Source organism: Sus scrofa, chromosome 12 (genome assembly GCF_054392235.1).
Source record: "Sus scrofa isolate SSC_HxYL_T2T_F1_AM1 chromosome 12, Sscrofa_HxYL_maternal_Yorkshire_Landrace_v2.0, whole genome shotgun sequence".
Taxonomy (NCBI): Eukaryota; Metazoa; Chordata; class Mammalia; order Artiodactyla; family Suidae; genus Sus; species Sus scrofa.
The window spans coordinates 41,133,961-41,274,507 of NC_139394.1; the positions used below are offsets into that span (position 1 = coordinate 41,133,961).

Below are 140,547 nucleotides of genomic sequence, written 5' to 3' on the forward strand. Positions count from 1 at the left end.
ACACAAGGTTTCTGTTGCACTCTTTTTTTTTTTTTTTTTTTTTTCTTTTTTTTAATAGAGCTGGTAATGCTCTGGATGACTGTTGTGGTTAACTCTGGTCTGACCCTGCACCTCAGTGGTTTTATTAGCTGTGTGTTTGGCTCTGGGATCCTCTCCCTAGCTATTGTCGTTATTGAGACTCTTTGTGTCTCCACTGAATCTCTCCTAAATCCCCGGCTGTTATCTGTGTGTCTAAGAAGTGAGTGCATTCTTGTCTGAAGCATGTCCTGACTGCCTCTGATAGCAGCCATTTCTGACCTAATTTTACTGGGTCCTGAGATTGATATGATTAAGATGAATGAGGCTTCCTCTCAGTCATGAACCTCTTCAAGGATAAACTTGTAAATCCAATGCGTTCTGAAGATGACTAGTTACTACTTACCTTTCAACCTCTAGGGGATTTGGGGGATGATTTATAACTACCCCTTTTCCCTCCAACAGTATCATTAGAACGATGGTGTGCAAAAGACCGCTTTTGCAGCCCACAGATTATTTTCTACAAAAAAATATGCTTGTATTAATAATAATCCATCCAAGATATGTATGCGTTTGTACAAATTCTACTAATGAACCGGGATTCAATGAAGTCTTTGCCAAAAGGCAATGAACATACACCAGCCAAAAGTATACAGTTCTCCTGATCCCGATGACAAAACCTTCCTGCTCTGGGTTTTCTTCAAAATGTCTAATGCGAGGACCATGTAAGATCATCCCCTAGAAAGACAGACATGAAAATTACAAAATTGCACTACTGCAAAAAAAGGTCAGGGAGGTGTAAGGAGCCTGATGGTGCAGTAACTTCTGTGTTATTAGGTATCTGGTCATGCTGGAGAGCTAAGTTTGCCAGGTAGCTGGGTGCTTGCCTTTTCAGTACACTTTTCCATTAGTTGAACCAATGCAATTTCCCCGGCTTTTTATGCAATTATAAGTTAATCTTCTTTTCGTGACTCGGAGCCAGGCCTATGAACGTCGAGGCAGCATGACAGTGGAAAAAGCACAGGCTCTGAAGTCTGCAGACCTGCTTTTTGAACACTGGCTCCTGCTCTTCGTAGCTGTGTGATCTTGGGCACATTTCTTAAGGTCTTTGAGCTCCAATTTCTCGTTGATTAAATGGGTATGGTAGAATGAAACTTAACAGTGATGATTTGAGGTTTAATTGACATAGTGCAGTGGTTTTGAAAAGTATTTCTCACCCCCAAATTCTTTATTTCAAATGAAATCTTACGCAGAGCCCCACTGTGAACAAATAAAAGGGGAGATGCTCTGAGTTTTAAAAGCCACTGCATCTAGTACAAAGCCCGACACATAATAAGATACTATTTCAATGCCAGCAGTTAATATTGTCATCACTTTATGTGTAGCTTTTATTCGTATTTGTGCTTTTGTTCTTATATCTGCTTTTTAAAAATTGAAGTATATTTGCTTTACAATTGTTGTATTAGTTTCAGATGTACAGCTAAATGATTCAATGTTTTTTATATATGGTATTTATATAGATATAGATGTTCCTTTTCAGATTCTTTTCCATTATAGGTTATTGAAAAATATTGAATACAGTTTCCTAGTGCTCTAGGTCCTTGTTGTTTATCTGTTTTACATATGGTAGTGCATATCTGTTAATCCCAAACTCCTAATTTATCCCTCTCCTTTCCCTTTGGACAACCATAAATTTTGTCTGTGAGTCTATTTCTGTTTTGTAAATAAGTCCATTTGCATCGTTTTTTTGGATTCCACATGTGAGGGATATCATATGGTATTTGTCTTTCTCTGTCTGACTTACCTCACTTCGTATGATCATCTCTAAGTCCATCCATGTTGTGGCAAATGGCAGAATTTCATATTTTTTCATAGCTGAGTAGTATTCCACATCTTCTTTATTCATTCATCTGTAGATGGACATTTATGTTACTTCTGTGTCTTGGCTATTGTAAATGTTACTGCTATGAACATTGGGGATGCATGTATCTTTTTGATATAGAGTTTTTGTCTTTTCTGGATGTATGCCCAGGAGTGGGATTGCAGGATCATATGGCAACTCTATTTTTAGTTTTTTAAGGAACCTCCATGCTATTCTCCATAGTGGCTGCACCAATCTTATATCTACTTTTTTTTTTCCTTTATACGGCCCCACCTGTGGCATATGGAAGTTCCCAGGCTAGGAATCAAATCAGAGCTCCAGCTATCAGACTACACCATAGCCACAGCAACACCAGATCTGAACCATGTCTGACCTATGCCACAGCTTGTGGCAACACTAGATCCTTAACCCACTGAGCAATGCCAGGGATAGAACCCACATCCTCATGGATACTAGTCAGGTTCTTAACCTGCTGAGCCACACGGGAACTCCCTCTGCTAATTTTTGATGTAAAATCTTGACTATCGTGTGAGCTGGAATCCAGTTGGTTTGAGTAGCATCAACGGTTAAAGGGCTGTGTCTCAAAACTTCCAAAAGACTTTTTTTTTTTGTCTAGAAAGGGCCACTCCTGAGGCATATGGAGGTTCCCAGGCTAAGGGTCTAATCGGAGCTGTAGCCACCGGCCTACACCACAGCTCACAGCAACGCCGGATCCTTAACCTACTGAGCAAGGCCAGGGATCGAACCTGCAACCTCATGGTTCCCAGTCGGATTCATTAACCACTGCACCATGATGGGAACTCCTCAAAAGACTTTTAAAATCATCTTAGAGAATAACTATGTATTACAGAATGAACTATATTTTATCAAATAACTTAAACATAAATCTATAAACGCAACTAGAGTAATAAAGATACATTTCTGACGTTAAGCTCTGTTTCTGAGGTTTCTCTTGGTCCTGTTCAGACCCTCCTCGCCCCCTGTCCGGCAGTGCCCGGTCGGCCCATCATCTGTGTCCCATGCTATCTTATAGTCCTCTCTTTCTGATCTTGTCCAAATGCTTTTAAGTAATCACAGAGAATTTTCAACCTCTCTGTCTGCAGTAGCTCAAAGTTTCATCCTTAATTACTGGCCTTTTGAACTGTCTTTCCTTAGCCCTAGCAAAACTGTTCTGTAGCTGCTCCTGAACAGGATCATTTAAAGCCATAACGTATGAAGGTTTATTTTCTTGCCCTGTTCTCCGGGCAAAATGCATGCCACCATGGTCCACGCCCTCTCTCGCACAGCTTTGATGTCGCCTGCCCTCACTCACTTGTTTGGTTCTCTCTCTGCCTCTTTCTCCTCTTTTCAGGAGGAAACTAATTTCCGGGTTGAGACAAGCTTAGTCTTCTCCACTAAGCTGGAAGAAACGATATTCTGGGTCACACCACAGCTTCCTTACTGGTTGTAGCAAACTAGAGTTCTGGTGTCTAATTATTTCAGGCCCAAATATCTAAGCCCATTTTACGGAGTTATGCAAAATTTCCTAGTAGTTTCCTTTGTTTTTGTGTTGTTTCCTGCTATGGTTTTCCTTTCTTTTTTCTTTTCTGGGTCACACCTTCGGCATATGAAAGTTTCTGGGCCAGGGGTTGAAACAGAGCTTACAGCACAGCCACAGCCACACCAGATCCAAGCCACATCTCTGATCTACGCCTCAGCTTGTGACGATGCCAGATCTTTAGCCCACTGAGTGAGGCCAGGGATAGAACCCACATCTTCATGGATACTGGTCAGATTCTTAACCTGCCGAGCCACAAGGGGAACTCCTGCTATTGCTTTCTACTTAAATTCTAATCATGGAACAAAAGATTTTATAAGACAATCTCTGAGGAAAGAAAAATACTAAAGCTAAAATTAGAGAAAGTGTAAAAAAAGGAATTGTTAGACAACTTGATTTAATTCCTTTTGAAAACATATACACTCGGAATTCTCGTCATGGCTCAGTGGAAACGAATCTGACTAGTATCCATGAGGATGCAGGTTCGATCCCTGGCCTTGCTCTGTGGGTTAAGGATCCGGCGTTGCTGTGAGCTGTGGTGTAGGTCACAGATGTGGCTCAGATCTGGCGTGGCTGTGACTGTGGCGTAGGCTGGCAGCTATAGTTCCAATTTGACCTGGGTGTGGCCCTAAAAAGACAAAAGACAAAAAATAAAATAAAATAAAATAATACAAATAAAAACTTATACACTCATTTGAGCTTTGATTGCATCCATTCTGTGGTACTTTCTAAAGTCTTCGGTAATAAAGAAATGACATATGTTTTCTTTAGGTAGCAAGTCTTTTTAAAAGCATAAAGTCTGGAGGTTCCCTTGTGGAGAAGCGGGTTAAGGATCGGGTGTTGCTGCAGCTGTGGCACAGGTTTGATCGCTGGCCCCAGAACTGCCGTATTTCCACAGGTTTGGCCAAGAAAGAAAAAAAAAAAAAAAAAAAGAGTGTAAAATCAGGCTTTTAAACTGAAGATCCATAAGGTGATGAGGACTCTACCATCACCACCAGTCATTCCTCCGTTTTCCACAAAATTCATGGAAAAGTGAAAAAAAAGCACCAACCTTAGACCATGGCCAAGTCACTTAACCACTCTGAGCCTTAGTCTGTAAAATGGAGATAAGCTGCCTTATAGGGATGCTCTGATTAAATTATGAGACCATACACTGTAAAGCATCATGCAAATAAAATTTTAGTTATTTTTTGGCCATGCCTGAGGCATGCAGAAGTCCCCTGGCCAGGAACTGAACTAGTGCCACAGCAGTGACAACACTGGATCCTTAACCACTAAGCTACCCGGGAACTCCAATACAATTTATATTGATGGCATCAATTTCCACTCTTCTCTCTCTTGGGTTCACTCTCTTGTGGGTCCTGACCCTTTTCTCTCTCTCTCTCTCTTTTTTTTCTTTTGCTTTTTAGGGGCGCACTCTTGGCATGTGGAAGTTCCCAGGCTAGGGGTCAAATCGGAGGTGCAGCTGTTGACATACTCCACAGCCATAGCAACGCCACACCCAAGCCATGTCTGCTACCTACAACACAGCTCACGGCAATGCAGGATCCTTAACCAGGGGTCGAACCAGCATCCTCATGGATACTAGTCGGGTTTATTACCACTGAGCTGTGACAGGAACTCCCGTGACTCTTCTCTTGTTTCAGGGTAAAGAGCAGCTCTCTCACCCAATACTCATGGAGGGCGTGTCAAGCACTTTGCCTATATTACCTCATTTAATCTTCAGAACAACTCAGTGGGAGTTCCCGTAGTGGTGCAGTGGTTAACGAATCTGACTGGGAACCATGAGGTTGCAGGTTCGATTCCTGCCCTTCTCAGTGGGTTAACGATCCGGCGTTGCCGTGAGCTGTGGTGTAGGTCGCAGACGCGGCTCGGATCCTGCGTTGCTGTGGCTCTGGCGTAGGCCAGAGGCTATAGCTGCGATTCGACCCCTAGCCTGGGAACCTCCATATGCCACAGGAGCGGCCCAAGAAAAGGCAAAAAAAAAAAAAAAAGACAAAAAAAAATACATATATATATATGATTTAAAAAAAAAAAAACAAACACAACTCAGTGAGTTAGGTAACAGCGAGAATTAAATTCAGGCTGTGTGACAGAGTCTGCATGTTTAAAGCCGGGCTGATTTGAGGTACCTTTCAGGCAGGCATCAAGACGTGTCGCTCCTGGTGCCATGAAAAAAGAAAGCTTCTGATAGAGGGGTTTGTTTCGGGAGGATGCAAACTCAGCACTGTCCAGAGGATAATTCAGGGAGGGGCTTGGATGCTGCAGGAATAGTGGCCTTTTGCATCACAGGAAGGCGGGGGCCAGCTCTAGCACCAGAGCACGATGCAGTAGCCCTCAGGGCCACTTGGGAGATCTGAGGCCAGGAAGGCCTTGTAGACAGAGGTACAGGGTGGCACCAGAGAGCTTTGGAACCAGTGAGGCTTCCACGGGCTGGGCTCTGCAGCCAGGCCAGGCTTCACACCGAACACCTCCAAATGGGCCTTGCATCTGAGCCGCCTTTCTTAGCTGGGCCAGAGAGAGAGGCCTGGGAGATCTGCGAGGAGAACAAGGGGCCCCCAAAGTAAAGAAAGCCGGTCAGGAAGTTTCCTAGCACAGCAGAGGCCAGCAGCAGGAGGATAGCACTGCCCCCACCAGCACTCAACGTTCGACCAAGTGCAAAGATTGTGTCAGCGTTTCCATTTTAAACCCCTAATTTCATAGGCTTACAGCTCAAGTCATAAAAATTCACTCCGGGCTGAAGTTTGGCATCCAGTCTCTTAGCTGTTCTGTGTGCTCAAAAATAGAGACGTTTCTAGTTTCAGACATTTGGGGGACTTCTATAAACATCCCCCAAACTTCATTTGGTAAAAATGGGTTTCTAAGCTGGGCAGCACAAGCCTGCCTTTGTAAATATGCAGGAAATGTGTTTTGAAAAAGTCACATCGTTGCACCAGCAATATGGATTTCCTACACATTGAACTAGGGCAGTGGACGTGAGTGGAATCTAATGTTATTGCGTGAGAGTAAGACGTCCTGTGACCTGCACTGCCACTCACCACCAGGGGCTGGCGCTCTTCTCACCCTAAAAGACATTTGGATTTCCAACTGGAGGCAGCTTTGTAGCGAGGTGGGAGTCAGCAATTGATTCAGGTTTTTACAGGTTATTGAATCTTGGCTATAGTATTTCCACCTCAATTAGACTTTCCTGGCAGGTTTGGCACGCACAGATAATATATGTCAACACAGCCTGACAGATAACCAACTGAGCTTTACTGATGAGAACTTATTGGTAACTCAGAGATGCGAGGACAGGGTAGTCATTGGTGAAAGCCCTCTAACCGCCTCATCTGAAGATTTCCATTCTCCTCTTCCTCTAAGACTTCCCCTTGGCCACTGAAGCTATAAAGTCAGAAATATTTGGTACATTACAAAATAAATTTCCAAGAGAACGCTCCCAAGAGTGGCATCATAAACCCCACTGTTGAAAAATCAGACGAGTGACCAGGAATTAATCATTTTACAGGCATGGCAGGGGTTCCTCAGACTTGTGAGAGCTTGAATCAGATGACTTAGCTCTGTAACTAATGCCCAGCCTTCTTATAACAGTCGGCCTGATCTGAGGGAAGTTAGTAGAGGCTGGTCTTCTCAAGTGCCAGGACTAGGGCAGCTAAGGAAGAGGAGCAATGACAGGAAGGCTGGCAGAGGCCTCAGCTGCAGGAAGGGCAGAGCAGGAGCAGGGCAGCCACCCGAAGGTACCTCCCCGTCTCTGGCCGGGAGGTCGCCCTGATTCCCAAACACTCTGAGAGACTCGGGGAGTCCAGGCTTATCTCAGGAGAGAGATAGGGAATGACTGGCTGTGGGGCCTGGTTTGGGAGCCAGGAGAGGAATCCATGGCTCTGAGCCCCAAACCCAAGCTGCCAACAGGATTTTTATCTGTGGAAACACGTTTTCTATCAACAAAGGGATTTTTTTCAGAAACAACGTCTTCATTAATGGAGGCACGACTGAACTGTCCATGGAACATTGAGGGGTTAGTCACACCTGAAGTTTAACTTTTTAAATGTCAAAAGCAAACTGCAGATCTACCTACAGTTAACAATTTTACCTACTGCTGTCTAATCCTTTTATCCACTGCAAATTCCATTCCAAGGGGAGTCATTAAGGCAGAGTAAAAGTGTTTGGTGAATACTAACTGATTAGGGAGTGGAAGCTAGTGAGGTTCCTATTAAAACTCATATGTTTCTAATCCCTTAATACTATTTCTTTCTTTATATTTTTAAATCATGCATTCCAAAGAAAGCCTATAGAGTGTATGTGAGGCATACACATAATGAGATAATGAGATAAACCATTGATGTACACAAAACACAGGCTGCAAAAAGAGCACCATCCATACCCCCAAAGACTCCTGTGGACTCCCCCCGAATTCCAAATTCTACTCCCTCTTCCCTAGAGGTTACCCCATCCTGGTTGTCATATTTATTACCCTGACTTTTCTCTAGCATGTGGCTCATCTGTGCAAATATGTATCCCTAAACTATCCCGCTCAGTTTTTTCTTTGGAGCTTCATCAAAATGGTGTCATATTATATATATAAGTTCTTCCCCAACTTATTTTATTCAATCAACATGCTTTCAGTATTCACCCATCTTGATATACATGGCTAAAGTCATTTTCACGGCTGTATAGTATTCCATTGTTTGTCCATACTAAAATACCTAACTGTTGTCCTCTTAGAAGTTTGGTTTAGTCCCAATATTTTACAATTACAAACAATTCTACTTTGCAATTACTTACTGTACTTACTGTACTTACTGTACCTACCCCTTGGGGGAACATGAGGAGAGTTTCTCTAGAAATTTATTTTTGCCAGGTCAAAGAGTTTGCCTATCTTCAACAACAAAAAAGATGTCAAATCCTTTTCAAGTGTTTACACACAACCACCAGCAGTGTGTATTTGTTCTACCTTCTCCATATCATTTTATTTTTATTTATTTTTTTAATGGCCACTCCTAAGGCATATGGAAGTTCTGGGGCCAGGGATTGAATCTAAGCCACAGCTGTAACAATGCCGGATCCTTTAACCCACTGCGCCAGCCATAGATCAAACCCATGCCTCTGTAGCCACCTGAGCTGCTGCAGTCAGATTCTTAACCCACTGTGCCACCTTAGGAACTCCCTGTATCCTTTTAAATTCTTGTTTTTATTTGACTCTAAGTCTTGGCAATCTAATGAATGCGAAATGTCATCCCTTTGTAATTTTAATTTGCCTGAGGTTGAGCATTATTTCATATGTTTATCATTCAATTGTATTTGCTCTTTTGTGAGCCTGGTTTCCTATGGGATTGTCTTTTTCGTATTAATTTGTAGAAATTCTTTCTATATGCTTTATCTTTGTCACTTGCTCTGTTGCAAATATATGACCAACTTGTCTTTTCACTTATTTACACTGACCTTTGATAAGCAGAAGTTTTAGCACAGTTTGTTATTGCTATCTTTTTTTTTCTTACATGATTGCTTCTCATAGGAGGAAAAATAAGCTGGAATGTAGTTCACCTTCAGTAAGTGGCTCCGCTAGTCCCTCTTGGGTAGTATTGGTTGGGATGGATCTGGAGTTGATTCGGTTTATTTTACATGTATTTTTTTTTTCCAAAGCAGGAGTCTGTCTCTAGAGGCTCTCAAAAAGTACAGGCTTTTGTTGATAACTTTCACCTGTTCTGGGGGACTTCTGCTTCGTGTCAAACAACCCTCAGAGTCTGAAAAAGATTTTGTTTCTGTTCCTAAGAGTCCATAAGAAATTGTAAAAAGGAATCCTTACCCTTCCTTAGGGTTCGTGGTGGTTGTGGCGATACGGAGCCAACAAACTTGGTATGTAAACCCGGTTCCCGTCCTTATCCACTGCCTAAGCTCTCAGCCCCTCAGTCTTGTTGTCTATTAAATCAAGACATTGCCCAGCCTTACTCCCTTGTGAGACTCAGTGAGATGATACAGATCAAGTGCCTACATGACATGCAGCTTCTCAAAAAACGTGTGTTCCCTTCACCTTTGGAAGGATAGTCCTTAGGCGGCAGTCTGTTCAGTCTGTGATCTTTGGCCAAAATCCTTTCCTAACTTGCATCTGCACATTTGGCCTATGGGAAGACTATAGTAGACAGACAAATAATTGTTGGCCAGGGCGTCTGATTTTTTTCTTTTTCTTTTTTCTTTTTGCTTTGTAGGGCCTCATCCACGGCATATGGAGGGTCCCAGGCTAGGGGTCCAATCGGAGCTACAGCTGCCAGCCCATGCCACAGCCACTGCAATGACAGATCTGAGCTGCATCTGTGACGTACACCACAGCTCACGGCAACTTGGGATCCTTCACCCACTGAGCGAGGCCAGGGATGGAACCTGCAACCTCATGGTTCCTAGTCAGATTCATTTCCACTGCGCCACGATGGGAATTCCTGATTTTTTTTCTCTTATTTTTTTAAATACTCAGGAATGTTAGCACCATGTGCTAAACCATTCCATCTCAATTCACTCACCGTGTTCCATATATTTGTCAAATGAAAAGCCAGTATTATATTTTACAAACAGGAAATCTGAGGGAGGCTCATTTGCAACAAAGTACAGTTGGCCATTCTGATTTTCATCACAAAAGTCTCTTACAAATGCCGCATAGACTTTCATTCATGTTGAAATGAATATGAATTAATTTAATTTTCTCTCCCTCTCACACACACACTCCTGCACAGAGAGTGGAGTGGTGTTTTGGTTCAAAGCTTCCAATTCCATCTTTACTACCTTTTTTTTTTTTAGGGTTGCACCTGCAGCATGTGGAAGTTCCAGGTTAGGAATCAAACTGGAGCTGCAGCCACCAGCCTACGCCACAACTACAGTGATTCGGGATCTAAGCCACATCTTCAACCTACACCACAGCTCATGGTGATGCCGGATCCTTAACCCACTGAGGGAGGCCAGGGATCGAACCTGCATCCTCATGGATACTAGTTGAATTCCTTGCCACTGAGCCATGATGGGAACTCCCATCTTTACTACTTTTGATCACAGAATTGAAGAACCTTTCTAAGGACCTCTCTTTGGTCAATCTTATCAATTGACCCCCACTCCCCACCCCACTCTCAGCTGGCACTAGCACATGCGATCTTGGTAACAGGTGACCTCGCATCTATGCTGCTCTTTCTTTCTGTCGTCAAATTTAATTTTTAGTAAATACACCAGTTCAGGATCTCAGATACTTTTTGTCCTTTATTTTACAATCTTTTCTGCTTGATCTGTTGCACTGGTTCATTTGTCACTTTCCCATTCTGAGTTACTTTAACAAATTCTTCATTTGTTTCATTCGTTTAATCGGCTTGTGTTGAATTTTATGTTTTACTTTTTAAAATGTGCTCTTAAATTTACTCTTGCAGAAATCATTACTACATCACATCTGTCTGTGTGTTGGTGAGGTGCACATTGCTTTTATTATACATACATTTGAATAGTTCTATTTCATTCTACTTTCATGAATATCAAAGCCCTCCCTTGATATGATAATTTTCTTTTTTTTTTTTTTTTTTTTTTTTGTCTTTTTGCCATTTCTTGGGCCGCTCCTGCGGCATAAGGAGGCTCCCAGGCTAGGGGTCGAATCGGAGCTGCAGCTGCTGGCCTGTGCCACAGCTACAACGAATCTCAGGATCCGAGCCGTGTCTGCGACCTACACCACAGCTCACGGCAACGCTGGAACCTAGACCCACTGGGCAAGGGCAGGGATCGAACCTGCAACCTCATGGTTCCTAGTCGCATTCGTTAACCACTGTGCCACGACGGGAACTCCCCGTATATGCCACTCTTATGGCATGTATTTTACACTGCTTTGTATCATAGTTATGGCTTTTTGGTTTTTGTTTTTTTGTGTTTTTAGAGCCACACCCACGGCACATGGAGGTTCCCAGGCTCGGGGTCTAATCGGAGCTGTAGCCGCCGGCCTATGCCAGAGCCACAGCAACGTGGAATCTGAGCCCTATCTGTGACCTACACCAGAGCTCCTGGCAATGCCGGATCCTTAACCCACTGAGCAAAGCCAGGGATCGAACCCACGTCCTCATGGATACTAGTCGGGTTCATTAACCACTGAGCAATGATGGGAACTCCCCATAGTTAGGCTTTTACTTGTGTTACTTCCTCTTCTAGATTGTAAATGCAGCCTAAGTATCTGTCTGCCTACTTTCTTTTTTTTAACTTTCTTTTTTTATAGTGTATTTTTATTTTATGATTTTTATTTTCTCCATTATTGCTGATTTACAGAGTTCTGTCTGTTTCTATTGTACAGCAAAGTGACCCCGTCATACATATATACCTACATTCTTTTTCTCACATTATCCTCCATCGTGTTCCATCACAGTGACTGGATATAGCTTGCCTCCTTTCAAAGATTGCTTTCTTCTGATTATCCCGAAGAAAGGGGGATTTGCTTCAAGGGTACCATCGTGCATTATCCTCTCTCCATGCACTGCTGCTACCAGCCACATGGGCCTCAAGGAGGGTGATGTGCAAAAGGCTTCATCTCTTTTTATTGCCCTCACCCTTCGCTTTCCTTCAGCACCACGTATGCCCACCTGTAGAGACAGGCTGACAACATAACTCGGCGAACAGCTTAGAAATGAGCATCACAGTCCCGGGGTCCCTAGGCCATGGCCATGACAGAGACCTTCTCCCAGAGAGAAAGGAAATTTCTTTCCTTCAGTTCCAGCCATTGTCATCTCCTCCTCCTTCTTTCTTTTGTTTTTCTTTTTTGACCACACCTGTCGCATGCAGAAGTTCCCCGGGCCAGGGATCTAATCCACACCACAGCAGTGACCTAAGCCACTGCAGTGACAACGCCGAATCCTTAACTTGCTGTGCCCCAAGAGAACTCCTGTTGCCATCTTCCTAGACCCTCTTTGCTCCCTGGTCCCTCCTCCTATCCCCAGACCTCTCTGTCTTGTCATCCTGCCCCTTCTCTCTCCCAGTGATGCTCTACAGAAATGCAAGTCTTCTTTCTTCCGGAGAGAAATTCAGCTCTCTCTGCGTCTAGCACATCTAAGTGATCCTTTCTCAGCCAAAAACGTCCATCAAAGCGTTTTCCGAAACTGATGTTATGTACCCTGAAAATCAATCTGCAATTCCTCTATAGTAGAAATGGCTGCAATCAGGTGGGGTTTTTTTGCTTGTTTGTTTTTGGATGTCCCCGTGGCATGCAGAAGCTCCCAGGCCAGGAATCGAACCTACGCCACAGCAGTGAGCCAAGCCATGGCAATGACAATACAGGATACTTACCTGCTAGGCCGCCAGCGAACTACCAGGTGTTTTTTTTTGTTGTTGTTTTTTGGGTTTTTTTTTTTTTGTCTTTTTGCTATTTCTTGGGCCGCTCCCATGGCATATGGAGGTTCCCAGGCTAGGGGTTGAATCGGAGCTGTAGCCACCGGCCTACGCCAGAGCCACAGCAACGCGGGATCCGAGCCGCGTCTGCAACCTACACCACAGCTCACGGCAGCAACGCCGGATCGTTAACCCACTGAGCAAGGGCAGGGACCGAACCTGCAACCTCATGGTTCCTAGTCGGATTCGTTAACCACTGTGCCACAACAGGAACTCCTGGGTGTTTTTTTAATAGCATAATTTGGAATCACTGCTAATGTGAGGACCATATCTTATTTCACATCATCATAGCATCTTGAACCATGAGAGGCTCTAATTTTTGCCTTTCCACCCTTTTAGCTTCTGTAACAAAACCATCTGCATTTCAATTGTATGTGAAAAGGAGAGGGGAGGAAAAGGAAGAGGATGACTTTCACTCCAAGTTTTCCAGCTTAGGTGACCCAGCGATTGTTAGATCATCAGCCTTCAGCTTAGGACACATAGGAAGAGGAGATTTTTGTGTAGGAAAAAAAAAGAAGAGTTCAATTTTGAGCAGGTCAAGCTTGAGCTATCCACAGGACATCCGATGGCAATAGCCACAGAGCAGTAGGAACGCAGATGTTGGTTCTCGGGAGAGAAGTACTTTGTTTCTTGACTTGGGAATCATTAATGTACAGGGCACTAGTTAAACTATGAGGAAGGCATGCAGAATGCCAAGGAAAAGAGAAAAACAATGAGAGAGAACATGACAGACATAGAATCCAGTGGATAAATGATGCTCCTAGAAAGAAGAGAACAAGTGGGAACAGATGCAGTAATCAAATGTATAAGAAGAGAAAAACCTAAGTATAAAACACTAGGAGGATGTCACTAGCAGTCAGGGTCAAGACAGGAAGGTCCGCTTACTTAGCATCGTGGTTAAATTCTATCTGACAGAAAGGAAGAGTTCTCTTGTGGTGCAGCGGGTTAAGGACCCGGCATCGTTGCTGCAGCGGCTTATGTCACTGCTGTGGGCCTGGGGAACTTCCACGTGCTGTGGGTGTGGCCAAAAAAAAAAAAAAAAAAAGAAGAAGAAAGAAAGAAGGGGAAGGAGGGAGGGAAGGAAGAGGTAGCAGCAAGATGATGAATATTTGCAAGTGATGAGATTGTCTTAACTAGAAAATCCAAGAGAACCAAGAGAGTAATAGTACCTATTTACAAAGTAAAAACTGTTTTCCTATTACTTCTCAGAAACCACCGCTCAGAAAATATAAGGGAAAGGTATTAAAATAAATGTCGTGCCCAATAACACAAAAAGAACAAGTTACAATGGGAGATGCGGAAGAAGGCAGTTAAAGGATCTCCTTTCTTATGGTCCCTGCTGTGATGGTCATTACACCCCACATTTTTGCTGTTGCTGCACGTGTGCTAGTCCCCAGTTAAACAACCAGCTCCTTCTGTTTCTCAGCTGAAATCTACTCGAAAGCTAAGCACAGAGGAAAAGGGCTGAAACTACCTGATCCATCCTGCTTTTGTGCATTTTTCTCAATTTTGTGCAATTTTCTCAATTTGACTTAAACTTTAAATAGAAACTTAACAGAAGGAAATAACCACTTTGTGAACTAATACAAAAAAAAAAAAAAAAAGGGAGTTCCCATAGTGGCGCAGTGGAAATGAACCTGACTAGGAACCATGAGGTTGTGGGTTCGATCCCTGGTCTCGCTCAGTGGGTTAAGAATCTGGCGTTGCAGTGAGTTGTGGTGTAGCTCACAGACGCGGTTCAGACCTGGTGTTGCTGTGGCTCTGGTCTAGGCCAGGCAGCAACAGCTCGGATTAGACCCTTAGTCTGGGAACCTCCATATGCTACAGGTGTGGGCTTAACAAGACAAAAGGAAAAAAAAAAAAAAAAAAAGGCTGTATCAAAATTATTCCTCTATCTCCTTTCCCCCAACCTGAAAACAAACAGGTCCCTGCTTCAGTTAAAACAGTCATTTGAGAGGTAAAAATGCTTAAGGAAATTCAAAAAATGGGGTTATAATAGTGTTGTATTGTGGTTATAATCTGCATTTCCTTGATAACTGCTGAAGTTGAGCACCTCCTCATAGAAGACTCTTGATTTTGACAATATTGTGACTTAGGTAACCTGAAAATGCGCCTGCTTAAAAACCTCTTGAATGATGGGTAATATATAGCAAATTTCTGCTAAGAGAATGGATCTTAAAAGCTCTCATCACACACCAAAAAAAAAAAAAAAAAAAAATGTGTCGGAGTTCCTGTCATGGCGCAGTGGTTAACGAATCCAAAGAGGGACCATGAGGTTGTGGGTTCGATCCCTGGCTTTGCCTAGTGGGTTAAGGCTCTAGCGTTGCCATGAGCTGTGGTGTAGGTAACAGACGCGGCTCAGATCCCTAGTTGCTGTGGCTCTGGTGTAGGCCCCTAGCCTGGGAACCTCCATATGCCAAGGGTGTGGCCCTCAAAAGACCAAAAAAACCCCAAAAAACAAAAAACAAAGTGTCACTATGTGTAGTGATGGATATTAACTAAACTTTACTATGATCATTTTGAAATATATGCATAAATCTTTGTGTTGTATGCCTAAACCTGATGCAATGTTCTATGTCAATTATATCTCAATAGAAAAATACATAGGAATTTTCACTTGAATATATAGCTGAGCTTTTTAAAAAAAATTTATTGGGGTAGGTATAGCTGATTTACAATGTAATAAAGCTGAGCTTTTAAGAAAGTAAGAAAAATCCTCAAAAATGAAAAATGTAAAAGGAACTAAAAGGAGTTAGTTGTAAATTTAAGCTGATGCTGGGACTACCTAGAGGTAAAGAACCTATTTTACTATTCCAGGGCCTTGAATTTTGTTTTTCTCCTTTTAATTGGTTAAGGAGTGTCTTTTCTCTCTATTTTTTTCTTTCTTTCTTTTTTTTCTTTTTAGGGGTGCACCTGTGGCATATGAAAGTTCCTAGGAGTTGAATCAGAGCTGCAGCTGCCAGCCTACACCACAGCCACAACAACTAGGGATCTGAGCCGTTGCCCATGGCAACGCCAGATCCTTAGCCCACTGAGCGAGGCCAGGGATTGAACCAGCATCCTCATGCTGAGCCGTTGCCCATGGCAACGCCAGATCCTTAGCCCACTGAGCGAGGCCAGGGATTGAACCAGCATCCTCATGGATACTAGTTGAGTTTTTAATCTGCTGAGCCATTAAATGGCTCAGCAGATTAAAAATGGGAACTCCTCTTTCTTCTCTTTTTAATAAACGTTTTAGTAAAATATTTTTTGGCCACACCATGGCATTTGAAGTTTCCCAGGCCAGGGATGGAACCCAAGTCAAAGCTGCAACCTGGGCCATAGTAGTGACAATGCCAAGTCCTTAACCGGCTACACCACCAGGGAACTCCTTTAGTAAACTTTTGAAGCGTAACGTGTTAACAGAAATTTGCACAAATCATAATTGTACAGTTTGATGCATTTTAACAGAGTGAACACATCCATGTAACTAGCACCCACACCAAGAAATAAATTTTTTTTACTGGCACGCCAGAAGCCTCCCTTATACCCCATCCAGTCACTCCCTACCTCTCCAAGGGAACCTCTATCCTAACTTCTAACAGCATCAAATTAGTTTTGCCTGTTTGCACTTTGTATAATGAAGACACACAACATGCACTCATTTAAGTCTGGCTTTTTTGCTTAACATTATCTTTACAAGATATGTCTATGCTTTTGCATTAAGTTGTAATTCATTCATTTTCATTGCTATATAATAGTCCATTGTATAAATATACCACAGTAGTATTTCATTATGGTCATAATTTGCATTTTCCTGGTCACTATTGAAGTTGAGCACTTTCTCACATGTTTCTTGGAATTTTGAATAGCCTCTTCTGCAAAAAACCTGTACAAGTCTTTTGCCCATTTATCTATTGGGGTATCTTCCTTTTTCTCACTGATTTATAGGAGTTCTTTAACTGTTATGGATTGGAGTCCACAAATATATACAAAAAAATCTTTAATATCTTCTCTTCTGTACTTGAATTTTTATTTTCTTAGTAAAGTATTTTGACAAGCAAGAGTTTATTTTATTTTATTTTTGCTTTTTAGGGCCGCACCTGCAGCGTATGGAGCTTCCCAGGTCAGGAGTCTAATCAAAGCTACATCTGCCGGCCTACGCCACCACCACAGCAACCACCAGATCCGAGTGCATCTTTGACCTACACCATAGCTGACAGCAACATTGGATCTTTAACCCCTGAGCAAGGCCAGGGTTCGAACCCGCAACCTCATGGTTTCTAGTCAGATGCATTTCCACTGTGCCACAACGGGAACTCCGTAAGCTAGAGTTTATAATTCAATATTGACAATCTGTTTCTTCCATTACGGTTGTGCCTTTTGTGTCCTCTTTAAGAAATTTTTGCTTAGCCCCAAATCATGGAGGTATTCGTCTATATTTTCTTTTAAACATTGTATTGTTTCATATTTCATCTTTAGATCACAATCCATCTGGAATTTTTTTTTTCCGTGTGAGTCAGGGGTCAAATATCATTTTATTCCACATGGATATCCAATTGACGCACCACCATCCTTTTCCACCACAATGCCTTGGTTTTCATAATTCAGGTATCATATATACATGTGTGGGTTTGTTTCTGAACTCTGTTCTGTTCCATTGCTATAGTCATCTATCTTTGCATCAGTATCATACTGCTTTAATTGCTCTAGTTTTATGACAGTCCTTCTGACCTTATAGTAAGTCCTCCAGTTTCATTCTTCTTCAATACAAGGAATCTGAGCTTTAAACTGATATATAAGGACAGGGAAGTAGAGAAAGTGATACTGAGTCTCAGGAATAGCTAAAAAACTTCAACAAGCCAAATGTTCTCTCCTTTGAGTTTGGGGTCTAAATTTATTCTTCCTGCATAGTCTAAGAACCCAAGCTGAAAAATCAACATGAAAATTAATCTGCAAAAGCAAAATCCAAACTGTTCTAAAGGGATCTGACAGGAGACAAAGACTGGCTTAGGATGAGTTCTTACAAAATTATAAACCAGTAGAGGGAGAAAACTTGTGAAACATTAGCAGACCCAATAAATGGCAGAATTAGACACTCCTCCCCCAAAGCCTCAGATAACAAAATTATCATCTAAAGATTATTTTGAAACAGGGAGTTCCTTTCGTGGCTCAGCAGTTAAGGAACCCGACTAGCATCCAGGAGGTTCAATCCCTGGCCTCGCTCAGTGGGTTAAGGATCTGGTGTTGCCGTGGGCTGTGCTGTAGGTCACAGACATGGCTGGGATCCCATGTTGCTGTGGCTGTGGCGTAGGTTGGTGGCTACAGCTCCAGTTGGACCCCTAGTCTGGAACCTCCATATGATGTGGGTGCAACCCTAAAAAGACAAAAAAAAAAAAAGATTATTTTAAAACATGTTTAAGATAAATACATAAAAAAGAACACAACAGAAAAATATATATTTTTTTTAAAGATTAAACTGATTTGAAAAAAATCAAATAGAATTTCAAAGCAAAGAAACACATATCCCTGGAGTAACCATCGTGGCACACTGGTTAATGAATCCGACTAGGAACCATGAGGCTGTGGGTTCAATCCCTGGCCTTGCTCAGTGGGTTAAGGATCCGGCGTTGCCATGAGCTGTGGTGTAGGTTGCAGACGCGGCTCGGATCCTGCGCTGTGGTGGCTCTGGCTTAGGCTGGTGGCTACAGCTCCGATTAGACCCCTAGACTGGGAACCTCCATATGCCGCGGGAGCGGCCCAAGAAATGGCAAAAAAACAAAAAAACAAAACAAAACAAAAAAGACGAGGAAAAAAACCACATATTCCTTAGAATTGAGAGTATTTATTGATTCCATGAAAGTGGGAAGTTTGAGTTAAATAAATGACAAGATTTAATCCTAGAAGCATAAATATGACCCCCTGATTATTGTCCTTTCCAACTGCAAGCATCAAGCAACCTTTCATCTTTGGTTGTGACATGATTAATGTCAGCATACGTGGAATGAGCAGGAAACGTTCAGAATAGTCTGGGCGTCCCACTGATTCATCTTCAGGGTATTTGTCGTAAAGGTTAAAGGCAACATTTGTAATGAAACATCACCAAGAAGGTAGTGCTCAAAAATGACCCGGCAAAATAGAAATTCAGAGAGAGCTTTCCTGGTGACTAAGTAGTTAGCGTTGGAAGTAGTGGCGGGGTGGGGGGGGGGGGTGTTAATGCCACATAAGCAAAACAAGTACCATCTGGCTGATTCAGGCCTGGGTTGAGTTGCAGGCAGCTGACATAATTGTCCATATTTGATTTCCCCAAACTGGATAGTGGAACCAGGTTTCGGAGTCAGATCTGGATTTAAGTTCTGGTTTTTGGCGCAGAGTTGGGCATCCAGTTCCCGTATTTGGCCCCGAGCTGGACATCCAATCCCTGAGGCCTCCTTTCTTCTCCCACTTCCAGAACCCCTAGCAAAACCTGAGTACACATGAGGAATCGTGCTTTTGCCTGCGTCCAAAGGACCCTCACGAGCTGGTCGTGATGGCTAGTTTCAAACACTCGAGTCAGCCACCCACTCAATATTTAATACGCCTCCCTTCGTTCTCATCCTCATGGTAACCCTGGGATACATACAGAAAGACAGAGCTAGAGATAACAGCCCCGGTTTTATTTGCGCAAGATTGTATGCTAAATCATGCCGGAAATGAGGTTTGAACCCATGTCTGTTCTAGGTTCTTTGCATAACACTAAGTCGCCTGACTTGTGGTTTATGTCCATACTTTCTACATTCGACTTCCTTCTGTTTCTTTTTTTTTGTAATGAATGATTTTTATTTTTTCCATTATTGTTGGTTTACAGTGTTCTGTCAATTTCTACTGTACAGCAAAGTGAACCAGTCACACACACACATATAAATATACATCCTTTTTGTCACTTATCCTCCATCATGTTCCATCATAAGTGATGAGATACAGTTCCCAACTTTCTTCTTCCTTTTTTTCGTCTTTTTAGGGCCGCACCTGTGGCATATGGAGGTTCCCAGGCTAGGGGTCAAATCAGAGCTGTAGCCACAGGCCTACGCCAGAGCCACCGCAGTGCAGGATCCGAGCCACGTCTGCAACCTACACCACAGCTCATGGCAACGCCGGATCCTTAACCCACTGAGCGAGGCCAGAGATCGAACCTGCAACCTCATGGTTCCTAGTCAGATTCATTTCCACTGCACCACCACAAGAACGCCCCCAACTTTCTTCTGAACGACCCATTTTCATAAAATTTTCAACACTGGCAGGAAAACAAAAGGGCTCGGCTGATTCTCTCCCAGGCGCTCAGGGGTCTTCACGACAGACACGTTCCTTTGCAGGGCGGGCTATTCCCCTCAGCTGTGCAGTTGCTGCCCAGGCTTATGGAAACCCCTCATCCAGGACAGGCTTTATTGATGCCGCCTTCAAAGCCAAGGCAGCCATCTGAGAGGATGGAAGAATCCAGTAAAAGATGGGATTCTGGGGAGCCATCCCAGGTAGAGTTGGGTTTTTATGCACCAGCACATTTGTGGAGCAAATTTGGTGTGCTCATAACGGCAGTTAATGAGTACAGGCGAGTTCAGTTCTTTGTGTAAACAAGGCAGAGAGCATGTGTCTGAATGTAATTCCGACTGCATCAAGGTCATTTTAGAGCTGGTGGAGCTCTATTTGTCTTAGGAAATCTCGAAAACTTTTATAGGGAATTCGGAAAATATTTTCTGCCAGCAGGAAAGATAAAATCCCTGCACACAAAGTACAGGCACGGGCCCAGAGACTGAACAGACAGACTGCTGTAAAACCCCCGTTTAATAAGGCATTAAAATGCCATCGACCTGGACACATTTAAAAAAAGGGAGAGAGAGAGTGCGCGCGCTGTGAAAACAAATACCATTCAAATAATTAGGATCTTATGCCTGAGGCCAGCCTTGATGCCAAGCAGGGACTCCCCTGCAGGAATCAGAGCTGAGCCTGATCCCCAAAAGGAGGAACTGGCTAAGACAAAGGCAGCTCTGCGCCCCGGGATTTCGCCGCAGTCCCCCTCTACCGCCTGCCCCTCGATGCTGGATGCCAAAGGCAGTCCCTTTGAAATAGTTCCCTTCGTCGACATCTCGGTTGACTCTGCAGTCCAGTTACTCCGGGGGGGGGATCGGGGCCCCGGAGGATTTGCTGACCTGCCTTCGGGAAGGGCCGAGAGAGCGCTGCCCAAGGTGGCCGCGAAGCTGGGAGCGCTGTGCCTTCCTGCTCCGTAAAAGACAAGGAGGCATTTGAAGGGCTCCTCTATTGGGTAAATACGCCCCAGTTGGGGTGGGGGTTGGAGAGGGAACATTTGTTGATGAACGAAGCTGTGAGGGGGGAAAAAAAGATGTCTTTTCACCAGCTCCTGCAAATACGGAAGCTGCCACGGAGCTATTTCCTGCCGCCCAAGCTTCTGAATAGTTGAAGGCCAGGTGCACAGCCACACGTTTCATTACCCACCTCCCTGAGGTAGTTCCCAAGGGCTCAGCCCCAGAAATGTGAAAACTAAGGGACTCGTGTCATCATTTCTGGAGTGATTATGTCTTTGTTTGGGGGCCCCAGGACTGTGTGCAGATTTGCCTGTTCAGAAATGATGCTTTGCAGGTCTAATGGAAGGCGCTTTCATAAAGTTGAATTTTATTTTATTTTTTTATTTTTTTATTTTTTTTGTCTTTTGTCTTTTTGTCTGTTGTTGTTGTTGTTGCTGTTGTTGCTATTTCTTGGGCCGCTCCCGCAGCATATGGAGGTTCCCAGGCTAGGGGTTGAATCGGAGCTGTAGCCGCCGGCCTACGCCAGAGCCACAGCAACGCGGGATCCGAGCCGCATCTGTGACCTACACCACAGCTCACGGCAATGCCGGATCGTTAACCCACTGAGCAATGGCAGGGACCGAACCCGCAACCTCATGGTTCCTAGTCGGATTCGTTAACCACTGCGCCACGACGGGAACTCCTAAAGTTGAATTTTAAATCACCTATGTCTCTGGTAAAGTTAAGAGGACCTTGCATTTTTCGTCTTTTCCTTCTCTTTTTAAAAAATGCACATGTGAATTGTGTCACAGATAGGTGACTTTCCCTAAAGAATCCTGTAGAGAGACTTGTAACTATCTGAATAGATTTCTCATGTTTTATTTCTTCTTCCTCCTGTACCTTTTCCTTTTTTTCCAATAGACTGTAATCTCCAGCAAAATTTGAAAATGAGAGAGCAGAGAAAGGGTGAGGAGGAGAGAAAGAGGGAAAAAAAAAAAAAGAATGAAAGAAACACAATTAAAGTCTGTGCATTTGCTGGGGTTAATTTGAATTGGACCAGTTGGTTTCATTTTGCAATACAAAAGAAAAATGCAGGCCTTGGGGCCTAAGACTTTCATTAAATTCAGCCTTGGTGAGTTCTAATAATACAGCAGTTTATTAAAAGTGTGAAAAATGTCATTGCAGAGGCCTTCCCTGTGCAGCAGCGTCACCTCTCCGCTATGACTCATGCTTCCTCCATGGACGCCTGAGCTGTAAAGTTGTGGGCAGGATATTTAAGGTCCAGAGAACCAGCTTCTTGAATCTTTCTTGCTGTTTGGCTGGGATCACATCCCAATTAGCAATCTTGCCATCCAGAGCAGTAGCTGGACAGCAAAAGGGAGAGAGGGGCTGGGCGCTTAGGGCTGTTGTAAAAGATTAGTCCGAAAGGAGTAGCGTAAAGCTTAGAACTTAGTCCCCGGCAGGAGTCGGCTGGAGGAAATGAAAGGATCAACCATGCCCGAGGAGCACTGTGGCCGATTGTTTCTGACCAACAGCCACAGGCTTCTCTGCGTTTGCCGGAAATTGACCTCGTCCAAAGCTGAGGATGCCGGCAAGGCAAGGATAACGATAAGGCAGGTGATGATGCTAAATCATCCGCCCCGCGGAGCTGATGAGATTGCCCAATACCTCGCCAACCACCCCCACCCCCAGTCTATAAAAAGCAGTGGGTTTTTTTTTTTTTTTCATGAAAATGCAAAAACGAGCAAGGATTGGTACTTGTTAGGCCAACGAGAAACTTCCTGATTGCAATCCTTTTCATTTCTTACTAAGTATTTTTATGCAGAGCATCTCACATGGCCCATGGACCAAGCCTAGGAGGTTGGCAGGACAGCTATTACCCATTCCTTTTTGTAAATGAGGACCTTAAAGCCAAGAAAAGACCGGGGGACCCGTCCAAGTCCTCTGACGAGATAGGGGCAGAACTGGGGCATTTTTTCAGGAATAAATTAATTCCCAGTGTCACAGAGTTGGAATGAAGGGGCAGAAAACTCAAGCCGTCCCTTCCTGGAGGCACCGGCGAAGATGGATGGCCGGCTTCTCCTTTGCAGGAACAGCCTTTTCTAACGGACTCGGAGCGTTGTCCTGAATCCTGGATGAGCCCCAAACCCCTGGGAGTGTGAGGCTGCTCAGAAGGCTGGGGTGACCAAGCAGGATTCTTCCCAGCATCACCGCCCCCACCCTGGCATTGTTCACCTAACCCGGCATGTAGATCCAGGCTTTGGCGTCTGTTAAAGGAGACTTCACTCTGAGACAGGAGAAGCCATAAAGTCCTGAAAAGCAATAAAAGGAATTTCCTAGAGAAAAAGCGTCTCACATCTTTGAGGCATCAGAAATGCAGCCTGCCTAGACAGGCATTCCGTGGTGTGGGAGGGGAGAACATGTTTATCTTTATTATCTTATTTAATCTCTTCTCTAACCTTGGAAGATGGGTAGCCCTTCCTTGCTCCTAAGTAACACTTGGGGAGAGAGAGGCTCACAGAGAGAGGGGGACCATCTACTAAGGGGTGGTGCTCCAGGCTCCCACTCTCTTCACCCCCTTCACCCAAAGCTCTGATAACCCATCTCTGGAAGGTCATGGAGACCAGAGCTCAAAGTGACGCCTCTATCACCGCATAATCTCTGTACTTTTTTTTTTTTTTTTTTTGCTTTTTAGGCCCACACCCATGGCATATGAAAGTTCCCAGGCTAGGGGTCGAATTGGAGCTGCAGCTGCCAGCCTACAGCACAGCCACAGCAACTCCAGATCCGAGCCGCGTCTGCCACGTACACCACAGCTCACGGCAATGCCACCACGGGAACTCCTCCATGCTTTTTTAAGATCTCACCTCCCTTGAGCAAAAATCTTTTTTTTTTTTAATTTTTTTATTTTATTTTTTCCTAGGGCCACATCCATGGCATATGGAGGTTCCCAGGCTGGAGGTCTAATCGGAGCTGTTGCTGTTGGCCTACACCACAGCCACAGCAATGCAGGATCCTTAACCCACTGAGCAAGGCCAGGGATTGAACCCACAACCTCATGGTTCCTAGTCAGATTCATTTCCACTGCTCCAACGGGAACTCCGCTTGAGCAAAAATCTTAAAGCACACCCTCCCAAAATATTTTTTATACACTTAATTATTCATGATACATACATACAGTTGTCCTACTACAGACATTAGATATTTGGGAAAGGATGAGATTCAATAAATAAATAAGTTCTCTCCTACTTTGGAGAGAGTCCTGCGATGGATTCAGACAGAGTGCTGAATATAACTAGGAAATTCGCATTGCAGATGTCAATTGCAGGCATTATTCATCGAATCATAGACCTTTAGTGCTGCAAAGGATATAAGGCGCTGCATGGAAAAAGGAGGCTCAGAAAGAGGGCAGGTCACACAGCCTGCATGTGACAGCGCTGGCCCTAGGACCCACATCTGCTCACACGCAGTCCCAAGCCCTATTTTCTGCTCTACACAGATATGGAAAGAAGGCAGAAGCTCACATTCTTAGGTTAGAAAATTACACTGCGAGATTCACTGTGACAGGCCACAGCTTAAGGCCTGAATCTTTGGTGCTGTGTTTAGAGTAAATTCAGGTCCATCAACTGCCTGGAAGAGGCAGCCCCTGGCTTTTCAGTCCAGGCCACAGAGCACGTGCACCAGGCCTTCAGCACGTGGGCTCTAGGGAGCAGGGAGACTGTGCTGGGCTGTAGTTGATGCTCTGTGATGCTATTAAGAGCAGCTCGTTTTCCACTATTTCTAATGGAGCCACACAGTTTTTTACACCCAGCCTTTGCCTCAGGCACCCTAGCTAGGAATTCTTGGTGTAAAGAAAAGTGACTCAAGAACACACCTCTTCTATGGAGTTCCTGTCGTGGCTCAGCGGTTAACGAATCCAACTAGGAACGATGAGGTTGTGGGTTCGATCCCTGGCCTTGCTCAGGGGGGGAAGGATCCGGCGTTGCCGTGAGCTGTGGTATAGGTTGCAGACATGGCTTGGATCCCGCGTTGCTGTAGCTGTGGTGTAGGCCGGCTGCTACAGCTCCAATTAGACCCCTAGCCTGGGAACCTCCATATGCTGAGGGAGCTGCCCTAGAAAAGGCAAAAAAAAAAAAAAAAAGAATGTAAGAGTTTGCTCAAGAAATGGCAAAAAGACCAAAACAAACAAAAAAACAAAAAACATCTCTTCTGGGTCTTCCCAAGGGAGCACATTGGGACCAGGAGGTGGAAAGACAAGGAAGCCACCCTGGCTCTATCCACCCTAACACTTTAAACAGTTGTTTTAGAGATACCCGGATTATTTACCCACTCTGCTAGTTTGGACCAAGCTGACCCAGCCTCCTAATGCAAGGACAGCCCCTGTCTTTTGATCAGTTGGGAGGCAACAGATAACCCAAGTTCGTGGCCCAGTGTGGGTGGGTGGTTGTGGCTGGCGGAGGCGATTGTAAACCTAAGTAGCACAAATTATTCCCTAAACGATATCTAGTGGAGTCTCCCAATTCCTTAGACCCTAAGCCTGAATAAGCTTCAGATCCAAGCACACCGAGGAGCCCCTCCAGCTCCACAGCTTATGTGCAGAAGGCTGGCCAGTGCCTCCTCTGCCGATGCCCCCCAGCTCCTGCAGGCACCTGCTTGGATGAGAGGTTTGGCTGTGAGGGGACAACGACAAAGGACAAAGGACTAAGGAGCACCATCACCTCCAAGCAGGCACCCTCTCCCAGATGCTTAATGTAGGGAACCATGTTTGGGGGCTTCTTGCCTCTGGTTTGGTTTGGCGCTTCTCTTCTTTAGAGAGAGACAAGGCCAGTCCTCTCTTGGCAAAAGCTGAGCGGTTTCACAGAAGGGTTTGGGGGAGGGGACAGTTCGGAGTCCCCGAAGGAGAGAGACCTGTAGGGACATGGGGGCAGGTGCTGGAAACAGCCCTTATCTAGTACCCTCGGAGGCTTATCTGCCCCTAGGATGCAACTGGCTCAGAGGACAGAGAGCTGTCAGTGACAGCATAGCACTCTGGGTGCAGGCCTATCAGGGTAGGAGGTGCTCAGATGGCTTGTGACCTTGGGGGCTGAGCCACAGGAGTGCCCTGGATTGCTCACCGCACCCAGGATGGCGGCCAGAGCAGAGGACTCAGGCCACACCAAGCTGCAGGCAGAGCTCCGGTGAAGGCGGCATTCCTGTCCTTGAGCAGCCTCCTGTCTTCAGCTTGGGCAGGTCCCTGGCCCCAGATCAGAACAGCCTTCAGCACATGATGGACCCTTCGCAAGAGCCTAAATCTCTGCAGCCTCACCCAGCTGGCAGGAGAAGGGAGCGCAGCCCAGACCCAAGGAAGCTTGCTGCTGCGGAGGGCAGATGTGCCAGGCCTGATGGAAGAGAGTAAAAGTAGGCAGATGTAAGTGTAAGTGCCCTTCATCATGTAGACTGCATAATTTGGCAAGTGTTTGGAGTGGGCAGGTGGGGAGCCCAAGTTTCTTTTATTTTTTTTGTCTTTTTAGGGCGGCACCTGTGGCATGTGGAAGCTCCCAGGCTAGGTGTTGAATCAGAGCTGTAGCTGCCAGCCTATGCCACAGCCACAGCAACATGGGATCAGAGCTTCATCTGTGACCTACACCGCAGCTCACGACAATGCCAGATCCTTAACCCACTGAGAGGGACCGGGGATCCAACCCGAAACTTCATGGTTCCTAGTCAGATTCATTTCTGCTGTGCCAAGACGGGAACTCCTATTTAAGTATTTATTTTAATAGTGTGTTTTATTCTTTGTTTGTTTGGGGGGCTGCGCTTGTGGTATACGGAAGTTCCAAGGCCAGGGATCGGACCTGCACCACAGCAGTGACCCAAGCTGCTGCAGTGACAATGTGGGATCCTTAACCTGCTGGGCCACATGGGAACTCCTGACATTTCTTAAATAGAACCGTCCGGGAGACAGACTCAGGAGGAGGAAGTGAGATTAGACTTAAGATGCATCGGCATTTGTTGGTGAAAGAAGCAGAGGGAACAGACAGCACCAACAGGGGAGAGCTGCTCATGAGTAGAGAAGGCTGAAGCCCCAGACTTTGAACGAGAGTAGCATTAAAGGCTTGAGCAGGGAGTTCCCTCTTGGCTCAGTGGGTTAAGAACCTGGTGTTGTCACTGCTCTGATTCTGGTTATAGCAGTTTCGATCCCTGGCCCTGGAACTTCCGCATGCTGAGGGTGCTGCCAAAAAAAAAAAAAAAAAAAAAAGTAAAAGCCTGGGAAGAAGAAAGGGTACCTAGGAAGGAGACCCCAGAATCAGAAGGGAAATAAGTAGGGAGAGGGGGGCCCAGAAATCAATCTTAGAGTTGCCTCTGCAGCATGTGGACACAGTTCCTTTTACTCTTTCTTCTTTTATTCAGGCACTTCTATAATCCTAATTTTTTCTTAAATTAAATCTTTATTTACAGGAGTTCCCATTGTGGCTCAGGAGTAACCAACCCAACTAGGATCCATGAGGATGTGGGTTTGATCCCTGGCCTCGCTCAGTGGGTTAAGGATCTGGTGTCGCCGAGAGCTGTGGTGAGGTCGCAGATGTGGCTCAGATTGGACCCCTAGCCTGGGGACCTCCATATGCCGCAGGTGCCCTAAAAAAAAAATCTTTTAGTTGCAGAAGTAATATATGTTCATAGTAACAAGTCAGACAAAACAGAACAGTAGGAGGGAACCATCAGAAACAATCCTGGGAGTTCCCATCGTGGCACAGTGGTTAATGAATCTGACTGGGAACCATGAGGTTGCCAGGATTCAGTCCTGGCCTCGCTCAGTGGGTTAAGGATCTGGTGTTGCCCTGAGCTGTGGTGTAGGTCGCAGACGAGGCTCGGATCCCGCATTGCTGTGGCTCTGGTGTAGGCCGGTGGCCACAGCTCTGATTGGACCCCTAGACTGGGAACCTCCATATGCTGCGGGAGCAGCCCTAGAAAAGGCAAAAAGACACACACACACACACAAAAAAAAAACAATCCTCCTAAATCTTCTCTGTGTCTCTACCCCAAACTCAGGGCCACACACACACACACACACATTGCAGGCTCACACATCACTCACATTCATTCAGACTCATCACACACATATATGCACACACATAAGTGCACACACACAGAGGGTTTGGTATTTTTGTTTGTTTTATTTATTTATTTATTTGTTTGTTTTTTTCCACTTCTAAGGCTGTTTCTGTGGCATATGGAAGTTCCCAGGCTAGGGGTCGAATCGGAGCTGTAGCCCCTGGCCTATGCCAGGGCCACAGCAACACTGGATCCAAGCCACATCTGCCACCTACACCACAGTTCACAGCAACGCCAGATCCTTAACCCACTGAGGAAGGCCAGGGATCGAACCCGAAACCTCATGGTTCCTAGTCGGATTTGTTAACCACTGAGCCACAACGGGAACTCCTTTGTTTGTTTTATATTTCACACAAATGGGAAACTATACTTATTACTCAGAAAATTTTTTTTCATATAATATATCATAGAGAGATATATTTCATTCTCTCGTTGCTTGCTGTTTAATGATCTCTAGTTTAGCTATGCCAATGTTTTTTCATTTTCCAATATTCTTGAGATCATACTCTATATTATAAACCTCTTTTTTCACTTCATTTTAAATCAATTCCCCATGTCATTAAATACACTTTGTAAACATAGTGTCAATGACTACATCATATTCTAGAGTATGAGTATATCATAATTTACTTAACCATAATTTAGTTTCTGCCAATTTGGGGCTATTAAAAATAATACCACAATGAACATTATAGGGCATTAAGCTATGTCCGTATTTCTGGTTATTTTCTTTAGGATATGAGCACTTTTAGAGTCTTTGTCCACACTGCCAAATTGCTTTTTCCAGAAAGACAATAACAAGCTCTGCTCCCACCAGCAAAGACTAAGAGTCTGCCCACATCTTTTCTTAAATGTTGATTCATTTGTGAGACAATAGTGGCATTTTATCACTTTACTTTGCATTTTTTTTAAAGTGATGTGATTTTATTTTATTTAGTTATTTATTTTGTTTGTTTTCTTTTTAGGGCTGTACCCACGGATTATGGAAGTTCCCAGGCAATGGTCAAATCAGAGCAGCAGTTGCCGACCTACGCCACAGCCACAGCAATGCCAGATCCTTAGCCCACGGAGCGGGGCCAGGGATTGAACCTGCATCCTCAAGGATACTAGTCAGGTTCTTCACCTGCTAAGCCACAGCGGGAACTCCTACTTCGCATTTTCGATTATTAGTGAGGTTAGTCTTGTGCAGGTGAATTATCCACTTGTCATTCTTTTCTTAAGAATGATCCCGGGCACCTACTGACTTCATTTTCCAAGTCAGCCTCAGGCCCAGCCCTGCCCTGTCCCTGAGCCCTCCTGTCCCTGGCCCTGGGCTCCGAGATGCCCCTCCCTCTCCTGGTTCTATGTGGCTCGCTTTCCGCTCAGGAGCCTTTTCCTTTCTCTCCACCGCCTCATAGCTGGTCGCTCTCCCAGCATCTGTGCCTGCCGATGCTGCTTGCTCTGCCTCCCTGCAACCCCTGCCCCTGGAGCACCAAGCACAAGCCTCAAATTCTCATGCAGGCGGCCAGCGATCACCTTCGGCCTGGGGTCAAGGGCTGACCTCGGGCTGACACGGCAGGGCCCTTCCTGCCCAATGCGGAGCCCAGATACCTGGGGGGGCCACAGCGGGGCTGGGGGCAGGGAGGGCTAAGCTGCCAGGACTTGGCACAATCTTGCCTCGTCTTTCCCTTTACCCATTTCCCTCCTCTGCCCGTGATTTCAACTCAGGCTTTAATTTCCCCAAATGATACAAAATTTGGTGGTTTGGGGTTTCGGCAGGAGGCTTCCTGTGATCCTCAGAGCACGGGGGCCTGTTTGCTCTTGTTAGGGAAGGGGGGCTCTGGACGCTCCGCAGGCCCCATCGGGCGGAGGTAATAAGCGGGGGCTGTTTGAGCGGCAGCGTGTAAACCTGCTCCTTCTTAGTGAGACTTCGCAGAAATCCCACTGGAGATTTTTCGGCCCCTGCCCTGTCTCCTTTCCTTCATCATGATAAATGGCTGAAAAGAAAACTATCTCATCTCGGAGCTGCTCGCTTTTTTCGGACTCTTTCTTCCAGGCGAGAAGGAAGAGCACGGTCACATAAAACAGAGTCCTTCATCGCCTGCTTCTCAGGAGACGGTTCTTTCCCTTTTCATCCGGGCCTGTTTCTGATCTGTGATGGGCTCGCACTGAAAGCTCCAGCGGGCCCCCTCTAATCAGCTGCGACAGACGCGGCCGTTGCGCGGGTTGCCCGTCGAAATTGAATTGATTACCCGGCCCCTTTGCCATTTTGTTCTGCACGCAATTGCTTAATAGCTGTCACCTTGGCTTTCAGTCGCAGCCGGCTTCGGGCTGACTGGTTCCCATTACTCGGGATGGCCAGTGCAAGTTCATCACCTTTACAGGATGTCCCTGATTGATTCCGTATGCCTTGGAGACCTGTAATATATTTGCATAGGAGGGAGGAGGGTGGCGTTGGGGGACCACAGAGAACTCGCTGGGCCTGAGAGCTGCCAGGTTTGGCTGGGGGACTCGGCCGTGTTTGAATCATGACCAGGGCTTCTGGTCAGGAGCCTGGCCTCTGCTGACATAGCTGCTAATGAATTTGTAAATTTTTTAAAAATACAAAACAACCCAGCCGGTCCTCAACCTCGGGCTGTCGCCACCTGCCGCCCGCAGGGAGGGGGCGGCCCACGGAACCGGAGCTTTTCCGGCCTGCGTTTGTGCTGGGCTTTGAAATAAGGCTCCTTCCCCACGCCGCCCCCTCCCCTGCCCGCTAAGCAGGAGAACCGGGGCTTGGAGGGAACATCTTTCAAGTGAAATCCTTTGCGCTGGGAACTACTTCAATTAGACAGCAGGGGGAATGTTAACATGCCCTCCGGCCTTTTAAGTGGGTTTTAATTTTATGTTGTAAGATAAGACACTGCAAGGCTGGGGCTGCTACTCCTCCCGCAGGCTCCATTAGTGGGGAGAGGCCAGGCCTCTTGACCCCCTGAGGCCCAGCGGAGGCTGGAAGTTGGTTTGGTTTTTTAACAATTTGTCAGTCTGACCTAGCTCCCCGTTCCATCCTCGCTTTTGTTATCCAGGCTCTTCTGCTCTTGGAGGGCAGTTGGGTGGCTGAGCTGAGGCTGAGAGCCTCGTCCAGCTTCGCGCCCCCCTCCACCTCCCCCATGGCTGGGCCTTGGGCTGAGAGCAGAGCCCCGGGGACTGCCTGCCTATGGCTCACAGTTGCACGTTCAACGTTGTTTTTTTTTTTTATTTCCCTTCCCAGGCAGGGCACGGCAGCAGCAGACACTTTTCATGTGGCAGGTTTCTGGCTCGATGATGTATGACCTGTTGGCGCTACTGAATGGTGCCCTTTGTTCCAGGGTATCCCATGTGCCCCCTTTTTATTGACTTGTTGATTCAGAGGGGCAGGAAAGTTCCACAAATCCCACTGCAGGCCCTGTTGTAGCTGTGCCCAGGTGGGGAAGCTGGTAGGAAGCTGCGGCTGCCTGAAGACAAAATCCCTCTTACGAAGCAGCTTTCTTTACCTCGAACTCAGGCAGCTGTGTGTCTGGAGGGAGCCTGGGAACACATACCTAGCTCCCAAACCTCTGCCTGCGGTTCTAGAAGGTGTATGGAGCATCCCCAAATGCCGTCTTCACCCAGAAAGAAACGATCAGAGCAGGTGTGAGTTAGGAAGAGCCCCCACTGCCCTGTCCCCTGAGCCAAGCTTGGTTCAGTTTTTCTCCGACAAGCCCAAGGTGGGAGCCCACAGCAAAGGGGAGCAGGAGCTTGGCCTTCTGCAGGGTGGGGTCCAGCCGGAGAGAGCAACACTAAGGCCACAAGGGGAGGACTCGGGGCAAACAGGAGATTAGGTTGTCTCTTTCCCCAGCAGGAAGTCTCTTCTTAATCCTGGACAAGGATTTAAAGGGCAGGCCCTGGAGTTTCTGTCGCGGCTCAGCGGTGAACGAACCCAACGAACAGATCCATGAGCGTGCGGGTTCCATCCCTGGCCTCGCTCACTGGGTTGGGGATCCGGCGTTGCCATGAGCTGTGGTGTAGGTCAAAGATGTGGCTTGGATCCTGAGTTGCTGTGGCTGTGGTGTAGGCTGGCATCTGCAGTTCTGATTTGACCCCTAGCCTGGGAACCTCCACATGCCGCAGGTGTGGCCCTACAAAGACAAAAAATAAATTAATTAATTACAACGAAGGGCACACCTTACCCGTGCCTTCTCTTCTCCTGGCTCCCTCCTGGAGACAGTGGATGTCAGTGAGCAACTTTGGCAAAGGAGCCACGAGGGGCGAGGGTTAAGAGGCAAGAGGCTGTGAGGAGGGAGACCCCAAGCGCCTTCTGACACACCAGCTTCTCATCTGGTAGGGTGAACCTGGGCTGGATTTTGTCCCCATTTTTCCCACCCCATCTTGAGCTTGAACCTCAGGGATCTGGCAGAGGGGTGGCCTGTGCTAGCCCTTGAGTCCTCCTTGGGGGGGTGCAGGTGGCTGACGGAATCACGCGTCTGACTGCTCCAGGAAGCCCAGTGACCCTGAGCCGCTGCAGTGACAGTGCTGGAGCCTTACCCTGCTGGGCCACAAGGGAACTCTTGCAGGTCCTTCTCTGAAGCAGCTGCACAAATCCCGTCCAGAACTCCCCACTTGTGAGCCCCACCTCCCCCAAAGCGCCAGGTTGTGTGGTGACTACTAAAAGGTGACAGATTCTTGCCTACTGCCTGCCCTGCCCTTCCAGGGTCTTCATGGGCCCTGGAATCCAGACCTATCGTCTGAGGAGTGGCACGAAATCAAAGGGCTCCAGTGGCCTAAATTCCTTCACTCTAATCTCATCGGAGGCTCCATGTACAAATATTCAGAGGCACTAAGGGCTCCGCCTGGCCTCTGAGAGCATATACAAGCTGAGCCAAGAAATGACAAGTCAGGAGTAAAGAGGATCCACACACTTCACAGTTGTAAAATGGCTTTATGTTCCGATATGTAAAATAAAATGTCCATGCTATATAACAAAACACTTGACGTTCCGTATCCCATTAGGCTAATGTGTCTTCTAATATAGTGTATCTGTAGTGTGTGTGTGTGTGTGTGTGTGTTTATATATATATTTATTTATTTATATGTTTTATCTAAACCATTCTTCGTTTTTAACATCAAACATGTAATAAAAAATTTAAATAGATGTCTTTCCAGGTACCCTCTCCAACGTTCATTTCATTAAGTTTTTTCATTTGTAAAAAAGCAAAGCTGAATTTGACATGTGGCCTGCATTTGTGAGATATATATATTTATATATTTTATTTTATTTATTTATTTATATAATATATAAATAGCTATTCGGCATGCAAAGAGTTTAGTGATTTCCCAAATTTGATTACAGCGTTCATGCCAGCCACCCGGATGGCCTGGTGACATTCGCTGCTAAAGAGTTGGGCTGGGGACTACTGTGAGATCCACCTCCCTGGAGGAGAATTATCCTTGCTCCTCTGAGCTCACTGGCTGAATTTACTGGAAGGAATGAAGGTTTTCTCAATGCTCACTTTTATTTCTGTTGGGCTTCCTTGCTCCAGAGGCGAGGATTTTCTGGGAGCAGAACAGGCTCTTGGAGATGCAAGGCAGCAGCTCCAATGCGGTCTCCTGGAGGCCTTGCCAGGTAAACTGTGCTTCCGAATGGCCAGCTGTGGGCTGCAATGGTGCCTGAGAGGCCGAGTCTAGCACACCAGAGAGAGTGGGAGACTTTATATGGGGGTCGAGGGGGGAAGGGCTTTGTACTTTATAAGAAAACGGAATGATGCCAGAGATGCTATTGGTTGCATTTTTCCCTCCTCTTGAAGGAAAAAAAACATTGTTTTAATACCCATCGGGGTGGCACTGAGCCCATGACTTTCTCTAAAATTCCTCCCTGCGACCTAGAGCTCCAGGGATGGATGTCCAGGCCACGACTGAGCAGTCTGCGCTCCTCTCACAGCGCGCTTTGTGGCTGAGCTGAGCGCACCTCTCGGCTCATCTCACAGTATCTCCAGAAGCCAAAGGAGTGGGGCCTCCTGCTCCCAAAACAAGATACTCAGCTCCCTGTGCAGCGAGAAGGCCAGGACTCTACGATGTGCAGAGAGCCCTCCCACCCCAGTGACCAGAAACTTCCCCGGAATGTGCCTGCGAGAGAGACCTCACCACTTGGCCCCTGAGTAAATCAAAGATATTATTTAAAAAAAAAAAAAAAAGAACCCTCTAGATAACTCACTGGAACTCGCCACTCCCATCCCACCCCTGGGCATGTCAAGAGATGTCAGTTACAATGGATCCAGATCCTGCAGCCCAAAGCACTTCTTGTTAAGTGTGTTTTCTCCTTTGTCACAGCCTCCATCGCAGGTCGGTCGGAAGAGGGGTGCTCGCCAAATGCGCCTGCGCGCGCAGCCCACCACGTGTTTCTCGCTGCGCAGGCCACACGCAGAGGTGAAAACCGGGTTAACTCGGTCCTGGGGCTGGGGGAGGGGACCTGGGAGTCATCCGTCGGTCCAGTTCTCCACAGTCCCCATGCCTGAATGGTACTGTAGGGAGGCTTCCCGGGACAGGGAGAAGCTCTGCGAGTAGAGGAACTCGTTGGCAGCATTCAGGTGCGGCGAGGGCGGCTTCCTCTCGCACACGGCGGCGGGGAGGCCCCTCTCCCTCGGGAAGGAGGCGCTGGGCCCCCGCTCTCGGACCTGAGACTGGGAGAGCTGATTGTAGACGCTGAAGTGCGCGTTCCCCGGCGGCTGCGAGCTCTGCGCCGAGATGGTGGGCAGCCGGGGCATCATAGTGGTGGCGGTGAAGTGCGTGGGGAAGGACTGGTAAGGCACAGTCTCCATGGTCTGAACGCCGTAGCTCGTGTACGGCGACACGGACGTCCACATGTTACAGCTCAGCGGGGGCGGGGGCAAGTCGTCCACCCCGGACACCCCGGCGATCTCGGGCCCTGAACCCGAGTACATGCAGGCGTCGCGGGGGGTCACCTCGCTGCAGTAGGAGGGGCTCAGCATCTGTTGGTCGTAGGGAGGGGGCGAGCGGAAATAATGATCCTCCGCCACCGTGGAGGGGGCTTCCAGATAGGATCGCTTGCAGGGTAAGTCCAGGTGGCGGGCACTGTCTGCTGGGAGACAAAGAAACCTTCAGGAAGGGCCATTTCTGCCAGCCCCAGGACCCAGGACACCCCTGCTGGATGCCAGGACAGCCCTGTCCTTGTCATTCAGACCCCGCTTCCCCCCACCCCCCCATCCCTGCTGCCACGGCACTCCCAGGGCCATTTTAATCAGCTACAGTTTGTATAAAGTGGCAGCAGCCAAGAAGTGGTGGGACTATGGACTGTGCTCAAAGGCCACGGGGGCCACTGCATCACTGGACACTGAGGGATGTGTTTAGCCAGGCGGCACATGGCTTTGATCCTTTGCCACCCCGACTTTTGGGGATGGTCAGAGGTCTCAATGTGCACTGGCATCCTTAGGCTAGGGCCACCCTGGCCAAGGAGAGTGCAGGCGACTGCCAGGCCAAACCAGGCCCAGAGACCACATCTGTCTGCATTAGCCAAGAAATGAAAGCCACAATCCTCCCCTCCCAGGAAGGCCTTAGCAAGCCACAGCTACTCCAAGGCACGTCTCTGTCGCTGTTAGAAGAGGAAGTAAGCCCTACATAGGTTCAAAGACATCCCATCAGATTGTTATTAGACAGATTCCAACATAACAGGGTTTCTACAATTAAGACATGGAGCTGTTAAGAAGGAAAAGGTGCCTGGTACTTCGGAGGCTAATACTCTGTCTGGGGAAAAATGACATTAACCGCCCCAAACCATGTAAGTGTGTCTTTCAACATCCTCAAGCATGAGGGCCTGACTATCTGGACTAGCGCGTCCTCCCCTGGGATCCAGCGATGACCCAGGCCTGAGGATTTGGGCAGCAGCCCACTCAACAAATACAAGAATAGTTGTCTTGGCCTTGTCAGGGTCGCTTGTCTTGGCCTTCCTCCTGCTGTTTTCTCTAGGGATTCTCCTGAGCAAAGTGGCCACAGACAGTAACTAAATGTGCATGGCTGTGGTCCAGTAGGACGTTATGGATGACAGCGTTTGAAATTCACATACTGTTCACATGTCACAAAATAGTCTTCTTTTGATTTTTTCCAACTATTTAAAAATGTGTAAACCATTTTGTAGAGTTCACAGGCCAAACACAAAGGACAACGCGGAGTTCCCGTCATGGTGGAGCGGAATCAAATCTGTCTAGGAACCATGAGGTTGTGGTTTGAGCCCTGGCCTCGCTCAGTAGGTTGAGGATCTGATGTTGCTGTGGCTGTGGTGTAGGCAGGCAGCTGTAGCTCCGATTAGACCCTTAGCCTGGGAACTTCCATATGCCATGGGTGCAGCCCTAAAAAGCAAAAAAAAAAGGGGGGACAATGGGCCAGATTTGGTCCAAAGGCCACAGTTTGCCAGGCTCTGCTCTAAGCTTCTAGTTCTAATGGGACAGGTACAGTGGATACTTAGGGGCCTGCCGGCCTGGTGGCTAAAAGCTGAGCTGCGAGAACATTCTGGCTTGCAAACAAAAGGCCCCAAACCCATTCCCAAGAGAACTTCAGTGGCCTTAGGAAGAATTCTAGTGTAATAACACTAATCATTCGTATTTGCGTGTGTGTGTGTGTGTGTGTGTGTGTGTGTGTGTGTGTGTGTGTGTGTGTGTGTCTTTTTAGAGCTGCGCCTGTGACAGTGGAAGTTCCCAGGCTAGGTAGGGGTCAAATCAGAGCTGCAGCTGCCAGCCTACACCACTGCCACAGCAACTCAGGATCCAAGCTGTGTCAACGACCTACACCACAGCTCACAGCAATGCCGGATCCTTAACTCACTGAACAAAGCCAGGGACTGAACCCTCATCCCCATGGATACTAGTGGGATTCATTACCACTGGGCCACAGTGGGAACTCCCTCGTTCATATTTCATAGAGGGAAAAATCAAGACTGGGTACCAGATGTTCTGGTTCCCAGCTCAGGGCTCCTCTTCTTCACGGAGAAGCTGGCATGGACAGTTCTGTTGCCTGTCTTGCTGGCCCCTAATCTACATCCATAACAGCTCCCGTCTACTCTCAAGAAGCCTTTGCAGATCTGATGGGATGAGGCGGGGAGCCTGTGCTGGGACCCTAGGCCCCCTGTGTTAGGAGGGAGGTTGCTGCCATAAATGATGGCCCCAATCCCGAACCCTCTGGGCTGTGATGCTTCTGCCTCCTCCCTTGCCTAGAAGTGGGGCCTGGCTGACTTTGTATCCTCTGCTCACCCCGTGCAGGTGCTCAAAGCAACACCTGGGCCTGGGAAGGGCTACTGGTGGCCAGGGACACCAAGGCCACAAGCTGTGTGTGAGGGTTCTGAGGATTGGCCATGGTCCCTAATGCTTCGGGCTCCCTCTCTCAGGCCACACAAGAGCCAGGGGTGTGTGTGTGTCTGTGTGTGTGTGTGGGTGCACACGCGCATGCTCACATGTGCAGTGGGCAGTGTTTGTGGGCAGCGCATCACCCCTCCTCCGACCCTCGGGGCTTCTAGACCAGGAGAGCGCTACCTCGTCTTTTCAGGCAGTGATAGAAGAGGCTGGAGTCCCTCTGGGCGGGAAAGGTGTTGAGGGGAAGGTCCTGTGGCTCAGCCGCGGCGAACTGCATGTGAGCCCCGTTCTCGTACTGGTAGTGCTGGAGCGCCTGGTGAGCCCCATGCAGGGGGCTGACGTCAGGCTTGGACGAGAGCTGCGTGGAGACGAGCCTCTGCCGCATGATGCTTTTGGAGATCACAGGATATTCTTTGCTGGAGGCGAGCGGAGGACAGTCAGAGGGAGAAAGAAGAGAGAGCAGATACTTGGAGGGGTACGGAGTCCACGTGTCTGAACCCGGCCCACCCGCCCCACGCCCCCAGCCCGCGGCCGGGGCGGCCCCACCTCTGCAGCCGGGCCACACGCAGGTCGCTGTCATCACTGCCCCGGAATCCCTTGGCAAAAGGGTTGTTCTCAATTTTCAGCTGCGTGATCTGTCAGGAGTGGACACACGGCAGAGTCACCGGCGGGGGAGAGGACTGGGCTGGACTCCGGCCCCCTCCCCGACCCCAGGCGCGTTCCAAACTCCCGGCAGCCGTGCTTGGGGAAGGTGCGTTTTGCTGGGCTCCTTGGCCTCGCTCACATCCCTGGCTCTCGGCCCTTCCACTCGCTGCAGACCTTCCAGATTCCGTCTCCTGCCCCCACCCCCTGTGCTACCTGGCTTCAGCCTGTCATCATTCTCTCCCCAGCGCCTGTAACAGCTCCCCGTCCATGGCAGCCCTGTCTGGTGCAAGTGCCACATCGGGTTTGGCGTGACTGTTCTAAATACAAACCTGATTCTGTCACTCTTCTGCCTAAAATCCTCCACAGCCTAAGGCCCTTGCCCCCACTGGCCAGTCCCAGGGTGCAGACGTGAAAGCTTCAGAGAAGGGCGGTGTGGGCCAAGGCAGGGAGGTAGGGAGGGTGGCCCCTGTGGACCGGGAGGCAGTTTGGGACCATCAGCCTCTGGGGAGAGGTGGACCAGGACATGCGGGACCCCTTTGTCACAGCTGCCGGGGAAGGGCCTCCATAGGGCTGGGTCACCTGCTCCCCCGCAGCTGACAGCACCCAGGACTCCTCTCCTCATCTCTCTCTCCAGACCCAGAATCCCATCAGGAAAAAGAAAACTGCAGAACGAAAGGGCCCAACACTCAAGCCACAGGGCAAGCTTCACGCTCCTGGTTTTTACAGCTGCCAACTCTGTCCATCCCCAGCATAGAGGCCCCAGTCCCCTTGTGCAGGAGTCTGGTCTCTGTTCCAGCACGGAATTCCTCTTCTCACTGCCCTGCAGGACTTAGCAGGTGCCCGCACGGCCTGCCTCAGCCCCATTGCATGGAGGCATCACTTCCTGCCTGTGTTTGGCACAGAAATGCCAGGTGGTGTCAGTGGTGGGGGCGTTGTGGGGCGGAGGGGGGCTGCAGCCATACCTTGTGGTTCTGGTAGGAGGTCACGGAGATGAAAGAAGTCTCTGGGAACACGTGGGTGCAGAAGGCTGTGTTTTTGGAACCAAAAGCATTGTTCTCATCTGCCTTCACGATGTGGAGCCGCGGCTGGTACTTGTGCATGGAGTTGAGGATGATCTGGAAGAGAAGGGTTTCCTTCTGAATGCCAGATCCCCTCCCCACTTGTCCTCAGCCTCATTCAGCTGGCCCAGGGCGGCTTTCCTTCTCCTAAAAATCTAGACTACAGGGGCTGAGCCCAGAAAGGTCCAAACCTCCCAAGTGAAAAAATCTCCCAGGGCCCCCACCCAGCCTCTCTGCTCCAGCACCGACGCCACGCCGGGTCCCAGGAGCTCCCAGATGTTACAGACACGTCACTATGGTAACGGGGAAGGAAACAGCTTAAAAGCTCCCGATGGGAGTTCTCTCGTGGTCGCCATGGGTGAAGTATGCGGTGTTGTCACTGCAGTGGCCCCGGTCGCTGTTGTGGCATGGGTTTGATCCCTGGCCTGGGAACTTCCACATGCCAATGGCATGGCCAAAAAAGAGAGAGAGAGAGAAGAGAGACAGAGAGAGAAGAAAAAACAAGGGGGGGAGGGGAAGGCTCCCGATGACCTCAGCACAGTGTAGTAGGAGGAATTCTGATTTGTAGGCAAAATTCCAGGTGCCACTGTGGGACCTCAGGCATGTCCCTCGACTTCTCAACTTCTCAGAGCCTCAGCTTCCAGCCCTGCAGGCCGACCCTTCCCCTGGCTTCTGTCTCTCCTCCCCTCTCTCACCCCCTCCCCACTTATGTGGGACCTGCCTTTCCTAGAAATGCTGCCCGCCTCTCATGTTTATCAGTAACAAAAAAGCGGCTTGACAGCCCGGAGGTTTGCAGAATGGGGGAGGGGGGGACTCCAAGGTGATGTCCCCCGCTGACCTCCCCCATCCACTCAGTCCTTCCTCCACAGAGGCCTGCCGAAGGGATGCTGGGGACATCCAGATGCACCCTGCCTTCAGACCCGCCCTTGGTGCCTCACAGCTGGACAGGAGCTCCATTATGGGCTGGAGTTCAAGGTAGGAGGCAAGCCAAGCTCCTAAAGTTAAGCCCATAGAAGGCCAGAGGCCCCCCAGGACCCACAGCCCTTGAGGAGGCCTGGGGCCAGGGGAGGTGGGTGGCCCCAACGCCAAGTTTACATGAAGAGCCCAGGAGGCTCAGCCGGCCCAGAGCCCTGCAAGGAACGCACGGTAGTTGCGGCCCCAAACCTGCTTCATTCGGCTGTGCCCCCACGGTAGCGGCAGCATCATGTGCCATTAAAATGTATTTTTTATCGTTGACATTTGCCAGACGCCCTCCCCATTGGAGGTAGGACCAGGAATGTGGGGCATTTTATCAGCACCGCTGCTTTTGTTAACCCTTTGGCTCTGGTCCTGGCTGGAAGAGGTTGGCCCTCAGGCCCTGGTCCCCTCTGAGCTTCCTTCTCTCCACGGAGGTACCCCTCCCTTGGGCTGGCCCCTGCTGGCTCCCACCCTTCCAGGTTCCCAGCACCAGGCCTGGCGATGGAGCTTAGTGGAAGATTTAACCCCTGAGTGACCAGAGGGCTAAGCAAAGGGCCAGAGACAGGCTCCTCCATGGCGAGCCTGGGCTGAAGCCTTAGTCTGACAAGGCTCCGCTTTGCTCACACCCTGGGGACGGAGGCAGCTCCGGGAGAGGCTCAGCCGAGGGAGTGGGCAGGCGGGAGCCAGGCTGTGGGCTCAGGCCTCCCCAGCTCCTCGTTGGGCTGGGCAGCTCCATCCAGCAAGAACTAGCCCTTCTGCCTTCTGCACTGGCCGCTGTCCCCCCCTCAGGGACAATCCTCTGGACCCTCTGGGGGACAAGCAAAGAGCTCCCCAAACCTCAAACCAGGTCTTGTAGCCAGACAAAGGGCCTGCCAGACAAAGACGTCAGAGTAGGACCGAGGGGCACGAGGCCTGCCTGAAGAGGCCTCTGGGAGCCTGGGAAGGGACCCCTGGGGAGAGGAGCTGTGGGCTTGGGAAACAGCCCCCAGTCCCTTTTGGTTATTCCATCACCCTGCACTGTTGCCCATTCTGCAGAAGCCAACAAAGGACCCAAGTTCCCTAGAAGACCCAGCAACAGAACACCTGGGAGGCAGCCTAGATGCCAGATTCCTGCCTCTGCACTTCCACACATGCAGCTGCTCTGCTGTCTTTTTTTTTTTTTTTTTTTTTTTTTTTTTCTTTTTGGGGCTGCTCCCGAAGCATATGGAAGTTCCCAGGCTGGGGGTCCAATCGGAGCTGTAGCCGCTAGCCTACACCACAGCCACAGCAACTCAGGACCCGAGCCGAGTCTGCGACCTACACCACAGTTCACAGCAATGCCAGATCCTTAACCCAATGAGCAAGGCCAGAGATTGAACCCACGTCCTTACAGATGTTAGTCAGGTTCATTAACTGCTGAGCTATGACAGGAACTCCTCCTCTGCTGTCTTAATCGTCCTTTCCCCTTTTTCCTCGCCTTCTAGGCCCAGCTCTTCCAGGAAGCCTTCCCAGATGACCAAGTCCTGCTCTGAACTCCTAATTCTGAAACTTCCTTTCCATACATTATCTATTCTTATGCTGCCCCCAAATGGCTTCTCATTTTTTCTTGTTCCTGTCGTGGCGCAGCAGAAACAAATCCAACCAGGAACCATGAGGTTGTGGGTTCGATCCCTGGTTTTGCTCAGTGGGTTAAGGATCCGGCGTTGCCGTGAGCTGTGGTATAGGTCGCAGACGTGGCTAGGATCTGGCATTGCTGTGGCTCTGGTGTAGGCCGGCAGCTACAGCTCTGGTTAGACCCCTAGCCTGGGAACCTCTATGTGCCGTGGGTGCAGCCCTAAAAGGTCAAAAGACAAAAAAAAAAAATATTTTTTTTTAATTAAAAACTGCTCTAAAGAAAAGGACATTATCTTTTATTCCTTTTGTATGTCTGAGCTCCTTTACTCCAAAACAGAAACGAGTGAGTGCAAGGCCGGGTTATAGGAGGAGGAAGACCTGGGCCGTGACCTCAATCTCTGGCCCCTCTTCTCTCATCTTTCTTTGCTCACTAGAGACAAGATAACCTCTAAGGCATTTTTCAGGTCAAGAATAGTGATTAAACATGTGCCCAGACAACCCTCCCGGGATCACTCACACGCTCCCAGCATGTGGACCAGCCCTGGTCACTCCAGCTCTCCTGGGCTGGGGGTGGGGACACAAGGGGAGAACACAGACAGCCGGCTGACAGACCCAAAGCAGATGCCTCCGTCGTCTGTGCAGCGAGGCTGGGCTGTCCCTTAAGGACCCCTTGGGACAAATAGCACCAAGGCAGTCACAGGCTGTAACCACCCAGTCAGAGCCCCGGGCATCATCCAACCCCCTTCTCCCTGTCACCCACCTCCAGGGTCCCGTCAGTGACCAAGGCCTGTGACTCCACCTGTAAAGCAAAGCCTCCTCCGTTTCCGCTGCGCTGCCCTGGCTCAGGCCCCTCCTCCTCTCCTCTCGCTGGGTTTGGGGGCCGCCTCCTCCCCCTTCCATCCATGTCCTCTGCATTTTCACCTGCTACACATCAGATCAGGTCCCTCCCCTGCTTAGAACCTCTGGCTCCGGCTTCGGCCAGGAAGACAACAGGTGAGAGCAGGAGCCTTGGTAGTTCCTCCTCTTGCCTCCCGTGTCCCCCGCCACTCCTGCCAGAATTTCAGGCTCAATAAATGTCTTCTCTTCAAACAGCGGCCTGTGATGCTTCCCTCTCGTCCCTTGGGATAAAGGCCGAACTCTTTAGCCCATGATGAGGATGGGGAGGTAGCCAAACACACCTTCTAGGGGAGGGAACCAGACAGGCTGGCAGGGAAATCTGGGAAGAGAGACACTGCCAGACGTGCAAGGGCAAGTGGGGGCCACGCGGGGAGTGGCCCAGAGAAGCCCAAAGGGGCCCAGAAGCGTCTGTGGATCTCTGCCCGCCCGCTGCAAGTCCTGAGCAAGCTCTTCCCCTCCAGTCACTGGGGTCTCCCTCTGCAAAGCGGGGCCTTTGACTACATGATCCCAGACACCCCTCCTGACCCTGACAGACTGGAACCTGGACAGGTGTGTCTGGAAGACAGTCCTACCCATGGAACCAAAGCAGATAGAAACTGGAGCACGCGTCGCAGCAGCCTGGGAGAACGAGAAACCGGCTCAGTGACTCATACCTGGCTTTACTCGGAAGTTCCTCTTTGCAGGGCTGGAGAGGGTAAGGCGCCACATTAAACGCCTCTGCCAGGATCTCACATTTATACTCCTTGCAGAGAATGCTGGGCCAAGTGGACCCGCCACGTCAACAGACCCCACTACACGACTGGTCCCGTCATCATCATTGTTTTACAGAAATGGGATTCATTATGTTCTGGCTGCAGTTCAGAAGCCTGTTCTATTTTAATAATTGTGATAGCGCCAAACATCCATCTCCTCAAGAGCTCGCCATAGCGTGCCTGCTTAACGAGGCCCAGATTTATCTGTGTTGGAATCACAGAACATCAGGGCATGGAGAGGCGGGCTTTAGAGAGCATTCTAGTCCTACCTCCTCATTTTACAGATGAGGGCCAGGAGGTGAGCCGGGGGAACGGGACTTGCCCAAGGACACACAGCTGGTTGGAGATCGGATCCTGAGAAGATTCCAGATGGCCTCAGAGGAAGCACACACGGCTCTCTACAGCAAGCTCGGTAATGAACCATAAGGTTTCCACGTAACACTTGAGGGCCAAGGAGTCACCAGGCCATCGTCCATCACCGGGCACAGCATAGCCAGACACTAGCCCCACAACAAGTGGGGCTAGTGTCTGTTTGTTGGGTATTAAAACTGGATTTTCTCCTGCACCCTTTTTTTTTTTTTTCTTTCTTTTTGCCTGTTCTAAGGCCGCTCCTATAGCACATGGAGGTTCCCAGGCCAGGGGTCTAATCCGAGCTATAGCTGCCGGTCTACACCACAGCCACAGCAACACGGGATCCGAGCCGCGTCTGCGACCTACACCACAGCTCATGGCAACGCCGGATCCTTAACCCACTGAGCAAGGCCAGGGATCGAACCCGCAACCTCATGGTTCCTAGTCGGATTCGTTAACCACTGCGCCATGATGGGAACTCCTCCTGCACCATATTTTGAAGAAAACCTTCTCCATCCCCCTTCTTACCCTCTCCAGCCCTGCAAAGAGGTTAGGAAAGGGACAAGATCTGCAGCTTCGTAAAAAAAGAAAGAAAAAAGAAAGACATACCTGAGACCAGAGACGCCCAAAGATTGGCCTAAAGAATATCCAGACTAGGACTGAGTCAGTCAGCCCATCAGCCGACTCAAGAGGCCTGGGCCAGTTAGGGCAGCAACGTTCCCGCCTTCTCGCCAGTCACAGCCAGGAAGGCCAGTGTTCACTGAGCACAGCCTATGCGCCAGGCCCTGTGCTGAGGACTCTATGCACCTCCTGCAATTAATCTTTACAACATCCCTGGAAAGTAGATGTTATTATTATTAGCTCCATTTTAACAGACAAGGGACTGAGGCTCCAGGGGCTAAACGTATCTGCCCAACTTCAGACAGAGACGGGAAGCAGAGCCAGAGGTGGTACCAATCTCCAAAGCTGCAAAGCTGGCACCTGCTGGGGAGGGCGGGGCCGGGCCTGGAGTCACGTGGGGCGTCTGTCTCCCAAAGCGCCCTCCGAGGCTTGGCACGTGGTCAGGGCTCAGCCCCCGTGCAGGAAAAGAGGAAAAGAGAGACAGAGCGTGATAGTTCTGGGGCCACACTGGCATATGCTTTGGATGGACATCAGATCTTGGTGGGAAAGGGCCTTCTCTGTCTCAAGAAACCCCTTTCACTGGATTCACACACTGCCTGCTCACCCCCACCCATATGACCCGGGAGTAGGACACAACGGTGAGGAAAATCCTCATGGTTTCCCAGCTCGTGGGGAAGTCGCACAGTCCTCCAAAGTCAAGCAAAAAATCAGTGCTGGGAAAGAGCAGGGGAAGAAAGACTGCATTTATAACAGCAACCGACAAGATGACATGGCTAAGAGGAAACGCGTGGGATCTTGGGAAGAAAATCTGAAGACCTTTGTGAAGGACAAAAAGCAGGCTTCATCCAAGAGAAGGGCATTCCTAACGACCCTCCCTCAGTAAAAGTTCTAATTTAAAGAGATTCTAATAAAAATAAGTCTCTTTCTCAACACTGCAAGCTGAGTCTACAGCTCATGAAAAAATAGACAAGACCAGCCAAGAAAACTTTGAAAAAGAAGACCAATGGGGGGGGGAACCAAGCCCACCAGACCCTAAAACCTATTATGAAGTCTCAACAGTTAAGGCCCTGGCACGTGAACAGACACAGATTCAGAAGGGGATTTCGTGTACAGAAGACGGCCTCCGAAGGAGGGAAGATGACTAGTCAGTTACTGGTGTTGGGACCAGTGGATGGCCCTCTAGAAAAAAATAAGTTGGATTCACACCTCATATTGAAGCCAGAATACATTCCAAAAGGATCAATGGTTTAAATGTAATAACAAATCCATAAAATACTAGAAGAAAACACAAGAAAATTCCATTATAAGTCAGGAGTGCATAGAGGCTTTCGATGACTCAAAATCCAGACCCCATGGAGAAAAGACCCACACACTGCATTAAAAACTTCTGTGTAGGACTATCCCATAGGCAACAGCGAAAGACATGTGACAGACTGGGTGATCAAGAGCCCAGAGAGCAGAGAGCAGCTAAATCTTCCTAATTGATCAAACCTCCCAGATAATGGGTAAGTGATTTTTAAAAATCTTAGAGGAAAATGAGCAAAGGCTAAGGACAGCTGTTCACAGAAGAGGAGACACGTATAAAAAAGATGCTTAACTTCACTCATAGTAAAGGGCATATAAATCGAAACTAAAACTAATATTTACATTTCACCCATCAGACTGGCCAGAATCCAAAACTTTTCTCTCCCGCCACGCTGGTGAGGCTACAGCGACGGTAGGATTACACAGCAGCGCAACACCAAAAGGAGTCAAGGGAGGCAAAATTACAAATCACAAATCCAAATATGCCTCAAATAGGCATTTATCACAAGGAATACTTGGCGCTGGTATCAAATGACATATGTACGAGCTTAATTGAAAGAGCAAAATATAGGAAAACATGTAATTCCTTAGTTAAGGATGGGCTACATAATTAATGGACAAACGTAATGAAATTCTATGCGGCTGTTAAAAAAAAAAAAGGAGGCATTCTATATGAATGGCATGATCTCTGATATACTCAGTTTATGAGGCAAGATGCAAAGTGTTTACATTACATCTTGAATGGAAAAGAAAGGGTTTGAGACTCTGTATTCTGCCTGCATGAGCAAAATGAAACGCTAAAAAGAAATTAGTTACAGTGGTTACCTGTGGCCAGAGTTGGAAAAAACTAGGTAGGTGGGGAACCAGTGGAGGGAGATGTCTTACTGCAGACTTTTTCTCTTTTTTTTTGCCTTTTTTTTTTTTTTTTTTTTTTTTTTGCTTATTTTTTTAGGGCCACATCTGTGGCATTTAGCAGTTCCCAGGCCGGGGGTAGAATCAGAGCTATAGCTGCCGGCCTACACCACAGTCACAGCAATGAAGGATCTGAGCCGAGTCTGTGACCTACACCACAGCTCATGGCAACGCCGGATCCTTAACCCACTGAGCGAGGCCAGGGATCAAACCCGCAAGCTCATGGATCCTAGCTGGGTTTGTTAACCCCTGAGCCATGAAGGGAACTCCCACATTCCAGACATTTTTAATTTATTCATTGATTGATTTTTAAACCATGTGAATGTATTTCCTATTCAAAAACAAATTTGACAAATAAATACGTATGAAATTATCACTGCAGTACATTCCAGGATGGTGCCTGGTGCTTGGAGTGGGGACCCTGAACTGTCTCCCTGAAGAAGGGGCATTTGCGTCCCAGGCTCAGGAGTAACTAACTAGCCCAAGAGGCCTGTGGCCAGAGGAGGAGGTAGCACCTGGAGGGGACGATGCATGGCATGTGCCACTTTGTGGCCTGGGAGCTGCAGCCCACACCCCTAGTCTGGGGCTAACACGGCCTCTGGAAGAGTTAGACATGCTCTATTAGAAATCATAAGCGAACCTTTTACCTCGGCAATCTGGGGGTCCTGAGACACAAGAGGTGGTGCAGATGGTCATTCTGCCTTCACACACACACACACACACACGGCCCACTGAAGCCATCTCCTCCTCCCTGCTTCCCGATCAGGCAAGAAGACCCACATGCCAGGCATCTCTATGTCCGGCAGTAGGACTCGGGCCCCAGCCCAGGGACGCCCTCCTCAGCTGTTTCCCTCCGAAACAGCTTCTCTTCCCATCATGTGGTCACCTGGCACAGGACCCTGCCAGGGGCAGGATGGGGTGGCAAGAAGGAGCGAGGGTGGACAGCATGGGAACTAGAGAAGTGGAGCCGAACTGGGGCGGCCCCGTCCTGCTGTAGCCCCTGATCCTTTCTGCCCCTCGTGCCTGCCCATCCTCCACCCCTGGGCTTGTGCCCGGAACCCAGGGGTCATACCCTGAGCCTACCCTCAAGAACAGAGGGCCCTCCTGGCCTCATAGCAAAAACCCACAGGAGTTTTCTAGCCAGAGCCCCGTCCTGTCTTTTTGGAACGTGTGGCCATACGGTCTGAGGGGTGCCTGTCCCCCGCTGGGGGAAGGCTGTGAATGGGAGGTAGCTACTAAAGTCTCCGAGATACTGTGAGACCCGAGGGGAAAGTCCACAGTCCGTCTGGCTGGAGAAAGTTCCTTGAGGTCTGGGAGCTTTTAGGGAAAATGGAAACTGTGGACGTGAGCTGTGCAGAAGGACTGGTTTGGGGCAAGTTCACAGCACGTGGTAGCCCTTCCCCAGGCTCCAGCACCAAGAAGCCAAAGGGTGCCAGGCCTGCAGGGAGCAAGGCAAAGGGTGACTTGGAGGGCTCAGCACTCCAGCTGGCACAGACTGAGGAGCAGAATGCCAGGGTCCAGATGTCTGCTTTACCCCGATGAAGTGGGTTCACCCTCCCAGCCTGCTGCATGGTCAAAGGCTGCTCCTCTCCAGCGAGGCCCTAAATGGCTCAAGCTACGACAGCTCAAGCCCTGGGTCCAGGAGGACAAGTGGAGAAGCCAAGAGAGCGCGGGATGAGGCTCCAGAAGGCAGGAGTCCACGCTCGGCCCCTTTACTTCCAGCTCCTGAGACATCACCTCGTCACCCTGAGCCCTGCCACCCTGCAGGGGGTGTTGTAACCCACAGACAGCACGTGCTGGGCAAATGGGGGTTGGAGAGAAGGAAGCTGCTTTGCATCCCAACCCTCTGGGGAGGAAGCTGAGTTAGGGTGGGGAATATCCCTCCCCCTGGGAGAGGCGAGCCCCCCTACGCCGGTGCGGCAGGTGTAGCCAGGGGCAACCTCCCTGCCGCCCCCTCCCCCAACATGACAACATCATGAGTCCAAAGGAGCAGCCCCACTGGCCCAGACTCGAGAGGATATGCAGGCTTCCTGCAAACCCCCATGGACCCTAGTAGGGCCACCAAAGAGGCAAGCCAGGCTGGGAAAACGCTCTGCTGGGCTGTGAGGGCCAGGTGTCTTTGCTGCTACCTAAAACCCCCACCTGCCCCCCGCCCCTGCTGCTTCCACAGGGGTCGGGAGGTGGAGAGCCCTCAGAGGCGTCCTTGCAGGTGGGACCATGAGAGCAGGCTGTGCATCCAAAATTCTCATCAGCCCTCTGATCCCTGGGTTTTTCTGGTCACTCATCGGAAGATCCAGCTCTTGCCAAGCTCTGCACCCACCTGGGGGTCTGTCCCACGGGCTCTCAGGCGTGGGCAGAGGTGCAGTTCCCTGCCTCCCACCACAGAGGCCTTCACTAACCTTCTGGGGTTGGTGCCACAGCCTGGCCGAGCAGAAGAGGCCAAACAGGGGCTCAGTGGGAGCAAAGTCTCAGCCAAAATGGTGCCCAGTAAGACCTGCGAGGCCCTTCTGGCCTTGTTAAAAAGTCCTGTGCTCCAAGAGGTGGGGACTTGGCTGACCCTTCCCATCGATGGTGGCTGGTCTCTGTCCCTGTGAGAGGCCGGGGCTCCACGAGCACATGTCAGGTGCACACCTGCGTGTCTCTGCCACACACCCAACAGCATCTGCCCGCCCTGCATGGGAAAGCCCATGCTGCTTGCAAGACAGGTAAGGCAGGAGTTTGTTATGTCAATGAAGCATCTCCTACTTACTGGCTGATAGATCGCCACCTCCCAAGAGAATGAGACAGACTCAGAAAATTAGAACTAAAGGCTGCTTGCCAGTTACACACCAATCAGTCAGAAATGCAGCATCGCTGGCATTTTCCTCAAAGAACCACAATTCAGAGATTTCTGATTTGCACACAGTCGCCCAGAAAGAAAACTGTGGCCTAACAGAGGCGCAAGCCTGCACATCTGCCTCCACCATCCACATGCTGAGTGTTGTGGGTGCAGCCTGAACAACTGCATCTAGGAGCCTCAACAGCACCGGCTCCACCACATCCGACCCTGCGTTTCCAGGGCAACCAGGGGTAGCCTACAGGGGGGAGGCCTGCTCCCTGGCAGATGATACCACGTCCCCAGGCTTCTGTTTGCCACACACTTGAGCTAAAAATTTCCACATAAAAAGCCTTCTGTGGGCCTGCCAGGGCCAGATGGGGAAAGAATGAGCTTCAGCAGCCTGGACAGGACGTCAGCAACAGCATCCCTGGGGCTTCAGAATCTCTCTTGCGAGAGCCAGGTCCCAGGCAAGGCCAGGAAGGGGCTGACATGGGAGCCAGAACCAGGCCTTCCTTTTCAGGGCAGGCGGCTGCCAGGCCAGGCAGACGGTACACGCCAGACAGAGGCTTCAGAACACATCAGAGACTTTCTTAAGAAGGGTGATTTGTCTTAGGCTCCAGCAAGGCCGCGTTTGGGGGAACTGAAGCTGAGATTTGGTCCATCTTCATCGCTGTCAGAGCTGCCATTTATTTAGAGCCTCCTGGGTGCAGAGTGCCTCGGGCAGAATCTCTCATTTAATTCTCACACGGGCATCTCCATTTTCTAGATGAGGAAACGAAGGCTCCAAAAGGCTAAGAAACCTGCCCAAAGGTACCCAGCCAGTAAGTGCTGGGGAAAAGCCGTCCTGCTTCGGTTTTGTGAGAGTCAGACCCTGTGCTCCTCTGGCAAACTGGCCCAGAAAGTGCCAAGGCCTGAGTGGATCCTCCAGAGCCCTACCCTGGACCGTGACCGTCCCACCCCCGGCACCGCCCCCAGGACTTGCCCTCAAGGCCAGGCAGACCCTTTTTTTTTTTTTTTTTTTTTTTTTTGGCTTTTTAGGACCACGCCTGTGGCATATGGAGGTTCCCAGGCTAGGGGTCTAATCAGAGCTGTAGCCACCAACCTACGCCACAGCCACAGCCACGCCAGATCCAAGCCGCATCTGCGACCTACACCACAGCTCACAGCAACGCAGAATCCTTAACCCACTGAGCAAGGCCAAGGCTCGAACTCGTGACTTCATGGATACTAGTCAGGTTTATGACCGCTGAGCCATAATGGAACTCCCAGGCAGACCCACTCTTACATGGCCGAAGGGGTCCAGGTGGTTGTTCGTCAGCTTCAGCTTCTGGAAGGAGACCAGCTGCCGCATCCAGTGGGCCCCAGTGGCAGGAGAATCTGGGTGGACGTAGAGCCTTCCTGGCATGGCTGGCTCGGCCTTCCCTGCCACCATCCTGCCAACAGAGCATGGAGGGCCAGAGCGGTTGATTGCCCTGGCGCCTGGGGGAGCCCGGATCCCCTGTCCCCTCTGAGAGCAAATCCCCAGACACTGGAGGGGAAAAAAAACCACTGCTGGTCCTACCACATTTTCAATTTAGGACTCGGGGGGAGGAGGGGACGGAGGAGAGCATGCTGAAGAGGAAGAGTGCTTCCCACCCTCTTTAATCTGGCTGCGGTAGGAAGAGAAAGGGAAATTACAGAGAAAGGCGATGATTTCCTAGAAGGAACGGGGCTAATCGCAAGAATACCGTGGGGAGATTTAGGCACTTCTGTCTCTATGTTATATTTACAATTTTTAATTTTTATTTATTTATTCATTTATTTTTTGTCTTTGTAGGGCTGCACCCATGGCATATGGAGGTCCCCAGGCTAGGGGTCGAATCAGAGCTGTAGCCATGGGCCTATGCCACAGCCACAGCAACATGGGATCTGAGCCGCGTCTGTGACCTATACCACAGCTCACAGCAACACCGGATTCTTAACCCACTGAGCAAGGCCAGGGATTGAACCCTCAACCTCATGGTTCCTGGTCGGATTCGTTAACCACTGAGCCACGATGGGAACTCCTATAATTTTTAAATGTTACCAAGCCTATTCTTTAGAGGTTGCTTCTCCGAAAATGTAGGCAATGTTTAAATGGCTTGCCTGCAAAATAATGGTAAGAAACTAACTGGTGCCTTCAGCCAGAAGCTGCTCTGAGTGCTAATCCAGCCCAGAGAGAGAAGAGAAATAGGGCCCTTGGCAGGACCTGGCCATCGAATCCAGCTTTAGCCCAGGCTCTGAGGCCCTCTTCCCCACCCACCACTGAGCCCATGGGCTGGGCTGCTGACTCATCAGCCCTCTCCTTGAGCACTGTCCTGGGCTCTGGGGGCAGACAGGGTGCTAATGGGACAGACTCAGAAAAAGCAGCCCCAGCTTTTATTTCCTGGGTCCCAGCTTGGTTTTGCCCTTCAGACAAACACTGCCTACAGACTCCAGAAATCCGCCAGACACCCAAGCACTGTGGCTTGTTTTCAGGCCCGGCCCCCGCCCCACCTGCAGCAGGTGTGCAGATATTGGCTGACCCTGCAGCCTCGGCAGGCTGTTTCCGGAGGCTGCGGATCTAGCCAATCACTGGGACCAACTGGTGAGTCCCTGACCAACCATCAGATGGGAGTGGGGATGGGAAGGGCTCTGGAGGGAAAGCAGGAAGGGTCCCAGGTTCTTACCATTTGTTGTCACAGAACTTGTAGCGGTGGTCATCCGCGGGGACAATGTCGATCAGCAGGATGTACTTGGTCTTGGGATTCATGCCTGTGACTTTGACCTTGTAGCTGGGGAACATCCTCCTGGAGGAAGCCAAGTGGTGAGGCAGAGGCACAGACGGAGCACCAGGAGAGATGGCACAGAGTGGGCGAGGGGACAGAAGCCCTTAAGGGGCACTGCCCCTCAGCAAGAGATCTCAGTACTGGTCAGAGCTTTGCAACCTTATCTAAGTCATTTCCCTCTCTGGTCTGCCTCCCCCATACAGGGGAAGGGCTGCACGAGCTGAGCTGCAATTGTCAGTCTGCGACTGTGAGCAGCTCAAGTCCAGAGCCCGTAGTCAGGATGTGAGAGAGGATTTCAACACCGACTGGGCTGCCTTAATTTTCCTCTTGTCTGTCATCCATACGCAGTGAAAGTTCAGGGTGGGAGCGGGGAGGCATTACAGAGGGGCCAGAGCAGAAGCCCTAGCAGTCCCTGCCAGCTGCTTCTATGATCAATGCGATGTCATCTCTGGGTCCTGTCGCTATGGAAACCCTCAGGCTTCAAACCAACTTGCAGGAAAGCAGGCGCACGCCTTGTGCGTGTTCAGCAGAGGCGTTGACCCCAGTGACTGCCTTGCCTGGGCCTGTGCACACTATCCGCACATCAGGGGAAGTCAGTCCAGGCAGAGAACAGCCTGGATTCTGGAGCCACCCTGCCTGGGGCCCACCACTGACAAAGGGCGATGCCTTGAGCAACTTGCTTGGATCTCTCCATGGCTTGGTTTTCTTCTCTCTAAAATCTCACAGGTTGCTGTGTGCATTAAATGAGTCTGCTTATGCCTATGACCACAGACCCCCCCACCCCCCGCCGCATTCGTTCCTCCACAGGCCAGTGGTATGACCTACCTCGATGAAAATAGAGTCACCAAAAAGCAGAAAGTTTTCCAATTCCTGCAGCCCATGCTGAAACTGTCCAGGACTCTGAGGCTCAGGGAACATTCTAGAGAAGGGCTTCCTCAGGCCCCTCAGTGCCCCCACCCATACAACAGCATGTACACATACCTGCAGGGGCACCCTCCACTGGTCACCAGGTCCCTGACTCTGGATTTAGCCTGAGGGACCTTCCTCCTGCTCCTCCTCAGACACCCCCGCCCCTGCCCAGCTGATCTCCCACAAAGATGTCCCCAGGAGAGGGGTGGGATCCAAATCTTTTTCTTTTTTTTAATCTTTTAGGACTGCACCTGCGGCATATGGAGGTTCCCAGGCTAGGGGTCCAATCGGAATCCCAAAGCCACAGCAACGCAGGATCCCAGCTGTGTTTGTGACCTCCACCACAGCTCATGGCAACGCCGGATCCTTAACCCACTGAGCGAGGCCAGGGATCGAACCCCATCCTCATGGATCCTAGTTAGTTCATTAACCCCTGAGACAGGAACTCCTCCAAATCTATCTAAAGGCATTGGGAACCAAATCCCCGGAGCTGGTAGAGTGCCCAGGCAGTCCACCATGTGGAAGCCAAGGGAAAGCCTGGGGACTCTCAAGAGAAGCTCAAACAGACGCCCGGAGTCCCCTATTTTGTCGCCGGGGGTACCAGCTTACCTTGACAGGGCAAGGCTTCCAGAAGGGATGAAGGCCTCCCCAAGCTGGCAGACCCTGCAGCCAGCCCGGGCCAGGACCCTGAGGTGCAGGGCTCCATTCTACCCCCCTGCCCAGCCCCAGCCTGTGCTCCCTCCCTCTCGCTGGAGGACAGGCCCACAGAGAGCCCTGCGGTGACCAGGTGTGCGCAGGGGCACACGCGTCCGGGGCGGAGTGCGCATGCGTGTCTGCCTGGAGGGGCGGGGAGGAGGGAAGTTGGAGCTGTAAGTCCGGGGACTTATAAACCGTGTGGAAGAATTTGTCTCAGATGTCAATTGAAAGCATTTTCAAATGTCCACCCCACCCCCATCTCCAGGAATGGGGGAACCCAATCCTGCCTCCTGCTTACCAGCCCCCTGCCCGGCCCGGGGGCACAGCTGGAGCCTGCACCACCGTCTTTCCTGGCCCAGCCTCTCCCCTGGTGGGCCTGCAGCTACAAAAGAGGGGCAGCCCTTGCCTCAGCGTGTTCACCCTGCCCCCCTGCCAAGAATCCTGTCCCCTCCAGGCTACCATTTTGTAACTGCTACAGAAACAGCCACAAAATGGGGCAGCCCTGGCTGGGCTTGGGGCAGCCCAGGCTTTAGGCTGTTTCTCCTGTAATCACTCCAGGTGGCAACAGCAGAGGGCACACACGGCTTTCCCCCAGGCCAAGAGTAAAGGGCTGGTGGCCGCGTCACTGGTCTTCATCACCAAGGCTGAGAGGGAGGGAAGGGTCCTGTCCTTTGACTCCTACTGCACTTCGTCCCAGCAGCTCAGGACACCAGGCCGACATGACCAGTGCTGTTTAGAAGGCCGGTAACGGGCCTCGATCCGAAGCTTGGCGCTAGTGTGCTGTGATTTGCCCTCTCCTGGAAGCTGGCGGGAGACCAGATTCCTGGCCGATAACAGTCTCAGGGAGGTTTTGGGGGAATCAGTCAGGAAGGGAACATGTCTCCTCGCCTGTCTCTGCCTCCCCTGCCCACCGGTGCCCCTCTTCCTAGAGCAGCAGCCCTCGGAAGTCAGCAGCGAGCATGGGCTATGGGTCTGAATGGGGGTGTTCCAAAGTCCTCTCTCTGCTCCAGGCTGAGCCGGCCCCAGCTCAGGGAGCACCACTGCCTTCATGGAAACAGGTTATCCTCTGTAAGGGTCCAGTTTGGTGGCTGCTTCTGGCAACACAGGCAGTGGATCCCTAGGCACTGTCATCTCCCCATCTCACGGGTTCCAGAAGGATGAAGGGCCTGCCTAAGGGGAGAGCCTAAGCGTGAGGCAAAGCACATGCTCCAGCAGCCCTAGAGGCCTCCTGCCCAAGCCGAGGGGCTCGGGCTGGAGCCCAGGGGCCTGTCATGGGGTTGTCCACCAGAAGGGCTGGACCCAGGCCACAGAGGCCAGGCTGGACTGAGCGCTGTGACCTTCTCTGGGCTCATCCTGGGCTGCAAAGGTCCTCTCTATTGAAGCAGATGAAAGCATTTGTGAATTAGGATGGAGGATGTACCTGAAAACCAGCATCCAGGAGAGGTAATGAACACCTCGATGGGATGCGGAGGGCGGTCCAAGAAGGGAAGTGATGCTTCTGCCTGGCCTATCCCCCTCAGCCCCGCCAACCAGCGCCACCAGCCACCAGCGCTGGCCCTGAAGCCCTGGCGGTCTTCAACACCCTGCAGCCACGCAGACCCCTGCTGGCTCCCCTCGCCCATCCTCCTCTCCCTCCGCCCCTCCTCAGCACCCCCTTCTGCGCGCCTTCTCTCTGCGGCCCTGGCGCCCTCTCCGCGCCCCCGCCCCTCTCCGGCTCCGGGAACCCAGGCCTGGGGGGCGCCCGGCCCTCGCGGAAACTGCTCCGCCAGGGAATAAACAAGCCGCCCGCCCCGCCGGCCGGCCGGGGAGGAGATGAAAGCCGGGGGTTTCTTCTCTGATCATGAAACAGGCTCTGAAAGGGTGCGGGCCTGGAGCCTTATCTACTTCATACTCGGAAATGGGTTTAGAATGAACTGCTAAGATAAGCGTCCTTGGACGTTTCTCGGCGTTGGAGGCTTGCAGGGTGCGGGGCGCGGGGCGTTTTCATTTTGGCCACAAAACCGTAAATACGAACTCGATGCTGAGCGAGGGGACGAGCAAGTTTCCGCTGGGCTCAGAGGGCTGCGGGGCGCCCGCGGGGCCAGGGCAGTTGCCAAATTCAAGGCTGCGGATCGACTCGATCCCCACCCATCCCGAAAGGAGAGGCGCAGGGAGGCGCGGACCTGGGGAACCCGTCAGATTCTCTCTCATCAGCGAGGGCCCCCAAACCTTAAATCCACCGCAGCCCCGCCTTGGGGGGGTGGGCTCAGGAACCCCAGGAGCAGCTGTATGCGCCTGCCCTGAAATGTAGGTGCAAAACCAAACCCAGCGGAGGAGAGGTGTGAAGAGGGGGTTCGAGGTGGGGAGTGGCAGAGACTAGGAGGGTACAGGAGATGGATTATGGGGGCCAGTAATGTTCTCTTTCTTCATCTGGGTGGTAATAATGGATATGTTCATTTTGTGAAAGTCTATACAGCAGGACAATTAAGACCTGTGCAGCGAACGATTGCCTTTGGAATGGATAAGCAATGAGATCCTGCTGCATAGCACTCGGAACTCTATCTAGTCACTTATGATGGGGCAGGATAATGTGAGAAAAAAGAAAGTATATATGTATGTGTGACTGGGTTGCCTTGCTGTACAGCAGAAAATTGACAGAACACTGTAAACCAGCTATAACGGAAAAAAATAAAAATTATTAAAAAAAACCGTTTTAGACCAAAAAAAAAAAAAAAAAAGATTTGTTCACTTTTCTGCAGGAATGTTCTACTGTAATACATTGACATTAAAAATCATATATGTGTGTAAATACCATTAATGCAGACATGCACACAGGCCTGTGGAGGCCAGGGTTTGAAAGGAAAGGGCTGCAGGAAAAAGGTAGAAATCCACAGAAACCCCTACCCATTTTCTACCCCTAGTGTCTGGGGGTCTCAAGAAAGAATTCTGGGTGTGTTGGGAAGAGGCCAGTGCCCACAGTCAAGGCTGAATTTGGGGGCAGGCGATAGGGGTGCTGGGTACACTGAGACCAAAGCTTTTGTAGCCAAATGATTTTTGAGAATGATGATAAAGCTATGTAATTTATTTCCACTACACACACACACACACACACACACACACACACACACACACAGAGTCTTCTACTTCACTCCAAAATTTTTTTAGAAATATTTTCCCTGCAGTGGGGGGAGGGGGCAGGAGAGAGGGCATGTGGAATGGACGCTGTTTTGAAGGCCAGTTGCTTCTCCCAAGATTTTTTTTTTTTTGAAGACACTTCCTTCTGATAGACTTTTGCTTTCAGAAAATACTTTAGCAAGAGATCAAAGCACTCTCTCCCCAACCCACTTTCCCAGTGTCTTCAACCCTTACTTCTCTTATCACCCACGCCACTGGGCTCTGACGCTCTGTATACAGAGCGAGGGCAATTGGCTTTGAAGCCCAGGATTAAGCCGGGCCAAATCCTTGCTTCAGAATAACAAACAATACAGGTTCAACAGGAGTTCTCATCAGTAGTTCATTTTTCAAACGCAAATTCACTGTCACTAACACAAGCAACATTGAACTCAACAGGCTATGAAGGCTGATAGCGGAGATTTATCTGGTGGCAAAACCACGACCTAGGAGCAGAGCAGTCAGATGGTTAGGAAATTTTCATATTGGGGAGGTTTATATTTAAATTTGGTGGAGCTCACTTTTATCTGTGTTTGGGAGAAAATGCAGTTTCTCACATGTATCAAACTTGGCAGGGATGCGAGGAGGCAAAGTGGGGTCTGCTCTCTGCAGTTAAGGGCATAAACTCTGGGTTCTGAGAGGGACCCCAGAGGGGCCTGAGAGGGACCGAGACTGGCTCGGGAGGGCTCTGGCCCCATTTGACACCTGACGTAATGAGATCTTGAGCATTCACAAACTGATGTCTTAAACGGTGGTTGGCATGTAATTCTCCAGCTCAAGGTGTTTGCGAATTCAAAGTCACTCTCCAATGACGGGGACCCTCTTTTCCATCAGCCTTCAGATCTTCCAGGGCTTAAGGCAAGAGGCTTGTTGCCTAAAGACTCACAGGGGCCTGAGAACATTCAGGCTTCTTTCCTCCAGTCCGCTCCCACCCTCTTCAATCAAAGGGCAATCATGCCCCAAACCAGCCCATGTTTCTAGGGCAGAGCAATAACTCCACATTGAACAGGCCCCCATAAACAAGCCATCAAGGGAGTTTCTCAAAGTTGGGGTTTTGTGCCGGGGGTGGAGCATCATCTGCTTGGCTTGTGTAGACCTGGCAACCGCCTGACTCTGCTTCTATGTGTAAGAGCCAAATGCCTTCCCTTCTCAGGGGTCGGGTTTATGTTCTCCTGGTTCTCCTCCAGCGCAAGCAGTCTAGGAATCTATGATTCAAGGTTCAGAAGAAGGGTCCAGGCTGTCTGCTGTGAAACAGAAGTGTCCCCAGAAGGGTGATAGCAGAGACACAGAGAACAGAGAGAAGTACTGGACAGGACATTGCCGTGTCACAAGCTGGAGAAAGCAGGCTGCCTTCCAAGGCTGCCATGGGAAGGGAGGCAGCGGGGAGGAGGGGAAACTGGGGTCAGGGTGGTGAAAGGGGTCCCTGAAGTCAGTGGGCCCGCTATGTAGGAGGAAAGGGGGGGGTCTGAGAGGCTGTGGGGGGAGGGGGATGAGGCTAGAGACTTGCCTAAAGACTAGAGCTGCTGCAAGGACCACGTTCTGCCAGAGAAGGGAAAGACTGTGGTGAATGCATAATTGGCCAGCATCACCAGGACCATTTCAAAATTATACTCGTCATTCCCTGAGGCCCATCTCTAAAGCCTCCACTAGGATCAGGCACAAATATCTGCCTGAAGGCAGTGTGTGTGTGTGTGTGTGTGTTGGGGGAGGGAGGGACGAGGACCCACACAGGTGCAGGAAACCCCACTGCGGAGAATCACAAATGCCTTTTGTTTCAAATGGCAGAGGCCAGACAAGCCCGAGGAACAAGCGGCCCATGTACTTTTCAAGAGACAAGGTCATTTCTGCTGCCTAAAAATGGAAGTTCTGGAGCCTCTTCTTTCTTTCCCTGCATCCCAGAAAGCACAAGAAGTAAATCCCCCCTCCTCACACCTATAATCCACTCAACAATTTTCCAAGTGCTGAGCACAAGCTCCCTGGTTTGAATCTCACCATAAAGGAACAAGGAAGGATGGCAGGCAGCTCTACAGTCACCATCTGTTTTACCTGACATCTCTGGGGCACAGAAAGTGTAGGGACTTGCCCAGGGGCACTCAACTGGGAAGAGGCAGGGCTTAGGTCACCTGGCCCCCAATCTCCGCAACCACCGCTCCATGTGGCATAATCGGACAGGTCCCCCTAATGCACCCTCCTTCTCCATCTCCCAGGTGCAGCAAATTTGGTCCCTGACATCTCTCTGCTCCTTCCCCTCCCTGAAAGAGGCCCTAGGTGGTCACAACACCTCCCAGACTCAGACAAGAGCACAGCCCAGACCCCCTCCCTCAACAAAACAAAGGAAACTTTGCAAAGCCTGCCAGTCAGCAGACCGGAAGGAGCCAGCACCCCTACTCTGCATACAGCAAACCACCAGCTTTTAGCGTCCTTTGACCCACCATGCCCTAAGCAGTTCAGCAGAATTCTCTAAAAAGTAGAAGAAAAAAGGCTGCGTTAATGCCAGATATGTCTCTCATTATTATGATGAGCAGTATTTGCATGTATGGGGTGCTTACATGTGCCAGGAGCTATGTGAAGGGCTTTACATGCAATGATAGGAAGACAGACCTATTATTTTACAGACAGAGGTGGGGAAAGAATGGCAAACCTCGAGTCCCTGGCCTGAGAGGTGCACAGATGGAAGGAGGTGAGTGGACTAGAAGCCCCTGAGGTCTGGCTCCCCATCCCTGGCCCTTGATACTTCACCATCTTATACCTTGGAAAACCTAATCACCGGCCCACAGCCAGACAAAGGGACCTTTTCACACCTAAACTTTTCTCCCAGGACCAAAAGCGAGTACAAGATGGTGGAGGAGGAAGAGTAGGGGGGAGGGTACTCCCGAGTCTGACCTCTTCAGCTTCTCCCTTCACCTGATAACCTAACGCTCTTCTTGCCATTCCAGCCCCACCCCGGACCTGCCGCTCTGCGAATCTCTCTCCGTCCTGCCCAGGTCTGCATCGTCCTCGTCTTTCCCTCTCCGCCCCGTTCTCTCCCACAGACACCGGCGCATTTTAAAAATGTTTCCACTTTATAAATCATCCCTCTCTGGCAGCCACCCGAGGGCTGCTCCCCAAACAACACACACACAGGGCCCGGGGTGCCCGTGCCTTGGCCGAGGAGGGGACTGGCAAAGCATAGAAGCCCCTTTGGGGTGAGAGACCTGGGGTTCACGCTGCCCCCCAAAAAGTGACGGAAATAGGGAAACATGGTCCCGGTCCCCTTTCTCCATCTGTTGAGGGGCATCTCAGTCAACGCAGTCATGAGAAACCAAACAGGCCCCCAAAAGGAGGAGGACAAAGCAGACCCTTCCCCCGCCCAAAAGTTCTGGAGCTGGGACCTCCAGAGGCGCGACCCTATTTTGCATTTAATTTGCATAATGCTGCCCTCCCCATCCTCCCCCTCCCTCCAGGTGTAGCCCCCTTCCGGGGCGGTGGTCACACGTGGAGCTAAGGCCAGAATGGCGGAGGGGACATCCATCGCTCCCTGGGCTGAGGACCCAGAGGACTTCTAAGGGTGTCCCTGGGGATCCCCACTGCCCCCGTCGGTCATTCCCCCCTCCCCCAAGTGAAACCCTCGCTGACCTGCCCGCCTTGGTGATGATCATCTCGGTGCCCGCCTCGTGGAACTTCTTCCAGAGCTCCTTCTCATGCAGGCCCACCTTGATGTTCTCGATGGTCTGGGGATGGGAGGGAGGGAGGGGGACTTGGGTCGGCCTGGCCCACGGCTGGATGCGGAGCCCTCAGAAAGGGGAACACAGACCCAAGGAACGATGCACGACACTGCCAGCCCAGGAGCCCACGCCTCAAGATTTCGTTTCACAAAATTATTCCGTACATGTAACCAGGGGCTGAAACCTCCTCCTGCGGAGCCGCACCTATAGATGGGCCCGCAGAAGACACAAAAACTGGCCGTGCAGGGCTAGATGACACACAGCTACACAAACATAAACACTCCACGTGGCCCGAGCGAGCCACAGGCTTGCGGGCAGACACACCGACCCTGGAGGGGCACACACCCCCTCGGCCAGACGCGCGCCCCAGCAGACCCAGCCTGCAGACCCGCACAGGCAGAGGCACGCACAGCCGGAGTCCCTGCGATCCCCAGGTCGTCACGGCAACCCTTTCCCAGACTTCCCCGAGCCCTCGGAGCTCGGAGGCGACGGCTCCCGCACGCACCCGGCCCGCGACCCCTCGCCCCACCTCGTCTCAAGCTTTCGCCCCCGCCCTTTCAGGGCGGTCAGAGCCGGACCCTCGCCGGGGCTCACTCCGCCGCCGGGGTCCCCTCCCCCGCCTGTCCAGAGCAGCCTCGAGGGCTCAAAGGGGAGGAAGGACGAAGGGCAGAGAGCAAGCCCTGCCCGCAGTGGGACGGGCTGACAGACACAGGTCGCCCCGCAGACAGACCGACGCCCGACCTCTACCCGACGGCCGGCGCGGCCCTACCTGCTCAGCGGCGGCAGCGGTGGCGACGTCGGCGCCAGTGCCCGGGGGGCTGCCGAGCGGGGCTCCGCCGAGGCCTGGCGCGGCCAGCGCGGGCTCGGGGACGCTGGCGGCGTTGGCTGCGCTGGTCTCGCCGAGCGCGGAGCCCGAGGCCCGGAAGGCCTCCTCGCTCTCCGATAGGCCCTTATCCTGCAGCATCTCCTGCGGGGACAGCACACGAGAGTCACATGCCCAGGTCCACACTCGCCTGAGACCCCGCAGCCCTCTGGAGCCGAGCGGGGGACTTTGGGCCCGGGCAGGAAGGCCGCCTTGGTGCACGTGGACCCCGCCCCCTCTTGAGCTGGAGGCAGGGCCCTCGCTTCCTCCCTCTGGGTTCTGGACCTGGGAGGGTTTGTGTGCCTTTCAAGGTCTGCCGGACCCTGGGTGTGGGATTGTATGATGATTAGGTCTGGGGGAAGGACCGCCCTCTCGGCATCTCGGCTTTGCCCCAGTTGCACCCCCAGTCCCTCCCTCCTGCTGGGCTCCAGGGGAGCCTGAAATCTGGGTCCTTTTGGCTATTCCCTATTAACTGGGGGTCCAGGCTCACTCCTGGCTCAGGGCAGCCAGGACACTTTCTGGGAGGACAGGAGAGGAAGGCGAGGCCTGCGCTCCCTGGGCTCCACACCTACAGATAGAGCCTGCTGCTGAGCGGGCTCTCAGGCCCCTGCTCATTCATCTGCCCAAACCCACTCCCAGACACGGTCAGGTAGAGGCTTCCTTAACCAAAGGATTTCCCTCCTGCATGTTCCTACTGCCACCAACTCCTGTGTGGCACCTATGCAGGGACACACATCCTCACACCCAGACACAGCACCCTCTCACAGCCTGCTAGTCACCCAAGTAGCCACACTTTCCTAGGGCCTCTCTGATTCAGGCCCAAACTCAGAAACTCAGCCTGGGACCTCCCCAGCCTGGTCCTCACATTTTAGCTCCAAAGGGCTCTGCTTTGGGGCAAAGGACCCAGACCATTCCCAGCTAGGGACCAGACCAGTTGGGTGGGTCCAGTTCATAGGCACAGCCCTGGGGCACAGCTACCCTTCCCCAAGCATCTAGGACTGTTCACCCGCCTTCTCATGTGCCTGCTGCTCTCTTCAGGAGGCTGGTCCTGAGATATCAGGATGGGAGCCCAGCCTGCAAGGACTGCCCGTCTTGCCTCCATTGTGGATGCAACTCTGCATTATCCCTGCTTCTCCTTCCCACCTCCTTGCTCTTCTCCCTTCATCTAGATCTGGGCAAGTTTGGGTGAAGCTTTCTAAATGTGTCTCCTTCTCTTGTAGCTAAATGTTCCGCCTTTCTCCTCGTACCTTCTTTCTTTCCTCTACTGGATCTCCCTGGGCATTCCAAGCCCCAGGCCCCCTCATCCACTGGCCTCTCCATCCCAGGCCTAGATGTCGGCTCCCAGGGCCTCACAAAGTAAACAAGCCAAGTGCAACCGAAGAGATAAAAAGGGGCCCGGGATAGTTGGGGCTGGGAAAAAGCCCATAAAGATAAGCCTGACAGCCTAGCCGCCCCTCCAACTACAGGAGTAAGGCTCCGCGGGCATGGCCAATGCCAGCCCTGGCCTTGGGTCACACGCGGGTTCCTGGGCTGAGCCTCAGAAACCTAGGAGCCCCAGGCAATGGGGCATTGCAACAAGGAGGGTATTTGGGAGCTCTGGCTCAAGGCGCTGGTTCGGACCGTATCTGGGGTCAGCCGAGATGGGCATCAGCGATCAACTGGTCCAGGTGTGGTGGCCCGCGGGCTCCAGGAGAGTCTGCCTGGTGTGATACTCCTTTGGCTACTAGTCCTCTGCGGGGCACTTGTCACACTCGGAACGGTACAGGGGCGCCGAGCAACTTGCGCCGCGTGCTCTCAGTCCTGCCGGTGCTGAGCACGCCCGCAGCCCCGGTCCACAGACGCCGCGGGACGAGGGCTGCGCGGTCCTGTCCTTCCCCTAGTTGAGGTTCGCCTCCTCTGTTTCTCTCAGCCACACAGCCACGTCCCGACATCGCGACAATTCGCCTTCGCTGGAGCTCCTGGCGCATTTCCTTTTCTTCCTGCCCTGCACGGCCATGCCCACGGTCCAGTCCCCTCTGACCCCGAGCCCCGGCGCGCTGGACGCGGGGGGCACAACGCGTCCGGCACCAGCCGATGTCCGCAGCCCGCGCTCGCTCTTCTCCTGGAGCCCTCTGAGGGCGCGGCCCGCCGGCTCTGCGCCCTGTGCGCTGGGGTCCGTCGCTTTCAGCTGCCCGGTTTTCTAAGAAGGATAGCATTTTTCTTTTCATTTCTAAATTACCGGTGATACTTCTCTTGCACTAGGGGAACTGTTCATAGTGAATTCTATTTTAAATCTTTTAATTAGCTCTATTAGCAGAGTAGTGTTCTGGTCATTTCAATAACATTAAGAATATTTACCCTATCACATGAGTTATTAGTACTTTTTATTTTTAATATATTGTGGTTAAAGTACTGGTTTGCTTTGTTGATTCTTCATTACCAAATATATTGCTGTTGCTTTCCTGTCACTGCTCCATCATTCTAGGACCTCCTGGTGCATTAGCAATACTATAAATATCTAGGCAATTATTAAATATTGTCTTTCAATAGATCATGTTAATCTATCGTTATTTTTATTTTTACTCTGTACTCCTAAAATGTTTCCGTGGCTGGCTCCTCAGCCTGTGTGTACTTTGTCACAGTTTCAATAATTTGCTTACCATAACTTGTAATATTCTCGTTCTCCATATTCACATTAATTTTCTTCACATCCTTACAATACATCTTGTTGTTTGACTAGTATTTGTTTTGTTAGGATTGTTCATAATACTCCAGGTATTCATCACATGGTTACAATATCTTGTTACTTTGTCATTATTTGTAATGTTATGGATCTTAATTCCCTAGCTATTTTTCATCACATCATTACATCTTGTTACTTTGTCATAATTTGTAATATTGCTGTAGTTCTTAATACTCTGATTATTTTTCATCACATTGGTACAATACTTCTTATTACTCTACCATTATTTATAATGTTGTTGGGACTATTAAAACCTTGGTCATAAATTGTCATATTACTCCAGCAATTCCTGTTGCTGTCTTTATTTATATTACTATTGCTCTTAAGATTTTGGCCAATAATTATTTTAATAATTCACTATAGCATCAATAATAAATTATGTAACAGTACTCTGTCTATACTACTAATGTTAGTATTTTCCTTAATAGTATTTTTCACTGTTCACCTTTTTCCTAGAGTTTTATCATCTTTTACACTATTACTATGTCTTTTTCTCTTGCTATTGATTTTAATACGGTGGTTCTTATCACACTTTCATCCCTATCTATGATCCTTTCGAATTTGTGATTACAATTTTCACATGGTTCTGAGATTGACTATTATTTTATTGTTGTTTTAAAGTCGGAGTACTGTAATAGCGATGACGCTTAATCCTACTTTTTGGGTAATTGCTCGCATTTTGATAATTCTTGATCATGGATCATTATTTATATATACTGCTCCTTGCTTTAATTTTGACGAACCTGTTGCATCAAAGGCTCTGAAGTCCAGTCTTCTGATCAGACACATTTCCACATCGATATTCGCCAAGTACCCGGCCCTCTTCCTTGGCCTTTCTTATTCTGCAAACACCAGTTTCAAGGCCACCGCTCCGTTTGCCTCGGCCTAACCTTGTTCCTCTGGCGCTGGCGCTGTCGTTTCTATGCTCTTGGGTCTGTGGACCCAATTCGTCCGGTTACTCCGAGGAAAGGACGCTCGAGCCCCGACCGCTGGGAGACGGGCCGAGGCGGCAGCCGGATCAGAAACACTTCGGGCCGCCCTCTTGCCGCCTTGACCGTCCCCGAGGTTCTTACCCCAGTCCCGTTACTCGCCCTCTTTGCATCTCATCCTCCTCGGCCTTGCAGCCTAAGCCTGGTTTCAGGGCGACCCCTGTCCCGCATGCCCGGCTCACCCACACCCCGCCGGGACCCACACTCACCCTAACTGCGCTGCCGCATGCGTTGGCGCGTGCCACCCGGGGTCCGCTGCAGGCTCGGGTCCGAGGAGCCCGAGACAGCCAGGACTGGACCACTGATCAGGGTCTCGCTGCCTGCCGCGCCCTCGGGGCCGGACACATCCCGGTTCTGGAGCGGGCCCTTGATCTCCGAGGCTGCACTTTGGGGCCTCTGCTCCCTCCTCCTTCCCTCCCTCCCTCCGGGGCCGCCCCCGCCCCCCTCCCGCGCTGACGTCGCCGCTGTCAATCAGTCCGCGCCCGCCGCCCCCCGGGGAGGGGGCTCGAGGGTCCCCTGGCTCCACGGCCCCGGGACCCCGAGCTCCGAGCAGCGTGCCCGCTCCCCCAGCGCACGACCGGGTACCCTCCCCGCGGCCCTCGGGCCCCGCCGGCCAGCCCGGGGTGGAAGCCCCGCATGGTTTAGATTAGAGGGGCGGGAAGAGAGAGAGAGCGGCCCAGGCGCGCCGCGCGGCTCCCACCCGAGGCTCGACAACCCGGACGGCCGGACCGGAGCCGCCGCGCGGGCCGCACCCTGGGGCGCCGCACGCCGGGCCGGCGGGGCCGGGCCCACTTCCGAGCCGCAGGCCGCGGGGGCCGCCCGCTCGCACACGCCCAGGTCCGAGCCCGCTCCCTGCCCTGCCCGCGGTTTCTTCGTGAGCCGGCTCGGCGGCCGCAGCGCACACGCGCCCCACCGCCCCGCACGGCGGCTGCCGACCATGCCCGCCTCACATTCTCACACCTCCGCGCGCCGCCCGCGCTCGCTCCTGCTCTCGGGCTCCGGGCCCTGTCGCGACGGCCGGGCCTTGTCTGGGACCGGCCCCGCTGCTCACCAGCCCGCGCTCGTCCGGGCCCAGCGGGCAGCGGGCGCTGGAGTCCGCCGCGGGGGTCACGGGTGAAGGCCGGCTCTGCGCTCGGGCGGGGAGGAGGCCCGGCGGTCCGGCCCGGAGCGGCAGCGGCGGGGAGGTGCGGCGCCGGCCTGAATCCGAGCCCAGGCCCAGGCTCCAAGGTGCCAGGGCTTGGCAGAGCCTCTGGGGGAAACTGCGGCCGAGGGCCAGGACTCTGCCAGCAGCTCCCCGAGATCCCGGAGGGCTGAAGAGGAAGCCCAGTGCCTGCTCCAGTCTAGGAAGCCCAGCCGGCCTCGCGCCGAGCCAGCCGGCCTCTGTGCCTCAGAAAGTGAGTCTCCCTCAGCCGCCCAGACCTCCCTGCCCGGCCTGATCCCCTCTCTCTCACTTACCTGTATTTCTCTATGTCTGTCTGTACCTCCCCACAGGCCCTGCCGCGGCACAGGCAGACAGATCCGTATGGACCTCAGCCCATGCCCAAACCCCACAGCCTGTAACACACCCAGAACACGGGGCAAGGTAGGCCTGCCCACCCATCCCCCAGGGCCCCCAGAGCCTTCTGTCAATAGGATTCCCCCATCAGACCCTCAGTCTTCAGCTTCCTTCCCTCCACGGGTGTCCCAACCTCTCCAATCAGCCTCTGTTCCTTTCCAAATTCTAACTTCAAAATCAGATTAATGGGAACCGGACAGGGAAAAGTCTTCCTCGATGGCTCTGTCCCTTTCATAATGCTAGGAAATAGGAAGCCAGCATCAATGTCTTTCCCACCTCCTTTCACACAAAGGGGGAAGCAGAACACCAACTCAGAAAAGCCTGCTGCTGCTGCAGTCAGGAGCCTGTAACCCAGCTCCACAAGGGGCCCACTGCTCAAGAATCCCCATCTCCCCTGGCAGTACCAGATCCCACCACCCCAACTTCCCTTCATGTCTTGTCTCCTAGGGTCCCAAACCAGGAAGGGGAAGTAAGGTCTAAAGGGGATGGAGAAGCTTAATCCTCCCCCAATCCTGCCTCCTCCTGGACTGGAGAAAGGGAAGGCCCTGGTGTTTCAGGAGATGCCTGGGGAGTCATGTTTCCTGTGTTTAGGGAGAACTGGATGACATGCCTCAGCTTCTGTGCCCAAGCCCCCTCCCATGCCCTCTCCGACGGCCTGTAGGGAAAATCCTTTGCACGTAAATAGTGTACGGAGCTCACCAACCAACTCCTGTGGGGAATGGTGAACAGGGAGGGCAGTGAATCACCGGGTACCATGGGGAGACTACAGTTAGGCCAGACTCTGGAAAGAGTCTGCTGACAGTTATTGGAGGAAGTGCATAATGAGACCATCTAATGCAGCTCTTTAAAGAAACGAGAGTGGAAACTTCCGCAAAGTGCAAGGCTTTCTGGAGGCTCATGGGAGAGAGTCCGAATCAGAACTGACTAGTTCATGATGACATGGAGAAATGAGATATTGAAAGGACTGGCAAGGTTTGGGTGATAAAAAGGAAGGGACAAACCAGCCAGCAACTGAGCAAGAAAAAAGGGAGGTTATGTACACAAATTCTCCATGACTAGAATAGAATACGTTATTTCACTGATTCAAGGACACACATTTTTCACATTCTGACATCTGTGAAATTAGGATGCCTCTTAAAACCAATGGTGTGTCATAGGTTAATTAGCAGTTTTTTCCCTTAGTGGTACATAAAAGAATAGAATAGCTTGCAATCGATGAAGTATACTATATTATTTGCTAATAAATGGCCTGTGGAGAAAAGGAGACCATTTATCCCCCCAAGACTGATTTGAGGAGTTCAAAATACAAAAACTCTCTTCAACTTGCTAAGCAAATAGTTGACCATAACGGAGCATCTATCACACAAACTCCAGTTGCTTCGGGAAAGGGCTCAGGTTTGGTGTTGAACTGACCTTGGTTTTGAACCCTGGCTCTGATTCCTGGCTCACCATTTAGCAGCTGTGTGACCTTGAGCAAGTCCCTTAACACCTACACAAAATGGGGGTAATCACACCAACCTACTAGCTATTGGTGAGATTTGGCTGAGTTATGCCTGTAAATGCCTGGCATGCAGTAGGCAGATAAGGAAGGTTAGTTCCCGAGTATTTTTCAAATTTATTTTACCCCATCTCATGCCCAAAAAGTTTTGAAGTGGTTTATAACCAAAATAAACTAATAAAAATACAAGTAGAAAGGCAATGTAGGGTCAAGGAAAAAGGAGAAAGAATATAGTCACTATGTGACTATATTCACATATTCACTGTGTGTTGACAAAGTTGCTGTAATAGAGAAAAAAATCTGGCTTACCAGCAAGAGGGCAAAATGGCAGTTCTCCATTTTATAAATGTAGAGCCATTATTTCCTTGGTGAAGGATAGGGAAAAAAAACTATAACCTGGACTTAAATTTAAAATAGTTCCCAAAAAGTAAGGAGTTCCCGTTGTGCGGCAAAGGAAACGAATCTGACTAGGAATCATGAGGTTGTGGGTTCGATCCCTGGCCTCGCTCAGTGGGTTAAGGATCCAGCATTGCCATGAGCTGTGGTATAGGCTGGTGGCAACAGCTCCGATTAGACCCCTAGCCTGGGAACCTCCATATGCCGCAGGTGTGGCCCTAAAAAGACAAAAGACAAATTAAATAGTTCCCAACATAAATGTTTATTCTTGTATCTGTACAGTGTCTTATCATTTACCACATGGATTCATAGCTACTGTCTCATTTGGTGCTGTATTACTGCCATTTAATCTCTATTTTGTGGATTCATTCATCCAAAGAAATAAATGTCAAATACTTACTCTGTGCCAGACACATAAACAACAGGACAGGCCAACTAACCATTCTATTAGTTAGCCAACCGGTTATTAACTACAAATTGGATAGCAAATAACCTACAGACTTACTCATTAATCAGCTGTATAATCAATCCCAACAAGAGCAGGGGCTATAGAATAAGCTGAAGAATCCCAGTAGGTACAGTAAGGTGGCTTATCCAGAGCCTAGCATGGATTTGGTGGAATGTGACTACCCCAGTTGGCACCATGCTATAGTGAAAAGCAATTACAATTTTTAAAAAAATCCTAGGGTTTTGGAGTGTTTAATAAATACCAATGTCAACCCAACCCAGACCAACTGAGTCAGAATCTCTGAGAATAGAGCCAAGGCTGAGAACTGCTGCTCTGTGCCCTTCAGGAAAATCCTGTTGCCTGCTCGCCTAGTCTCCCTTGTAGCCAGGAGCGGTCATGTGATCCAGTGCTGGCCAATGAGGCCTAAGTGAAAAACTGGAGGAGAGAAAAAGGTGTAGGGAATTTTTTGCTGTCTTGATTAAGGGGAAGACATAGTCTTCTTCCCCCCTCTGGATAAGATCTTTGGAATGCCCAGCCTCTAGAGACTTTGAGACAAGAAGAATGAAGGGCAATATGCTAATATCTGAGGGGGAAAAAAAAAGCCTGGGTTCCAGATGGCACCACTGAGCAGGTAAACCTACTCTTGTAATGTGAGAAAAACAAATAAACCCGGAGTTCCCATCGCGGCTCAGTGGTTAATGAACCCGACTAGCACCCATGAGGGTTCGATCCCTGGCCTCGCTCAGTGGGTTAAGGATCTGGCATTGCCGTGAACTATGGTGTAGGTCTCAGGCTCGGCTCAGATCCTTAGTTGCTGTGGCTGTGGCACAGGCCAGCGGCTACAGCTCCTATTCAACCCCTAGCCTAGGAACCTCCATAAATCCTATTTGTTTATATCATTGTTAGTTTGAGATTCTGTTACTTATAGCCAAATTACACTCCTGAGACTTATGTGAGGGATCCAGCTCAATACTGAGCCAGTTCTTGGGTATTCATGATGAAAGATACATGTCTTCCTGTCTGTATGTGTTCTTGTACATGTGCACATAGCTTCTCACTCAAATTCAGGAAATAGGAGTTTCCCGGTGGCCAAACCAGCATTGTCACTGCTGTGACTCTGGTTGCTGCTGTGGCCTGGGTTCAGTCCCTGGCCTGGGAACTTCTACATGTCACTAGCATGGCAAAAAACAAACAAACAAACAAACCAAAAATCCAGGAAACAAAATCCCTCCACTCTCCCTTCTCCACCATGTTATTTTGTGTGTGCTATGATCTAAGGCCTGAGGTCCTTGCTAAGTCCCCGGAAGAGAAAGGGTGGGTGCGGCAACAGGGAATTTACCTGTCCCCTCCTCTGGCTTTACGGTTACCCAGTAACCCCAAATCTGGGTTCCAGATTCCCCAGCCCACGTCCCATTAGGATTATCATACTCTGCACAGCTAGGATGGGGGCAGGAGCTTGAGCTCATTCTGGAAATTGGACAACTGAACAAGGAGAATGGATAGAGGGTGGTAGCCACTGCTGCAGGTGATTCCTCTCTTACCACAGGTGAGAGTCAGCTCTCCTGACCTCTCACCCTGGGCTCCCAGGCCTTCTTCCACAGAAAAAAGAATTGGGAAACTTCCAGTTAGAAGGAACTGAGGACTAGACTGACCTGATCCTGGACCTGGGTGATGTAGGCTGGTCTGAGCCCCCTCAGAACCAGGGGCAGGGGCAGGGATTCACCAATAATACAGGTGGCTCCCTCCTGTAACTCACTGAGGAGCTAGAGATAAGGAATGAATAATAGACCTGGATTTTTCCTAGTCAGGGGTAGCAAACTAAACTTTCAGGGTCCTTCTCAGTAGGCAGATTCTCTGCAGATCAGACTTTCTTTCTCATCACACTACCTGCTCCTGAACTACCACTTCCTTCCATTTTCTCCAGTAAGACTTCTCTGAAATACATTTTTATTTTACAATCTGTTTGAGGAAGGTATATTTGCTGCGGTTGTGCAAGGTTAAGAAAAACTCTTAAGTCAGAGAAATTATTTAACTTTTCAACAATCCCCCTTTCTTTCCTCCTCTCTCTCCCTTCCATTCTTCCTAAGCATGGATTCTCCAATACTGATGTTTTTTGTTTGTTTGTCTTTTTAGGGCCTCACCCTCGGCATATGGAGGTTCCCAGGCTAGGGGTCTAATCAGAGCTATGGCTGCTGGCCTACACCAGAGCCACAGCAACGCAGGATCCAAGCTGCGTCTGTGACCTACACCACAGCTCACGGCAATGCCAGATCCTTAACCCACGGAGTGAGGCCAGGGATCAAACCTGCAGCCTCATGGTTCCTAGTCAGATTCATTTCTGCTGCGCCACAACAGGAACTCCAATACTGGCTTTTAATTTGGGTCCTCAAGGATTCTTCTGAACAAGAGGCTGAAACAAATTAGAATTCAAGAATGAGAGAGGATGTGGGCTATCAGAAAGCCCTTGGAATATGAGGTTTAAAAATCTGAATTCAGCTCCTCAATGGGCTATTTACAGAGGGACCTAGAGCACAATCGGCTTCAAGCCTCTGTTTCCTCATCTGTAAAATGAATTTAATAACAGCCACCTCCTAAGGCAGCAGAAAGGATGACGTGATAAAAGACCTTCCTAGTTTCCACCCCTCTTACCACAGTAGGTCCAGTCTCTGCTTCTAAGGAATCAGAGGTGTGCTGGGGCTGGTAAGTGGGCAGACCTCCAAAGTAAGAGTTTCCCTTCTCTCATTCAGCCCCAGGAGCTGGATGGGTGAAGCTGTCCAAGAAGCCCTGAGCCCAGGAGCTGTACCAACACTGGCACTGAATAGGGCACAGACCCCAACCTGTGCATGCCTGGGAGGTAGTGCCCCAGACTGTGGCTCCTCTAAAATTCAACAGGCCCTAGAAAGGGAGGGCAGGAAGGAGGCCAGAGGCCCGACCCCCACGTCCCTGCGTTTTCTGAAGTCTCTCCTTTGAACACGTTCCTTTATTTATTGGGCCTCATTTAACCTCAGCCATGTCCTCCTGGGATCATTTATTTGGTAACTGTCACTCAGCCTGCTCTGGCATTAACCTCATAATCCTATTGATTTCCTCCAAGCTAGTTGGGGGTTTTCTCGACTTCTTCCCAGCCAGCAGGGGCTGGTTCCCAGTTTTGGTCATTACCCAGGAAGAGGCCCCAGACTGGCAAGGGACTGCCTGGTGGACCATCTGGGGGTTCCTTGTTCCCACCTTGGCCCTTCCCAGGCTGCGAGAGACAGATTGGCGAGGCCTTGGTTGGTTAAGTGTGAGGTAAGACGCCTGAGCGCCCACCAACACTGCCAGGAGCTCCCTGAGTGGCTACTGAGGCCGTCTTTCAGCTCAAAAGCCCTGTGTTCCACCAATCGCAGCTTCACTTTGCCCAGAACCCCGCCCTCCTCCGCCATCTTGGATTCCGGAGAGGTTAGGGGCCCAATCCCCGCGGGGGTAGCGGGGGAGGGAGGGGCCAGTTCTTCTGCTCTCGCCCACGTGGCCTCGGGCCTGCGCCTTCCCGCCACCTGCGGCCGTGCCTGGCCCCTGTCGAGCTGCAGCTGCAGCTCCCAGACACCACCCCTGCCCGTCGCCAGGGGATTAGCGTCCGTCTGTCGTTTGGGACAGCCTTGGTGGGGGTTGCCCCAGCCCAGACCAGGGCCGCCCCTTGGCCCAGGACCACTCTCTCAGAGTCCAGCTTGGGTGGGGGCGATAGTGTTGGGGGGTCCAGCAGCCTGGGGTGCTGATCTCTCCCAGAGCTGAGGTGTGGGGTGATGGGAGTCCCCCCTCCCCAGCAAGCCTGAGCCACATGTGCTGGGAAGTTCATTTCCCCTTGTTTTGCAGAACGGGCTCAGGGATTGACCCCAGGAGTGACCCCAGTGTCAGGAGGCATTAATGATCTCCATACGGGCAATAAACAGGCAGACCGGCTGGCTTGGGGTGGAGGTGCCCGGGAATAGGGCCGCCTTATTAGCCTCACATTCGCTCAAGGGTAGAGGCTTAATTAGCGAGGGCTCCCTCATCCATCTCCCCTCCCCCAAGCATCCTTGAGCTTCATGGGAACATGGTTGGAGACACTGGAGACCTCTGGCTGGTTCCTCTGCTCCTTGTAGGCCTCCTCAAGAGGCAACCTCTTCAGGTGTCAGCTCAGCCACTTGTCAGCCTCTAACAGGACTTCTAGCTTGGTCCTGATGAAGTCTCTCTTATTTTTAAAAGCCTCCAGAAACCAAATCCATATATTCTGAATCACCTCATTTTATTTGTCTACAAGAACTCGGAAACGGAGTTCCCTTTGTGGTTCAGTGGGTTAAGAACCCAACACGATATCGGTGAGGATGCAGGTTCAATCCCTGGCCTCGCTCGGTGGGTTAAGGATCCAGCGTTGCCTCAAGCCTTGTTGTAGTTCACATATACAGCTTAGATCCCGCATTGCTGTGGTTCTGGCATAGGCTGACAGCTGCAGCTCTGATTCCCCTGGCCCAGGAACTTCCTTATGCCCAGGGTGTGGCCATAAAAAGAACAACAATAACAAAAACCAGCTGATTTAAAGAAAAAAAAAAAAAGGACCTAAGAACAAGAAGAACTTCCTCCTCCTCTTCTCCTTCTTCTTCATTTTTAAATGTTTTGTATTGTTTTGGCTATACCCATGGCATACATAAATTCCCAGGCCAGGGATCAAATCCTCACCACAGCAGTGACCTGAGCCACCGCAGTGACAACGCCAGATCCTTAACTGCTAGGCCACCAGGGAACTCCTCTTCTTTAACCTAAATCTTCCCAAGCCCTGTTTTCCCAAAGAGCAAAGGGAATAAGTAGGGGGTTACCAGCCTTTATTGGGGAAGGAAGGGCAGTCTTTACCAACTGCCTAGACTATTGAAAACACAATCTGATTGATCACACTTCTCCCCAAATTCATTTCCATTAGCTTGGTTCCTTGTTCTAGGTGTGGCTTAATCTCCCTGCTTAATGGGAGAGACAGACTTGTAAACAAATGTAGTAATGAAATGGGCTTAGGGCTGTAATCTATGTCCTTATGAGTGTGAGGAGAGTGCAAAAGAGGGAATAACCAGCTCATCCTTCCTTGTTCCGTGAGGAGATGACATTTGAGTCCATCTTTGAAAGGTGACTATGTACGGGGTCCTGAGAGAGAGACTGTGAAAAGGGAACCCCAGGAGAGAGGAAGCAGAAATACAAAGACATAGGAGTTCCCGCCGTGGCTCAGTGGTTAACGAATCTGACTAGGAACCATGAGGTCGTGGGTTCAATCCCTGGCCTCGCTCAGTGGGTTAAGGATCTGGAGATGCTGTGAGCTGTGGTGTAGGTTGCAGACGCAGCTTGGATCCCGCGTTGCTGTGGCTTTGGCGTAGGCCGATGGCTACAACTCTGATTGGACCTGTAGCCTGGGAACCTCCATATGCCACGGGAGAGCCCCTAGAAAAGGCAAAAAGACAAAAAAAAAAAGAAAAAGAAAAAGAAAAAAGAAAAAGAAAAGAAAAAAGGAAAGAAAGAAGGAAATACAAAGGCACAAAGGGCATGTCTGAAGAGCAGCTAGGGAGTTCCCCTGTGGCTCAGTGGGTTAAGGATCTGGCATTGTCACTGCAGCAGCTCGGGTCACTGCTGTGGCTCAGGTTCAATCTCTGGCCTGGGAGTTTCCACTTCCACATGCTATGGGAGCAGCCAAAAAAAAAAAAAAAAAAAAAAGAAGAAGAAGAAGAAGAAGAGGGGCAGCAGGGCTGCAGTGGGGGAAAATTAAGCTTCGTGGAAAGATAAAGTTTGGGAAGGGCCTTGTAAACCCTATTAATAACTTTATCTAGATAGACAGCCATTGCAGGACATTGAGCTCAATAGAGACAGTGCCAGGGTGAAAGCCAGACAGGCAATGGGCGACTCTGAGCCTAGCGGAAGACAAATAATTACACATGGACAAAGGAGATCCTAAGAAGCTGAGAGGCAAAATGTCATCACATATGCATTCTTTGCACAGCCTTGACAGAGGAGCACAAGAAGAAGCACCCTGGAGTCAGCTTCTTGGAGTTGCCTAAGAAGGGCTCAGAGAGCAGGGAAGACCATGTCTGATAAGGGAAAAGGGAAATTTGAGGAGCTGGCAAAGGCAGACAATGCCCATTGTGAAAAAGACATGAAAACTCTCCTAAAGGGGAGACAAAAAAGAAGTTCAAGGATCCCAATGTACTCAAGAGGCTTCCTTTGGCCTTATTCTTATTTTGTCCTGAGTATCACCCTGAAATAAAAGGAGAGCATCTGGGCCTATCCATGGGCGGTGCTGCAAAGAAACTGGGAGAGATGTGGAAAAAACCCGCAGCCTTATGACGAGAGAGAACCTGTGTGGAAAGGACATTGCTGTGTGCTCTGACTCCGGGGCTAAAGGAAAGCTGATGTAGAAAGAAGAGAGTCATCAAGGCTGAAAGAGGCAAGAAAAAGAAGAAAAATGAGGAAGATGGAAAAAGAGGAGGAGAAAGATGAAGATGACGATGGGAGTTCCCGTCGTGGCTCAGTGGTTAACGAATCCGACTAGGAACCATGAGGTTTCGGGTTCCATCCCTGGCCTCGATCAGTGGGTTAAGGATCTGGCGTTGCTGTGGCTCTGGTGTAGACCGGCAGCTACAGCTCTGATTAGACCCCCTAGCCTGGGAACCTCCATATGCCACGGGAGCAGCCCTCGAAAAGGCAAAAAGGCCAAAAAAAAAAAAAAAGATGATGACGAAGTTGGTTCTTCGAAAGTTTTTTTTCTCGCCTATAAAGCCTTTAAACCCACTGTACACAACTCACTCCTTTTTAAGAAAAAGTTGAAATGTAAAGCTGTGTGAGATTTGTTTTTAAACTGTGCCGTATCTTTCTTTGTACAGTTACACTGCTGAATGTGTCTTTAGCTAGCCCTGTCCGGGTGCTGTTTTCGATGGCTGCTAGCCTTGCCTGATACAGTGTGGGGGCTACAAATTGGCATGGAAATTTAACATAGGTTCTTGTTGGTGCACAACATAAATTAGTAATATACGGAGATGGTAATGGTCTCATCCTCAGTTGTCTCTGATGCAGCTTCTCCGAAGTAATTGTTGTTTTGTTAACTGAATACCACACTGTGATTGCAAAAACCACAACAAAACAACCCCCCCCCAAATAGTTGCAATGATTTTATTAAAGATCTGAATGCTTCTAAGTAACTACAATTGCTAAAAATTAGTATTTTCCAGAGTTCCCATCGTGGCTCAGCAGAAATGAATCTGACTAGGAACCATGAGGTTGCAGGTTCGATCCCTGGCCTCGCTCCGTGGGTTAAGGATCTGGCGTTGCCGTGAGCTGGGTGTAGGTCACAGACACGGCTCGGATCTGGCGTTGCTGTGGCTCTGGCGTAGGCTGGCAGCTGTAGCTCTGATGAGACCCCTAGCCTGGGAACCTCCATATGCCGCGGGTGTGGCCCTAAAAAGAAAAAAAAAAAAAGGCATAAAAGGTTTTCAGCAGAAAATGGGCTGAACTGATCAGATTTGTGTTTTAGAAGATGGTCACCAGAAGGGCAGTGAGGCATGGTAGCAAGGAGACCAGTTATGAAGGCAGGGAAATTATTCGAAGGACAGTTAGGAGAAGTGGATCGGTAAAGAGGCTAGAGTTTAGGACGTCGCTGGGCAGGAATATGATAGACATTTTGATTTCACACCCTCAGGGGCCACTTCCCCTTTTCAGGTTCAGAGCCCCAGTTTAGCTTCAGAGGAAAGATCTACTCCCACCGGGGAGAGCTTGGCGGAAATGTCCATGAGCGATCTCTGCCCATCCCCAACCAGGACCACGTTAGATGCCGTCGTCCTCGAATTCTGATCCGAGCATCATGGCAGAAAGGAAGGAGGCATAGGAGTTGAATCATGCTCTTTGGGTCTCCGCTTCCACACAGGTCATTTAAAATTCAACAAACTCTGCATAGTCGGTAACATTCTTACTCTACATCCTCCGGTCCTTGTGCCCTGAAGGACCCAGCCATTCACCTGCACGCACCGCTCAGCTCCCCAGGGCTGCTCCAGCCTCAGTCATTTCTGACGCTCGATTTTGAGCCTTCCCTTCAAGTTGGTGAGTTGCTTCATCCTCCCAATAAATCCTGTCTCTGCTTAAGCCAGCCAGGTGCATTTCAACGGCTTTGACAACCAAACCCTATCTGACTGTGATGCCATTAAGTGAAAGAAGAAAGCAGTAGGTATGGGCCGAGATCACTTTGGTTTTCTGTTTTTTTTTTTCTTTTCTTTTTTTTGCTTTGTTTGTCTTTTTAGAGCCACACCCTCGGCACATGGAGGTTCCCAGGCTAGGGGTCAAATCAGAGCTGCAACCACCAGCCTATGCCACAGCCACAGCAACGTAGGATCCGAGCCACATCTGCAAACTACACTACAGCTCATGGAAACGCTGGATCCTTAACCCACTGAGCAAGGCCGGGGATCAAACCCCCTCATGGATACTAGTCAGGTTCTTAACCGCTGAGCCACAATGGGAACTCCCCAGTTTAGTTTTCGTTATGACGAGGCTGAAGTTGGAAATACAGGGACTAAAGGTTTGGAACATTAGTGTGTTGTGGGGGTTCACGCTATAGCGGATGAGGCCAGTGAGAGTGAATTCGTGAAAAGCAAGGAAAAGAAGAGAGGAGAAGGAGAGACCAAGAAGAGAATCTGGAGGATGTAGAAAAGAAGAAAATAAACCAGCAAAGTGACCTAAGAAGAATCAGTTAAAGGGTTGGCCAAGAGAAAGTGCAGAGTCCTGGCAGAAAGAGAACTTTTTCAGAGCAAGGGCGTGGTCAGTATAGAGTAAAATACTGGCAAGAGCATCAAGGAGGAGAATATAAATGATTAGAGGAGGGACGACTGGAGGTCACCAGGGATGTTAGAAAGAGCAGATCGAGGAGTTCCCATTGTGGCGCCGTGGAAGATGAATCCAGCTAGTAAGCATGAAGTTGTGAGTTTGATCCCTGGCCTCGCTCAGTGGGTTAAGGATCTGGCGTTATTGTGACTATGGATGAGGCTCGGATCGGGCATTGCTGTGGCTCTGGCGTAGGCTGGTGGCTACAGCTCCGATTTGACCCCTAGCTTGGGAACCTCCGTATGCCTTGGGTGTGGCCCTAAAAAGCTAAAAAAAAAAAAACCAGATTGAGTGCAGGGGACGGTCTGCCTCCCAGACTGTTGAGGATCGCTGGCTGCGGTGAACTGGGACACTGCTGGAAACGGATCTTTTTCTAACTTCTGGGCAGCAAGTATGAATACTAGACATCATCTCCTCTGCACACACACACACACACACACACATTTAAGAATATAAGAGTTTTGGAGTTCCTGTCATGGCGCAGTGGTTAATGAATCTGACTAGGAATCATGAGGTTGCAGGTTCGATCCCTGGCTTTGCTCAGTGGGTTAAGGATCTGGCATGGCCGTGAGCTATGGTGTAGGTTGCAGACACGGCTCAGATCCCCCATTGCTGTGGCTCTGGTGTAGGCAGGTGGCTACAGCTCCAATTAGACCCCTAGCCTGGGAACCTCCATATGCTGAGGGAGCTGCCCTAGAAAAGGCAAAAAAAAAAAAAAAGAATATAAGAGTTGGGATAAATTTTGCCCTGCTTACAAAATTTATTTTTAGGGCTGCACTTGCAGCCTATGGAAATTCCCTGGCTAGGGGTCCTATCAGAACTGCATCTGCCAGCCTACACCACAGCCACAGCAACTCAGGATCCGAGCTGTCTGCCACTTACACCACAACTCACGGCAACGCCACGCCAAATCCTTAAGCTGAGTGAGGCCAGGGATTGGACCTTCATCCTCATAGATACTAGTAGGGTTCTTAACCCTCTGAGCCACAGCAGGAAGTCCCAGATCTTTCTAATTCCTCTTAATCCATAGTCTTTGGTGGCTCTGGCTTCCCTTCATGCCTATGTATGTGTATGAACATCTAGTTTGTCCCCATAAATTCTTGTTGTTACATATTCTTATTTCAGTAAACACATAGTTTATTTTTGGACATCACAGTTGTTTCAATTTTTTGTTAATATACACAACATCAAGAAGAAATAATTAGCTACAAAAGAATTAGAAATTTATTTTATTTTAATTTTTTTGCTTTCTTAGAGCCGCTCCCACAGCATATGGTGGATCCCAGGCTAGGGGTTGAATCAGAGCTACAGCTGCCAGCCTGCACCGCAGCCATAGCAACTCAGGATCTGAGCCACGTCTGGGACCTACACCACAGCTCACGGCAACACCAGATCCTTAACCCACTGAGCGAGGCCAGGGATCTGCCAACATCCTCATTGATACTAGTCAGATTCCTTTTCCCTGCACCATGATGGGGAGCTCCAGAATTAGAAATTTAAAAATAGATTTTAAACGCTTTGAAAAGATGGATAGACATGATTAAAGACATCTGAAAGCTACAAAACCACTTCACAAGCAACTAAAAATATGAAGACTTTTAAAAACGCAGCTGTGGATGTGGGTCCATCCTTTCTAAGGCCATGCCTTCCATGGGCCTGCTTTGGGGTAACTACAAGGAGCCCACAGAGCAGCCCCTCTCTCCCACTAACCTCCTCCAGCACACATGGCCTGGGGGCACTTCCAGACTCCCGTACAGCTCCCGTGCCTCGGCCTGAGAGCTGCAGGATAGCAGGGTCCTCGGCCAAGGCCCCACTGGCTGCCCAGCATCCGGTGGCCGCCACTCCCATCCTTCCTCCCGGCCGCCGCACCTCATCACCTTCCCACCTGCCGCCCTCCATCCTCTCCGCCCAGAGTTACCCTCCCGCACCTGCCACCCCCTGGGTCACCCCTACATCTGCACACACCTCCAACAACACCCTGTGAGGGAGACAAGGACAGGAACCCATGCCCAGAGGAGGAACCGAGGAAGCTGAGCCACAGAGGTTATAGCGGGCAAGTCAGGAGCAGAGGCCGGCGGAGCATCTCCTCTAAACGCGGGGTTCCTCGAACCCCCTTGCGGCAGCGGCCCCAGCTCCGGACTCTCTTCTGTGGGAGATACTGACCCGAGACTCTGCGCGTCTCTTGCTGTGCGTGCGTTGGTGCCTGGGCACCTCTTTAGAGGCAGGATCTCCTTGCTTCTGCCAACCACAGAGGGAGCAGTGGAGGGCTGAGGGGTCCCAGGCTGATGACAGCCGCAAGGCCAGAACCAAGGTAGGTAGGAGGAGAAACCAGTGCCAGGGCTGACACCCTGGGGCCCGTGGGTGCCACACCAGCCAGCCTAGCACAGGGTTCGTTCTCAACCTCAGTCTATTGACATTTGGGATAAATAATTCTTTGCTGTGGGGGCTGCCCTGTGACTGTGGGACTTTCACCAGCCTCCCTGGCCTGCATCTACTAGGTGCCTGTCACATCTCCACTCCAGGCTGTTTTTGCTTTTCTGTTCTTAAGTATTGTTTATTCATTATTTAATTTTAACATAGAACATAGAGGTATAAATAGATAAGTTCTACTGAGAGTTTTAATACCTTCTTCCACAAATAGGATGCATGCTTAATCAAAACATAGATTAACTGTCATTTTAAAACTAATAGCAATTATGGAGTTCCCGTGGTTGCTCAGTGGTTAACGAATCCGACTAGGAACCATGAGGTTGTGCGTTCGATTTCTGGCCTCACTCAGTGGGTTAAGGATCCGGCGTTGCCTGTGAGTTTGGTGTAGGTTGCAGACGTGGCTTGGATCTCACGCTGCCGTGGCTGTGGTGTAGGTTGGCAACTGTAGCTCCGATTTGACCCCTAGCCTGGGAACCTCTGTATGCCTTGGGTGCGGCCCTAGAAAAGACAAGAAAAAAAAAAAGTTATAGTAATTAGTGAGATATTATATTATTCTCCATAAAATATGAATGGAAGGGAATGTATTGACCATGAGGTGGCACACATCACCCTCAGAATAAATGTTACGTTCAGAGCACTTTTAAAGGTACAATTTCTTTCGAGAATAGAAGTCTAATTAGTCTGAAATAACTATGTATTGAGCGTCGGCTATGCTGTGCTTTTTCACCTTGAATGATACAAGTACGAACACTGCCCAGAAATCCATCGGGTGACCTTGAAATACCTTTGTTTAAAATACATTTGCCACAAAATGTCTGCTCTAATTTATTATTTTATTTTATTCTATTTTGGCCACTCCCATAGCATTGGGTGTTTTTGTTTTTGTTATTTTGGCTTCGGCTGCATGGCATGTAGAAGTCCCCGGGCCAGGGGTCAAACCAGTTCACCACAGCAGAGACCCAAGGCGCTGCAGTGACAGCACTGGATCCTTAACCCACTGTGCCACAAGAGAACTCTGTTGTTATTTTTTATTTATTTTTCTTTAAAAAAAAATTTTGGAGTTCCTGTCATGGCACAGCGGAAATGAATCTGACCAGGAACCATGAGGTTGCGGGTTCGATCCCTGGTCTAAATCAGTGGCTTGAGGATCCAGTGTTGCTGTGAGCTGTGGCATAGGTCACAGACACAGCTCGGATCTGGTGTTTTTGTGGCTCTGGCGTAGGCCGGCAGCAACAGTTCTGATTAGACTCCTAGCCTGGGAACCTCCATATGCTACGGATGCTGCCCTAAAAAGACCAAACAAAAACAAAAAAAAATTTTTAAATCTTGTTTTTATAGCCGCACCTGCAGCATATGGAAGTTTCCCTGCCAGGGGTCAAATTGGAGCTGCTGCTGCCAGCCTATACCACAGCCACAGCTCTGGCACCTCATGGCCACTATGTTGGGTTCTTAACCCACTGAGCCACCATGGGAACTCTCCTCATGCCAAACCAAAATGAGAACCAAAGATGTCTCCAAACATTGTCAAATGTCCTTTGGGGGTCAGAAATCATCCCCATTTAGAAACACTGGCCTGAACAGACAACCCCTGTTTTTTCAGGACAGTGTCTGCTGTGATTGTATCCATTTCCAGAAATATTATTTATTCAATACGCAACCAACTGTGACTTGATTTGTATACCCTTAAAGAATTTTTTGAATCTGCCAACATATAAAATGTTTACTAGTACGATTTGGGGTTTTAAAATACAGTCTCAGAATTCCTGTCATGGCTCTGCAGTAATGAACCCGACTAGTATCCATGAGGACGCAGGTTCAATCCCTGGCTTCACTCTGTGGGTTAAGGATCTGGAATTGCCATGAGCTGTGGTGTAGATTGCAGTCACGGCTCGGATCCCGAGTTGCTGTGACTATGGTGTAGGCTGGCAGCTCTAGCCCTGATTCAACCCCTAGCCTGGGAACTTCCATATGCCGCAGGTGCAGCCCTAAAAAGCAGAGGAAAGAAAGAATGAAATAAGGACAGAAAGAAAGGAAAGAAAGAAAGAAGGAAGGAAGGAAGGAAAGAAGGAAGGAAGGAAGGGAGGAAGGAAGGAAGGAGGGAGGGAGGAAGGAAGGAAGAAAAGGAAGGAAGAAAAGATATGGGCTCCATGGTGCGTTCTCAAAGAAAGGGCAGTAGTCTTCCAGCTAAGACCTGAATTCCCATCCTCAGCCCAGAGCACCGGCATCCTGGGGAAGAACCTGGCCGGCTTTGGGAAGGGGTCAAGCTGCTGACCCTAGGTGCTGGGTGATCTCTGGCTGTGAGCCAGACCTTTCCTGAATATTGTGTCCGCACTGCCACCACCCAGCCTCTTAGTGAGCCGGGGCTTTGCCCAGGAAAGCCGGATGGCTGCCCGCAGAGCAGCAAGTGTACACAGCCAAGGTGACCACGTCTCCGCGTGGCCTGAGTGAGCACAGGGTGGAATTCCCACCCACTCACCCTCACACCAGCCCCTTCGGACCAGGCAGCGTGGGCAGCGTGTTTCCTAGATTAGCACTGAGTTTTCAGGCAAAGGAGCAGAAATACTGTCTAATCAAAGGACGGGGATGTTTGGTCCATGTTTCAGAACCTCTTGAGAAAACCCTGCTCTTTTGAAAGATGGTGGGGGGAGTTCCCATTGTGGCTCAGTGGTTAATGAATCCGATTGGAACCATGAGGTTGCAGGTTCGATCCCTGGCCTTGCTCAGTGGGTTAAGGATCCGGCATTGCTGTGAGCTGTAGTGTAGATTGCAGACGTGGCTTGGATCCCGAGTTGCTGTGGCTGTGGTGTAGGCCGGTGGCTACAGCTCCGATTCGACCCCTAGCTTGGGAACCTCCATATGCTGTGGTAGCGGCCCAAGAAATGGCAAAAAGACCAAAAAAAAAAAAAAAAAAAAAAAAAAAAAGAAAGATGGTGGGATGGGAGGGGTGTTTTTTGTTTTTCCTAGGATAGACAGAGAAGTCAGCAGCTTCTCTAGAGGGGTCACCTAGACAGGAGTGCTTCTGGCCGATGGGCGAGGCTCTAGGAATGGAGGGAGCGGAGGAGATGGTGGGCTCTCCTTGGCCAAGGGCAAGGTGGGAGGTGACCCTCCACGATCCCTTCTAGTTCACCGTCCTCTCATTTGGCTTTGTACGGCCTTCCCACCTAGGCCTGAAATGGAGATCCAGGCAAGCACTTTCTCTAAACTGACCTGGTCTGAAGATTTACCTGGGGCGTTTGTTGAAGATTCCCGCGCCCTTTCAGTGATTCTGACTCAGTAGGTCAGGGACTGAGCCCAGAAGCTTTTATACCCGTAACAAGCACCGTGGGCAAGTTGGACAACACTGGGGATGCAAATTCATATTCTTTCATCAAATCCCGCACTGATTGATGTTTGATACATTTTTCTGGACTAAATAAGTTCTCAAATAGACCTCTCCACATGCAAGTCACATATCCTTTTTTTTTTTTTTTTCCCATGGCATTCAGAAGTTCCCAGACCACTGATCAAACCCATGCCAATGACAGGTCCTTAACCCACTTGGCCACCAAGGAACTCCTACTCGAATTTTCACTAGAGTAGAAGATGCAGTGTTTAGGAACCAAAGCTTTATAGACTTTTCTTTTTAATCAACTTTATTGAGACATAGTTTATGTATAATAATCTGTGCTCATTGAAAATATCAATTGTACATCAGAAATTGGCACAACATTTGTAAATCAACTGTACTTTAACAAAAAAAAAATTTAAGTATCGATTGGATGAGTTCTGACAAGTGTATACCACCTCAATAAAACCACAACCAGAAGATACTGAATATTTCCATCATCCCCAAGTGTCCCCTCTGTCCCTTTGAAGTCGACCCCTACCCGGTGCACCAGCTCTTCCATCTGTCACAATAGATTGTTTTGCATTGTCTAGAATGACATGTAAACAGAATCGTACCATGTATGTTCTTTTGTGTCTGGCTTATTTCCATTCATCCTAATGATTTGAGATTTTTTCCCAATTGGTGGGTACCTCGGTCCTTTTTATTGTTGAGTCGTATTCCACTATATGGATTTTACCATAATTCGTTTACTCAGTCACCTGTTGGTGGGCACGTAGATTGTTTCCAGATTTGGCTATTGTAAATAAAACCTCTCTAAACATTCGGGTACCAGTCTTTGTGTGGACACATGTTTTCATTTCTCATGGAATTTTCTAGGACTGGAGTCAAGGTAGCCAGGGGTAGGGACATCAGAAAAAGTCCTCCCTCATCTATTAAGTCAATAAACATTTATTAGGACGACGATGTGCCAAGCCTGGACTACAGGCTCAGAAAGCCAGGACAAAGAGGGCTCTCATGACCTTTCACTGTGGGCAGCATCGTGGCAGAAGTGCCCTCCGTGGAAAGGGCCAGCCCAGCCAAGGAGGCCAAGAGGGCCTCAAAAACCTTCAGACCACATTCCACCAAGAAGGCTTCGTTTGGAATGCAGGTGTGTGAGGGAAAGTTTTTAGTGGCTCAGAGGGAAAGACTTTCTAACGAAATTTTCATTTTTCCCCCCACTTAACACCAGGTAAATTTCCCTAAGAGATGGGGAGTTTCCACTGGGAGGAGAGAGAAATGCGAATGCACCCTTCCAGGGACAGAGAGCCTGGACTGGGTTTCAGGACCATCGGGAAGAAAAGAACACGAGTGTATCGCAAATGTGGCGGCTTAAAAGAAAGCCATGGATTCTCTCTCGTGGTTCTGCAGACTGGAGTTTGGAAGCTCCGTGGCTGTGGAGTCAGGTTCCCACTAGAGGTTCTAAGGCAGAGTCCTTCCTGGCTCCTTCCAGCTTCTGGTGGCCCCAGGACTTCGTTGGCTTGTGAAAGTGCCGCTCTGACCTCTGCCTCAGTCTTCACGGGCCTTCCTCCTCCTGTCCTATTTCTTGTAAGGACAACAGTCCATTCTCTCAGGGCCCATCCTACATCCAAGAAGGCGTCACCTCAAACTCCTGAACTTGATTACATCTGCAAAGACCCGATCCACGTAAGGCCTCATTCGCCGGTACTGGGGGGTAAGATGTGGATAGATCTTTCTTGGGGTGGGGTGGGGGTGGGGTACATAATTCAACCCACTGGAGAAGGTGAACTGCCAAGAGTTTAAAAGACTCTAGCCCAGCGAGTTTCCATCATGGCACAGTGGAAATGAACCCGACTAGGAACCAAGAGGTTGTGGGTTCAATCCCTGGCTTCGCTCAGTGGATTAAAGATCTGGCGTTGCCATGAGCTGTGGTGTAGGTCAAAGATGGGGCTTGGATCTGACGTCACTGTGGCTATGGTGTAGGCTAGCAGGTGTAGCTCCAGTTCGACCCCTAGCCTGGGAACCTCCATATACCATGAGTGTGGCCCTAAAAAGCAAAAAAAAAAAGAAGGCCCAACAAAACTCTAGCCCAGAAGCTATATAAAATAATAGTAATAAAGGAATCAATACTGGGAGTTCCCACTGTGGCTCAGTGGTTGGCAAACCCCACTAGCCTCCATGAGGACTCGGGTTTGATCCCTGGCCTCACTCAGTGCATTAAGGATCCGGCATTGCCGTGAGCTGTGGTGTAGGTCACAGATGCAGCTCAGATCTCTCACTGCTGTGGCTGTGGTGTAGGCTGGCGGCTGCAGCTCAGATTTGACCCCTTGCCTGGGAATTTCCATATGCTGCGAGTGGACCCTAAAAGGACAAAAGACAAAAAAAAAAAAAAAAAAAAAAAAGAATCAGTATTATTAAGAGCTTCCTAGGTGCTAAGGTCTGTCCTAAATACTAGACGTAAATTATCCCATTTACTCTCCTTGGCAGTTCTTTTGTTTATTGTTATTAAAGTGTAGTTGATTTACAGTGTCGTGCCAATTTCTGTACAGCAAAGTCACCCAGTTATTTATACACATATAAATAATATATATATATATGTATTATACACATACGTTCTTTTTCTCATACTATTTCTATCATGTTCTGTCCCGTGAGATTGGATATAGTTCTCTGTGTTATACAGCAGGATCTCATTGCTTATCTCTTCTAAATGTAGCAGTTTGTATCTACCAACCCCAAACTCCCAGTCCATCCCACTCTCTCCGACTGGCAGTTCTAAAACAGGCAGATCATTGGCTGAAGTTTGACAAAGGAGGAAACCACGTGGTACCAGGGGCTTCATTTCCAAGTTCACAGTTGCCCAGCCTGCAGATAAGCAGCCTCAGAGCCCCTGCATCATTGTACCTGCAGCAGGTGTTGAGGAGAAGTGCGTTCAGGTGCAGGCTCTGCCCCTAAAGTTCTTGAGGGTCTTAGACATCCTTCTCCTTTCAGGACTTGGGGGAGTTGGGATGGGGGGTGTAAGGAGTGGGAGGGACCTCTCAGAGCCTAGATTTTGGGAAGGGGACAACTTGAAAAGAGGGCAGAGATAGTGGGTGAATCTGCTGCCAGCTGGCTTTGTCCAGAGTCCTTTGAACACTTGAGCCTGGGGGCCACCACTAAGGCAGAAGGGCCAGGCAGAAACCAACAGAGTCTTGGGAATAGAAATTGAGGCAACATGTTGGTCTTGAAACATGCATCTCAAGAGCAAGGCAGGAGGTCCTGCCTCCAAGAAAGAATGAGGGTGCTCAGGGTGAGGCCAGCCAGCAGCTGGGGGCTGCCTAGGGAGTCCTACCCATTCGGGGAAGAGGTTTGACCTGCATGGGAGCCAGGATGGCCCAGGCACCCACCTTCTTGGCTTTATATCTAGGATTGGGCTGTGAGAAGCAAAGTTCTGACAGTACCATATGTGGCCAGCTGCGAGGCAAAGGAGACAGAGGGGTCCTCTTCCAGTTCAGCCAGTCCTTCTTCCTCCCACTGGAAGGATTGATTCCCTTCTCTTCTTAATCAATCTACTTTCTTTGGGTAATCGATTTTGAAAACTACCCATTACCCAGATCAACCCAAGAAAACCCGAGGCCAGTAACTTATCAACCCTAGCTCCAGTGTGGGGTTGAGCAGTTTAGAAACATAGTCAGTACAGATTCATTACTAGGTATATTCAGGAGTTCCCCCTTGTGGCTCAGTGGTTAAAGAATCTGACTGGTATCCATGAGGACACGGGTTCGATCCCTGGCCTCACTCTGTGGGTTAAGGATGCAGCATTGACATGTGCTGTGGTGTAGGCAGCTACAGCACATGTCAATGCTGGGAAATCCCTTATGCTGTGAGTGTGGCCCTAAAAAGACAAAAGACAAAAAAGACAAAAAAACTAGGCATATTCATATAAAAGTCCATGTTTCTTGATCACTTAGGCAGCTAAGTGCCAGCCAGCCAAGAGTTTTCCTGCATTGCCTTTGTAATTCACAGTTACCTTGTGAGGTAGAATTATTAGTTCTATTTCAAAAAAATTGAGGCTCAACAAGTTAAGGTCTACCTGACTCTAAGGCTTTTGTTTTTATCCCTCATATATCAGTGGTTCTCAAAATGTGGTCCCTGGATCAGGGGACTCAGCACCACCTAGGAATTTACTAGAAATGCAAATGCTGGGGCCCCACCCAGAATCTGAAACTCTTTGGGCAGAGCCCAGCTGTCACCCTGCAGGTGATTCTGATGGACCCTCAAGTTTGAAACGACTGCCCTGCATTATTCTACCCCCTCAAAGATCTAGGCCACCCAAAGTCATCTCATTATCTTTTATAATAGGATGTCCAGACTGGAGATGAAGGAAATAGCATCTCTCTGGATTCTAGCAAGTCTCTGATGTAGTTCTCATGAAATCATTGTGGACAGTGCGGGAAAACATGGAGAAGACCAGTGAGGAAGAAGGCTGGATACAGCATGACAGCATGTTGTCACTCCAGAGAGGTAGGTAGGACCAATGGCAGTTGAATAGCCATACCTTAAGAGAGTTAGTTGACAGATCAATAGAAATCTGGCAGGAGTCTCTAATAAGCAGCCACAGCATTCTGCCCACTTTCACTTTTTTTTTTTTTTGCTTTTTAGGGCTGCACCCACAGCATATGGATGTTCCCAGGCTAGGGGGTCCCATCAGAGCTACAGCTGCTGGCCTACACCACAGCCACAGCAATGCCAGATCCAAGCTGTGTCTGCGACCGACACCAAAGTTCACAGCAATACTGGATCCTTAACCCGCTGAGCAAGGTCAGGGATTGAACCCACCACCTCATAGTTCCTAGTCAGATTCGTTTCCACTGAGCCACGACGGGAACTCCCAGTTTGACTTTTTAATCAATGGTGTGGAAGATGGCATAGCATCAGCTCAGTAGGTATCACAAATCGAGAGGAGATGGTAAATACACTGGATAACAGGATGAGGACCAAACGTGAGTCTGACCAATCAGAAAGAGACATAAACATAAAATCCAGTTCATGGTTGCCACATAGGGTTATGTAGGCTGTTGACTACCCAAGTGCATCTTTCAAGTTGAGGAACTAAACGGGGGCTGAAATTTGGCCAATACTCCTCTCGGTTCCACCCAAAAGAAGAAGAGCCTTTTTAAAATTCACATTGAGGGAGTTCCTATTGTGGCTCAGCAGGTTAAGAACCCAACTAGTATCCAGGAGGATTCAGGTTCAATCCCTGGCTCTGTGGGTTAAGGATTGGGTGTTGCTTTGAGCTGTGCTGTAGGCCACAAGTGTGGCCCTAAAAAGAAAAAAAAAATCCACATGGAAGGCATTTTATAAATTTGCAGCAGTGCTGGCTCATTTTTCCCTAATGAGGTGAAAAAATATATATAACATACAATTTGCCATTTTAGTCTTTTAAAAAATGTTAAATTGTGATACAACGTATGTAAGATTTACCATTTTAATTTTTTTTTTTTTTTTTTTTTTTAGGGCTGCATATGGAGGTTCCCAGGCCAGGGATCAAATTGGAGCTATATCTGCCGGCCTACACCACAGCCGCAACAACACTGGATCCAAGCCAAGTCTATGACCTACATCGCAGCTCAAGGCAATGCCAGATCCTTAACCCACTGAGCTGGGCCGGGGATCAAACCCGAGTCCTCGTGGATACTAGCTGGGTTCGTTACCACTGAGCCACATGGGAACTCCCATTTTAATAATTTTAAAGTGCACAGTTCAGTGGCATTAAGTGTATTCTCACTGTTGTGCAACCATGAACCACATCTATTTCCAAAACATTTTAATCACCTTAAACTGTAACTCTGCACCCACTGAGCCGTAATTCCTTGTTCTCCCTGCCCCCAGGCCCTAGTAACAACTAATCTACTTTGTCTCTCTGAATGTGCCTATTTTAGATATTCCATATAAGTGAAATCATACACTATTTGTCTTTTTGAGTCTAACTTATTTCATTTAGTGTAATGCCTTCAAGTTTTAGCCACATAGTAGCATGTATCAGAATTTCATTCCTTTTATGACGGTTCTATTCTCTTGTACATATATACTGATGGACCTTTGGAGATATTTCTGGTTTGGTTTCAGACCATCACAATAAAGCAAATATCTCAATAAAGAAAGTCACAGGTTTTTGGAGTTCCTGTAGTTGCTCAGCAGTTAACAAACCAGACTAGAATCCTTGAGGACGCAGGTCTGATCCCTGACCCTGCTCAGTAGGTTAAGGATTCAGCATTGCTGTGAGCTGTGGTGTAGGTCACAGACACCGCTCAGATCTGGCATTGGTGTGGCTGTAGTATAGGCTGGCAGCTACCACTACGATTCAACCCATGGCCTGGGCATCTCCATATGCCATGGGTGCAGCCCTAAAAAGAAGAAAGAAAGAAAAAAAAGTCATAAATTTTTGGGTTTCCCAGAAAAGCTATGTTTACTTTCTGTTGTAGTCAATTAAGTGTGCAATAGCATTATATCTAAAAAAAAAAAAACCTGAAAAAAATTAAATCATTATAACTGAATTTATTGCCAAAAATGCTAATGTGAGCCTTCAGCAAATCATCTTTTTGTGATAGTAACATCAAAATCACTTATCACTATAATATATATAATGAAAATGAAGTTTGAAATATTGTAAGAATTACCAAACTGTGACACAGACACAAAGTGAGCAAATGCTACTGGAGAAATTGTACCTATAGACTTCCTTGATGCGGGGTTGCCACAAACCTTCAATTGGTAAAAAACTGAAATATCTGCACCCAAAGTGCAATGAAGTGAAGCACAATAAAACGAAATACAGGAGTTCCCGTCGTGGCGCAGTGGTTAACGAATCCGACTAGGAACCGTGAGGTTGCGGGTTCAGTCCCTGCCCTTGCTCAGTGGGTTAACGATCCGGCGTTGCCGTGAGCTGTGTTGCTGTGGCTCTGGCGTAGGCTGGTGGCTACAGCTCTGATTCGACCCCTAGCCTGGGAACCTCCATATGCCACAGGAGCGGCCCAAGAAATAGCTAAAAAAAAAAAAAAAAAAAAAAGACCAAAAAAAAAAAAAAAACACAAAACGAAATACAGCTACTGCAATCGATCCACGCATCTGCTGACGGACACATGGGTTGTGTCTACATTTCAGCTTTGATGCATAATGCTGCGATAAACACTGGTGGACAAGGATCTGCCGAGTCTCTGTTTGCAGTTCTCTAGAATATATCCACAGGAGTGGCATTGCTCGATCATATGGTAACTCTGTGTTTAGCTTTTTGAGGAACTGCCGAACTGTGTTCCACAGGGGCTGCACCATGTTAGAATTGCAACAGGATTCCAACTTCACCACATCCTTGCCAACACTTGTTTTTTATTTTAATTTAAAACCATTCTAGGAGTTCCTGTCGTGGCGCAGCGGAAATGAATCTGACTAGGAATCATGAAGTTTCAGGTTCGATCCCTGGCCTCGCTCCGTGGGTTAAGGATCTGGCATTGCTGTGGCTGTGATGTAGGCCGGCAGCTGTAGCTCCGACTGGACCCCTAGACTAGGAGCCTCCATATGCTGCATGCGTGGCCCTCAAAATAAATAAATAAATAAATAAATAAAACAAATCTAGGAGTTCCCATCGTGGTTCAGCAGTTTATGAACCCGGCTAGTATCCATGAGGACGTGGATTCGATCCTCGGCCTTGCTCCGTGGGTTAAGGATCTAGCATTGCCGTGAGCTGTGGTGTAGGTTGCAGATGCAGCTTGGATCCCGAGTTGCTGTGGCTGTGGTCATGGCCAGCGGCTACAGTTCCCATTGGATTGCTGGCCTGGGAACCTGTATATGCCATGGGTGTAGCCCTAAAAAGACAAAAAATAAAAAAATAACACAATTCGAGGATTTCCCTGGTGGCCTCGTGGTTAACGGATCTGGCGTTGTACTACTACAGCTCAGGTCACTGCTGTGGCCTGGGTTCAATTCCTGGCCTAGGAACCTCCACCTGCCATGGATGGGGAGAAAAAAAGTTCTAACCGTCCTAGTGGAGGTGAAGCTGTATCTAATTGTGATTTTGATTTGCCTTTCCTTGATGACTAGCAACGTTGAGCATCTTTTTAATGTATTTGTTGATTTCTTATATATGTTTTTTGGAGAGGGGTCTGTTCAAGGTCTTTTGACCACTTTTTAATTGGGATGTTTGTCTTTTGGTCGTTGAGTTGTAGGAGTTCTTTATACATTCGGGATATTAGGTCCTTATCAGATAAAGGATTTGCAAATATTTTTTTCCACTTCTGTTTGTTGTTTTTTAACTCTCTCAATAGTGTCTTTTGATTTACAAAGGTATTTAATTTTGTGAAGTCCAACTTACCTATTTTGTTTCTTTTGTCACTTGTGCTTTTGGTATCATATTTAGGAAACACTGCCAGCCCTAAGGTCATGAAGATCTTCCCATGGAATTTCTTCTTTGGGTTTTATAGTTTTAGCTCTTAAATTTACATCTTTGACCCATTTTTTGAGTTTGTATATATGGATATCCACTTTTCCCAGCACCATTTTTTGAAAAGACTGTCTTTTCCCTATTGAATGGTCTTGGCACCTTTGTGGAAAGTCAATTGACTGTAAATGGGAGGGTTTACTTCTCAGCTCAATTCTCTTCCTTTAGTCTACATGTCTCTCCTAATGTCAATGCCACACTGTTTTGATTCCTGTAGATTTGTATTATGTTTTGAAATTGGGAAATGTGAGTCCTCCAACTTTGTTCCTTTTAAGACTGTTTTTGGCTATTTATGATTCTTTTATATACTATACTAATTTAGGATGGGTTTTTCCATGTCTGCAAAAAAACTGTTGACCCATCAGTTTTGGGTTTTTTTTTTTTTTTTTTTTTTTTTTTTTTTTAGGGCTTCTCCTGTGGCATATAGAAGTTCCCAGGCTGGGGGTTGAATTGGAGCTGCAGCTGCTGGCTTACACCATAGCCACATCACCACCAAATCCTTAACCCACTGAGCAGGGCCAGGGATTGAACCTGCCTCCTCATGGATGCTAGTCAAGCTTGTTACTGCTGAGCCACTACAGGAACTCTAACCCACCACTTTTTTTTTTTTTGGCTTTTTTTAGGGCTGCACCCAAGGCATATGGAAGTTCCTAGGCTAGGGATGCAATTGGAGCCACAGCTGCCAGCCTCAGCCACATCCACAGCAACGCAGGTGATGGATTACTGATGCAGGATGGCAACAGGACCCCAGAGACTCTTTCCATCATGGGGGGAGCTTGTAAAAGGTCTTGTCTGAGAATGTGGTCCCACCTTTCCTCCCAGGGCAGCCTCTCCCTGAGCTGCTACAAAGAGGGCTGGGAATAACATGCTGCCAACAGGAATCTACTTCTTCCAGTCACATTTCTTTCTTCCCTCCTTCCTGCTCTCCTTCCTCCCTCCCTTTCTCTCTCTCTCTCTCTCTCTCTCTCTCTCTCTCTCTCTCTCTTTCTTTCATTCTTTATTACTTGTCTTTTTAAAATTAAAGTATAGCGGAGGAGTTTCCATTGTGGCTCAGCAGTAACGAACCAGACTAGTATCCATGAGGAGGTGGGTTCAATCCCTGGCCCCTCTCACTAGTTAAGGATCTGGCATTGTCGTGAGCTCTGGCATAGGTTGCAGATGTGCCTTGGATCCCCTGTGGCTGTGGCTGTGGTGTAGGCCGGCAGCTGTAGCTCTGATTCGACCCCTAGCCAGGGAAGTTCCATATGCCATAGGTTTGGCCCTAAAAAAATAAATAAATAAATAAATAAAAGACAAAAAATAAAAAACAGAACAAAAAGGTAGAGCTGATTTACAATGTCATGCCAATTTCTGCTCTACAGCAAAGTGACCCAGCCATATATATTTTTTTTTTCTCATATCATCCCCCATCATGTTCCATCCCAAGAGACTAGACACAGTTCCCTGTGCTGTAGGGTAGGACCTCATTGCTTATCCATTCTAAATGTAATAGTTTGCATCTACTAACCCCAAACTCCCAGTCCCTCCCATTCCCCCACTTCCCCCCTTGGAAACCCCAAGTCTGTTATCCATGTCTGATGTTTCAATACTACTTTGAAAGGAGGAAGGATGGGCAATCTAATATATGGCACAAATGAAAGAAAAGAAAATCATGGACTTGGAGAACAGATGTGTGGTTGCCTAGGGGGAGGAGGAGGGAGTGGGAGAGATTGGGAATTTGGGCTTAATAGATGCAAATTATTGCCTTGGGGTGGATGGACAGTGAGATCCTGCTATATAGCACTGGGAACTATAACTAGTCACTTATGCTGGAGCACGATCATGTGAGAAAAAGAATGTATATATGTGTGTGTGACTGGGTCTCCTTGCTGTACAGTAGAAAATTGACAGAACACTGTAAACCAGCTATGATGGAAAAAATAAAAATCATTAAAAAAAAAAAAGAAAGAAAGGAGGCAGGATAATGTTCTGGGAAGAGCAGAGTAGGTGTGAGTCCCAACTGTGTCTCTAGCTCTATGGCCCTGCCAAGTTATCTGATCTCTCCAAGCCTCAGTTTCCTAATCTGTAAAATGGGGAAATTATACCAACCACGGCTGACTATATTCAATCTGTCTGCCCTCAGCGAGTTCTGGGGGCACCAACCCCCACAGTTCGGTCCCATCCTTTGGCTGCAGGGGAGGTACGTGACCTGGCCTAGACAGTTAATGGTTGTCTTCCCCCTGTTCACTGAGTGGATATATAACCCTCATAGAAGCCAACCAGAATCTCCCCAAGTGGTTTATTTGCTCTACTCACAAAGAGCAGGCCCCTCTCTTCCTCTGGGATTGGGTGCTGTAGAGGCCTTGGGCATCTTTCCTGCAGGGTGGGGAGAAAGTACCTGAGAGCAGAACCAATACAGAGGGGAGCTAGTGAGAGACAGCCCGGACTAACCTGACTCCCTGGATCCAGCTATGCCTAAAGTCCACTCCTGCTTTTATCAATTATGTGAGCAATAAATTCCCTTTTTAGCTTAAGCTAATTTGAATTGGGCTTCTCTGTCAGTAGGAACCTGAAGAGCCCTGACCAGTGTATCTGTCTGCAGGGCAGTTCTGTGGGTTAAAAGAAATATTGCCAAGCACCTGGCACTTAGGCTGGCATTTTGTGAGCGCCCAGCAAGCCTAGGTTTCTGGTGTAACCACAATGGACACCAGTGGCGGATGGGAACGGGCTGTTTGTTTGGGCGTTTGAGACCAGTGAGTAGACAGTCCCAGCCCCTCCAATCAGCATTTCCCTGAGTTAGTGTGAAGGGAGCAGTGGGGCAATTTCCTCTCCCCCTTGGGCCACAAAGCTGGATTTCTATAACCACAGCTGCCCACAGCCAGGATCCCTGTCTCATGAATAAGCCCATCTGCGGTGAGAGAAAAATGTCCCCAACCCACAAAGAGGAGAAAGGAGAAAGGTCGAGAGCGAGAGAGCTGGCTGCACACACTCCTCCCCACGCCCTTCCAGGTGCCACTTGAGCCAATGCACTTTCTCTTCAACCGCAGCTGGTTTTCCGTCCCTCGCCAAGGAAGGATTCCAGAGGCCAGCTGAGGTGAAGTCACAAAAGACGCACTGGGTCGGCTCTGGAGCTGGGATGGTCTGTCCCTGGATCCTGGCGTGGGAAATGTGCCAGGATCCTTTGCCATCAAGCAGCTCTCACATCCGGTGCCTGCCCCCCCACCCAGAGGGGATAGATAGAGCCAATGCAGGGCACTAATATCACAAACTGCCACCTTCCAAATCCTTTGGCTAAACTGCGGCCGTATCTGTAAGCTACGTCCTCTCCTGGCAGGTAGGCCCCATCTAATGACCGCAAACTTGCTCCTCCCCCCCCCCCCCCCGCCCAGTTTAGGGAGTTCCCCTTCGCCCCTGGGCGGTGAGAGTGAGTGTATGAGTGATCTGGGCTGAGCCCCCATAACAAGTGGAGAAATGCACAGGTAGGGGCTTCAGTGACACTTGGGGCACCTCCACCCCCGGGCCTCACCAGGTTCTGCCCTGTGTGCCCAGCAGAGTGCCCTCCACCTCTGCATTCATGGGTCACTCAACAAACACTTATTGAGCAGCCACTGTGGGCCAGGCACCGTGCTAGGAACAACGCTACAATCACAAACAAAGCAAAGCTCACTTTCTAGTGAGGGGAAAAAATCAGTAAAATAAGTTAAAAATGCATAGCGTGTCAGGTGTTAAAAATAGCAACCAGAGGAAGGGAGGGCAGCAGGAGGATGAAGGCAAGTTACTATTTTCACAAAAGCGGCCACGGACAGTGTCTTCAAGAAAGCAGCTGGGGAGTTCCTGTCGTGGCTCAGTGGTTAATGAATCCAACTAGGAACCATGAGGTTGTGGGTTCAATCCCTGGCCTTGCTCAGTGGGTTAAGGATCTGGCATCACTATGAGCTGTGGTGTAGATTGCAGACGTGGCTCGGATCCCGAGTTGCTATGGTTCTGGTGTAGGCCGGTGGCTACTGCTCCAATTCGACCCCTAGCCTGGGAACCTCCATATGCCGCCAGAAGGGCCCTAGAAAAGGCAAAAAGACAAAAAAAAAAAAAAAAAGAAAAAAAGAAAAACAGTCAGGGTAGTGGTGGGGGAGTTCCTGCTGTGGCTCAGCAGGTTAAGAACCCTAATATTTAGTATCCATGAGGATGCGGGTTCCATCCCTGGCCTTGCTTGGTGGGTTAAGGATTTGGCCTTGCTGCAAGCTGTGGCATAGGTTGCAGACCCCCCTTGGATCTGGCATTGCTGTGACTGTGGTGTAGGCCAGCAGCTACAGCTCTGATTGGACCCCTAGTCCAGGAACTTCCGTATGCCATGGGTGTGGCCCTTAAAAAAAAAAGCAGCTGGGGAGTTCCTGCTGTGGCACAATGGGATAGGCAGTGTCTGCAGTGCCAGGATGCCAGTTTGATCCGCCGGTCCAGCACAGTGCGTTAAAGGATCCTCATTGCCCCAGCTATGCAACTGCGGCTCGGAGAAAGGAGGACCGTGCCTGGCATGTTTAAATGGCACAGAATTGCTGATGAGAATGTGAGTGAAATAGTGCAGCCATGTGTGAAAACCATTTGACAGTTTGTTCTGGCTCAGCAGTTAGCGAACCTGACTAGCCTCCATGAGGACATGGGTTCGATCCCTGGCCTCACTCAGTGGGTTAAGGATCTGGCATTGCTGTGGGCTGTGGTGCAGGTTGCAGACACAGCTTGGATCCTGCGTTGCTGTGACTGTGGCGGAGGCCGGCAGCTGTAGCGTCAGTTGGACCCCAAGCCTGGGATCCTCCATATGCGCAGGTACGGCCCTAAAAAGCAAAAAAAAAAGTTAAACAGAGTTATCCTTTGAACCAGCAGGTCCACTTGTAGGCACTGACGCAAGAGAAATGAGAACATGTGGCCCTGCAAAGACTTGTGCCTGAATGTCCACAGCAACCTTATTCATAACAGCCAACACGGGGAAGCAACCTAAATGTCCATCCACAGACAAGTGGATAAACAAAATGTATCCAGGCAATGGACTATTTGTTGGACTTGCAAAGAAATGAAAGTGTTGGTACATGCAAAGTACCACATGTGTATCTTACAAATATTATGTTTAAAAAGGCCAGTCACCAGGAGTTCCCGTCGTGGCGCAGTGATTAACGAATCCGACTAGGAACCATGAGGTTGTGGGTTCGATCCCTGGCCTTGCTCTGGGTTAAGGATCTGCGTTGCCGTGAACTGTGGTGTAGGTTGCAGACGTGGCTCGGATCCCGCGTTGCTGTGGCTCTGGCGTAGGCCTGCGGCTACAGCTCCGATTAGACCCCTAGCCTGGGAGCCTCCATATGCCATGGGAGCGGCCCTAGAAAAGGCAAAAAGACAAAAAAAAAAAAAAAAAAAAAAAACAGAGGCCAGTCACCCAAAAACACATATTACATGAATCCATTTATATAAAATCTCCAGAATAGGCAAATCCACAGAGACAGAAAGCAGCCCAGTGGGTGCCCAGGGCTGGGGCAGGGGCAACGATGGGTCAGGGTTTTTTTTCCTGGGGGTGATGAGCATGGTCTGGAATCGGATAGTGGTGCTGATGGCACAACCCGTGACTGTACGAAAAACCACAGAATTGTACACTTTAAAAAGGCTGAATTCTGCAGCAAGGGCATTATATATCTCAATTTTTGAAAAGACATCCTAAAACAAGTGGCCCAGGGCCTCTGAGAGAGTGAGGACAAGGCCCAGCACACAACAGTAGAAGGTCCTCTGTGTGGATTTGTTGTCATAACAGGAAAGCAAGAATGATTAACCCCTTCGTGCCCTCTGCCTTTTCACCAAAGTGGTGAGAACCAGGGAGGGCAGCTCCCTCTGGGCCCGGCTAGTTCTGGTTTCTGAACAGGTAAGGATTTTCACTTAAAGCCCTCCTAGCTCCAGGGAGGAGGGGGCACCTGACCAAAGGAAAAAACCATAATGTAACATAAAAAGGATGATCCCAGTTTCCATGACCTGCTTCCCTGGGCTCATCTTGGTTTTCTCTCTCTCTCTCTCTCTCTCTTTTTTTTTTTTTTTTTGTCTTTTTAGGGCCATACCCGTGGCACATGGAAGTTCCCTGGCTAGGGGTTGAATCGAATCTGTAGCTTCTGGCCTATACCACAGCCACAGCAACTTGGGATCTGAGTCTACTCTGACCTGCACCACAAGCTCACGGCAACGCCGGATCCTTAACCCACTGAGTGAGGCCAGGGATCCAATTCATGTCCTCGTGGATACTTGTCGGGTTCCTTACTGCTGAGCCACGTTGGGAACTCCCCTGGGTTTATCTTGTGCAACCTGCGCTGGGTTCTCCCAACCCCAGTTTTCCTGAAGGAAAATTAGCCCTCAGCCCTGGCCCAGGGCCTGTTGGAGGCAGGCCAGTTGGCATCTTTTTGGGATGGGGAGGGACTTCTGAGTTTCCAAAATGATGCTCTGGAACCCGGGCCAGAGTCCGATCCCCATGTGCTGATGGAAGGAGCCAGCGTGGCCCCCCGAAAGAGGGAGCCCTGGAGAGGATGGGTTTCCACTAGTGAGCTGGGAAAGTGGGGAGGGCTTGGAAAACAGGGTGCTGTCCAGAAATATGGGGGCTGGGCAGCCCTGAGCATCTAGGAGGTCAACATACAGGGCCAGAGGAGGGGTCCAGGGGACAAGCCACACCAATGCCACGAGCCAGCCTGAGGCTCAGGCTCAGCTGGGGGCAGGGACCAGCCTCGATTTAGGAAAGGCAGGTTCAGCCTGCAGCTCTGCTGCTTTCATGAAGATGCACTGTGGGACCGGGATGGGGGTGGGGGTTGGGGGGAACCGGGGACCCCTGTGGCAGGCGTTGTGGGGAGCACTGATGGGGGCAGAGAGGCATCATAGTCTGCTCCCAGGCCCTCAAGGGAGGAGAAAGGGCACATTGGTTGATGGTAAAACACATTGTCTTCTCGAACCTCAGGAGAAGTTGGGACATGGGGGTAGGAGACGTCTCCCTCCCATTTCCCAGGTGAGGAAACCAGAGAGGTGGAGTCACTGGCCTAAGGTGGCCCAGCAGAGAGGTAGCAGAGCCAGCTGGAAACAGGTTCGTCTGATTTCACAGTCCAAGCTCCTCCTACTTGGTGCCGCTGGAAACGGAGCTGGGGAAGAAACTGAAAGCTGCCCTCTGCAGGGCACACGGAGCCACATGGGCTCCCAGCCCCACTGGGGGTTTTGTTTCCAGTGATGATATCCGAGGTGGGAGGGGGGAGGATGGGGAGGAGGGCATGGGGATGGCACGTGACCCTCAGAGAGTCTGGGCCCCGCCCCCACCGTCGTGGCCAGACAGCCTCGGGGTTCGGATGTGGGGTTCCAAGCAGGCCCTCTAGGTAGCCAGTTCCTCTCCTCCCCAGGTCCCCCAGCCACCTCCATCCTCTGGGAACTGCCCTCCTGTCAGAGCTGCTTTTCCGAGCAGAACGCGCCCCCTTTCTGGAGCTGGAAGCGGGGCTGCCCTTCCCCACACACCCCAGTACCCAGCCCCTGGGCCTTGGAAAGGTCCTCCCACCTCCTCGGACCACCTCTCTCTCTGTCAAGTCTTCCCCATCATCGGGCAAGGTTCTCGTACGTTCATTAAGCCTCTGCCCTGAGCCAGAAGCCTGAACTCAGCCAAAAGTCTGAGCGGCCGAGCTGGCGCTGGGAGAAAGGGACAAACCAGGGCTTTGGGAGCCCACACTGGAGGGAGGAGGAGCCAGATGAGACACTTGAAGAAAAGGACTTTTTACCTGAGCCTTAGAAAATAACGGAGCAGGGAGTTCCCATCGTAGCTCAGCAGAAACCAATCCAACTAGCATCCATGAGGATGCAGGTTCGATCCCTGGCCTCACTCAGTGGGTTAAAGATCTAGCATTGCCGTGAGCTGTAGTGTAGGTCACAGACAAGGTTCAGATCCCACGTTGACGTGACTGTGGTGTAGGCTGGCAGCTGTAGCTCCAATTCGACCCCTAGCCTGGGAACTTCCATATGCCAAGGGGACGGCCTGCAAAAGAAAGAGAGAGAGAGAGAGAGAGAGAGAGAGAGAGAGAATAATAGAGCATTTAGAGAGATGGGAGAAGAGGGACAGAAGGTCATTCCATGCAGACGGTGGAACATGAGCAGCCCCAAGCCCTTTATTCCCACTTCCTGTGGACAGGCCATGCTTGTCTGTGGGCACCCTGAGAAACGGGATCTGGCCATGCTTCCTCGGGACCCCTCAGAGCCCTGAGGGAAAGAAGCTGCACAGGAGTGTTGGATGGACAAACAGGGACCACTCCACGTTCAGCGCCTCCTCCTGGGTCAGCTGGTCCCACATCTGACGTGAGCGTGAGCCGTTAGAACACTGCCTGTTCCCCTGCCTCTGCATGGCCATCCAGGTGGCCCCATTTCCTCTTGCCCTCTGCAGGATAAGTAGACACACGTCTGTTTCAGAGATGAGGACACTAGAGGCTCAAGGAGCCAAAGCCACAGAGCTAGAGGTACAGAGGGGATTTGAACTCAGGTCTCTCTGGCTGCCCAAGGTCCTTGCTCTTATCCACATCCCTCTGTGTCATTGCCTGGCAGCAAGACTAGCTAGAAATGAGAATGGAGGCCCAGAGAGCAGGCCTGGATCTCCCAGCAGGCAGGCTGGGAACCCCTGACCTGGAACTGGCCTGTGGCCGGCCCAGACTCCAAGCCTGGATGACTCCAGATCCCCACCTAGTGGTGGGAAGGAGCTACTGCTGCACCACCCAGGCCGCTCAAGGGGCCAGGTTCATCCAGCCAGATCACCAGCAACCCACCCTCCAGCAACAAACACTCCCTCCCCCTCGCCCCCCAGGCCTTCTATAAAAGAGAAAGGAGGTCCCATTGGCACAGGGCTCCATGGCCCTCAGGATTTCTCTGAAGCAGCCCAGTCACCTGTGAGGGGCTCTGTCTTCAGCCGCAGACACCCCAACACACAGGCCCCTCCGCCCACCCCCTTAGCCTAAACCTCCAAGTCCAGGCCAGATTCCCCAGGCTCAGTGACTTGGCAGGTGTCGCCCCAGATGGCAGGGTCTCACTGGCCTGCGCTGGCCTCCAGGGTAGAGGGATCACCCAGCTCTGGTGGGCTCAACCCTGGCTGCTGCCTGGACCAGAGGAGAATTTGCCCTGCTCCCAGGCCCCCATCCTCCGGCTCCTCCACCAGGGAAAGGCCTCCGCAGGAGGGCCAGGAAACCAGCATGCACTGTGTCAGGGGCTGTTCTAACAGCACCCCCTTAATCCTCAAACAACCCCATGAGATGCTAGTATCTTCACTGAAGAAATGATGGCGGAGGAGGAAAGTAATTTGCCCAAGTCACTCATTCATTGAAGACTAACTAAAACTCCATGTGCGTGGGCCCCGCACTCAGAAGGGAGAAGGCCAAGGGGAAGCTTCCTGGAGAAGAGACTTCAGCGAGTTCCCACAGTGGCTCAGTGGTTAGCAAACCCGACTAGCATCCATGAGGACTCGGGTTCGATCCCTAGCCTTGCTCAGTGGGTTAAGGATCCGGCGTTCCCATGAGCTGTGGTGTAGGTCACAGATGCGGCTCAGATTCAGAGTTGCTATGGTTGCGATGTAGGCCGGTGGCTGCAGTTCTGATTGGACCCCTAGCCTGGGAACCTCCATATGCCGTGGGTGCGGTCCCCAAAAACCAAAAAAAATAAACAGATTCCAAGCAGAGGGCAGAGCCTGAGTAACGCAAAGTCCCTGATGCAAGATCAACTAGGTTAACCTAGACCTGGGCAGGTGCATGGTGGGGGCGGCGGGGAGGGGGCGGCGGTGAGGAGGCAGGACTCATACAGGCCCCAATGCCAGGCCAAGGATGTTGGACTTGACCCCAAGAGCACAGGAAGCCTTTGGAGGGCATTAAACAGAGCAGTGACCCCGTCTTGTCTTTGTTTCCGGGAAGGTCCTGCTGGCAGGAAAGATCAAAAGCAGACATCCTGGGAGGCTCCCCAGGTCCCAGGTAGAGAGGCTTGCTCTAGAGATGTTACTCAAGGCAGGGGCTCAAGGGCAACAAAGGCTCTGAGTCCAGAGGGCCCCGGGGCCCCTAGGGAGCAGAGAATCCCCCAGCGTGGCCGGAGGGCAGGGGTCTGAGGCCTGGGAGGGCCTGGTTGTGGGTGGCGCTCGGCCCATTCGACCTGCAACAAAATTCCACAGACCGGGTACCTTATAAACAATATTTATTTCTCCCAGGTCTGGAGGCTGGAAGTCCAACATCATGGGGCCAGCACAGCCTGGTGCAGACGCTCTTTGGGTCGCAGATGTCTCATTTTATCTTCACATGCTGGAAAGGGGAAGGGGTCGCTTTCCTAACAGCACCAACCCCATTCTGGAGGACTCCAACCTCATGCCCTAAGCGCCTCCCAAATGTTTCACCTCCAAGTACCATCGACATGAATTTGGGGGGCACACAAATATTCAGACCATAGCAGCCTGGACCCTTCTCCTGCAGAGGCAAGTCCTTCAGCAAGGTGTCCTCAAGTTTCTCAGGAGAAAGATGAAGCCACGCGGGACGGTAACGAGGCCCGCAGCCCACGGGGGCTCTCTGCAGCTGAAGCTAGGTGAACTTGGAGCTTCCAGTCCAGGACTGGAAACATATCCTGGAGGGACCAGGTGTGAACCCTCCTCCTGGAGGGTGGGTGCATTTCACTCATGCATTTGCATATTCATTCATTCAGCAAAGGCTTATAGGTCTGGGGACCCAGAAATAAGCAAAGCAGACACCAACCCTGCCTGGAGGGCGCCAATGACCTCATAGGGAACAGAGACCTTACATAAATATATCCCTTCCCAGAGGAAATGGGCCAACACAGAGGGGTGGGGTGGGAAAGGGCTTGGTTCCAGCAAACTGGGGGCAGGGTAGAGCCTCAGAACCTCAGAGAGGCTGGGGAGCTGATTTCTGCATGGAAAGCCATCCCTACCCCGCATCTCCACATAGCCTCATCTCTATATACGTGCTTGTGTGTGTGCATGCAGGTGCGTCTGTGTGCAAGGGGCTTGTGTATGTCTGTAGGTGTGTCTGAGTGTTTCTCTGTATGTCCCTGTGTGTTTGCGTGCAGGTCCGTGTGTGTTTGTATGTGGTTGTTAAGGAAGCACCTCTGGGAGTTGGGGTGGGGGGGGGTCCGTATATGTAGACATTTGTGTGTCTGTGGGTTGGGGGAGGTGTTAGCGTGCTCCGTGCTCCCTGTACATTCATGCGTGTATGTGTGTGTGTGGGGGCGGGGTACGTGTGAGTGGCAGGGTGACCTATGGATGACTAGCTAAGAACTAAGGGGTTTCTCAGAGCTTGATCTCTCAAAATACTAAATCCAGAACTATGGGGGACACACAGTGACAGCTGTGGGAGGCCAAAGCTGGGAGGGTGGACAGCCCTGCCAAGAGGGAAGTAAGACCCCGAGAGGGGCAGGGCTAAGAACAGGCGTGACCCCTTATCTGCTTCTTTTTTGGTTTTTCTTTTTGTGGCCGCACCTGCAGCATATGGAAGTTCCTGCCTAAGGTACAATCAGAACCCCATCTGTGATCTATGCCACTGGATCCTCAACCCATGAGCGAGGCCAGAGTTCGAACCTACATCCTCACAGACATCATATTGGGTTCTTAGCTCACTGAGCCACAGTGGAAATTCCTTACCTGCTTCTTAGCAGCTCAACGATCTTGGGCAGGTCTAAGCCTTGGGTTTTCTCTGTAAGATGGGAGTGAGCTTACCCACTGCCCAGTGCTGAGGATAAAATAAGAAAAGGCAGGCATGGGACATTCCCATTGTGGTTCAGCGGTAATGAACCCGACTAGTATCCATGAGATGCAGGTTCCATTCCTGGTCTCACTCAGTGGGTTAAGAATCAGGCATTGCCAGGAGCTGTGGTGTAGGTTACACACGTGGCTCAGATCTGCCATTGCTGTGGCTGTGGTGTAGGCCAGCAGCTGTAGCTCTGAATTCAACCCCTAGCCTGGGAAACTCCCTATGCAGTGGATGTGGCTCTAAAAAAAAGAAAAGAAAAGAAAAGAAAAGGCAAGCACCAGTGGGGGTTCCACAGCCTGAGGAGAAGGTGCGGTGGGGCCAGAGGACATTTTGTTCTCTGGGGACAGAAATCAACAGAGGAGAGCAAACAAGTCTGAGCTGAGCCCCTGCCATGTGATGTCCCCCCTGCTACGGTTTTACACAGGGGAAGCCCCTGCTTCCCCCCCCCACCCAGGGGTCCGTGGCAGGCCCTGCTGTGCTGGCATGAAGTGGGCGGGCCACCCTTCCCCTGGGTATCCAGGCTGCTTCTCCCACGCACACGCGACCCGCCGGCCTCAGAGGGCGCCCAGCCCCTTTGGCCTTTCCCAGCCACGAGGCTAACTCTCACTCATCATCACTTCATCAGCTAACATTTCCAAGGACCAGGCCCATGGGACTGTGAAAGAGCACTTCCGTTGTTTACTGGATGGCCTGCTGGACATCGCATCACAGCCTCACTGTCATCGGCTGTGCAGTGGGAATTCAGCATTGACTCTGGTGGCAGCCCCTACACAGAAGCGCTTTGAATGCCCCTTAGCCTTCCACCAGGAAAGGAAAGCCTGTTGGGCATCCCAGGTCTGGGAGGTGGGGGGCACCTCTAAACACGGGTACCTGAAAGTCCTCCATCAGTATCTCTTTCTCTCTTTGGGAAGAAGTCACAGTCAGCGGACAAGCGGGGGTGCTGGGTGCCAGAACCATCCTCCACCAAGCTGAGCCTCTGCTGCAGTTTGTACCAAGGTGGGGGGCAGGGGTGGAGGAACAACTGCGTCCCACGAGGAGTGGAGGCAGCTGGAGCCAGCCGGTTCCCCGAGGGTTTCAGGACCTGGAATGCGATTTCCTAACTGTGAATTCATTCTGGCCACCGGCCCTGCCCCCACCCCAGGAATCTCAGCCCCAACAGCCTGGGGGTGTCCGTGGATGACCCCGCCCATCCTCCAGACTCTGGTTCCTCAAACATGAAACGGAAATAGAGTCCCTGCCTCATAGATGATGAGGCTGGGGGGTCACTGGTCACTGGATCAAGGTTGACTGGTCGCTCACGGATCAACTTAATTTTACTCCAATCCACTTATTTTCAGCAGGAGGATTCGGGGCCCACGGAAGAAAGTCCCACTGTCCAAGGTCACACAGCAGGAGGCAGAACCTGGCCTCCTTGGAATCTCCCCAGCTTCAGTGGGAGATGAATGTGTAGATAACTACCAAGTGGCCACAGGTTTGATCCTCTCCCGGCGCTGTTATACACTGGGGGGGAAAGAGCTGGAGGCCAGGAAGACATCCAGCTGGGCTCACACAACAAGCCTGTGACTGCGGCTGTGTCCTGACTGTCATGGCAGAAACCACGAAGGCTGGACTGCTTTCTAGCTGGGTACCTTTATGTATTTATTCATTTAGTCTTTTTAGGGCCACACCCGGGGCACATGGAGGTTCCCAGGCTAGGGGGTCGAATGGGAGCTGTAGCCTACACCACAGCCACAGCAATGACAGATCCTAGCCTCGTCTGTGACCACAGCAATTCTGGATCCCTAACCCACTGAGCGAGGCCAGGGATCCAATCTGCTTCCTCAAGGATGCTAGTCAGATTCATTTCCGCTAAGCCACCACGGGGAACTCCCTAGCTGTGTACCTTTAGTTAATAATAGAAGAGGTAATCTCCCCTCTCCGAGGAGGAGCCGCTAAGGAGCCCCGGAATCAGGCTTCCAAACCTCACCTCTGAATTAAACTGGCAAGATGACCCTACTCCCCCGCCCCCCATCAAACCAGACCCAGAACCTTGGTGGCTTTTAAACCCTAGGGGAGAGACTCTCAGCCTGCTGTGCCCTCCCCAGTTCCCACCACTTCCCACTGGAACAATGAAGACCTAAAGCCTCCCCAAGGCTTCTGGCACCCGGGGCCTACTGAGGCAGGACCCCTGGGGTGAGCAGCTCTGCAAGGCTCACCCCAGGGGGGCCCTATCTTGCCGCCCCCGTGATCAGGGGAAGAGGCGACCGAGGTGGGGGAGGGTGAACTAGAGGAAGGCACCTTGGTGGAGCTCCGGGCGGGAGCCTCCCTCCACCTCCTATCCTCCCACTCGGCACCGTCGAGGGGGCCTCGCCGGGCAAGGCAGTTCGATGGCACGCAACATAACCAAGCCCACAGCCCCACTTCCGAGGGACCTGGAAGGCGGGAGCCAGGCGGCCTCCTGACGGGAGAGGATCGCGAGGGTCCAGTCCGCCCGGCACACCAAAGGCGGCGGTGGGTGTTTCCAGCTGGGGCTTCGCAGGGTGGGGAGCTGGCCTGGCAGGGCGGCCCCCAGGAGAAGCGAAAAAGCCTCCCCGCCCGAAACTCGGGTAATCCCATCCTTGGGTCGGCAGCCTCTGTTCAGAGCCTTCTTTGGCTTCCGCGGAGCGCCTCGATTCCTCGGCTATCTGTGCGGTCTCTGGGCCGGGATCCACGTCAGTCTGTGGCTGGGTCTCCGAGCGGGTTTTGCTGCGGCTCTCCGTCCAGCGCCGCCTCTAGCCCGAGGCGAGCTGTCCGGCCGCTGCCGGCCCCTGGCCTGGAGCGCCATCTGGTGGGCATGTAGGGAGTTGCCGCGGCCCGCGGACTGGGCCCTCGCCAAGTCCTTTCCCCGCCGGGAGCCGAGGAAGGTACCAAAAGGAGGGGCCAGGAAGAGCGTCGGCCGTCCGCTCTGGGAACCCGGTGCTTCGTGACCGGGTGCGAGGTGGGATGAGCGGGTCTGAACCTCCAGACGGCCTAAAAGGTGCTCCAAAGGCAAATCGAAGTCTCCGGTGCGTTGGGACGGGGACAGAGCGTATTCAGAGTGGCTGAGCAGGCTGCACTCCCAGAGGCACTCCCCGGAGAGCGCCCAAAGAGGACCCGGAGCTCAGGCTCCTTTCCCTTTGCCCTTTTCCCCAGATGCGCACGGGTCTCCGCTCTGCTGGCCGGGCCCTAGATCACGGTGCCTCCGGTCCCTCGCCAGACCGGGTCTGCTTGCGGGGCTGCTGCCCCGGACTTTGAGGTCCGGGTCAGTGAAGGAGACGGCAGAGTGGGATTGGATTTGGGGTACTTCCCAAAGCCGGTGAGGAAGGCAGGCTCAGAGTTTAAACCTTGATTTCATTGAGGCTCAGTCCCTTGAACTGTCCCACATCCGGGAAATGGGGGTGGGGTGCCAGAGGGGGCGGGGCCTTGAGCTGGAACTTGCACCTGTGGGTGTCCTGGGACGCATCAAGCTGAACGCGCACCTCTGGCTCCAAGGGGTGCCCTGCGCCAACTTCACGGTATGCTGGGGAAGCATATCCTAGTTCTGCGCCCTTGGGGAGGGCAGGGCCAGGCCACCAATGCTCAAGATTTCCTCCACGGCAGCATTTCTGGGGGTGGGCTGAGGGATGACTCGAGGGCTCAGGAAACTCAGATTGACAGAAGAGGCAATGAGGTCCCCTCGGTCTCACGGTCCTTCCCACCCATCCACTAGGGATCTCCTGGAGCTCCCCCGCCCAACACAGTTACACCTCCAGTCTTCAAGCTCCCCTGTGAATCACACTCACAATCCCACGCGGACAGGCACAATTCTTTCTCACACCCCACAGTCTCAACGCACAGGGCCCGGGGCACGCCAGGTCAGCAACCCCTATCACCTGCCAATATGCCTTCCACACTCGTCCCCTGGAGATTCTGCCATCTAGGGCCCCTGGTGCCAGGCCCTGAAGGGTTAAGGAGGCCTTGGGGCACCGGAGCGGTGGGACGCGGGGCGCCTGGGATAATTGGCGACCCCGGGAACAATGAAGGCGAGGAGGCGGGTGGCCTAATTGGGCCAGGGAGCCGCCTGGCCTTTGTCTCGGACTCGGCCGCGCGGTTCCCGAAGCCGAACTCAGGCTCGCAGCTGGGACCCAGCGCAGAGCCGCGAGGGCGACTCTGGGAGGGGACGTGTGTGGTGGGGGCCGGGGGGAAGTGGGAGCGACCCTCCAAGCTGCGCTTGGGCCCAGGGCTTCTCGAGGCCCTGGAGTATCACTCCACCCCACCCGGGGCGCTGCAGCCACCGCGCGGCCGCTTCAACGACCCTCCTCTGGTTCCCTGTCTGCCCACGGCCAACCTGAGGCTCCAGATCAGTGCTGCCCCCTGGTGTCAGCAGCCCGCTCCGCAGCCTCTTCCCAACTTTTTCCTAGACGTGCTGACGGTGAGAAACCGGAAGAAACCAAAGCGCCCCTGCTCTTCGAATTTTAGAGGCCTTAATCAACCTCTGATTATTATTATTCCAAGATAGCTCGAATAAATACGCTGTCCACGAAGGATTCTATCTGAGCTCAGAAAGGGGGCTCTCTGCCCTGCCCCGTTCCTGAACTGCCCTCCACACTGTCCTGCACGCCTGAAGGTCAGAAGCAGGGAAGCCAGAACCCACCCTCTGAGAGCTGGGACAGTCTTCTGTGTCCTCCCACTCGTTCATTGGCCGAGCCTCTCCTGGAATTTAGCATAGCCTGAGGCCAGCTCCCTCCTTGGAGCTGGTTCTCTTCTTTGCAAATGTGTCCGCCCACGAAGGTGTCCTGGCAGCCTGGAGGCCAATTTCATCTCCACCTTCACCCTCCCTCCCTTTCACCATCCCTGGTGTCCTTGGTGAATTGGAAGCCGGAGACTCCCGTCCTTCAAAGTGCCCGAGTTGAGCTTACAGATTCCCAAAGCTTAAAGAGGAGGGAACTGGGGGCGGGGGGCGTGCTCAATGATGGACTGACCCAGCCGTGGTTTGAAGGAGTCACCACGCATCTCCCACCCCTTCCACTGCTAGGATCCGGGACTAGAGACACCTGTTGGCTGGGTGAAGAGGAGGCCAGATCCCGCCGTCGAGGGATAGAAGTGGAAGGCGGCTGTCTTTGCAGACGTGAGCCACGGGGGAAGGAAGGCTAATGGAGACTGACACAGCGGGACTCCCCTAGAGAGCTCCAGCTGAACCCATGGTTATACAGCGGGAAAGAGTCTCTTGACCCTCTCCCGCCACTCCCCACACCCCAAGAGAGGTTTAGATGAGTTCCAGAGAACTTTCAGGTTAGACTTTGCCGCCCCGTATCAACAACCCTGATACGGAGAGAATATTTCTTTTTGAGGTTCAGGAGGCAGAGAGATGAAACAGGATTCTAGGGTCCGCGATACCTGGGGGACCGCGGCCAAACTCCTCCTCGCAAGGGAGAGAGAGCGAGCCGGGAGCACCCATCTTACCAGCCCCACCTACCCCGAGGCTCAGACTGGGGATGCATTTGCACCGTGGTGCCCCGACAGGGAGCCGGGAGGCCCGGCGCCGAGTGACCAGCAGAGGGAGCCCGGCCCCCGGCCTGGGACGCGGCCGCGCTGAGAGTGCGGGGAGCTCACGGCCGCTCGGCGCCTCCCGGCCCAGCCCGCGGCCCGCGCCGGCGCCGCCCGGCCTCGCGGCTCCGCCCGCCGCCCCCGGGGAGCCGCTGCCCGCCGAGCCCGGGGCGCCCAACCTTCGGTCCCCGCCTCCGATCCCTCCGGACGCGCCTGCTGCGCCCCTGCCCCGCGCGGCCCACAGAGCGCACTGCGCCGTTCACTTCGCATTGCAGCGTTTTATTGTTTTCTCGCGTTTTTGTCGCTCGCTCCGAGGCGAAAAGTGAAAACCTGAGGTGGAGCCCGCGGGCCGGGCGAGCAAAGCCCGGGCGCAGGGGCCAAGGGGCTGGCGGGGTGGGAGCGCCTCCTCGGGCCCTCTTCCGCAGCCAAGGACCACTCCCCCAGCCCTGTACAATATAGATGCTCATGTAAAATGAAAAAAAAATTAAATGCTATGAGTTACTCTCTAAATATTATGTACATAGCAATGTACACCTTCGAATAAATTAATACCAATTTGCATATTCTGGGAACCTTAAAGCTTATTTACACAAATTACCATTTATTTCATAAATATCTTTTTTTTTTTTTTCCCCTGGGGACTCAAGGCAGAAGTGCCACTCCCTTCGCTGACCCAGGGGTAGGAGGGGCGCCTGTCTGGGGGGAAGAGGTGGGAGGACTAAAAGAATAGGTCCCTCAGCTCAGGTCTACACTGACTTCAATCTTCACTGACCCCAGCATCCTTCGCCCCAGATTCTCCGGCGGTCCAGGCCCGCGGCTGGGGCTCTGGGGCTCCCTTGAAGCTCCCACCCCAGACCCCTGCACCTTCTGGCTCCCAAAGAGCCAGCCCCTGGCTGGGCGGGGAACGAGGCCTCCCACAGCACTGGAGGACCCCGGAGAGGCCCCCACCAATGACACCTTGACACTGGAGCAGACCTGGACAGAATCCAGTGGCTCCAAAGCGACTCTGTTCCCCGCAGCCGGATTCCTTGTGGGGCCCAGGAAAGTGTCCCAGGCCCCGGCTGGCTGGTCCGGGCTTCATTCCGGCTGCTGCAGCCCGCTTTCTCTCCTTTATTTAAATAAATACCCACTCTGTGCTGTATGCGTCCCAAGCAGCAGGGGCAGGCAGCCCGGGAGGCCTGCGTGGCAGCGGAGCAGCTGGGCAGCCCCCTCACTTGGGCGACTCCCTGCCGGGGGAGAGGGCTCGCTGGCTCTCCAGCCCACTCACCAGTCTCTGGATGCTCTGCAGTTCACTGGCCGCCTCTTTGGCTGAGCCGCTGGGCGACAGGGCACCACGGGGTGGGGCCCCCACTTTGCGGAGAGCCAGCTCGGGCAGGGGGCTGGGCTCCCGGCTGTTGCCACCTGCAGCCTTGGAGCCCTCGGCCGCCAGCCCAGTGGTGAGGAGGCTAGTGCTAGGCGGGATGGTGACTGGGATCTGGTAGGGGCTGAAGCGCAGGCGGGGCCGGGCACTGCCCAGAAAGGGACTCCGGGAGAGGGAGCCAGCAGCGGCCGCAGCAGCTGCAGCCGCAGCACTAGTGGCTGGCAGAGCGGAGGCCGCTGCTGCAGCAGCTGCCATGTAGGTGTAGGGGTAGGGGAAGAGGCCTCCGAAAGTGGGCATTGGGATTCCCTGGAAGAAACAGAACAAGACGAGGGTTAGGCATCCTGCCTGAGGTCTTCCTGGGGGTGATCTGCACGTGCTGGGGGTGGGGCTACAACTGGGAATCCTTGCCTGACCGTTCTTAGGAATATAAGACCAGAGCCCACCTAACTATAACCCCAAAAGAGCACAGGTAGCAGGAGCCAGTAGGCCTGTGGCCAAACCCACTTAGCTGGGGAGCTCACTTCAGGTTTGGATGCATAGGCCTGCCTCCATCGAGCTCTGTGCCAGGGGTTACAGCAGGAGTAAGAGAAGGCCATTCCAGGCGGCTGAACCAGCATGGGCCTTGAGGGAGGAAACCCACCGGCATAGGGCCAGGGGGCCGGCAGGCAGCTTCCGGCTGTGTTGGGAGGTTCTGCTCACTTTGAACAGTTCCTCCCTGGCCCTGCTTTCTGCAGGTGCCCCCAAAGGGCTGGGGGAAGCACAGGCGGGGGAGGAGCTTTGTAAACTCTCCCTCTGCCTGTGCACCTGCTCAGGGGTCTGCTGCCTGGCCAGGAGAAGGATACGGATGCCAATCAGTTTATGAATCAGCCTGAATATGCTACAAAGATCTCCTGGTGGCACCTGAGTGGCAGTTGAGAAAGGAATGCAAAGTCTTTGCCTGTGGAGAGCACAGTAGCCAGGAAACCCTGGACAAACACCGCCTGCCTGAGTCCCTGCAGCCCGACTTTTGGATTATCTGACCTTTGAGATAATGGTTCACTCTGCAGAGTATGTAGGTATTGGGGGGGGGGGGGCACAGGAGCTGACTGTGCTGGGCTTCCAGGGAGCCTCAGGCCTGGCTTAGGCAGGGAGAAGGAAGAGAAGCAGCTTAGTCAGGAATGAGAAAATATCCTTCCTGAGAAGGTCAAGCCCTACCATTGAGCATTCAGACCCGGCAGCTCAGAGGAAGGGGGGCGGCTTCACTTCTCCCAGGTTTGGGCTCTTCCTGATGGCCAGAGGTGAGCTACCCCGGCTTCAGAACTTAACCATTAGCAGTGGACCAAGCGACGCCTCCTGAGCACTGAGTTCTCTTGCCTGGGCCTTGCACCTGTTGACCAGGCTGCATCTAGAAGCCCTGACATTCCCATGACCTCTAAGATGCCCAGCATTTGTCTGGAGAGGAGGCACTGACATACACACAGAATCAAGGAGGCAGACTAAACCTCCCCAGGTCCTGAACTCCGTTTTCCAGAGGCTTCCTCGCCACCTCAGAGCCCCAGATACGTGACGTTAGTGTCTCAAACACTCACTCCACGCACTCCTGACGCTGAGCTCTATTTAGATAGAATGCATTTCCCTTCCCCCACTCGAAAAATATTTGCTTCTGAACCAAAGGCGCCTTCTCAAACCTGACCTCCTATTTTCCTGCCCTTAAGATAAGATCTCAAGGGTTCAATTTGCCAGAAACCTCAGAGGGAAGAAAATGAACATCGAGATTCCAAATCTTTCCACAGGGAATATTCCACCCAAGCAACCAAAGAGGCCGCTCTCCTCAACGGATCTTCTTATTTCGCTGCTGGCCACAGTTTGATAAACTCTCCCCTGGGAGCTCAGAATTTCAACCTGGGCCTGGTGAACGGAACCCCTCTGCTCTGAGACCCAGTGCAGGGGTTGGAGGTGGGGAGTGGAGACCTGTCCTTGGTCAGGTCAGAGGACTTCCTGGAGGGTCTGAAAGGGGCCAGAGACATCTGGAAGGTGGGTCATTTCAGCGGCTTATTGTCCAGAACATATTGCGAAAATTTCCTACTCTTTTTGGCCAGCCACCTTAGCCTTTCAGGGACGGACAATGAGCCAAGGGTCTTTGTTCCCAAGAAAAAAGTCCTGAGGCAGGCCAGACAACTGGACTTCACAAAAGCTGCGGACAGCTCCCGTCTGTCTGAGCAGAAAAAGTCTAATGGGTGCCACTCGATGCTGGGGTTATAGGGAAGGAAACAGGCCCAGAGAGGGCCAGGGATGTGCTCAAGGTCACAGAGAAGTCGGAAGCAATGCCCTGGCCAGAGCGTCGGCTACAGTCTTAGTCTCCCTGAACTTAGATGTGCTTCGCAGGGTCCTTCAGTCCTGTCCAGGAAAGAGTCCTGGCTGGAAACTCTTGGTGCGCCACTGGCACCCTCAAGCCCTATGCCTGCATCTTCTGCCCACCTCCATCCTCCTCCCTCCATCTGCTGCCACCAGACCGCAGGTCTTACCTGAGATGCCAGCATGTGCTGGGAGAGGTGGAACGGGAAGGGCCCGGCGGTGCTTGCCGCACTGGCCGCGGGACCCAGCCCGCCTGCGTCCAGCCCGGTTGCGGTCCCTGGCCCGCCGCCTCCACCACTGCCGCCGCCGCCTGCCACCGAGGCCAGGAGGTGACCCATGCCCATGGCGGAGAAGGCTCCGGGACCCATGGCGAACTGTCCTGGATGCAGAAAGAGCGGCTGGCCGGCCCCCAGAGGCCCAAAGAACTGCTGCCCATGCAGGTGGCCGGAGAAAGCCAAGCCCGGCAGGTGTCCGGCGCCCAGGGGGGACGCACTGTCTGTTTGCACCACCAGCGGCGCCAGGCTGGGCTCCTTGCCCTCGCCCGCCTCCTTGCGCCCCTCGTCCTTCCGCCGGGCTTCAGTGCGCTCCTTCTCTAGGCTCCGCAGACCAAATGGGCCATCCCCGCCGCTCTCCGCAGGCTCCTTGCCCCTCTCGGGGCTGCGCCGCTCCCGGGCGCGCTCGGGTTCGGTCAAACGAGAGGGGCTGCCGCCGTCCAGGGCCGGGCTGCGGCCTAGCACCGGCCCCGCGCGCTCCTCGCTCAGCCTCTCGGGCTCTGGGTCGCTGTCCGCGGCGCACGACTTCTCCTCGGCTGCGGGGGAGAGAGGACGCGCAGGGTTATGGGGCCCAGGGAGAGACCGGCGCGAAGCCTCTCCCGGTGTCTGCGTCGGGCTGGAGAGACTTGCAAAAGCCTGCTCTCGGGGAGGCCAAGTCCGAGGAGCTTCTAGATCGTCGTCGGGTTAGGGGCAGCTGTGGGACACCTCATCCAAGGACCCCTTATTCACAGTGGGAGCAAGCGAAGCCGGGAGAGAAGACCTTAACAGCTACGGAGTCACCCAGCGCCAGGGCCCTCGCTCGGAGCACAGCAGGAACTGCGGGCCACCTGGGACCGCCCTCCCAGGGAGTCCCGGGTTAGAGGCTCATCCCAGACTCACTGCTGACGCTTCCCCCAGGCCGTCAGTTAGCCGGATGCTGAGCACAGAGCCAACCCGACGCCCGGAGGAACCCTCCCCTCCCCTTTCCCGCCCATCCCGCACCTCTGGTCCGGTGCAGGCGCAGGGGACTAGGCGCTGTCCCCGGGGAGGGTGGCGGTTCCCGCGCGGGGGGAGGGTCGCAGGATGAGGCGTCGGACTCGGCGCCGTCGCGGTCCGGCTTGCAGTGCTCCTCGTACAAGCGCAACGAAGGCAGCGTCAGCTGCTTCCTGGGGACGAGCGGAGGGAGCAGTCAGAGCACAGCGCAATCCCCTCGTCCTGTTCCCCCCGGGAACCTGTCGCAGGGCGGTCCCGCTCACCCTCACCTTTTCTCCCGCCGGCCATTCCCAGTGTCCCGGAAGCCCTTGGCAAACGGGTTGTTGTCGATCTTAAGCTGCGTGATCTGCGGGGACCGAGGGGGCGGCGACAGGTCAGGATGCGGCTCTTCCAGCCGGGCCTGGGGCACCCAGAGGTCAGCGGCTGCCCGCCCAAAGGGGAGTCCGGAGCGTGACACTTGGTACCCGCCCCTCCTGGGATGGGAGGGTGGGAGCCAGAAGGCGAGGCGAGGCCGGCCGCCCGGCCAGAGGGAAAGCGACAGGGTCTCTCCTCCTTCAAAAACTTTGAGGCATAATCCCTCAACTTGCACACACAGGCCCAAAGCTGTGCACGGGACAGCGGTGAGTTGAAATCTGCCCAAGCATGTACACAGGCTCACGCCGCACCTGAGCAGACTGCACACAGACAGCGGGGCATACGCAGGTCCAATGATACACGCAAATTCAACCACGCTCGTGGGCCACGCACATGCACGTACACACAGGCAAAACAATGAATTTGCACGCCTTCCCATCCATCCAAGGTGCTCCAAATAGTGCACGCATACCTGCGTGGACACGCGGGTTCGCAAAGACAGAAAAAAACGACCGGCAGGGCACTGAGACACGGTCATTCACCCGAAAGTGTTGCACACAGGCACAGGCTTAGTGGGGTGGTGCTTGGCCCCTCTAGAGAGAGGGCATAGAAAGGCAGCAAGCAGAAAAAGCTCTTTAACTTGAAGGAAAAGTCTTTAAGCACCTCCCAAAGGGTCTGGGGCCTGGACTGAGCCAGAGGGGTGGGGTGGGGGCTGTGTCACCTGTCCCGCCCTCTGGCTCCCCCAGTAGAGTGAAAATTGCCACCGCCCGCCCCCCCCCCCCCAGCATTGGGTTCCTAGGAGCAAGAAAGCCTGGGCAGATTGCCTCGGGCGCCCTCTTTTCATTTAAATTCCCCATCCGGAGCCAAGAAATAAACGAATAAAATGTAAAAATGTCAGCGCGGCCCTGCGTCTCTGCTAATTGCTAAGTAAACATCCCCACCCCTACGAGTGCCCAGCTGTTTGAGCGCCCTGGGGGGGAGCCTGTGTACGTGTGGCCGACCTGAGAGAGGGCCTGGGGGATTTCGGTGGGTGCTGCGTTTACAGATGCAAGATGTGGGGCTCGGTGGGTGCTGCGTTTACAGATGCGAGATGTGGGGCTCAGGAGGGAGTGGGCCATGAAGGCTCGGGGTGTGGGTGCGGGGAGCTGCAGGCGGGTGTGAGTGGAAGGGAAGATTGGAGCCTGCCCGGGCAAGAGGGCATCAGGGCAGAGGCTGGGCCCGCCGCCCGCCCCGCACACCTTGTCGTTCTGGTAGGCTGTGACGGCGATGAAGTCGGTCTCCGGGAACACGTAAGTGCGGAAGGTGCTGTAGGGCAGCTTCAGGATGTCGTTGGCTCGCACGATGTGGAAGCGCGGCTGGTACTTGTGCATGGAGTTCAGGATGGTCTGTGGGGAAGGCTGGGGTCAGCCGACAGCCCCCAGCCTGTGACCTGAGCATGTCTAGTCTCTGGGGACCCGACCTCTTTCCAGCTCTTTCTGTCTCTCTCATGGGTCTGTTCTCCCCACGCCCCCCCTTCCCCGTTTTCTCCTGTCATCTCTGCTCCTTTTCTCCCCCCTCTTTTTTTTCTTTTTCTTTTTTTCCTCCCATTTTTCTTTCTCACGGTGTCTGTCTCCATTTTAAAGAAAATCCCCCCAGGGGAAATCAGAAATAAAACAAAATAAAGCCCCCTGACAACGCCACTCTTCACCTCTCTTTCCAGGCTTACTGCTAAGTCCCTAGTCACCCCGTGGAGAGCAGACGGGAACCTTCGAGGGCTCTCTGAATGCCCTGTCTCTGGACAGGCAGTCCCTTTTGCCCCAAGAACGTCCCCCTCCCATTCGCTGAAGCCCTGGCTCAGGCAGAAACAGAGAAACCCCCAAATTCCCTCTTTCTGGCCAGGCCTCTGGAAGGAGGGAAAGGAGTCTCAGAAAAGGTGTGGAGGGGACGGTGTTACTTTTAAATTGCCTTGTTTGGGGTGAGGGGTGAGAACACGGGTCTTGGGGAAGGTGACAACAAGCTGAGGTCCCGGCAGGTCTTCCAAGCTCAGCACCTAAAGCCCACTGGCTGCACGATCCTGTCCTGGCCGCACCTGCCTTCTGCTGGACTCTAGGAGGGGCTTTTGAAGGCCTGAGTGGGGGGGGGGGGACTGAGACTGCGAGGAGCCTGGAGCTTAGTGGCCCCCAACCTCGCCATTTTCCAGGCTTGCAGAGCAGAGCCCCCTGGGCCCATGCCCAGCCAGCCAGCACAGCCCACCGGGCAGTGGCCGGGGCGGGCGCATTCTGGGGTTCAGCAAGTGCTCCCCTCTGGGGAATCCCACGGCCTCCTCTTCTCCTCCCCCTCCTCCCCAGGGCCAGGTGCGCAGCATTGGAGCCCCATCTGCACATTCTCCCTGCACTCACGAAGCCATGCTTGTCGGAGATATTGTTGGTCAGCTTCAGCTTGTGGAAGGCCACCGGCTTGGCCATCCACTGCTCTCCCGTGGCCGGGCTGTCCGGGTGGATGTACATCCGTTTGGGCATCTCGGGGTCGGCTTTGCCCGCCACCATCCAGCGTGAGTTATGGAATTTATACCGGCAATCATCTGCCGCCACAATGTCCATCAGCAGGATGTATTTGGCCTTCTTGTCCAGGCCGCTGACTCGAACCTTGAAGGGAGGAAACATCCTCCTGCGAGGAAGGGAAAGATGGAGACGTCACGGGACCCGGCTCTGTCCGAGGACCCCTCTCCCCTGACACACACCATCGGCCGGAGCTTCCCGGCTTGTGTTCCCCTGATATCGCTGCTCTGCCCTCTTATGACTGCCTGGGAGACCCCACCTGTGCTTGTTATTCCTGGGAGACCCCATTTCTGCCTGTCAAGACCCTCTCCTGTGAAAAAGGCTTCTCATTGCCCCCCTGCTCAGATTTAGTGACCCTCTTTCTCCCGCATCTAAGATGAAAGCCGAGGTCCAGGAAAGAAATCCAGGCCTTCTAGAAATACAGCCGCTTCTCTTGAATCTCCTCGAAATTCCTTCAGGGGATTTATCCTCTTGGGACAAAAGCGCCCAGAAATAAATTCGGAGGATGTTTGTTTGGGGACAGGAACTGGGCTACAGCGCCCAGCAAGGACCCTGACCCTGCAGTTCGGGGGAAGAGGGTGAGCCTGAGGCCTGGATTCTCCGTGGCTGAGTCAAAGGCTTGAGTGGTTGGGGATTGTAGTTTTCTTCCGGCCGTAAGGCCTGGAGCGGCGTGTGCGTCTGGAGCTCCTCGCTCCTCGGCCGGGACAAGGCTCCCGGCCAGGTCCGGCTGTGGTTGGGCCGGCGCGGGGCTCGCTGCCGAAAACGCAGCGACCGGCAGGAACCAGTGGGCCAGCCCAGGCCTAGCGGGGTGCGAGTCCCGTTCTGGGCTCCGGGGTCGGAGGAGAGTGCGGGGGACGCTGCATCCACCCGGAGCGCCGAGCCAGACCCGGAGGCAGAAGAGCGAGGCCGCGGGGCTGAGGAGTTGCAGCCGAGACCTCTGAGACCCGCCCGGCCGAGCCGCGGGGCCTCCTCGGCTTTGGGACTTAGACCAGTTGGGACTATTCTGTAGGAGCATGTTTTCGTTTTACTTCATTCAGGAGATTTCGACGCTTTAGGTTTTAAAGATTCGTTCGGTGCCAAATGAGCAAAGTCAACTCGGTTGTTTGTGGGAGCTACGCGTGGCTCGGGGGGCCCGCGCCGGGAGCCGCGAACCGCGGGCTCGGCGTTGGTCGATGCTGTCGGGTTCCCCGCCCGCCCTTTCGCGCGCCCTCCGGCCAGCCGGCCTCCCTACCTCCCGGACTTGGTGATGACCATCTCAGTGCCCAGCTTGTGGAACTGGTCCCACAGCTCCTTGGCCTCCAGCGTCACCTTGGGGTCGTCCTCCACCTCGTCCTCGGGCTCCAGGCTCTTAAGCGAGCGCAGATGCGCGGCGGGCGGGTGCGGGCCGAGTGCCGAGACGTGCAGCCCCGCCTCGGCCGCCGCCGCCGCCGCGGCCGCCGCCGCCGCCGCCCCCGCCAAGCCCGGGTCGGGCAGCGGCTTGGCCAGCGCGCCGGGCGGCAGGGCGAGCGCCGGGAAGAAGGAGGGCTGCGCCGCCGCCAGGAAGGCGGACATGGGGAAGTCGGCCGGCCGTGGCGCGTGAAACGGGTGGTAAGCCATGGCGCTGGCCGCCAGCGCCGGCTCTCTCATCGGGACATCCGGCCCAGGCGCCCAGGGGCCGGGGCCGGGGGCGCGCGGCTCGGACCCCCGGCCCGGGCGGCGGCGCGCGCGGAGGAAGGGCGACCCGGGTGGCGAGCGCGGCGGCGGCTCCTCCCGGTTCCCCGTCCGGCGCACCGCAAGGGACGCGGGGCTCTGGGCGCGGGGGCGGCGGGGGCTCTGCGCTGGGCTGGGCTGGCCCGCTCCGGCGCCGGGGACCACGCGCGACTGGTTAGATCTTGTCGTGATCTCTGGAAAACTGTGACTATCTCACATGTCCTGCCCTGCTCGGATCCCCTGCGCTAACGAGCCAGGCCCCCCTTGATTGCTGATTTTACGCTTTTTGGACCAATTGTGGGTCTCCGGGGGCGGGGTTTTGACAGCTCAGGCCAAGCTCCGGCCGGGAGGGGGGGCCGGGGAGAAGGTGTCGGAAGCCTCAGCAGTAAGAAAACATGTCAACAGAATAAAATATTAACCAATGACGGGCCAGCGGGCCCCGAGACCCCTCCCCCTGCCCCGGCCCCCACCTCGCAGCCCGCGCCTGAGGCTGCCTTCGCCGGGACTGGAAAGCGCGGCAGCCGACCCGACCCGCCGCCGAAAGGGCCTGAGGCGGGGGGCGCCTGGGTCCCAGGGCCCTGGGGAAGGACCCCCAGCCGCAAGCTGCCCCAAGTGCAAAGCATTGACAGGGCCCCGAGAGGAGAGGGGGCGCCCTCCTTCTCCCGCGCTCGGCCGCCCAGCAGCTCTGGCGCGCGCCCCAGCTTGGCCTCCGACCCCGCACCCGGCCGCGGCGCGGCCCGGGCCCCTGCGCTCCGGAGGGAGGCTGCGGGTGCTGGAAAGAGAGGCCGGTGGGCGGGCGAGTCGGGAGGCGCCGGCTGCCGAGGTCCTGGACCGGAACCCAGGTGGCGGGAGCCGGTGAGTGGAGCCGTGGCAGAGTCCTGGTGGGGCCGGCGTGGGCGGGAGCGGGACGCGGCCTTTCACTCGGGAAACGCGGGGATCCCCTAGCCCACGCCTCCCCTCCTAAGAAGACTCAGAAGGAGCCTGGAGTTCCGGGAAAGCCCTGAACTCAGCTCAGTATCCGTCTGCGTCCTGGACCTAAACTGAGCTCCCCCACGCGTCCCGGACCTAAGCTGAGCTCTCCCACCTCCCGGGGAGTGGGTCCTCGGCGCTGGGAAGATGAGGGCACCTTCTGCCGAGCACTGGGTGGCACCGCGCGGGTGGGTCCAGCCCCCAGATTCTTGACCCGCGACCCAACGAATTTTCGCCGCATCCGGTATCAGAGACACAAGTATCTTTCATCCTAAAAACTGGCATCCTCTCTCTGCCACTTCCTTAGAATTTGTTTCCAGTTCTCAAAAGGTCACGTCTCCCAAGTTCAGTAGTGCAGAATAAGGAGTGTGGGGGTCTGAGGGTCTGCGCGCACCTGCGGTTGAAACTCCTCCCCACCTCCACTCTCCACAATCAGTCTTCGCTCGCCGGCAGCACCAGTATTGCGCCCCCCACCACGCCCTCGGTGTGTGAATGTGTGTGTTTCGCGCCCAATGTGGTGGTGCCCTCTGTGCTCGGCGGGAGCTGCAGCTTAAGGCGAGCGCCCAGTGAAGCGGCCACACACCTGCCTTGAATCAGGCTCGGGCACTGACACTCGGGCTGATTTCTGGAGGTTGCGTTCCAAAGGCAAGATGACATCTGTGTCCGCGCACTAGACACAGATGACATTCCTGCCCACACAACCAAAACAAGGGTGGGTGAGTTCTGCTGGCGCCCGCCCTGTGCCGATGTGATGGGCACTTAGAGCCCACATCCAAGTGTCCCATCCGCTGCGCCCACGAGTCCCAGGGAATCCTGTTGCTGCATACTCAGACCTGCGTATAAAGCCTGATCACCCCAGGCAGTGTGGGTTGGTGACCGGTAGTAGCAGTTTGGCCTCCCCGACCTTTTTTTCTACTTTTCCGAGTCGACTCCAGAGATCTGGCAATACCGCCAACCCAGCGCGCAATGGGGCGCCTCTCCCAAAAGGTTTTTCTTCACCACCTCACTCTTAACCGGGTCGCTCCTTAGTGCCTCCTCTCTGTCCAGAACGAATCTTCCGTTCCAGGCTGAGCAGTCAACACAGCCGGGGCAGGATCCGTTGCAGCTTTGCGCATGCAAAGTCCTGCCGGCTCCATCTTGGGCAAGATGTTGCCCCTGGGGGGGGATGTGTGTGGACAGGTTTGCGCAGTTGGTGAAGTGACCAGATAATAGCCAGAGTTCCGTAGCCAGGAATCCAGACACTGGCCTGGGAACCCGTGCATGCATTTGCAAAGTCATGTGGGTACACGTACTTTTGAACTTGCAAGAAGAGCATGTAGTACACCTGAGTGTGTGCAATTTGGACGTTTTCCTGGAGAAGGTCTGTAGCTGGTCCAGGGGTCCGAGGCCCAGAGAATTTGAAACACGCTGGTGCGGGTTGTTTGCCCAAGAAACACTGCAACGGCTGCATTTGGGGACCACGATCCCACCTGGCCACAGCCTCTGGGCCGCCGACCTGCTCCTTCCCAGCCCAGACCCCATCCTCTGCTCTGCCGTGCGGTCCCGAAACCAACCTGAGGTTCCAGTACAGCCGCCCTTGATATTCTGAATTTCCATCCCCCTTCCCCCTTTCCCCTTTCCCCTCACCTCCAGCCCCTCTAGCCAAACTCTCCTACGAGGAATATCCTTGGCTCAACGAAAACCCGCGAAGGGGAGGCCCAAAGGGCCCCGAAACGGCGCCGTGCGGCGCCCAGCTCCCGCTCGGCCCCTCCCCCGCCCCGGGTCTTCCCCCCCTTCTCCTTCCCGGGAACAGGCACCTCTGGGGGGGTCCCCCGGGCTGAGAGTGCGTGTCTCTTTAAGAGGCCCCGGGGGGGCGCCTCGCGAGCCGCCCGGGGCCGGAGGGGGAGGGCACGGGCGGGGGCGGCTGGCGCCAGGCGGCCGAGGCTCCACAACAAAGCTCCGGCCCCTGTCACTTCGCATCGGCCGGGCCCCGCAGACGGGCGGGGGACGCGCGCTCAGCCGCCCCTCCCTCTCCCAGGCCGTCGGGGCCCGGGCGTCGGGCGGGCGCGGGCCTCGGGCCTCCGGCCGGTAGCACGCGCTCAGTAAGCTCTGCACGCTTCCCGCAACCCGGAAATCGGGCGGAGGCGGCCTGGGCCGGGTGTGGCCGTGGTCCCGACCCTGGCGGGGCTGCCCCTCCGTCCTTGGCCCTGTAACCTTTCGCGGGGTCAGAGGCCATTGCTGGGACCTTTCCGGGATTGTTCCCCACCGGGGACTTGCTCTGTGTGACTGGGAGTGGATCTGCGTGCCCCTGCGTGGAGTGATGGCTTGGGGTGTATGGTCCTGTGGCCGAGGGGACTTGCGTCCCGGTAGCGGGGTGCTGGCATGAGACTGGGACTAAGCGCGCGGTGGTGGTGGTTTTTCAGTGCGCCCGGGCTAAGCTCTGTGGCCCTGTGCGTGTGACCAGTAGTGGAGGTGCCACTGGGCGCGTCCGTCCTTGTCTTGGCGTGTTGTGAGTATAGGAAGGAGGGGAGGGGAGGACAGACAGAGTTGCTTCCCATCCCTAGCTTCCCGGCCGGACCCGCGCCTCCCGGAGGCTTGGCGCCAGCCAGCCCCGTTTAGTGGCCGGGCCCGGCTCCCCCGCCGTCCCGGGTCTGGCTGGGGTGGGGGCCGCGGCCTCGATGACCTCGGCCCGCAGCGGCCCGGCCTGTCCCGTCCACTTAGACAAATTGCGGCTGACAGGCGAGCAGTCTCTCTGGAGTCGCCGGCCGCCCGTTGCGCCTCCCTCCCGACCCAATTACCCTGCGCAGGGTTGGGCCAAGTGGCTGGGGTGGGGCGGGGGGCCGAGGGGAGAGTGGGAGGCCCGACTTCTTCCCAGCTGGGTTGTGGCCCCCACCTTACTCGGGGACAGGGAGCAGAACCACTTCTTCCGGTTAGGTCCCAGGAAGTGCCTGGGCCGTACTGCCTGTGTAGCCCTGTCCCCAGTCTTCCCCGCCAACAGAAAAGCCAGACTGGCAGCTCTGTTGAGGGACAGCCCTGGCCCTCAGGTGTCACTCGGTACAAGGTCATAGGGCCCTGCAACCGAGACACATCCCCGCCAGACTTTGGACGACTTCCCCAGAGTTTTAGGGATTCCATCATCCTGGGAGCTCCAGACTGTGTTATGCTCTGGGGCCAAGGTCCGCAGGGTAAAGCCGTCTGCTTGGGACACAAGGATGTGCAAAAGTGAGGTACACATCGGTGAACCTGCCAGTGCATAGATGTGCATGGGTGTGAGAGCACGAGTGTGGGTGCCTGGCACCGTGGCAGAGTGAATAAGCTCCCTGCTAAGTGGCTTGAGAGAGGGGGAGAGGCCAGAGAAAGGACTCCCTAGAGCCAGCTCACCTGTGAGATGGGGCGGGGCTGGCCTGCAGCACTCACCAGGCTCCTGACTGGTCTGCAGGGAGCAGCAGGAGCAGCTTGGGGACTCCAGCATCGCCTCACCTGCCCTCCCTCTCCCTTGCCAAGGAGCTACCTGGCCCGTCTGGTCAGCCTCTGGGCCTCTAACCCGTCTTTTACTTTTTTGACCCATAGCTTCTCCTTTGCCTGCTTTGGCCTGGCCTTGATGCTCTTCGCTGGGTGTGCTCCCCTCCCCTCACTACACAGATGAGCCCAGAGCTGCCGTATATTTACCATAGGCCACACAGCTACTGGTGGCAGAGCTGGGATGGGACCCAAGGCCACTCCCTAAAAGCTGGTGATGGCATTGCCGTCCTGCTAGCTACACCTGCTCAAGCAGTAAGGCAATACTGCGACTCCAGGGCCCCACCCCTAGGCTCTTGCTTTGAATACAGGATGGTCCTAGAGGTTCTTCCCTTTTGCCCCTTGGGTTTGCAGCTCTCAGTCTGCAGGAGAGGGCTGCCTTGTCAATTACACAGGGACAAAGGAGCAGCTTCAAAGCCAGAGGCCAGGGCTGGATGCTCTTAGGGGTAGGAAATGGGGGTGAGTGGGCTCAGAATCCTGGATTTTGTGCGTGGGATAGGGAGGTTCGTGCAGAATAGAGCCCTCCAAGGGACCTGGCCAAGGGCATGTGAGGCAGCAAGGAGCAGACAGGGGTCCCAGATTAGCTGTGTGTCATCTTAACCACGGGGCAAGGCTTCTCTGGGGCTCAGCCTTCTTCTCTGCAAATTGAGGACCAAACAGCACTTTTAGGTACCTTCTAGCTAGAGATTCTCTGATGTGTGAACACTCAGAAAAACTAGCCCTGAGAAACCCATTTCCAGTCCTAGACTGACAGCTGCCTGCTCTCGCCTGTTTGTTTCCAGAGGAGCTGACACTCGTGTTTGACAGAGTGCTGTGCACCTGAATTTACCTTGAGACCGCGGGGCCACCGCACCAATCGATCCCAGACAGTGCCCTCTATCCCTGAGCGGCCACCCCAGCTCCCCTCTGCCTCCTCAAAAACCGTGAAGATTTTTTTGTTCCTCCCTCACATTGAGAGAAGGTCCACAGTCATTTGCTTGTCGAGCAGGTAGCAGTGTAAGAATCAGGGAGGTCACATGTCTTCCTCAAGGTCACCTGCTCAGGCCACAATTTAGATGCATGTTCTGATGGCCTCCTGGGTGATGCCATCATGGAGGTCTGCTGGGGCTGCTGGGAGTGAGGCGGAGAGCGCCCTGGGTGTTATCTCTAGAGGATAGGAGGCTGGCTGCTCCAGGGCCAGTGGGCAGTACGGTCCCCCACCCTGGGGCCCAGCTCTCACTTCCAGCTGATTACAGGCTGGGGCAGGGTCTATAACCTCTCCAATTAGCCAGGGGCCAGGCCCAAGGCCTCTCTGATAACCCCAGCTCCAGTGGCAGCCGCCATGGGGCCAGCTTATCTGGCCTCTCTTATCCTCCCCCTTCCCCCACATACTCAAAGAGTCGCCCTGGCTGCGAGCAGATGAATAACCAGATTGTCCTGCAAGCTCAGCCGGCAAGTCCAGCCCTACACCCACCACTTTCCCTGACTGAAGGAGGCCACAGCTGTTTTGCACCCCCTGGAGGGTGAGGGCTGAGCCAGGGAGGACTCCTGACTCGAAGATGCCAGCCGCTTTCCTGCGTGGTTGGAGGGCGCTCCGGGCTCTCCGTCTTGGTCCCATCCACGTGCCCGTGGGTGGGTTCAGAGAGGCCTACCCCTGCCTGCCTCAAGCTCTGGACCCTTCCACAAGGAGCCAGGCCATGGGCAGTGTGCAAAGGCAGACTGGTGGCAGCCCCCTCCCTCCCTGGCCCCCTTGGACGGAAACTCGGCTCGGGCTGGAGGTGGGGGCTGTGCCAGGCACCTCGATGTCTCCAACTGAGCTGGAAGGGGAAGAGCTGCTGCTCGTCCGGCAGCCCCCACCAGGCCCGGGCCTCCCTCCGTTCCCAGCATGCCTCACTCTGGCACGTGATTCCTCACCCCACAGGTTCCCAGGCAGGAGGGACTGGCTTCAGCCACCCTCGCTTCAGAGCTGAGTGTGACTCAGGTCCCCCTTTGCCCAGCATGCCCAACGGGTCGGGGAGGGGCACTGGAGCTGTCCCTGCTCGGGCTGGACGACTGGATGGGAAGCCCTGCTTGTTTGTGAACGTAACTCTTCTGTGGCTGTCACATTAAACGTCACTCCAAACCACACCTGGCTCAGTGGGTTTCCTTCAATCCTCCCCGGCCCTTCCCGGGTCTCAAGGAAGGCGAGACTGGGGCTCGCATTCGTCTCCCATCCTGCTTGACACCCCTCTGCTCCCCCTGCTCCTGTCTCCTTCCTACCATTGGCTTTAGGTCCAGAATTGGGAGGAGGGAGGGGAAACCCCTCAGGGAATTGTCATCCAAGGTGGCAGCCAGGTTTTGTGGGAGACCCGCCTTGGCCCCACCAGCCTTCCATCTTCTGAGTTTGAAAAAAGAGGCAATGACAAAGGTCCCTGTCCCAAACATAAGCCCAGGGTCTTCCTCAGGCTCTCCTACCCACAGCAGCCCACCCGCGTGTGCCGAGGACCTGACTGCCACAGCTGGGGAGGGTCCGGGACTGTGGTGCCCCCAGAACTCAATGGTGACAGGCAAGCAGGTGGGAGAATGGATTTAAGTCAGGCTCCACCCTGATTCCGAGTCCAGAATAAACATCCTCCTTCTCCCTCCTACCCCCCCCCCCATGTTGACGCAGGGGGTGCTGGGAGCAAGAACACGGTCAGGCCCTAGGACTCTGCTCAGCACCTGGAAAGGACCCTGACCCCAGCAACTCAGGGATGGACACCAATTGCAGCGTGATTTATTGGACGAGACGTGCACTTTTTGACAGGACCTGGGTAACCACGGTTTCCTCCACTGAACAGCACAGGACCAGGGTGCAAGGGCTTACAGACAAGAAAGACAAATCCTTTCCAGCAGCCAAGGGGGAAGGGGGCTTCTCCTTCCTTCCTCCTTCCCAAATACTCTGGGCCTCAGCTCACCCCCTCGCCAGGGGAGCTTGGCCAAGGGAAGCTGGGCAGCGAGTGCCAAAGCCAGGAGTGGGCCGGGGCTGCCCACTTGGGGTCAAAGTGCCCACGGGGCCATCCACCCTCTCCCCACCCAGACCTGCCCCCCACGCCCCCCCCCACCCCGAGAGTTTGGTTAGAAAATACAAAAGCAGATCCAGTGCGGGCAGGACATCGTGTGCAACGGAGGAGGGGACGGAGTTGCTGCAGAGTCTCTCCAGGCCACAGCCCCGCTGATGGGGGCACAGGTCAGAGTGCGCCGAGGCGCTGCGGAGAAGGGTCTCTTCTCATCCAGGGAGGGTGAGCGGCTGTTGTCACTAAGCTTGGGAGGGTGGTTGGTAAGAGAGGAGCAGAGTCTGAAGGGGAAGACCAGTGGAGGGCTTCTCCCGCTTCCCTCCAGCAGGTGAGTGCGCCGGCCAGTCAGAAGCAGGTCGCTGGTACCTACTGGAAGCTGGTAGGGAAGAGGCTGAGGGGCTGACTCTCATTGGTGGGCAGCGGAGATCGGTAGCCGTCGAAGTTTCTTGGGATGCTGCCGCTGGTGGAACCTGAGCTGTTACTCAGAGTCTCGATGCTTCCCTCTCGCTGTAGTTCTGCAAGACAGAGGAGAGGGCCAGGCCTGGTCAGAGTGCAGTCTTGCGGAGGTGGGGGGGGGCGGTGGCTGGGGGTGCACCCTGGGCTGGGCTGCCTGCCTTGAGGCACCAATCAGGGTCCGTTTACATCCTTCTGTGGTGGGAATCCCCACATGCTCCCCCGATGGACTGGGTGGCAGCTGGGGTCAAAGGCGGCTCGGCCACAGGAGGGGGATGCTCCCTTGGCTGGCAGGCTCCAGGGGCTCCCTCAAGGTGGGAACCCCTGAAGGCCACAAATAGGGCCGCCCTGATGAAGAGTCTGAATCACACTGCCATCCACGGGGCGTGTGCCCAGGCCAGCACACATACTCATGCTCAGCCAGCATGCTCCCCCAAGTCCCCGAGGGGCTTCTGTCCTGGGTCTGCAGGTCAGGCAGAAGGGGAGGAGCCAAGACCCGGAAAGGACTGCAGCTCCCCTGCCCTGGAGCTTCCACCCCGGCTTAGCCACTCACTCCTTCTCACCCACACAATCCGCCTGCTGGCCAGGCCCCTGGTCATTGATGGGGCCTCCTGGAAAGTGTCCTGTTTTCCTGCAGGAGGGACTGCCTGGTGGGAGAGGGCCCTTCTCCAAGAGAGAGAGGGTCTCTTCTTGCCTGCTCTCTCCCTTCCTCTGAGCCCCCAAGCGTCCTGGTGGCTACCCCCCCCCCCCGATGTAGATGCACAGAATCAACCTGGGAGGCAGGCCAGGAGGCTCCCATCCCCTCCTCTGCCCCTTCCCCATCTTGGATACAGCACTGACTCCACTGCACCCGCCCCCAGCTCTTGATCCAGGATAAGTCCTGGGGGTAGGTAGGCTGGGGACAGACTTCCTTGCATGCTGAATGCAAGGAAGAAAGAATTCCTTCTTGGCTGGTTGAAAGTGGCCAGTTCCCATCTCTTTCCAGTCCCTCTCAGTGGGCTCTAAGGTGTGGGGACAGACATCCCTGGCAAACCCTGAGAGCCTGCCCCAAGCCAAGATGTGGCGCCTGCAACCTCTTCTCCAAGGGACACCTGCTCGGAGCCGAGGGGGTTTTGCCTGCCCGCCCCAGGAGCTCAGGACCTCAAGGCGGTCATTTGAAATGGCAAGACGTGCTCGAATGTTACACTTGTCTGGCCTCCTTTTATCTCCACGCCAAGGCCCCTGCCACCAAACACAAGCACAGCTGGCTTTGGTTAGGGAACAGGTCATGGCCTTTCCTCCTGGGCTGGCCACCACCAGCCAGGAACCAACCACTGAGCCCTACTCCCCGCAAAGCACTGAGGAGGCCTGGGAGCAGCAGTCACAGAGCGGGCTGGGGGAATCTGTGCTGTCCTTCAGAGCAGGCTCCGGGTCCTGGGTGAGGGGCCTGCACCCCAGGGTCTGGAGCCTGGGCCCAGCCTAGAAGGACCTCTCAACAGATGGGGGTGGGGGGTGGACATGGAGAGGGCTGCGGACACAGGCTGCAGGCCTGGCGATGGCTTCTGATCTGCACCAGACCCTGGCTGCCCCATTAGTCCCGACCCTGAGATAAGTGAAGAAATATCTAGATTTGGACTAGAAGACATGTGGCCTCTCTCCTTCCCTGTTCGTTCTCCAGGCTCACCCTCCTTTAGAAGTACAGGCCATTGTGCCAAGAGAGGGACAGGACAGGAAAGCAAACAACAGACCCAGGGGTTTCTATACGGAAGCTTCAGACTCCACGAAAGCTCCCTCCATCCCCTTCTTCCCCCACAAGCAAGCCCAGGAACCCGTGGGAGATGGAGGCCCAGTTTGATTTCAGAGGCTCTTGCCCTTGTGCAGGCCTTCCCAGCACTAGGGGGCGCTGACAGCAGGGCCAGGAGGGCAGCAGGGAGAGCGGTGGCAGGAGGGAGACAAGCAGGGGCTTCCTGAGGCTCTGGACCCCAAGCTCCAGGAAGAAAGCCCCCGATGAAGGAGCAGAAAAGGCCACTAGCAGGGGGAAGGCTGGCTCCTTCCCAGAGCTGGGAGACAGGCCCAGCGTCCCTGATGCAAAGTGCTGACACATCCAGGCTGCCAAGGAAGCTGCGGAGACCCAGTGCGGTACCCCATTGCCCCTCTGCACAGGCCCACAGCGACCCCCTGCAGTGACCCAGCCCCACCAGTCTGGGAGCGAGGACGCCCCTCATCCCCTCACGTGACCGTGCAGGGACAGCTGCCAAAGGGATTTACACGATGAGTCTGCTGCTCTTGGGAGCCAGGTAGAACCTCAGCTGTCCTGCTCATCTTCTCACCAATGAGGGAAACGACCCCATCTCCTAGGGTGACCAGGGTCTCTTCCCTTCTCTCTGTCCCCACGGCCACTGCCAGGGCAGGCCTGTGCTTCCTGCCTAGAGAATTTCCAAAGCTCCCTACCAGTCTCCTGATCTCCAGGCGCCCCCTCTCCAAGCCGGCCCATTCCAAAGCCAGAGGGGTCTGTCTGCAGCACAAACCTCACTTGACTTTTCCTCCGCTTAAAAACTGACCTCAGAGTTCCCGTCGTGGCTCAGTGGTTAACAAATTCCACTAGGAACCATGAAGTTTCGGGTTCGATCCCTGGCCTTGCTCAGTGGATCAAGGATCCAGCATTGCCGTGAGCTGTGGTGTAGGTTGCAGTCGTGGCTGGGATCTGGCGCTGCTGTGGCTGTGGGGTAAGTCGGCAGCTGCAGCTCCGGTTGGACCCCTAGCCTGGGAACCTCCATAGGCTGCAGGTGCAGCCCTAAAAGGACAAAAGACAAAAAAACAAAACAAAAACAAAACAAAACTGACCTCAACTCCTAAAGGTCCTCAAGATAAGCTCTAAATTCCTCAGCACTATCGAAGGGCCTTCCCTGACCCTCCCCTGCCCCCACCAACACCACCTGTTACTGGATTTGAGGAACCAAAGCAATGAACTTGGGCCGTGTGGGGGCCTCTCCAGACCGCCTTAGGCCTCTGGGCCTGTGCGCATGCCACTCCCTCTGACCAAAACGCCCTTCCCAGGCTCCCTCGGCTCCCAGAACACCTCCTCATCTTTGAAACTTGTGCTGTTGCCCTGGCAGAGCGGGGCTAGGCACTGACTCCTGCCCCCTAGGACCCTGTGCTCTCAAGCGTGTCCCCATCTAGGAGGAGAGGCGCTCAGGGGCCGGTTCTGTGCTCACCTCTATTCCCTAGTGCCGACCACAGGGCCTACAAAAGAGTTGGTGCTCAAAAACTATTTCTTGTCTTCTTCTTTTTTTTTTTTTTTGGCTGTGCCTGAGGCATGTGGAAGTTCCTGGGCCAGGGATCAATCCTGAGCCAGAGCAGCAACCCAAGCCACAGCAGTGACGACACTGGATCCTTGCCCGCTAGGCCACCAGGGAACTCCCTCAAAATATTTCTTTTCTCTTTTTTTTTTTTCTTTTTTTGGCTGCCCCCATGGCATGTGGAAGCTCCTGGGCCAGGGATTGAACTTGCACCACAGCAGCAACCCGAGCCGCTGCAGGGACAACCCGGATCCTTAACCTGCTATGCCACAAGGGAACTCCCAAAAAACATTTCTTGAGTGAATGAATGAATGAGTGCGTGAGTGAATGATGTGGTGAGGGGGTGTGGGGCTCCTTCTGCAGCAGGACTACCAGTAAGAGAACCAGGGGCCCGGCTGGTCCTGGGCACTTTCCTACGTGCCTCTGTCAAAACCTTTTCTCTTCTTCACACGAGACAGGCCCATGAGTGTGTGCGGAAGCGGAAGTGGACGTGGAGGAGGGGTGCACACACAGTCCCCCCTCAGGTCCCCCGGCCACCCAGCCCTCGGAGCAAGCGGCACATGGAAGTGGGTGGCCTTACCTTCCTCCTTCCCGAACACACGCTTTGTTACTGTTGGGTTGCTCACGGACGCTGGGTTGTTGGCATTGTTTTTTTTTTCCTTTTTTTTTCCCTTTTGAAAAGAAAAGCATGGAGGAATCTTTTGGGAAAAGATCTGGACCATGATGGAGAAGCAGACTGATCTCTGCAAGCGGGTAGAGAGGGTACCAGGAGGCGCGGGAGGTCACACGGGGAGGAGGAGAAGCTCGCAGCAGAATCCTGCGGTGACATGCATGTGGAGGGGGCTGGGGACCAGTCTTGGGGGGTCCCGGAGATGGAACTGTTGTGGCAGAGCTGAGACCCGCTCTGGCATGAGGGGTGATGGGCGGCAGGGGGTGGGGAGCCGCACACGGAACAGGACGAGCAGCCGTGGGAAGGGGACAGGAGGGGCCTCTGGCCCATGCAGTGCTGGACGGCGCCCCATGCAGGTGGGATGCCAGGAGACACAGAGGAGACAGAAAGGCTACGGAGTTTTCAGGGACGCCTCCAGATGTTTGGACTCCGTGGCCCAGCTTCTGGCTGCCACCCTCCTCCCCATTCCCAAGACCCCTGAGGTCTGAAGAGCTTAAGGGCAGCTGAGGTGGTCGGGGGCGGGGGCAAGTCCACCAAGAACCTGCCTGGGGCTGCAGGAGAGAGAGCTGGGGGCTCGTGGGGGGAGGGGAGGACGAAGCAAGCATCCCCGCAGCCTCCCCCTCAGCAGAAGTATGTGGACTCTGGCCAGCTCCAACGGGGCTGCTTTGTGGCCCTCAAAGCAACATACGGGATGAGGAGTAGCTCCCAGTGGCTGGACACAGAAAATGTTTTTGTTTTTTTTTTTCTTTTTAGGGCCACACCCTCGGCATATAGAAGCTCCCAGGCTAGGGGTTGAATCAGAGCTGCAGCTGCCGGCCTACACCACAACCATTGCAACCGTGCCACGTCTGCCAGCATCTGCGACCTACACCACAGCTCAAGGCAATGCCGGATCCTGAACCCACTGAGCGGGGCCAGGGATCAAACGTGCATCCTTCACACTAGTTGGATTCGTTTCCGCTGTGCAGACAACACAACCAAGGAAGAGCAGGAAGACACTGGCTCTAAGTACACAGTCCCCCCCCCACACACACACATGGCCCATCTCCCCCTGTCCCACCGCCTGAGTGAGAACCAGGCCGGTGCAGGCCCTGGATGGAGATGTGACAACCCCAAGCATCACTGAGACTGGCTCCACTGCCACCCACTGGCTGTGCCCACCCATTCCTTGCTGGCCCCTTCTGGAAAATGAGCCATAGCTGTCCCTCCATGCCACGGGCCAGGATGGGCCAGCCACATGGGCAAAGGGGACAAGAGAATGAGCAGCAAGTAAAAAGGAGGAGCCTTGGCTCTCAGGAAATAAGCAAAAGAACAGGAACGCTCAACCCCCATGTTGCCCCCACTCTATATGAAGCCTGTAAAATGCAAGGGTGGCCGAGGGGGACAGAGAGGGAGCTGGCCTTGTTAGGGAGCAGCGACCCTGGCTCCCTGGGCATGTACACCACGGGAGACCCGGGGAGTGTGAGAAGAGGCAGGAGCCTGGCTGCCCACACACACGGCCCCACATTTGGGCTGGGCCACGTGCAGTGAAGGAGCCTGTCTTCCGTCCTTCACCATCGCCTGGGCCCCCTCCTCTCACAGCAGGATCCTGTGGCCCCTTTGCAAAGGCAGAAGCAGCAGAGACTGGTGCCTGGGTGCTGGGAGTGGGTGCTGCTGAGCAGGGCAGGGGAGAGGCAGAGGATGAGGCAGGAAGGGGACACTCACAGGGCACCAGGGATGGCCCAGGGGGCGGGGCACGAGGATGCCCCTCTCTCTCTGCCTTCCCCTCTGGAGTGCTGGTCCCCAAGGCAGGGACTTCTGGGGACAGGCCAGAGACGCAGGTCTTGAGTCACATACGTCACTTTACTAAGCGCTAAGATCTCGGTTCCCCGATCCCCGGGGAGAGGGTGAAACGCTGAGGACACAGCCCGCATGAGCTTTGGGAGAGCCGGGGGTGGGTGCAGGAGGGCAGGGAACCCTGGGGGAAGGGGTAGGAGTGGAGTCCTCCCTGGGGCTGGACCCAGGCAGGATGGCAGTGGGGGTGGCCAGAGACCCCCGGGAAGCCCCCTCAGGAGCTTCTGGCAGCCTGGGGCTCTGAGGAGCCCAGGTCTTGGGATTTGGGGGGAGGCCTGTTTCTGGGACCTAGTGGGGGTCAATGAGGGCAGTGCGGTGTGTGTTTGGGAAGAGGGTCCCTGGGATCCCAGGTGCAGTCCCCAGGCCGCCCTGGCGCTTCCCCCACCACAGGAGCAGCAGCTTTTACTGCCAGGGCCCGTCTGCTGGGCTCAGAGGCTCTGGTCAGTCCAGCTCAGCCCAGCGCACTCGGAGCCTCATGATGCTGCCCATTAAAGGGATTAGCAGAGCACTTTTATTGGGCCCTGACTGCAGCCACACACCCCAGTGCCCCCCTAACCACCCAGGTGGCCTGGGGCGAGTAGGTTAGATCTCAGGGTGGAGCCTTACCCTACACTGGCGCCCACTTCCAGCAGAGAGAAGGGAGAATGCCCCCCACCCCCACCCCTTAGACTCAAAGGCCTGAGGGGGGGAGGGGCGGTGAGAAGCGGCTGCCTGGGTGCCTTGGGGCAGGTCACTCAACCTTTGTGCCTCAGTTCTGTTTCTCAGCCCGGTTGTAGAATTAAATTAAATAATGCATGCAGAGTGCATCACCGAGTGCTTAAAGCTTCCTGTCAGCACATGTGAGTTACTTTTTTTTGTCTTTTTAGGGCTGCACCCATGGCATATGGAGGTTCCCAGGCTAGGGGTCGAATTGGAGCTGTAGCCGCCAGCCTACCCCAGAGCCGCAGCAATGCGGGATCTGAGCTGTGTCTGCGACCTACAGCACAGCTCACGGCAAGGCCGGATCCTTAACCCACTGAGTAAGGCTGGGGATCAAACCTGCATCTTCATGGATGCTAGTCTGATTCGTTTCCGCTGAGCCACAACAGGAACACCTTGTGGGTTACTCTTACTGCTGCAATTGTATTAGTGATTGTGATTATCCAGGGGTCCTTGGGGTCTCTCTCCATCTTCCCTCCCCAGCGGGTGTCTCTACCATCCAGGCCTTCACCTGTGCATGCCTCCCCCACCCCCCCAACCCCACTGGACCCTGGGAAAGAGTCTTTTTAATCAAGAAATGGCCCGAAGAGGATGATGGCAGATATGTGTTTACAGCTTTTCATTTCCCTCCTTGCCTCTTTGAAAATACCCTCTTCCAAGCTGGAAAATAAATTTCCAACCCTGTTGACGTGCATTGATTTTTTTTTTTTCCCTCCTGCGTCCACCTCCCAGTTCTTCCCCATCAGCAGGGCGTGCGGTTAAGCCCCCTGGATTGGGCTCAGTGGTACCCCAGGCGAGTGGGTGGCTCCAGGGCACAGAGCAGCCAGCCAAATTGCCCCATCTTGCCCAGTGCCTGGCTCAGAGGAGGTCTGCAAACAGTTTCATTCCCCTATACTGTGAGGGTTCTTGGTTGGGGAGTGGGCGGGGAGGTGGGGCTAGGTGGGGAAGGGGGTCTTCCAATAGGGAGGTTAGGGATTTTTAGCCTCTTCCCTGCAGGGGATACACACAGAGGAGCCCCAGAAACCACTGGTCTGCTGCAAGTTCAGCAAAGGGATCCCAACAGGGTCTGCCCCAAGGAATGGACTCGGTCAGCCAAGGGCCTGCCCCCAAAGGCCTAGGACCAATTATGCAAACTGGGGCTTGGACGGAGAGAGAGGCTAAGGAAGTGGGGGGGCTTGACTGTATCGAGTGGAGCTCAGCAGGTCTGGCAGCTTTCTGGTGCTGAGACCCAAAGAGATGATCCGGTTGCCAACAGGGGGTGGCCCGGGTGGACATGGCTATAGGCTGCTTGTCTTGCATCCGTCCTGGGCCCGAAACTACTCTCTCATCCAGACGGTGGCTCAGGGAGGTGGAGGTCTCATCAGGGAGAGATGGAGTAGGCTGAGATTGCTTCTAGAAACCTCTGTCAGAGACCACCCTCTGGGCTGGAGCCAGCCTCAGCCCCGGGGCACTTTTGCGGGGGTTAAAAGGGCAGCAGGGAAAGGAGGCAGTCTGTAGGGAGGCCTTGATTCTTTTCCCGCTCTGACCCACCCATCTGAGGCTGCCCGGCTTCCCTGCACCTTCCCCCTTCCTGCCCTCTCAGCCTGGCCGGGTCTCCCCCTCAGGCACTTCCCTCGGGCTTCAGAGCCTGAAGAGATGCCAACAGATCAGGGATCCCCTTCGTCCTCCACCAGCACTGGGGCTTGGAAGGATGGGCGCTGGTGGCGGCGGGGCGGGGGCTGGGAAGGTATCGCCTTCCTCCTCCGGCAGGGGTTTCTGTTCCCCTCCCAGGCACGCTTGTGGAAGGAAGGAGGGAAGTTTCTTGAAGCTGGGGGGGCTAAGGATAAAAATGTTCAGATAACAGGAATGTTCAGATCATAGGAATCCCGGTCTGGGTGATGAAATAAAGGACGAGATGAGAAGATGGCTCACGCTGGCCTGGGTATCTCCGAGGCTTCACCTCTGTGTCTGAGCACAGAGCCCCGGCCCACTGATGCCACCTACTTCCGGTCATCCCATCACACACTCGGCCTGGGGTTCCTGAGAAATTGTGCCAAGGGCCAGGGCGCAGGCAAGCCTTCCTTCCTGGTAGGCGTCTCTTCCAACCCACAGGGCTCCCACAAATATGCTTTCTTATCTCCTTGCCCCCTTTCTATCCCCTACCTCTCGACATTAAGGACAAATACCTGCTGCTCTTGGCTAAGGTGCCTTGAATGGTTTCTCTTGGCCACTGGGGCCGGGCACAGGTGCCTAATAGCCTCAGGGCTTGGGGAGGGGGCACCTGAGATCTCAGGGAGACCTCAGACCCTCCTGGGCATCCACTGGCCCCTCCCTGGAAGGCAAGAGTCCTGGCTAATACCTTGAAAGGACAGTTGAGGAGACTGGCAAATCTGTGCCTTAGCTTCGCCCACAAAAACTGGGGAAAAGGCACATCGCCTTTCTTCCCTCTGACAGGAAAGGTCCTCAGGCCTCTGGAAACCTTACTCATGACATCAGACCAGTCTGGCATTAATATCAGGACATGGGGACACAGAGGTAGCTAGACCCCGGAATCCAGGGGCCCCAGTAGGGATGACAGGAGAGGAACGTGCTGGAATGTTGGGGAAGGGAGAATAAAAGTAGGAAGAGAGGGTGAAGGATGGAGGCCTGAAGAATGAGGAAGATCCCTGCTCAAAAGACACCCTCCACCCCCTCTCTCCCCTGGAGCTGGCTGCGCGCTCGCGCGCGCGCGTGTGTGTGTGTGTGTGTGTGTGTGTGTGTTTGTGTGTGTGTGTGTTGGGGGTATGGAGGGAAGGGAGCAGAGCATCTGATTTTCAGGCAGAGCAGCTCACAGCCCAGCCGTAGGGAGGGTATGAGCCAGAGGGGGCTCTGGCCAGTCTGGGGGCTGGAGCCTTCCCCCAGGCCCCTCCTGCAACAGTCACGATGCGGCAAAAGTCCCAGGCAGGAAAAGACCAGACAGACCGCCGCACACCCACTCCAGGAAACCCACGTGACCCAAGCCCTCCCAAGTCTTGGCTTCAAAGGAGAAGAGGTCAGGATTGCCCACCCAGGCCACCTTGACCAGTGCCAACGAAAGGGGACCCTCTCAGTGCCACCGCATCAGTATAACTTTAAATCCTGACCAAGGCAAAGTAGGTCCTGTCATGGCTTATTGCGCATGCGGACAGCAAAGGCTGAGCTGACCTGGCTCATGTGCCCCCGGTTTTGAGTTATGTGATAAATCTGGCTGAAACCAGGCTTGAGATCAGCCAGATGTAGGAGCAGCCTTGAGCTGAACCTCCCTGTGGATGGAAGGAGGAGTAGGAGCTGGGAACTCGCCCTGGCCCCAGCTCTGCCGCAGACGTGCTGAATGACCTGGGCCAGTCGCTTCACTTCTCATCTGCTTCACCATCTGTCAGGCTGGAGGGGAGGGGTTGCGACCCCACTGGGGGCCTGAGACTCTAAGGAAGATGCAAAGGTGCTGCAAGAAGCGGGCTATGCACTGGCCCTGATGGTGTGCGAGGGACCGCTGTCACTGCAGTGGGGTCCTGGTTAGCAAGCTAGGGTGGCCGTCTCTGATGCTCCAGCAGACTGAGCTCCCTGGAGAAGCGGTCCTCACCCAGGAGGGCCCCAACTTCCCTCTCTGGCTGCACTGGGGACCACACTGGGGGCACGACACCAGGGGCAAAGCTGCAGTGGGGCGTGGGGGGCAAAGTGGCTGTAGAGGATGGATGCCCAGCTGGGTGCTGGAACGGAACTCCTCTTGGGCGTCCTAACCAGGGCCCCATAAACATGCCTGCTCAGCACCCCTCTGGGGAGGACACCGGGCTTGGAAACTGCCTCATGGAACCAGATGCCTGGAACCGGCCTTGACCTGCCTGTCTCCTGAAGTCCAGCCTCGAAGCTGGACCCCACCGAGCCGCCCTCCAGGGCTGTGAGATGGTGCAGGGGCCTGTGGACCACAGGAGAGATGCTGCTCCTTGAACACGGCTGGCCTGATGGGCTGGAGCCACATCTGGTTCTCATTCAAATGCCCAAACGTAATTAAATTCTCTCCGACGCAGCGGAAGAGTTTGGTAAGATGTGGCTTTCCCCCTTCCATCAAGGTTAAGAAATCACAGTCTCTCATTCCCCCGGCTGACCCTCCCCTCCCTGCCGCTGATCTGTCCTCTGCTGCGCCGATCTGTTTTCTAGGCCGGAGGGGGCCGGGGGCCCATGTGGGATGCCTGGTGCCCCCTCCCCCGCTGGCCCACTTACCCACCTGAGGGATTAACAGCTGAGGCCAAAGCAGTAGGTTCCCTTTGACGGAGCAAGTTAGTGCACCGTGGTTGGTGCCAGGGGTGGCCCTGGGGACACACCAGGGTCCTCCTTCCTCCACCTAGATGTCTGCTAACACCCGGCCATGGGATCCCCCTCTGTAGTTCCTCACGACAGGAAGCACTTGAGTCTGGCCCGGCCCTAGAGCTGTCTGTGGGAAACGGAGCTTCCCAGAGTCAGGATGGGGTGAGGCAGCCTGCCTGCCGCTGCCCCCCCATGAAGGAGGGAGGCGGGGGACAGCGAAGGCCAGGAGCAGCCTGCAAGCCCTCTCTAGCAATCCCTGGGACCCCCACAGGCTTGCTGCTTGTTTCTGGCCCGTCTGGGCTCTGAAAAGGTTCACAGGCAGCAGGGTTCAGGGTGTAGGAGAGGGAGGGCGGCCCGCTCAACGGAGAGAAAGCCCACGCACCCTAGGCTTCAGTGCCTCTCCCCAGCCTCCCATTCAGGACTCCCCTGAACTCGAGCAGAGCATCCTGTAGACAGGGCGGGGGCTGCCTTTCCCAGCTTTCCTTCCCAACCAAGTCTCTTCAGTTTATGGCTTCTCTTTACTTAGGGATTTATGACTTTCATGGTAATGGGTTCCATTCTACTTCCTCTACGTCTATTTTTCTAATCTTTGTGGTATACGCTTTACGAGAGTTTCTTAATAAGTCGGGGTATGACTCCTTTGGAAACAGACTGTCCTGCAAGTTAATGACTTCGAGTGGGTGTGGATGCTCCCCAGAGACAGATGGGGGCTGGGGAGGGGATAAGCAGGGGGAGGGTACGAGAGAATCTTCTAGACTAAAGAGAGCTGTGCTGAGGTCCCTTTAAGACTCTGGGCCAGCTCCTGGACTAGGGTCCCCCATGCTCACCAGCATCCCCATCTGAGATCTGGGACCACTTTCAGGCACACACGGCATTTCCATGCCAAGGGATGCTCACCCCCCAAACAGGCACAACACACACACCAGCCCCGACATTTTGCTGACCTGGCTCTAAATAGGAATCATATTGTCTATTTGTTTCCCAATGGAAAACTTGATCTTATATTTATGTATTTGTCTTTTTAGGGCCACACCCAGGCTAGGGGTCAAATCAGAGCTGTAGCCATCGACCTGTGCCACAGCCCATGGCAATGCTGGATCCTTAACCCAGTGAGCAAGGCCAGGGATCGAACCTGAGTCCTCATGGATACTAGTTGGGTTCATTAACCACTGAGCCACGACGGGAACGCCCCAGTGGTAAACTTCAGCAGTAGGTTTAACTTTCAGGGTGGCCTTACTGCCAAGGCCATGTGTCTGGTGCCTTCCTATCAGTGAAAGTTTTATGGAAAGGAACCCAGTTCTTGGTCCTGGTTTGTCCCAGGTCAGGCCTGGCTGAGACACCGGTGGTGGCACAAGGCCTCTGTTAGGGTCCCAGTCTATGATCTCGAACCCACAATCACAAGCCTCGATTAATTGCTGCAGTGCCGCCCGTCCAGATGAAAAAGCTGGGCGGGTGCCGGCTTTGCCTTTGTGCTCCGTCCACAGACGGGCTGCTGGTGCCGGGGCTCTATTCATTATTCAATTCAGCTCGCTCAGACGAGCGAGTTTCCATTTGCTCCTCCAGGAGGAATAACAAATCTAGAAATGCAATTCCACTTTGCTGTATTAAGATATTGATTTGCCTGTCGAGTGGAAGTGCATTTGTCCTGCCGGCTCTCCTGCCCCCACCCCCGTGGGCAGGAAGGGGTTAACCAAATGTTTATCACGAGGCTGGCTTCAGAGTTGAAAGTAATGTGATCAGTAATGAATTTTGTGTTACATTAGGTTGTATAAATGGACAGACAAGCGCAGACAACAAGTGGCCAGGAGTCGGGGCTAATCTAATGATGTAAAAATAGAGACAGCACCAATTATACCAGGGGCCAGCTCCAGGCTCCTGCAGGGACTGCAAATGAATAGGTACAAATCAAATTACTCACTAATAGACGCACTACAAGAGGGGCAGTCAATGGTAAATGCATTAGAGCCTAGTGACCTCTCTGCTCTGCACAGCAGAATCCGAAAATTTGACTTCCATCTTGAAAGTGGGGGGCAGGGAGCGAGGGTCTCAAAGAAACTCTTATTGGGGGAAGAAGGGCAGCTATGCCCCATCCCAAACCCGTCTGTGGCCAGAAGGTACCTCCCGTCTGAGCCGACCTCTTGCCCTCGTGCCAACACCTTCCCAAGCCTGAGCACCAGGGGGTAGGGGTGTCGGCCTCTCGAGGGACCAAAGGAGCAATGGATGGAGCCTTGCACGAAGGCCAAGACGGGAAGTTACATACCAACACACTTCCCAGCCACGTGTCTCTCGGGGGTGACGGTGTGTACTGCTACGTCAAGGGCTGTGTCTGTATTGAAAATAAAATATTTCTTTAAACACGATCACAACATGAACCTTGAAGAGATCGGCCAGTGCCGAGATCAGAGGGAGCAGAGATCTGATCTCTGGTTTGACCCCTGGGAGCTTCGCAGGGCGTGTTCATGGTCTGTTCCAGGCATGGCACATCCAGGGTTGTACCTATGTCTCACCAGCCCAGGTTGGTCCATCTTTCCCTCTGCTTCCCCTCCCAAATCTGCCTACACTCCTGCCCAGAACGGGAGCAGGGAAAGATGTGGAGGTGCAGCCAGCCCTGGGGCAGCCCCCTGGGTTGCTCTTCCTCCTCTTGGGTCTTGGAAAACCAAGCCTGAAAGTTCCAAGCTGCTTGGGCAGCGTGGCTGGGCTGCTCAGAGAAGGCTCGCGAGACGTGCTCAAACGCATGAACTGCATGCTCCGAGTCAGCTCCCAGTGGCTTCAGGATGAATAACTCATGAAACCAAAGACTCTCCAAGCCTTCCCAGGACTCAGCCCATGCCCGGATGGAGGTGGGGG

The 140,547-nt window shown here is 52.5% G+C and overlaps 3 protein-coding genes and 1 pseudogene across 30 annotated transcripts in view; 1 reads left to right on the forward strand and 3 right to left on the reverse strand.

Annotated features, from left to right (window-relative positions):
* Positions 1 to 33,063: 33,063 nt before the first annotated feature.
* TBX4 (T-box transcription factor 4) lies at positions 33,064 to 66,291 on the reverse strand. Of its 6 annotated transcripts, none has more exons than XM_084982777.1 (9): positions 66,186 to 66,291; positions 61,424 to 61,621; positions 60,566 to 60,660; positions 52,097 to 52,216; positions 50,695 to 50,842; positions 39,108 to 39,260; positions 38,047 to 38,135; positions 37,681 to 37,916; positions 33,064 to 35,240 (listed from the first exon to the last, which is right to left on the reverse strand). In XM_084982777.1, exons 2-9 carry the CDS (start codon positions 61,616 to 61,618, stop codon positions 34,618 to 34,620), a joined length of 1,659 nt encoding a protein of 552 aa, XP_084838903.1. In that variant the 5' UTR covers positions 61,619 to 61,621; positions 66,186 to 66,291; the 3' UTR covers positions 33,064 to 34,617.
* On the forward strand, positions 65,770 to 90,740 carry LOC106505461 (high mobility group protein B1 pseudogene; annotated as a pseudogene). The gene is made up of 2 exons (XR_014821298.1): positions 65,770 to 66,621; positions 66,719 to 90,740. The product of XR_014821298.1 is annotated as a high mobility group protein B1 pseudogene (transcript).
* An 18,992-nt stretch (positions 90,741 to 109,732) lies between these two features.
* On the reverse strand, positions 109,733 to 118,946 carry TBX2 (T-box transcription factor 2). 2 transcript variants are annotated; one of them, NM_001246248.1, is given in 7 exon segments: positions 110,087 to 111,135; positions 113,334 to 113,971; positions 114,417 to 114,580; positions 114,677 to 114,753; positions 116,000 to 116,146; positions 117,140 to 117,407; positions 118,530 to 118,946. In NM_001246248.1, coding segments are annotated over 7 exon segments (2,145 nt in total). In that variant the 5' UTR covers positions 118,925 to 118,946; the 3' UTR covers positions 110,087 to 110,679.
* Positions 118,947 to 126,166: 7,220 nt separating this feature from the next.
* The window catches only part of BCAS3 (BCAS3 microtubule associated cell migration factor), a 580,731-nt gene continuing 566,350 nt past the window's right edge, over positions 126,167 to 140,547 (reverse strand). For 6 of the 21 annotated variants that reach the window (XM_084985045.1, XM_021068155.2, XM_021068162.2 and 3 more), the window contains 2 exons: positions 139,961 to 140,026; positions 126,167 to 126,983 (listed from right to left, as the gene is read on the reverse strand). In XM_084985045.1, coding sequence (XP_084841171.1) covers positions 126,835 to 126,983; positions 139,961 to 140,026 — 215 coding nt within the window. In that variant the 3' untranslated portion in view covers positions 126,167 to 126,834. Of the gene's footprint in view, positions 126,984 to 130,779; positions 130,871 to 139,960; positions 140,027 to 140,547 lie in introns of all 21 variants that reach the window. The other 15 variants (XM_084985051.1, XM_084985047.1, XM_021068166.2 and 12 more) reach the window with 3 other exon arrangements.

Excerpts from the sequence above, each read along its gene's own strand:
- TBX4 (XM_084982777.1), bottom strand. The coding sequence starts at position 61,618 with ATGCTGCAGGATAAGGGCCTATCGGAGAGCGAGGAGGCCTTCCGGGCC. Across the intron at positions 52,217-60,565 it reads ATCATCACCAAGGCGGGCAG|GAGGATGTTCCCCAGCTACA; the intron begins GTCAGCGAGGGT and ends GGCTTCCTCCAG. Across the intron at positions 50,843-52,096 it reads AAGTTCTGTGACAACAAATG|GATGGTGGCAGGGAAGGCCG; the intron begins GTAAGAACCTGG and ends CTCTGTTGGCAG.
- TBX2 (XM_084982794.1), bottom strand. The coding sequence starts at position 115,299 with ATGACCGTGTCTCAGTGCCCTGCCGGTCGTTTTTTTCTGTCTTTGCGA. Across the intron at positions 114,754-115,233 it reads GAACCCGCGTGTCCACGCAG|ATCACGCAGCTTAAGATCGA; the intron begins GTATGCGTGCAC and ends CGGTCCCCGCAG. Across the intron at positions 114,581-114,676 it reads AATGGCCGGCGGGAGAAAAG|GAAGCAGCTGACGCTGCCTT; the intron begins GTGAGGGTGAGC and ends GCTCGTCCCCAG.